Here is a 144,179-nt window from a genome sequence, read left to right as displayed (position 1 = left end):
TCACATCAGTGGTGGGGTGCATATCGTGCCTTTAAGTGAATACAGTGAAATAGACAAAATATCACAAATACAACAAGGGGTAATCCACAGAAATATATACAATGGGGGAGATTTTCCTTGGGGGAGTCGATTACGTTCCTATCTTTGTTTACTCAAGATCATCATCAGGACAGGGGAAGCATCCTAAAATCTGTGGTGCGTCTGATGACCCTGGGCCGCACTGACAAAGGAAGAAGGTGCACTCTGGCAGAATGCACCCCAAACTGGTTTGAACTATGTCCAGGACCCTCTGCCTTCATAGGACAAAGGAATTGCTGGTATGAATCAAGGAACCTGCCAAGAAGAAGAGCTGGAGGAGCTGCCAAGATGAGGACTGCCCCTTCGCTGTCTTGCTTTGTTGGGTTGGCCTGCAGCTTATGCTTCTGCCTTGGGCGGTGAAAGGACTGGACTGAACTTTCTCTACTTGGTCTGAGTATCTCCAAGGGCCTGAAACTGAGCTGGCCTCCTGTTAAGAAGTCTCAGGGACTGCAAAGACTTCACCACCCTCTGGGTACTGCTCCTGGAACCGCTGTTTCAGTTGCCACAGAGAAGAGGGAACCGGGACCGACTCATCCAACTCTGTTGCTGGCCTTGTGTCCTTAAGGCACCTCACGCCTTGGTCTCACCGATGCCGTCTGCACGATTGTCACTGAGCCGCTGCCAGCTCCGCATCGGGAGGACACCGTGCCCTGCCCCTCTTCCACTTTGCACCGTAACTGGTACGGACGCCACGACCGGTTCTGTCACCTGCACTGCAACCTGCCAGCACCACATCAAGCACCTTCTCACCCTGCACCGCAAGCCTTGGTCTCACCGACGCCTTCTGGATGATCGTCACCGAGCCACTGCTCGCACCGCATCGAGGGCCACCGCACCGTGCACCGCTTCCACTTTGTCTCGCAACCGCCACGTATGCCAAGACTGACTCACAAAGCCGTGTGAGCAGCACTAAGAAAGGTACTGTTAACAAGTCTGTCCCGCTGTTGCTGGCCCATACCGATGCAGTCAGCTGTAACTGCGACAATCTGTTGTTTTCAGCATCGCTGTAGGCTCGGTCCAAGCTAACGACTCGTACAAACTGTGTTTTCAATGTATTTTTACAATTTACAGACATCTTGCGAATTAAGTATTTCTAAAGTACTGTATTGTGGATTTTTATCCTATTTTGCCTTGTTTTAATTATATAAAAATATTGGATATTTTTCTAAACTGGTGTGGTGTCCGTTTGTAGTGCTTACACTGTATTACTGTTGGTTATGTGCAAATGCTTTACACACTGCCTCTGAGATAAGCCTGACTGCTCGTTCCAAGCTACCAAGGGGGTGAGCAGGGGTTATTTTAGGAGGGTAACTCTCTTATCCTGACTAGAGTGTTAGTTTCTGCCTAGCTTTGGTACACACCTTAGACAACCAGAAATCCCATTTCTAACAGTCCATGGGATGGCTGTCTGCGTGCTTTCTGTTTTAACACAAAAATTTGGAGATAAGCAACGTCCATGTGCTTATTTCTCTGCTGTTCTTGACCCTGTTGCAAGAGCCCTCTGAAGCGGTCTAAGAGCGATTGCAGCTATGGCCGTCTTGATAAGACAATCGGCTGGACTCGTACTTGATATTGATCTCACAGTCATGGTACCACACACTAAGAAACAACACCTCACCAGTGCACGTCTGACTTGCTATGAACTAACATTGTTCTCTAACCACATTACCATTAAAAGATGTGCCACTCTGAATGTGGCCACGTTACTGCCCCTCCCTTCTGAGAGTGATGAGACAGATAAACATGATTGTAACTTCCGGATGGAAGAATAGACGAAAGGATTGGAAGACTTGACCGATGTTCCCTTATCTGACCCACAAGGGGAACTATATGTCGATGGCTCTTGTTTTAAATTGCCAGATGGTATTACAACTGCTGCTTATGCTATTACCACGCTGTGTACAGTAGTTGAGACATCACATGACCTTTACCAGTCAGCCCAAGCTGCTGAGCGCGTGGTCTTGATACAAGCTTGCGAATGAAGTGACGGACTGCTTGTCAATATTTATACTGACAGCTAGGATACCTTCAGAGTATTACATAACTTCAGAGGACTTTGGGCTGAGAGAGGGTTTCTTACTTTGCATGCCACTAAGTTTCAGCATGGGCACCTTGTATTGAGGCTTTTGTCTGCTTTGACACTCCCTAGGAAATTTTCCATGGTAAAGTATAGTGCCCATTGGAAAGTTACTGATGATGTGGGTAGGGGTAATGCATTTGCAGATCAGACAGCTTAAAAAACAGCCCGGACTAAAATGAAAAGAATGTTTGTAGTAGGTCCCGCTAGATGGGTGCCTGAAGTTACCATGTTTGAGGATACACTTGAGTATGTGAAAGAGATACAAAGTGAGGCCACAACAGAGGAATGAGTAGTGTGGCAAGAAAGTACAGCACAATTGAACGATGAGGGATGTTGGATTGATGTCAGGGAAGCAGAGATGGATGTTGTCAGATGCAAATGGTCTTCGTGTAGTCACAATGGCCCATAGCCTAGCCCATTTCAGTGCTGAGGGTATTTTCAAGTTATTAGACCGTGTATGTCAGAATGATAACATTTCGAAAACAGCTGCACATTTAGTGAACTACTGCATGGTGTGCATGATGCACAATCCTCAAAAAGGTACCCCTACACCATCCAGTAATTTTGCACCACCCACTTTTCCTTTTGAGGTCCTTCAAATGGATTACATAGAACTGGATAGATGCAATAATTTGAAGTATTTTTGGTGGTTGTTTGTGCATTCAGTAAATGGGTTGAGGCTTATCCTACTAAAGTCTATACAGCCATTACGACTGCCAAGGTACTCCTGAATGAGTTCTTTCCTCGTTTCGGCTTGCCCCGATTGATCTGGAGTGATAACAGAAGTCATTTCAATGCCAAAGTGATTCAATTAATTTGTGGTAGTTTGAGTATCAAGCAGAAGTTCCATGCTGCCAATCATCCACAGTCAGCAGGTTTGGTTGAGAAGTAAAATGGTACTCTCAAAATTAAATTGTCAAAGATTCAGGAGACAACAGGGTTACAGTGGCCAAATGTTCTACCATTACCTCTTTTGTCGACAAGAGCAACATCACATTCTAGGACAGGACTTTCACTGTACAAGGTCGTGTTTGGACGCCCGACAAATGCCTGGGGCCTCCCACACTCTCGACGGTTTTCCGATATTGAGTATCCATTGTTGATGGACTATCTCTTCCAGCTAACTGAATGTTCTATTCACCAACAGGTCTGGAAAACCCTGCCAGGAACACGATATTCAGCCTGGTGACCTTGGGTCGGTGAAACATTTCCAGTGGAAGAAGAGTTTGGAGGCACAGTGGAACGGACCAGAACATGTCCTCCTATCTACATGCACAGCTGTTCAAATCGACAGCCGAAAGAACTGGGTGCATGCGACTCACTGTCTGAGGGTACCTATATCTTTTCCCTATGATGAATGGGTGAAGAATGTCAAAGGGGACTCCGAGTGTGAGACAGTGCCTCGAATCGTACCCTTTAGCGACGCTAGGCTGAACTGGACAAAAACAGATGAGGAAAACGATGAAGTAATGAATGCAACAGTTCCTCCGAAAATATGAGCTATTCAGGAGCCCCTTTTTGTTGATCCTTCTGTGCCTGGAGCTGCAAGGTACAATTTGCGCCCTCGGCTGAGGAACAGTGCACCGAAGGAGAAGTCAGAATAGTTAGGGATAGCGTGTGTACTTTAGGTGTACTTGTCTATAGTACCAACTGAGTTAGTTTAGGGTGAGGTGTGATTTGTGCACTGTTTGAACATTGGACAGTATAGATCGAAAGTATCCCCTTGCGGTACATTACCCTGGTCGATGTGGGAACCCAAGCTTAGGACAGAGCAAGCTCCACCGCCGGTGCTCAAGAGCACCAAGGTTTTGATGGACAATAGGAGCCTGTACGAGTGAGGCTCTGATGGACACTGGGAACTTATATATTTTTTTTGCTTGCATTTTGCCCCCTTGCTTCATCATTTGCTAGGCATCCCTTTGGCAGAATGGTTGCTGATGAAGAGAAGCCAGTGGTTCCCTTTGTTCACACACGTATAATTTGGTCTACCAAGAAAAAGATATTTTGTGTTATTCTTGTGATTCTGCTGCTATTGATTCTAGGTGGGGTGTCCTGGGTTTTAGAACATGATCAGGATGAGCTGTCATGTACTAAGAATGAGGTTTTTTCTCAAGTCCTTACAAAAAGGACAGCTCCGAGAAATGTTTTTCTAAACACACATAAAAGATTTTTGGGAGAAGGTACAGCTTGTTATCCTTCTGTATGTGTTACAAGTTTGTGGAAAAGTAAATTTTGCCATGTTGTATGTGCCTACGTGTTCCCCATGTTATGTTATATGTGCATGATCGATATGCATGTATCCTCTTCTGATCGATTAAAGACGCAATTATAGTTGTGTCCATCTCTAGTATGCCAGTTTCTAGTCCTCGTGAATACAACGAATATTAGGCCTATGTAAAGCTACGTTGGCACATTTTACAGTGTGCACGTTAATTCATTGAATTGTCCCCGTTTCTAGGCCTCAAAAGGGCCCGGACTCAGATTCAGCTCCTGTCTCCTGAACCCTCTCCGAGGAGCGATACAGCCCCCACCTGTATCCCTGACCCTTAGCTTACTTCTTGCCACGCAGTGCCCGGCTCGGCCTGGCTCTGCCTCCCAGTCTGCCAAGAGTATGTTATGTTTCTAGTTATCAGTCCAGCCCTCCTTCTCTGCATTCCTAAGCTACTGAATCGCATCAATAGTTTCCGTCATGGTCTAGCCTTTATGTCTCCATGTAAGAGAAATACTGTATTAATATTCATAGAATATTCCTCGCACACGAACTACATGTAGAATAATGCATGCACCAGTCTTAGCGTCTGTTAGCCTTTGCCCTGATAACTTTTGGATTCTATCAACATGTACTCTAAACACCAGATACCAGATAAGCCTGGGTACATGTCGCTCTGACACTCCAGACTCTAGTCTCCTCTTCTAGCGCAGAAGTCATAGCCCCCAGTTCTCCCTGGTAACACGTCATTGTCAGTTTGCGCGCACCACTAGGTTAAAGGTCCCAGCTGCTCAGGTAGCCCCCTCCATGTTTCCGCCCCATTTATGACATATTCTGTTACGTTTACATCACATGTCTATGTATACGCCCTGTACACGCCTCTTGTTACACCCACTTTATGCCTTATCTTTCGCGACTGCTACAAACCCCGCCTACTGCTACGCCTACTATATTGAATGTAATGTATTCTGTTTAACTATAAATATTGTGCACTGTTATTAAAAGTTAGCCTATTCCTGCCCCCGGCAGCTGCCATCCTATTCCCGTACAAGCTGTCCTGTTCCTGTCCTTTATGCTTGATTAAAGCCTGTCAACTCCAGCTACCTCGAATCTTGACTCTTATTTATTGAGCTACCTGTTTATTGATTATAGTCAAAAATAGATCCGGTAATTAATTATTTATTTACCACATAATGGCGCCCGAATAGGGACTTGCCCTTTCCCCACGCGCCGGAGAAGCCACGCAGGCCCCCTGATCCTCTGCAGCCGTGACGGAACCATACCGGCCACGTGCAGATATTTCTGCTTCAAGTATCCCTCAGGCCCACGGAGGAGACGGAGGTTGCGGTCCAGCATCCAGACGAGGCGGTGGAGGAACGCGGCGAGTCCCGACCAGAGCCCAAGCCGAGAGTCCAAGGTCCGAGGTATCCAGAGGCCCACCTGTAACTGAAGTCCGAAGTTCGTCCGTCCGTCGTCGTAGCAGTCCAGTCCAGTCCGAGGCTTTCCGTTCTTGCTGCCCGGTGAGTACCGTTGCTGGGGTAGTATCTAGACAGGGTCAATTAATTTGTCTCTGGTCCGTGGGTTTGGGTACACAGATCCAACACGAAGTGTCCACCTAGGTGGATGCGGGTCCTGACGTGTCTCTTTATGAGACCGGTAAGTTTTGTACTGTTTTAGCAGTGCATCTAGTCATTCCAGTAAGTTCTGTTCTCGAGAAATTCATGTGTTTCTGTTCTCAGTATTCCAGGTAGTATTCTGTTCGAACTGTTATTTTAAATGTTATTTCATGTGTTTTCAATGTCGTGGTATGAGTGATCTGTTTCCAAGTTATTATTGTGTTTATCGTGTATTGTATTGTGTCCAGATTCCAGTCTAAGTCATGCCTCTGTTCTCGAAATTACGTCAGTTAAAAACCAGAAAAGGTCTGCTCGAAGAAGCAGTTCCTGTCCCGCCTAGGGACAGTCCAGGTCATTTTATGTATCATAAGCATGGCATAAGTGCCATATTATATCTAGACTTATGGGTCGAGTATACTAAAGATCTAGAAGAGAAATATAGATGGCCTGTATCAGGTACATGGGATGCCGAATGCATCATGCGAGTAGAAGAAGCATTATGGAAAAAAAAAGCCAGACAGTCCCAGAAAGATGCCATCGAGTTATGGCGCAAAGAATCTCATAAAAGAACAGAAAAAGAAATCAGAAAAACAGAGTTAAGTAGGGAATCCTCAGAAAGAGCCCAAGAAAGGGAATTAATCGAAATAGGTGAACGAGTTAAAACCGAACAGTCAGACAGACAGAGAAATGCCCTTATTAAGGGTATGTATCCTCTTCTTGCCGAGGGCTTGCCAAAAGCAACCCCGGAAGCATCCAGTAATTTTCCGCCGCCATTAGTTCCGATTAAGCTACGTCACAAACTGACCGCAGCTGATATTTTCCTCTCGTCCTACTTGGACGACACAGTCCCCGAATATGCTAATCCTGTTCCGCCAGCTCCCGTAAATAATGTAATTCCTGTTCCTCCAGTCGCTGGCCCCGTGGGTCCAGTTAATGTTACAGCACCTGTTACAGTTCCCCCGGTCCAGCCTACAGTACAAGTACCCGCTACATCGGTCACTCTGCCAGCACGAAGAGTGTCAGTCGACGATTCCAGTTTAGGGGCCGCAGGGGGAGGTCCTCCTGGTACCCCGCCGCCACACAAACGTGTAACGTTAGTCGAGTTACATGAACGTGCGTTACAGCGTACGCCCAAACATCAGTCCGTTGCAGATATCAGACGAGCTCTTACCGAATGCCGTTATGATCCAGTCCCAGGCGATGATAATATGGTTATATATTCATTGCTTGTAAGACGGGTGACCGAGTATTTGGACACCCTACCGAATATGAAAGAAGATCTAGACAGAATATATCGTTTCATCCGTACAGGAGAAGATCCAGAAAGTATTGGCGAAATCATGTCTCTAAGGAAAGCTGAGACCCAGCTCATGCTATTAAAGTTTTTAATTAATTGTTTAATAAGGGAACAAGATTGTCCGACTAAAGATCCGATCGAAATGAGAATCCTGACAAAGTGGAGTGATCATATAGCCGAGGGAAGACACAAGACACTAGCTAGTATAGAGAGTATGTACAAGAAAATCCGTAGGGAAATCACAAAGTTACACGAGAAACGCAAAGCAGTACAGGTGTCTGAGAAAGAAGACGACTCTCCTACCGAAGAGGTAGACGACGAGAATCCCACCAGAATAGCGTATGTAGGTAGAACTAGACTTCCCGACCGACATTCACGCCTAGAACACAAGAAAGTTTTTCATCCTCCAGCACCAGAACAAGGTTCTCTTGAGCAAGTATTTCAAGCTACCGATCACATTCTGAAATCACGAATCGGTTATAGTGAACTTAGTACCATGCATGAACAAGAACTAGTCCGATCAGCAGTCCGATGGGCTACTGATTCTACCACTTTCCAGACGAAATAGTGGCACAAATGTTTCTGAAACTGCCCCCAGCCGAGCAGCGACTGGTGGGTATGTATATGATCCAGCACCTCATCACACTGTATGAGGATCAGCATTCTGATCCAGGTCCGTTACATGATGTTCTGAACGAGTTACTCCAATATAGATGGAGAGGTTTAGGTACCGATTTAATTAGTATCATTCTAGAACAGCGCCACAAATATAGAACGTTTCTGAATCCGCATTTTGTTCATGTCTCACCTCCAGAAAGTAAATCATTTTACATAGATAGACAGCATCCGTTACGAGAAGTACACCCAGTTAGGACAGCGGGTGGTGAAATGCAACGAGTATTTGTTTACACCCCAATCACCAAGATGGAACTCTTAGAGATGAAGAAATTAATTCCCTGTCACGACAAAGATCCAGCAGGGTTCCATCGAGAATTAAAAGACATGCTCCGTATGGGAGAATACACGTATCCAGACATCATTAAAATGCTAAAGGTCCTGTTGCCCGCAGGGGTATATGAAAAACTCAAGGAAAAAGAATGGGAGGTGGGAGAGAAAAAGATAGATTGGACAGCTCTAGAAGCTGAAGATAAAATACGAGTACCAGGTACCGGTCTTGGGGACAAATGTAAAGAATTGCCCGAGTTATTGATACAAGTTTTGCCAAGGTTACTAGCCACGAAAAAGGAAGATTGGGATGCAATCTCAGCATGTAAACAGAAACAGGATGAAGACACTAGTGATTTTTATTCTAGATTTGAAAAATGTTTTATTATAAACAGTGGTTTGAAGACAAGTAGCGAGTCATACCCTCATCTTTTTGTTACTAAATTAGTCGAGAATTCAAGTCCACAAGTTAAAAATCGAGTTTTGAAAGTCGAAAGTACCTGGCAAGCTAGTACCCCGTCCCAAATGCTTCAAGTGCTCCAGTATCACCAGAACAGAATCAGGGAAGAGCAAGAACACGAAAGGAGACGTATGAAAGATACGAAAATGAAAGTATTAGTTGCACAATCTGTTCCACAAGACAGTCAGAAGAGGGGTCCGAATCAAGCCAGTCATTCTGCAGCTCCCGTTAAAGGGACATGCAATTATTGTAAACAGCCAGGTCATTTTATAAACGAGTGTGCAGTTCTGAAACACAACATAGCAACTGGTAAAACTAAAGAAAGACCACGTCCGCCTAGACAAGAACAAGTTTCACAGACTTCTCAGTCACCACAGAATGCACAACAGACAGTTCCAGCACCGCAGCCTATCGCTGCAACACAGCATGTTACACAGCAGATGTACCAGTATGCCCAGACAGAGTATCCAGAGTATCAACAGTATTCATGAAACAGCCTAGAGAGGGAGGTAGGCTTGCCTCTCATCGAGATACCTGTAGATCAAGAGGGTCCCTATGTACACAGTCAAGTATTAGGGAAAGACAGAAAGTTTCTGATTGATACAGGGGCAAGTAGGACTACTATCAGTCATGACGAGGTTCCAGGGGCTCCGCTCTCAGGCTCTAAAAATGTTTCCCTTGGATTTTCAGGAAAACCGATTGTTAATGAGATTTCAAAACCAGTTTCCCTAGAAGTTGGTCCATTGTCCCGAACTACTGATTTGTTACTTACGAAGTCATGTCCAGAAAATTTGTTAGGCATTAAAACATTAAAAGAATTAGGTGCAGTAATTTGCTGCTCCCCAGAAGGAATCCGATTGTTTTTAAGAGACTTTAAAGGTCACTATGTATTACGCGATTTTGATCCAAGGTTACTAAATGTACCGCAGCATTTATGGGCGCAAGGTCCAACTGATGTAGGTTTTATGCAAATCACACCCCATCGTGTGACTCTCAAGCAAGGTATAGTCTTGCCACGAATCAGACAGTACAGATTGCCACCTGAGGCTGTAGCAGCCTTATCCAAAATTATTGACGAGCTTATTGCTCAGGGAGTGGTTGTAGAAACTAACTCCAATGTATGTAATTCTCCTATCATTCCAGTCATGAAACGTACTGATCCAAATGCACCTCCAGTATATCGATTAGTGATTGACCTTCGAGAACTTAATAAATGTATCATACCCCAGTATCCAGTAGTCCCAGATATTTCATCCCTATTGACAGCCATTGATTCTGAAGCTACATTTTTTACTGTCATCGACCTCAAGAATGCATTTTTCAGTGTCCCGATTCATCCAGACAGCCAGTACCTTTTTGGTTTTTGTTTAAATGGAAGGAGCTATAAATTCACACGAGCTCCTCAAGGTTTCACATAAAGTCCTAGTATTTACAGTCAAGCACTTAAGAGACAACTAGACAATATTCACATGCCAACTGACACTGCCCTGCTCCAGTATGTCGATGATCTACTGATCACAGCCCGTTCTGAACGTGACTGCGAGCGAGCGTCACTTACAGTTCTGTATTTCTTAGCCGAGATGGGGCACAAGGTGTCCCCTTCCAAATTACAATTCTGTGTCCAGCAAGTGATCTACTTAGGCCACTTACTGTCCAAGTGGGGTAGGCAGTTGACACCAGACCGTATCCAGTTAATAGCGAGTCTTCCACAGCCCAAGACACAGAAGGAGGTACGAGCTTTTATTGGCCTCACTTCTTACTGCAGACAATGGATTCCTCAGTATGCATTTCTAGCTAAGCCACTGATACAGTTAACGACACAGGAGGCAGCCGTATCGACTGTCCTCCCTTGGACCCAGGAACATACTCTTGTTTTTAATGAATTAAAGAAAGCCTTATGCCAAGCACCTGTTCTAGCTACACCGAACTACAGTAAGCCTTTTACACTTTTTGTCACAGAACGTGATGGTACTGCATTATCTGTTCTCACACAAGATCAAGCAGGACAATACAAGCCCTGTGCTTATTATTCTAGCACATTAGATCCAGTAGCCCAGGCCCTGCCTGCGTGCCTCAAGTCAGTTGCAGCCACAGCTCTAGCAATCAGGCAGAGTGATTCCATAGTATTAGGACACTCCCTGACAGTACAAGTTCCACATTCCGTGGAAGTTCTTTTAAACCGAACACAGACTCAGCACTTGACAATTGCACGTTTAACAGGTTATGAACTGACACTGTTCCAGCCTCACATAGAAATCAGACGCTGCAACATTCTAAATCCTGCTACACTGTTACCGTCAGTTACTTCAAATCCTGCCACACATGACTGTGTGGAAGTAGTTAACACTATGACAAAGCCAAGACAAGACCTGACAGATATTCCATTACCTAACCCCGACCTGACACTTTATGTGGATGGTTCATGTATGAGAGCAAGTACAGGAGAACTAGTAGCCGCGTATGCAGTGACTACTGAAACTGAAGTTATAGAAACACACCGTATTGACACCCTGTCTGCTCAAGCAGCAGAGCTTGTCGCTCTGACCCAAGCCTGCATACGTGCCAAGAACCTGAAAGTAAACATATATACAGATTCACGTTATGCATTCGGAGTTGTACACGACTTCGGAGTGCTCTGGCAGGAGAGAGGTTTCATGACTTCTCATGGAACCAAGATTCAGCATGGTCTCCTCATTCAATCTCTGTTAGATGCAATACATTTACCGACAGCTATTGCTATCATGAAGTGCAAGGCACATACGAAAGTTACTGATATCATTTCCCAAGGTAACGATCTAGCAGATCGAACAGCCAAGCTTACAGCTCAGACTCCAGACATTCCAGTTAACACGACACTGACACTCACTCCAGACCCGACTACTTGTATGACAGTTAAGGATCCTACACAAGATGTCATAGACATACAGTTGCATGCTACTCCCGAAGAAATTAAGAAATGGTCCGAACAAGGAGGGGTCCAGACAGATCAGGGATGGGTGACGAAGGGAAAAGCCACATGGTTTCTCCCCGACTCTATGGTTCAAGTCATTATTAATACCGCACATAGTCCAGCACATCTAGGAGAAAAAGCTATGTTAGACAGTATACAGAACCTCTGGTTCAACAAGCACTTGCGAGCTGCAGCCAAGCAGAAAGGCCGTACCTGTATGATATGTTGCCAGTTCAATCCAGGTAAAAGTGTCCCGGTGGAACAAGGTGGATTCCAGCCTCCTGACCACCCTTTTGAAGTCCTCCAGATGGATTACATTCAGATGGAGCGATGTCGAGGTTTCAAGTATGTCCTCGTAGTTGTATGCGCTTTGTCCAGGTGGACAGAAGCATATCCAGTTCCAGATTATACAGCCGCGACCACTGCCAAGCAGTTGGTTCGTGAATTCTTTCCCCGCTATGGACTCCCTAGAGTCGTGTATTCAGATAACGGCCAGCCATTCTCATCTGAGCTCATGAAACATGTTTCCCTTCTGTTAGGGTATCAGTGGAAGTTCCATTGTGTGCGCCATCCTGAAGCAGCCGGTCTCGTAGAGAGACATAATCAGACCCTGAAAATCCGTATTGCCAAGACATGTAAAGAGAAAGGTGTAGACTGGCTAGTTGCCCTGCCAGTTGCTTTATTCTTCATGAGGATGGTTGCACATTCCAGATCAGGTCTGTCCCCTTATGAGGTCGTATTCGGCCGCCCCCCAAATATGTGGGGTACACCTAGACCCCGCAGTATTACAGATGTTTCCAGTAATATGTTGACAGATTACCTAGCTTCCTTGATGTCTGCCTCACACTCTTGTCGTTCACAGGTTGCCGCTGCATTCCCAGACAATACCGAAGTGAAACCGCATGAGGTCATTCCAGGCGACCTTGTCCTTGTAAGGAACTTTGATCGTTCAAGTCCGCTGGAGCCTCGTTGGAAAGAGCCGCGACTTGTCCTCCTGACCACCCGCACGGCCGTGAAGTTGGAAGGCCGCAAGGGGTGGGTCCATCTGTCCCATATAAAGAAATTTCATGGACTACCAGACAAGACATTTTCTAAGGACTGTTCCATTTCTAAAGACTGCCTGAAACCAGACTTTGATCTGAATCCTGAACTGAAAGTTCCTCTGTTAGAGAAAACTCCGCAACAGGAGTATAAGTTAAAGCTCCGGTCTAGTAAAATAAGTCAGCCAGTTTAATTGTCTAAGTCCCTCTCGGGTGAAACGGTTAGACAGGTATCTGACATGTATGAGATAGACCCCCATAGTGAGAGAGTTAGTCAAAACTCTATACGATGTATCGTTTTTCTAAGTTTCTTATTGTTTTTAAGTTTGATGGTTACCTGCACAAGTTATGCATTACATTTATGTTTTCCAAGTTCACATGTAAATAAGTTTTCTAATGCTGCAGTAGAGCACACATTTAGTGATCTGCCTCCTCACGAGCTATCTTATCGTCTTGCTATGAGAAATAATACATTTATCAGAATGTTACACTATTCACACCAGACCAGCAATGCCACTAATTGTTGGGTGTGTGGTCGACTTCCCCCTTTCCAGACACCGAAGGGAGTTCTGCCACTCTTTCCTTATCCGTTTTCACATAATGGTTCGTGTGGAGCATGGTCCACGTTAACGTCATCTTCCAATGATATGTCCCTTCTGAATAGAACATGTTTTCCAGACAAGCAAGGTCTCTCCCATAGAACAGGGTTAGATCTAGAAAATGAAGTTTATAATTTAGGTAATTATTCTTCGAATTTTATGGTCCTGAATGTTCAGTCTGATACTACTCCAGACTTACCTGCTATTTCAGTACTACCAGTCAAAGGCGAATTATGTGTCAGAAAGAATGGTTCCGCCCATGTAGGACATAGTGATTGTACTACTATTGTCGAGTATAGTGACAGTGGGAAATCTCTTTTCAAAGCCTCACGTCATTCTTATTTTGTTTGTGGTCAGACCGCATATGTTCGTCTGCCCCTCGATTGGGAAGGAACATGTTACATTGCCTTCCTACTGCCACCAGTTTTTCTAGCCCCATCTGATTATCACAGAAACACACATCTAGTACACGTCAGACATAAAAGGGAGATCGAGTCCCCAATTGTCGATCAAACTGAAACTACTCTAGAACAGTATCAAGACTTTAATAAAGGTTTCTTCTTCTTTATAGGCCCTGTCCAGAATAGTAAGTTAATCCGTAGATTAACCAGAACCCTTGAAGCAGTAGTGAATGAGACTACTTCTGCTCTAGGTAACTTAACTGAAGAGCAATCTGCTATGAGATTTGTCGTGCTCCAAAATCGTCTCGTTCTTGACGTCATACTGGCCGATAGAGGAGGAGCATGTAGAGTCATCGGATCTAGTTGCTGCATTTTCATTCCTAATAACGCACCGTCTGTTTATTCAGCTATAACCAGACTTCATAAAATTGCCCATCAGTTACACCAGAATCCAGGCACCTGGACATGGTCCGGTTGGCTCTGGAGTATCATATCTGCCTGGGGATGGAAAGTATTGTCATTTCTAGGTATTGCAGTAATGATCATATTCAGTTGCTGCCTCTGTATACAATGTGGCCCTGCGATTTGCGGCATTTTTGCTACCTCTTGTATTCCTAGTCCTAAATCCCGTTCCAAGACAATTCGAGACGAGCAAATGATGCTATATGAACTGATAGATGGTATCATGAATATAGATGTTTCCTGATGGAAACGTAGGGCACAAGGAGGGAATGTGGAAAAGTAAATTTTGCCATGTTGTATGTGCCTACGTGTTCCCCATGTTATGTTATATGTGCATGATCGATATGCATGTATCCTCTTCTGATCGATTAAAGACGCAATTATAGTTGTGTCCATCTCTAGTATGCCAGTTTCTAGTCCTCGTGAATACAACGAATATTAGGCCTATGTAAAGCTACGTTGCCACATTTTACAGTGTGCACGTTAATTCATTGAATTGTCCCCGTTTCTAGGCCTCAAAAGGGCCCGGACTCAGATTCAGCTCCTGTCTCCTGAATCCTCTCCCAGGAGCGATACAGCCCCCACCTGTATCCCTGACCCTTAGCTTACTTCTTGCCACGCAGTGCCCGGCTCGGCCTGGCTCTGCCTCCCAGTCTGCCAAGAGTATGTTATGTTTCTAGTTATCAGTCCAGCCCTCCTTCTCTGCATTCCTAAGCTACTGAATCGCATCAATAGTTTCCGTCATGGTCTAGCCTTTATGTCTCCATGTAAGAGAAATACTGTATTAATATTCATAGAATATTCCTCGCACACGAACTACATGTAGAATAATGCATGCACCAGTCTTAGCGTCTGTTAGCCTTTGCCCTGATAACTTTTGGATTCTATCAACATGTACTCTAAACACCAGATACCAGATAAGCCTGGGTACATGTCGCTCTGACACTCCAGACTCTAGTCTCCTCTTCTAGCGCAGAAGTCATAGCCCCCAGTTCTCCCTGGTAACACGTCATTGTCAGTTTGCGCGCACCACTAGGTTAAAGGTCCCAGCTGCTCAGGTAGCCCCCTCCATGTTTCCGCCCCATTTATGACATATTCTGTTACGTTTACATCACATGTCTATGTATACGCCCTGTACACGCCTCTTGTTACACCCACTTTATGCCTTATCTTTCGCGACTGCTACAAACCCCGCCTACTGCTACGCCTACTATATTGAATGTAATGTATTCTGTTTAACTATAAATATTGTGCACTGTTATTAAAAGTTAGCCTATTCCTGCCCCCGGCAGCTGCCATCCTATTCCCGTACAGGCTGTCCTGTTCCTGTCCTTTATGCTTGATTAAAGCCTGTCAACTCCAGCTACCTCGAATCTTGACTCTTATTTATTGAGCTACCTGTTTATTGATTATAGTCAAAAATAGATCCGGTAATTAATTATTTATTTACCACAAGTTTATGGACTGCTTATCCATTGTCACTTGTCAATTATACGTATACCTGCCCAGCCCAATTCATAGAGGTAAGGGGTGAGTTTAGTATGGGTTATACTGGCCCTTGTTTCTATTACATGAAGCCAAGAGGAAGGGGATATCCAGGGTGTGACAATAATACGTATTGTGATAATGTGTTTATTAATGAACCGAACGGAACTTTAGTGGGCTGGCACTACCAAGATTTACCAGTCACCCAGAAAGCTGGTTATTATCCTGCCAGTTGTACGATAATAAATAGTACTGACACATTTCTGTATATTAATTGTTCTGGGATAGTGTTGTTCCAAAATACGATGTCTTTAGCGAAAAATTATGGACCCGAGCACCTTTGGAATGAATGCCAGATATGCTCCAGTAGGTTATGAAGGACCACTTTATGCACACCCAGGATTTTATTTCTTGTCTAATGGTATGTACTCATATATTTCTTTTTTTTTTTTCTTTTTTTTTTTCTTTTTTTTATTGAACTCAATCCAGACAGGTACATCACAGAACAATGAAAAGAAAGAGAAGAAAGCATATTAAAAAGAATACAAGATGAAACGTAAACCATCATAATTATAAACCTAAACATAATGATACTCATATGCGTATTAAAGATTTCTCCTTGATAGAAAAGAAGGAACAATAAAATAATAGAATAAAACGACATTAGGTACAATAGGTAATACAAGACCTTGATTCATCGGAGATTTCCACCAATAATTCCCAAAATATATTATATTATATCAAATAACAAGAATTTTTGCGATAATACCCTATTACATATATTGTTGTTTATATGTTACCTTCCGTCCCATCAAGGTAAATCTAATTAAATGTATTTAATCCTATTTTCCAGCTCAACACTGGAGACCAAATTGATTCTCCCATTCTTTTCCATTTAAGCCCTCTTGTAGAATATATTGCTCTCTCGAAGCTGAAAACAGCTAAAAAACGGGCCAGCCACATCTGGAAGCTTGGTGGTTCAGTTTCTTTCCAGCGGGCCGACAAAATAATTCTAAGTACCGCCGTACCTATAAATAATAAATTTTGCTCGTTCTTTGATAGAGCGATCGATGAATGGCACAGATGATGTTGCTCTAGGCATTGTGCTCCCTCTAGGTGTGCCATGCAAGTACAGTAAGCCAAGTGTAAGGTGGGTAAAAAGAACATTGACTGCAGAGTTCTGTGATGGACGGAACAGATAAGGAAGTCAATAACAATAGTAATGGTATTACCTTTGGATATATTCTCTCTTCCATTATTACCTTTGGTGGTACCGCTATAGCCAGGGGTGAAAGAGCTAGAGAATATTTTTGATGTAAGGTGCAGATACTGTCTAACTCTACTGTAGCAGCTTTATGTGACATCACCATTCAACTGGAAAGTATGTGAATATATTCTGAGGACACTAGACATGCAGTTGATTTTATCTTGGCTAAGAGTATTGGTGTGTGTGCAGTAGTAGGATACCAGTGTGTAGTCCGAATCACCAATACGGAAAATAATATTACCCAACACATTTTAGACATCCTAGAAAATGTTGAGGGAATGGAAAGTGGAAATTGGAGTTGGTCACTCTATGATTGGTTCCTTAAAAAAAGTGATTTTTTTGTGGTGATTTTGATCTCTTGCTGTGTCTTGGTTCAGTGTCTCCCCTTTTTTTGCTCTTATTGTACCACCCTTCTCTCTCCCTAGAAAGTATTGATTAATGATACTAATGCAACATCATGATTCAGAAGGAAGTCAAAGACCTCATGCAAATAGATGAGGGTATTTTTGAGACTTCCTCCCTCCTTACTGTTTCCCTCCCTGATGTTGAAGGTATGGAATGCTCTAAGAGCAGTTCACTTATGACTTATTGAATTATGTGTATTTTGCTATTATACAAAATGTTTAGCTCATGTTAAAAAAGGAGAGTCTGTTAGAATATAGAAAATATGCTTTCGCATTGTCTTACGTAAATTATCATTCGCAGCACCATTTTGTGTATGGGCGCCATTTTGAGGCATGATCAAAACTAAAACTTTGCTATTTCTGAGAAAATGGCTTCTTCTAAGTTATGTTTCTCCACACTTCTGCTAAACTAATGAATACACCGTTCTTATTAGTGCATACCTTTCCCTTTAGATAGCGGCCTTTTCCCACTTGTCTAGTGGTGGGCACAGGCAGAATGGCCTTGACTTGTAGATAATGTGTTCCCGGCTTCAGAATCAAAACTTACTCCTTTGTAATTTACTGTACAGCTGCATCTGCTTGGAAAAGTCCATGGTGGGCGTGCTTTCATTAGTTTTGAAGTGTACATATGTATTGTTATCCTTGCTGATGTCAGTTCTGAATAAACAAGTATTGGTTTGTATTCTCTACTGTCTGCCAGACACTTCATTTGATATGGAAGGATGAGAGGTGGTTGTGAGTGATCAGGTACAATATTGCAATGGATAACCCAACTTCCTAAAGATGTTAAGTCTAACCAACATGCACACAAGAAGCTCTCCTACCGCTAAGCAAAATAAAAGAAGCAGAACTTAATATTCTGGACAGATTTGCTGTATCTCCCTACAACGCAGTTACATCTAAATGGAAAAAATACAGCAAAGGTTTAATGAAAGAACATCATACACAATAAAAGTCTCAGACACTTTAGATAGTGTGGTTCTTGTATTAATTACCCGAAATGTATACAAAATTAGCAATCTCTTAAGCATTTCAGTCAAGATTATTACAGCATGTAGTACAAGACTGCACATTCAGTAAGAGATTCAAGTTCAAAGGATAGTTTCAAAAACATATCAAAGTTATGGTTATAGATTCCTACCACCATTAACCCCTTCCATGCTCATGATGGAATGGTTCCATCATGAGCACTAGTGCAAGTGTGCTCATGACGGAACCCTTCTGTCATGAGCACACTTGCAAAAAATCCCTCTGCTGTGCACAGCAGAGATATTTCCCATTTTGTTGTTGCTTTGGGAGGTGGGGAAGAGGCTCTTCAAACTCCCAAAGCATGGTTTGTGTTTTCATTGTAATGATGATCACGTGCATGGCGCTGTTGTCATTATAATCAAAACAAAACTTAAACTTAGTTTCAGTTTCACAGTTTTGGTGCTTGTGGGGCTATCTCAGCCCCAATCACTGAAACACATGGGAGAGGTATCGTTGGAAAGGGGAGAATCTCCCCTTTCCAATAGCACCCTTCTCTAGTGTATCACTGCTGGAGGATCGCCCCTGGAGGGCGATCCCCAAGCAGGGATCTACCCACTAACCACATAGGAGGGGGAGATGCCCCTTGGGCAAGGGCCTTTGTGACCCCCATAAAATATTGCCAAAAACAGTCATTATGACCCCTGGGGGGCAGATGAGGCAGTAGCCCCCAATTTGCCACCCTGTGGGGGCAGAAAGCACCCTAGATGCCAGAGATAAACTTTTTATAAGCAGAGGGCTGCCCAGAATGGGCATGGCAATGGCCCGACCTAAATAAAATGCAACAGTCTTTCTGCCCCCAGGGGGGCAGATGGGGAAATAGCCCCTTATCTGCCCCCCCTGGGCGGCAGAAAGCCCACTAGTCAACAGGGATATTTTTTTCAAATATTCTGAGTGGGGGCTGCCCACAATGGGCATGCATATGCTCCCTCCACCCCCAAAAAAACACAGTTTTTCTGCCACCCCCGGGAGGCAGATGTGGGCAGCAGCTCCTGATATGTCCCCGCGGGGGCCGAAAACTGACAAGGCACCAGCGATTTTTTATTTATTATACGTAGGGGTGGAGGCTGTCCAGAATGGGCATGCCAAAACCCTACCCCGACCCCCAAAGAATATGCCACAGTCTTTCTGCACCCCCCAGGAGGCAGATGGGGACAATAGTCCCTGATCTTTCCACCGGGGAGCAGAGAGCCCACTAGGCACCAGTGATTATGCAGGATTTTTTATAAATAGGCATGGGGGCTGCTCAGAATGGGCATCCCAATGTCCCCACCCGCCCACAAAATAGTCATAGTCTTTGTGCCCCCCTTGGGGGCATATCGGGGCAATAGCCCCCGATTTCTCCCCCTACAGGGCGACAGAAAGCCCACGAGGCACTGACTGGTTTTTCAGAATGTACCTACCTGTGGATTTTGGGTCCTAGTGCAGCTGGCACCCAAGGAAACCTAGCAAACCTATACATTTTTGAAAACTAGACATCCAGGATGGAGTGACTTGTCTGGCTCTCACCAGCAAAAGTGAGGATAATGTCTTTTTTTGCAGCTAACTTTGAGGTTTGCGTGGGATTTTGGGTAGGGAAACGTTAGGGGATCCACGCAAGCCATACCTCCCTGGACCCCGCAGGGTGTCTATTTTTCAGAAATAAGTGGGTTTGGTAGGATTCCCTAATTAGCATATGGGCCCGGTGCCAAAAACCCAGGTGCCCTCTTACAAAAGGAGGTTGTTTTGTAATAGGTAATTTTGATGTCTCCACAATATGTTTTGGGCCCTAACCTGTCGTGGGTACTTGACCCACACACACAAGTAAGGGATCATTTTTATCAGAAGTTTGGGAAATGGGTAGTGCGTGGAATTTTGTCTATCCACGCAGATTCTAGAACTTTTCATCACAGGAATGTGAGGAAAATGTGTTTTTTTACAAAGTTTGAGGTATGCAAGGGATTCTGGGTAAGAGAACCTTTTGAAAGCCAGACAAGTCACTCCATCCTGGATGTCTAGTTTTAAAAAATGTATAGGTTTGCTAAGTTTCACTAGGTGACGGTAGAGCTAGGGTTCAAAATCTACAGATAGGCACTTTGCAAAAAAAAAGGGTCAGTTGTCACAGTAAAAATGTGGTTTGTTCACGTTGAGTTTTGCCCCATTTACTGTCACGGGCACTAAGCCTACCCACACAAGTGAGGTACCATTGTTTGCGTAAGACATTGCGGATTGCGGGGTTTGGGTAATTTTGGGAATCCATACAAATTTTAGAACTTTTCATCACAAATATGAGGAAAATGTGATTTGTTTGACCAAGTTTGAGGTTTGCAAGGATTTCTGGGTAACAGAACCTGATGAGAGCCAGACAAGTGACCCCATCCTGGATTTACCTGGCTGTCTAATTTTCAAAAATGTCTCAGAGGTAGCGGGAGTGGGTTATAATTTTTATCGGAAGACTTTGGGGAATGTGAGGTGGGTGGAATTGTGTGGATCCACGCAGATTCTAGCACTTTCCATCATAGAAATTTAAAGCAAATGTGTTTTTAAAAAAAAAGAATTTGAGGTTAGCAAGGGATTCTGGGTAACAGAAACTGGTGAGTGCCAGAAAATTCACCCCTTTCTGGATTCCCCTTGGTGTCTAGTTTTCAAAAATATATAGGTTTGCTAGGTTTCCCTAGGTGCCGGCAGAGCTAGGGTTCAAAACTCACAGCTAGGCACTTTGCAAAGAAAGGGTCAGTTTTCACTTTGTGTTTACGTCCATTTCCTGTTGCGGGAACTAGGCCTAACCACAGAAGTGAGGTACCGTTTTTATTGAAAGACGTTGGGAAATGCGGGTTGGGTGGAATTTTGCAGATCCACGCAGATTCCCAACCTTTCCATCACAGAAATGTGAGGAAAATGTGTTGTTTTTTTTTACAAAGTTTGAGATTTTCAAGGGATTCTGGGTAAGAGAACCTGGTGAGAGCCTTACAAGTCACCCCATCCTGGATTCCCCTGGGTATTTTTTTTTTTTAATTATAGGTTTGCTTGGTTTCCCTAGGTGTCGGCAGAGCAGGGTTCAAAATCTACAGCTAGGCAATTTGAAAAAAAAGGGTCCGTTTTCACTGTAAAAATATGGTGTGTCAACGTTGCGTTTTGCACTGTTTCCTGTTACGGGCACTAGGTCTACTCACACAAGTGAGGTCCCATTTTTAGTGGAAGACGTTGGGAATTGCGGGGTGCATGGAATTTTGTGGATCCACGCAGATTGCAGAACTTTCCATCACAGAAATTTGAGGAAACTATGGTTTTTTTTATAAAAAGGTTTGAGGTTTGCAAGGGATTCTGGGTACCAGAACCTGATGAGAGCCAAAAAGTCACCCAGCAGAGCTAAGGTTCAAAATCTAATGCTAGGCACTTTGCACAAAAAAGGGTCAGTTTCACTGTAAAAATGTGGTGTGTCCACATTGTGTTTTGCACTGTTTCCTGTCTCGGGCACTAGGCCTACCCACACAAGTGAGGTACCATTTTTATCGGAAGATGTTGGGAATTGTGGGGTGCGTGTCGTTTTGTGGATCCACGCAGATTCCAGAAGTATCCATCACAGAAATGTGAGGAAAATGTGTTGTTTTTTTACAAAATTTAAGGTTTGCAAGGAATTCTGGGTAACAGAACCTGGTGGGAGGCTGACAAGTCACCCCATACTGGATTTCCCAGGGTATCTATTTTTAAAAAATGTATAGGTTTGCCAGGTTTCCCTAGGTACTGGCAGAGCTAGAGTTCAAAATCTACAGCTAGCCACTTTGCAAAAAAAGGATAAGTTTTCACAGTAAAAAGGTGGTGTATCCACATTGCGTTCTGGACTATTTCCTGTTGCTGGTGATGGCGCGAGGATGGAAACAAAATTTTTTGTATACCCCTCGTGAAGTAATTTCTTCATAACAGTAATATGTACTAATCATGTGGTTTTAAAAATAACCAACATAAAATAGAATGCACACACAAATACACGTGGGATACTAATTTGCTTATGTAGCAAATCATAATTTACTAACTTAGGGGGTCATTAGGATGGCGGATTTCCTGCATACTCCGGGCCGGCGGAAGCCACCGCCGGCCCGGAGTATGCGGGAAATCCGCCGAGGAGGCCTGAAAGACCCACCGCCAAATCAGGATGGCTGGTGGGTCTCCCAATCCGTCCGCCGCTTTTCCACCGTGGTCGGAAGGCGACCACGGCGGAAAAGCAATAACATGGCTGGCGGTGTCTATCAGACACCGCCAGCCATATTAGGATGCAGGGTGAGTCATGCTTTTCCGCGGCGGCTTTTCCGCCGTGGAAAAGCATACGGACAGTCACTTTGGGGGCCCGTTGCGGGCCCCCTGGGTGAAGGTTGCGTGGGGGGTGCACATGGGGGGTACCTATGGTACCCCCCTGCCCTTGCGTGCACGAAGCGGCAGGCACCACGCGGTGCCTGCCGCTTTGTGCATGCAAATGCACACCTTTCGTTTTTTGCATTGCGGCGGATGCTGCTTCAAGCAGCATCCGCCGCAATGTAAAACATACAGGATGTGACCGCCAGGGTGGCGGTCACATCCTACTTGCTATGGAGGGACCGCCGCTGCCCATGCGGACGGTCCCTCAAACTCAGGGGTGGCGGACGGACGCAAGTCCGTCCGCCATCCTAATGACCCCCTTAGTGAAGTTGTTATAATAATCCTGTGTGCAAAAGTCATAATCTAATCAAATTCTGTGTGTATGTGCATTTTGTATGTCTAATTGTTGCAAAAATGATGGAGAATGGTGAGTAAACCATGCTTAGATGTAGCTGAAATTGCTAGGTAATAACTAACAGGGCTACCTTATGATGGGGGAGATAAACAGAAGGGCTATACTTCGAAAATTAATTATGTTTGTTTCTATAATAGTTCCCATTATGGCCTATGTGGCCTACAAAAAGATGGGGAGTTCAGAGACTCCGAGATTGTGATGATGTACGCATGCGCGACTGGATTCGAGAGAAGTGCAAGCAGCCTGTGCCTGTACAGCGTGGGTCAAGGTCAACGTGGCCTGGACTTTCGAGCTAGTACCAACAATTTGTATGTCCGCATCGTGAGCATGGGAAAATGATCTGAAATAACGATTTAAAGGACACAAGTGGAAAGAACTTCTGAAAGACATTTTAGGCTTTATATTTTGATTCTAACGATGACTTGGCGGAAATCTGGACAATGAGGAGATGAGGTTATGCTTATCCACCCCTTGATTCAACCAATAAGAATGAATGAGGACCCTAATAGTTTCGAATTTTAGGTAGATAAGTTAGGGAAAAAGGGTATAAAAGAGGATGTTTGGAAGTAAGAAAAAAGCTTGCTTTTTGATTTTATTTGCCATGACATGCTGTCGGTTTGACGAACTTTTGATATGGTGCAAACACTTTGAACATTTTCTGGACTTTAACTTTTGAATGGGTGCGGAGTCCTGATGTGAGGTGAACATCAAGAAAAGAATAGAGAGGTGGTTTTTGGGAACTGTTCTGTCCGTGTTCTGATGTCGGTGTCCTGAGATCTTGGTAATATATTTACAATTTATTTTCTGAATTGTTATGCTAATACATATTAATGTTTGAATTTAACTTCTCTTTCTCTCTAGGTTACTAAATGTGTAAATGATTATTAAATATAGTGAATAAAAAAAATAAGGTCATGCTAGCAGATTTAATCTCTAAATAAAAATTAAATAAATGGAGAATTAAGCTGGTTTTGTTATCCATTAGTTAACTTTTACTAGCAGATCCAGTGACAACAATGGTGGGGTGCTTTAATGTTTCTGGAAAATAAAACCATGGTAATATCGATAAACTGCAGGTTTATATAGTGTGTACATTTTAGTAAGAAATAAAATACTCCGCTAAATCCAGTAGCTCTCCTCTAGGTCTTCACCAATTCTGGGAGCAGGGTGAATGTGTGTATGAATGACTTGCGGTGTTATGGGCCCCACTGACGAGTAATCTGGGAATATTTCCCAGGGAGTATGGTGACGGTTTGCTGGTGTTTTTCTGGAGCCGCGCTGGATCACTGGCACTAGAACTATTCACACATGTTTATTTATTTATTTATTTATTTTAGTGTTTTATTCAGCGCGAACTTGACCCGTGAGGGTATCAGAGCGCTTTAAATGGTATACAAGGTCAACAAACCAACATAAAATGCAGAGAAATACAGAACTTATACAAAAGGTTGGTGGGGGCAGCGGTGTTGGATGTGGGGAAAGGGGACACACATGAATGATTACAATCATAGTTAGAAACAGTAAAAACAGCGGGCCACATATTCTTTGCGGGATAATTAGTGATCAGGGGAGGAGGCAATAGTCTTAGCTTCTTCCGGGAGCGATAGTCTTAGATTCGTCAGGCATAATGTGGTGAGTTAGGCAGGGATTAGACGAGGAATTTACCCATGAAGAAGGTTTTGGCCTCCTTCTTGAAGCATGCGAGAGAAGGGATTTTTCTGATGTCGGGTGGGAAAGAGTTTCAAATTCTTGGTGCGGCCCCAGTGAACGCCCTATTGTAGGTTCTTTTTTTCTGAAAAAAGGCAGGTTGGAGTAAAAGGTTTATGGCGGACCGGGAATTTCTGCTTCCTCCGGATACCACTAGTTACTGTGCCAGATAGGCAGGGGAGTTTATGTATAGGTTATACAAAGGAAGCCGCGCTGTTCCTCAAATGGGGGAATGCACGTGTCACACTGATGTCTGGATGCTGTTGGTCTCAGTGAGTCCTACAGTTGGGCATCCATTTTGTTGGATGTAATGCCCTCACACACCCTTTCAGGTGTCATGCTTCATCATCTGGGCTGCTCCTCGTTGGGTCGGCGGTGCAATACCCAACGGGCGACACTTCAAAGAGGGGCACTTTAGCGGAGATCTTCTATCCAACAGCGGTTTGGTGAAGTGTGGGTGTGGGGCCAATAGTGCATAGACGTGCAAGTGAGTTAAAATAAAGCTGGGAGTACCAGTTTAAAGTTTATTCTGGGGGTCTCCTGCTCTAGTTAAAATCAGAAAACTAGCCGGTACTCGATGGAATGCAATGTTTCCTACATGAGTATCAGTTAGTGTGTGATCGTAGTGGTCGACATGTTTCTCGCGTTAATGTACAGTGACTCGCGATTCTTCAGGACCTTAGGAGAAAGTCCTATGTCATAAGTAACTGTCTACGTTTAAAGGATCTATAAGAGTATCCAATGTGTTGCTCTAAAAACTCACAAAAAGAGATTGTGCTTCATGTGTGAGTTTACCTGTGTTGTGCTGGAACTACCTGGAGGGGAGAGAGAAAAGCATATCACAACAGGTACCGTTTACAGACAAAAGTGAGAGTGACTAAGTACATACCATGAGATACGCTAAACAGTGTGTAGCTAGCGTCTGAATTAAAAACAAATTAAAACCAGTGTGGACATATTTTCTCAGTGAGCAAAAGGTGGAAAGCATGCCCCTGTGGAAAAACACAACAGCATTGCAAAGGATAATCTGGTCAAAGGACTCACCTATTGTGTAAAGTATCCAGGCATCAACAGTACTCGGCGGACTGCACAACGGTTTCAAACTTCCATAGAGTATGGCTGTATGTGAGAGGAATGTGTGTTTCATTTATTGGATAAGCGCTCGATGTATTGCACTTGCTTGCAGTGTGCTCTGTGCATACAAGCTCTGTGCTGCGTGCGGTGATTACAACCCTCACATGTTTAGTCATGAATACTATTTGTGGACTGGGCTTCCACAATTCTAGATTCATGTGGCCTGCTCTAGGCTACGTGCTGCGCAGTAAGTGGTTAGTGTGTCGGGATATTACAACAAAAAGTTGGGGTGCTGCATACTCAGCATCATTTTGGTATGTGTTGGAATACTCAAACCAAACCGATGGACCTAGAATCAGTGATAGGACTAAGATATCAAAATAAGAATAAAAAATCTTCTTTCAAACACTCCGGGCAATCAAATTGTCAATTGGTGCCTGCGTTCAGTATTAACGTGTTCAAAGAGTTCTAAATGTCGGTGTAGGAATCCCCATGGACGGACAGGACATAAGGAATAATGGCGCGGGTAGTTACCTTAAATTGTCAAAGGCGCCGGGTTGGGTCCAAAAACAATCTGCCCCCTGTAACATTGTGCGGTCAAAAGAGCCCCCATGGCAGGGAGTTGTGCAGGGAGTTTCGTAAAAGCGGGTGTATCGGCTAGGTCTCCTTAGTAGAGACCGGCTGTCAGTGTGCGGCCCGCATACCATGGCAAGCACCTCGAGCCCTATCCCCAGTGTGTGAGTGAATGTTTGGTCTCATAAAGCTTCTTATATTATGCCAGAGCGGTGCGTGTGGTTAATCAGTGGATTTCCTCTGAATGGTGCCGCTACGTCACACAAACCTGTAACTGATTTCGTCTACAATTAAGAGTTCTAAAAACCTTTGTGTCGTTCTAGCTGCAATATGATCAGATGCCCTCTTTGAGCACCGTTGAATTTACTTACAGTTGTGATGCTGTGTGTCTATCCTCTCGACCTACCCACGCCGCCGGGTTCGGGAGGCACTGGATCACCGGGCTGCTGTGGATTTAGCTGGTAGGCGGTGTCAGGTGACAGGGGAGTGTGACATTCTCAGGTCACGTGATACACGGAGTGAAGGTGGCAGCCATTACTTAAAGGGTTTATCAAAGTGGATTGTTCTATCAATGGTGGTTTGTTCTATGTTTAAAAGGTGTGCATACAATTTTTCTTATGCAGAATTGTAGAGCCTTCAGAAGGTAATGTTATGTTTGGGTGCCCGAAGGTCAAGGGTGCTTCATAATGAAACACGAAGTGTTCCTCTTTAATTATGTTAGTGGGTGGTATTGGGAATCACAGTTGGTGTGAACATTGTTCATCGGTATTGATCAAGTGGTGTGGGTTAAGATTGGTATCAACATATGTTCTTGTATTGCAATGATGTAACCTGTATGTCAGGCTGGCGTTCTCAGTTCCTTCGTTTGTGGAGTCTGACCTAAAGGCACTTTCTAAATGACCCGATCCGTGTTATAACCTGGTAGGTTGGTTATGCCTGCACGGAGGGACTCAAGGCATATTATGGTACTAGGTTAGAGTTTACTAGATTGCGCTCCACGGTATATCTTCATTCAGACCAGTGCTGTCAGAGGATAAGCGGTGTATCCACCTCTGTTCTTTGTAAAATAGGTTCTGTTTAGATGTCTTTGGATCTGCTTCCAAGACCAGCCATCTCAGGGAATCAGCAGTGTGATTATGTTCTAGATAATGTTTGCACATTTTTGTTTTGCTTTTTTTACAGCGGAAGTTGCTGCGATGTTCTGAAATACGTGTCTTTATGGGGCGAGTGGTCATGCCCACATAGTACGGATCACATGGACTGATCAGGAGGTAGATGTAGTTTGCGCTATTACAATTCGTGTGTCCCCTCATCTCCCAGGTGAATGAGTCACTCAACCTGATCGTTTGGGTGTGGTTGTGAATGAGCAAGCACTGCACATCCTGCAGGGATAGTGCCCCTTAACTGCGGGTAGTTTCCGAAGCGTTGCCTGTCTGTCTTGGGTCTTTTTTTCTTTCTTTGGCCTTGTTCGATTCAAGATATCCTTGAGGTTCTTGGATTGTTTGAATGCGAACTGGGGTTGTTCAAAGTTCAGCATTCCTGTATTCAGAATCTGCCAATGCCGCTTGAGAATTTTCGTTAGTTCATTCGAAGCTAGTGGGAATGTGGTCACACACGTCATTGGTTCATCATCAACAGGACTCTCAACCTTCCATTCTAAGAGGCTATCCCTATGGTTGTTACAGGCTCTTTTGTTTGATAGAGCCACTTCCCTACATGGGTAACCTCTATCTGTCAGGTTTTTGGACAGGATTATAGATTGGGCTTTGTAATTCTCAATACTGCTGCAGTTTCTCCTAGCTCTTAAGAATTGCCCAAAGGGCAAATTCATTCTCAGTGCCTTTGGATAATGGCTTGTGAAGTGTAAAAGACTATTACAATCAGTACTCTTCCTGAAAATCATTGTTTGCAGATGACCTCCTTTAATTATGATGGTTAAGTCTAGAAAGGCTATTTGGGAGGGTGAAGCCGTTATGGTGAAGTTAAGGTATGGATTCAGTGTGTTTATCCATGTAAAGAATTATTCGTACAACTCCCTGTTGCCCTCCCAGAAGATCAGGATGTCGTCGATAAAGCATTTCCATAATCCTATGTTAGTCTGATATGGATTGGTTTGGTGAAAGATATGTTGGCCTTCGAATTCAGCCATGTAGAGGCAGGCCATACTAGGGGCAAAAGTGCACCCCATTGAAGTGCCTTGCGTTTGGTGGTAAATTGTCCCTTGAATTCAAAGTAGTTCTCTATAAGAGCTAGAGTCGTACACTCCATGACGAATGCTGGTGGTGTTGGCGACTCCCAGGTAGAGGCATTCAGAACCTCCTCAATCACCCCTAGTGTGGCCCTCTGGGGGATATTTGTGTAGGGGGCCTCCATGTCCAGGGTGATGAGGAAGTCAATTTGTTCAGTATTCTCAAACTCATCCAGCAGACGTAATACGTCCATTGTGTTTTGGATGTATGAGGGGATGTGCTTCACAAGTGGTTGCAAAAAATTATCACAGAATTGCGATAAAGGTTCAAGCACTGACTCTATCCCTGACACTATGGGGCAGGCGGGCACGGGTGTAATCTCCTTGTGTATTTTAGGCAGTACATAAAAGTATGGTACCCTTGGGTCTTTTTTGACTAGGAAGTCTGCTTCCTCTTTGCTCACCCAACCCTGGCATTCAGCTGACTCCACCAATGGCAGGGATAGGTGTATAATAGCGTCTGTTGCTCAGTTGTCTGAGGCACTCTTTGTCATACTCAGTAGTGGACATTATGATTGTTGCTCCCCTTTTATCTGCTTGTTTGACCGTGATGGTGGGGTCATTGGCCAGGGATTCTAAGGATTGCATCTCTGCCCTTGAGATATTAGTGTGACTTTTGATTCCAGTTATTTATTATTTATTTATTTATTTAAACTTATAAGGCGCACGGGTACCCGCAATGGGTTTCCCGGCGCCAAGGGACAGACTAAAGAGGGAAAGAACTGCCAAATAAACTACTAGAAAAGACTGCTCTGATCACTGCTGGAAAAGTCAGGTTTTTAAACCCCTGCGGAAGCGAAAAAGATCCGTCTCCAACTTCAGGGTCACGGGCAAGGCATTCCAAGACTTAGTGCCTAGATGAGAGAAAGAGCGGCCGCCCATCTTCACCAGCTTAAATCTAGGGACAATTAAATCGCCTTTTCCCGAGGATCTCAAACAGCGGCTAGGCTTATAAGCCCGAATGAGACCCTGTAGGTACTTCGGGGCTGAGCCCTGCTTGATCTTAAAAATGTGGCATAAGGCTTTGAATTTAATTCTACTCGTTATTCTCAGCCAATGCAGGTCACGAAGGGCTTGAAAGGCAGATGTTCTCTGAGGAACATTACGTAGAAGCCGTGCGGCCGCGTTCTGGACAACCTGAAGTTTATTCACAGTTGTTGAGTCAGCACCAAGGTAGAGGACATTACCGTAGTCCAGGCGGGAAACTACCAATGCCTGGACCATGGTCCTCTGTGTAGAGGTGGGGAGCATCCACAAGATTTTTTGAAGCCATCTTAAGGTGGCAAAACAGATAGAGGCCACCCTAACAGCCTGTTGCCGCATCGTAAGCCTTTCATCAATGAGGAATCCGAGATTGCGGACCTGAGCAACGAGTTGAGGGGCAGGGCCCATACTCTCGGGCCAATGTTGAGGACCCCATAGGTCTTTGCCCTTGCCCAGGATCACAACCTCTGTCTTATCCTCATTTACCTTGAGGAAAGTACTCTGCATCCACTCAAAAACTCGGGACAAACCCTGCTTCAAAGCCGAGATGTTATTACCTTCCATATTGGAGAGGGAGAAAATAATTTGCGTATCATGGGCGTAAGAAAATAAAGTAAGACCGGCGTCCTCCACAATAGTGGCCAGGGGTCTAACATAGATGTTAAATAATAATGGACTGAGGATAGACCCCTGAGGAACGCCGTACGCCGATGAACAAATTGTATAGGATGCTTTGGCTGAGAAAACTGGAAAAGTACGACCACTTAAAAAAGAAGCTATCCAAGCCAAAGCAGAGCCCTCAACTCCCAGGGATTGAAGAGTTGCGAGAAGGATGGAATGAGACACGGTATCGAACGCCGCACTTAAGTCCAAAAGAATAAGTGCAGATGTTTCCCCGAGATCGATACCATGCCGTAAACTCTCGGTAACTCCTAACTGTGTGGTCTCAGTGGAATGGTGCGCTCTAAAGCCAGATTGAGATGGATGCAGGTAGCCCGAACTCTCTACCAGGAGAGTCAGCTGTGAGTTGATATGCCTTTCCAAGATCTTAGAAAAAATGGGCAACAGCAAAATGGGCCTAAAGTTGGATAAATTAGAGACATCAGCTCCAACCTTTTTAAGCAGGGGAATAATCATTGCATGTTTCCACTCCTGTGGAACATGTGACTCTATCAAGGAGGAATTAAGGAGTTTCATCACAACACGACGAGAGTCCATATCAAGTTGTTTAAAGATCTTGGCCGGTAAAGGGTCGCGAGGGGAGCCAGATTTAATGCTCTCCAAGCAATGAGCAAAAGAGACATTGTCAAAAAGTGGTCAGTCAGTAAGTTTGACTACCAGGGGAGGCTGACTATTATGAACAGGCACTGCCATAGACGATAATTCCTCGTTCGAGGGTAAGGGATTCAAGGAATCATAGATGCGTTCCACCTTAGCAATAAAAAACTCTGCGATAGAATTACATTGTGCCTCATCCAAAACAGGAGGGACAGGGATAGAATCTGCACCTGTCAGTTTTTTTACCACAGAGAAAAGTGTATGGGGACAATTCTGGGCATGTGTTACGGTATTTGCAATATAGGCCGCTCTAGCCATTTTGCATTGTTTATGATAGTCTCTAAGAGCTTCCTTATAGGCCACCTTACGAGATGGAGAGTACGAGTGTCTCCATTTCCTTTCGAGAGCCTTACATTGAGACTTCATGGTTTTTAAATTTTCCGAGAACCATGCCGCAGGATGACGGTGGGGCAGAAAATGCCTAGGTACCAATGGGACAAGTTTGTCAACAGCAGCACTCAACCATTGCCGTCTTTTAGTACTGCCTGCCAGCCGCGGTCGGTAGGGGAGTACCTGCCGAGGCGGTGACGTGGGGAGGGGGAGGGGCAGGGTGGGGGTTAGTAATGTATGGATAATGGAGGTTTGCAGGTAAGTAAACATTTAAATAAATCAAACGAATTGCGTTGCGCGCACTGCATCCCCAAAGGCAATGCAGTGCGCGCAACGAAATTCGTTTGATTTATTTAAATGTTTTACTTACCTGCAAACCTCCATTATCCATACATTACTAACCCCCACCCTGCCCCTCCCCCTCCCCACGTCACCGCCCGGCAGGTACTCCCCTACTGGCCGCGGCTGCTGCCTGCTCATAGGTCAGTAATACATTTGGAACCATCCCGCTGTAGGGTGTAAATGTAGAAGGATTATGAAGGCCTGAGTCTTCAATTGGTTCGAAAGTTCTACCCTCAAAGAAGGCTTTGAGCCTGATTTTACGGAAAAAAAAAATTAGTTCACAGGTTTGTTGAAAACTGTCTACTTTGGGAGTGGGGACAAACCCAAGTCCCTTCTGGAGGACTTCTTCCTCATTTTTGGTAAGCTGGCGTCTAGATAAGTTCACTACCAGGCTTATTTCCTGTTGGTTTTGCTCCTGGTGTCCATCCCCTGTGCTGGGGATTCCTCCCACTGTACTCTCTTGTTCTGTTTGTTGCCTCTTTTTCGCCCGCGCCCTCTGCCCCAGCCTCTGCCTAAAAAAGGCTGGTTAGTACCGTGGGGGGCAAAATGAGGCGGGAATTGAGATCCAAATTGTGGTGGGGCCTGCGGGAAGATGGGGTACTGCCAAACCGGGGGACCTTGGTAGTAAGGACGTGAATACCTGTTCTGTCCCTGTCTGCCCCCTCGCCCTCTTTGTTGATTGGGCTGCCAATCATCTCCACTCGAGTTGCTGTTACTATTTGAACTTCTCCTTGATGAAGTTGTGCTTGAGTCAGAGAGGTAACCTGTCCCTGGTGGGACATAGTCCGCTTTCAGGTAAGGATAGACCTTTTCTTTTTAAAAGCGCTTGATGTCCTTTTGTAACTTCGTGACCTTTTGTTTCATTAGATATTCTTTGTGTTCCGCCAGTTCGTCATTCAGTTCGGATAGTTTAGCTTTGAAGCTTGAACTCGGGAGGGTACTCTTGAGGGCACTCTCTACAATTTGAATACGTGCTGGCAGCTCGTCCGCTAGCCTCTTGGCTGTATTCACAATAAGAATTAGAAGGTCTCGTGTTCACTTCCAAGAAATTTGTGACCATTCTATTTTGAACTGGCCGTCTTCCCAGAAAATCCTGGGGACGTTTTTAACAATTAGCCCGTTGGGTGAGATGTTCGCCCTAAAATATTCAGCCATGAGTGCCCCATGGAGGGTGATCCTCACCCATTCTCTCTTCATATCTGAGAGGGTTTGCCAGTCTGCTGAGTTGCTGCCTGTTGCATTCTTACTCTCTAAGCCAAGGATGGAAGGTGTCCTAAGGATTGCTGCTGCATCATCTTCCCTATAACTTAGACCTTGGCCATCCATGTTTGGTGGCACAAGATCAGTCTAGGAAGCGGGATTAAAATCACCCGAATGTAGCGGGTGTATAGTCACTCTTAGTGAATAAAGGTAATGTGGGGGATAGAACAGATCTTACCCACCTAGAGTTACTCCCACTGGGGTTAACCGTGCAAAGGTCTGTGTACAACAAGAGGGAGAGAGGTAGAAGGGCAATTGCCACTCACCAGGAGTGGTAGGTCCAGCCACAGCGTGTGCCCTAAACGTGTAAGTTATACTAAGGAAGCTGCGCTGTTCCTCAAATGGGGGAATGTACGTGTCACACTTATGTCCGGATGCTGAGTCCTACAGTTGGGCATCCATTTTGTTGGATGTAATGCCCTCACACACCCTTTCAGGTGTCATGCCTGGGCTGCTCCTCGTTGGGTCGGCGGTGCAATACCCAATGGGCAACACCTCAAAAAGGGGCACTTTAGCAGAGATCTTCTATCCAACAGCCGTTTGGGGAAGTGTGGGTGTGGGGCCAATAGTGCGTAGACGTGCAAGTGAGTTAAAATAAAGCTGGGAATACCAGTTTAAAGTTTATTCTGGGGGTCTCCTGCACTAGTTAAAATCAGAAAACTAGCCGGTACTCGATGGAATGCAATGTTTCCTACATGAGTCTCAGTTAGTGTGTGATCGTAGTGCTCGACATGTTTCTCGCGTAATTGTACAGTGACTCGCGATTCTTCAGGACCTTAGGAGAAAGTCATATGTCATAAGTAACTGTCTACATTTAAAGGATCTATAAGAGTATCCAATATGTTGCTCTAAAAACTCACAAAAAGAGAACGTGCTTCATGTGTGAGTGTACCTGTGTTGTGCTGGAACTACCTGGAGGGGAGAGAGAAAAGCATATCACAACAGGTACAGTTTACAGACAAAAGTGAGAGTGACTCGGTACATACCATGAGATACGCTAGAAAGGGTGTAGCTAGCGTCTGAATTAAAAAACAATTAAAGGGGGCGTGGCTAGCAGCCGATCATGGCGGCGGCATAAGGGACGAGCTCCGCAGCTGAAGCGGCCTCTTCGAATATCCGATCAGTCATCCGCCACAATTATCGAACCCTGCAGGAGGATATCGGAACCCAGGACCGGGCGGAGCAAGTAGCGCGAAGCGGCGTTCAAATCCGACGCCCGGGGACCGAGTCTCGTCGCAGCTGCGGCGTGGCCTGTATCACCCGACTGAGCCGGGACCCCCCGTGGGCGAGTGGCCCGGCAGGAAGTGCAGCTGGTCCGGGGGACCGGGACCGGAAGTGCCCGCGGGCCGTGTAGGTCGTCCGCCAACCTGAAAGTGACGCGGCCGGACTGAGCGCCGCTTGCAGTCCAGAGAGAGGAGACTGGCCGGTTACACTGTGGTCGGCGCTTCAGACACGAGAGCCGACCGGCGGCCACAACTGCGAGGGAGCCTAGGAGGGTGAGGGACGGCCGCCATCTTCTGGGCCAGAGACGTCGCCGCACACTCCACCTTGCAGCCACCCTACAGGTGCCTGAGTCGAGAGCCTGTGCCCAGCAGGAGTCCTCACCTGGCTCAGGACCCCGCTACGTTCTCCTGGGCGCACAGGGAGAGACAACCAGTTTGTATCGGCGGACGCTCAGCAGATGCCCTGGCCTAGATCCCACGTGGACAAATCCACCAACATTCTGTGGCCGACGTGGGTGCACCATTCCAGACGATCTGGAGCTGAGAGGCCCGAAAAGCAAGAAATCTGCAGGTATGGCGGGGAAAGGGTCTAAGGGCAGTGCCACACAGACCCGTGTGGAGCGATACACATCCGAAAAAACATCCCCCTCCCCGGTGACCGGGAGAGACGCGGGGGGAAAACCGGCAGATGTCCCGGGAGGCAAGAGGGCGACGTTGGAGGATGTGATGCAGGCACTGGCCGTGCTACAGACGACGGTGGGGTCAATCTCCACGGATGTCACTCTGCTCAGAGCCGACCTACACAAAATGTCGGACAAGGTCAAAGACATGGAGGTGGTCACCAAATCCCTAGTGGAAGATGTCTCCGAACTACAACAGGCTATAGGGAAGCTGGCGCAGGATAACAAACTGCTTCGTGGGAAGCTTGATGAGCAGGAAGGACGCTCCAGGCGGAATAACATCCGTATTATTGGCGTGCCGGAATCGGAGGGCACAAGAGCAATGGACCTGTTCGTGGAGAGCTTAATCACGGGAGAACTTCAACCGAAAGGACTGTCCGCCTTTTTCTCCGTGGAAAGGGCTCACCGCGTGCCGGGTGGTCAGCCGAAGCCGGGGGCGCCCCCACCGCCCATTGTAGCCCGCCTATTCAATTTCCGTGACCGAGACGCCGTCCTACAGGCGGCAAGAACATCCCCCCCTATTAAACTTCAGAACTCTACTGTTGCCTTTTTCCCCGACTATACGGCAGATGTCGCACGCAGGCGCCGCACCTTCTTCGAGGTAAAAAAGGAATTGAGGTCACGAGAATTACCGTACTCCATGCTCTTCCCTGCAAGACTTCGGGTCGTAGCAGAAAACAAAACCTGGTTCTTTGACAACCCTGAGGCGGTACAGGAATGGTTGGAGGGATGGAGACCGGGACATCACCCCCGACGGACTAATCGACCGCCAAAGGGCCACAACGTGGGGAAGCATCCGGACTCCCAGAGGACGGGAGGGGACACGGAAAGTGGTGCGTCTATGGGAGCAGAGGGCGGACTAGAAGAAAATGAGGACCACTAATCTCCTGGCTCCTGGCTTCTATGTTTTATTAGACTTATGACGCTGTATGCGCTCTTCCCGCCATTGGACACTGGGTGATGGACCTCCGAGGGTATGATTGAGAGGCCGCTGGCAGCGGAGAGTCCCTCACCCCAACGCGCAAGTACACTGTTCTGGGGTTGGGATATGCACTCTGCTCAGTTGGGGGGGCGGGCAGTTTGGAGTCCGTGTAGCAGGGGGGCAGGGAGGGGGAAGGGTAGTGGTATAAGAATGGTTAAAGTTTGGGACCACTTGGTCCTGCATGTTTTAGTTATGTACGCACACATGTTCATTGGTAAGACTCAACACGTGGGAGGCATCGCACGTCACTGGGACAGTCACATGGCGGGAGGTTGGGAGGGGTCACTTCTGCCTCACACCCGTCTCCACATACTACCTCACTCATGGAGCGATGGCCCCGCGGTCTACAATGCTCCCTCCGTTACAGTAGTGTGGGAGGTTATCCAACAGGCTCCCCCGGGCCCGCCCACCGACTCTTCCCATGGCCAGGACTGATAATCACACCACACCAACCCCGCTGCAAATCATGTCATGGAATGTTAGGGGATTGGGCGACAAGATCAAGCGGGGCTTGGTATTGCAATGCATTAAGAGGCGGGGACCCACCTTGATTCTCTTACAGGAGACACACTTGTTGGGGGGGGCCACACGGGCATTGGATAGGAGAGGGTACCGTATGATAGCACACGCTGATTTTACCTCAGGGTCTCAGGGCACAGGTATATTGCTGAGGAACTCCTCCCAATACATAGTGAAATCCACAAAAATAGATGATCAGGGCAGTTTCGCGGCAGTACATGGTCAATGGGAGGGGAGACCGCTAAATGTGGTCTCGGTTTATATTCCGCCGGCGTTACACTCACTGGCCTTGCCGGACCTCGGCAGGTTCCTGTTGGAACTTCCTGAGGGGGACTTGCTTGTGGGTGGAGACTTTAACATGACACTCACAGACACCCTCGACCGTTTCCCCGCACGTCCACGGGCAGCTGGCCCTAGCAGGCTGCAGAACTTTCTTGAAGCACAGGGGTTGGTGGATGTATGGCGTGCACTACACCCAGATCAGCAACAATACTCCTACTACTCAGCGACCCACAACAGTCTTTCCAGGATAGACTACTTTTTCACACTGAGTAACGGTCTCCTCAGCATTAGCGAGGCGACGATACAGCCGAGAGGTATCTCGGATCACTTGCCAGTCACTCTGACCGTCACTTGCGCAAGCGCCAAACGCAAGAGAGTATTTCCGATCTATCCGGGATATCTCAAAGCGCCACTGGTCCATAAAGACCTGACGACAGCAACCCGGCTCTACTTTGAGGAGAACCAGTCCTCGGTGGACTCCCCCTCAATATTGTGGGAAGCCTACAAAACGGTGTTCAGGGGTCAGGCTATTTCAGCGATAACGAATCACAAAAAAGCACACAGGAAAGAGGCATTGGAATTGGAGTTGGGCCTCGAGAGGGCCAACGCTGCCCATATGGCAGAGCCATCGGAAGACACACTTCACGACCTACAAATACACCAGCGCCGCCTCAACGATCACCTGAGGCGAGTGACGATGGCAGACATTGCCGCAACCAAGCACAGGGTCTATGACTTAGGGGATAAAGCTAGTAAACTCCTGGCATGGCTGGACAGGACACAAGGGGGAGGTAGAAACATACTACAAATTACGGACTCTTGTGGCAACGTACACACCCGACCGGAAGATATAGTTGAAGCCCTGGCTGACCACTTCCATGAAGTGTACACTCCACCGATAGTGGTGACAGAGGACGAGGCCCGAGACGCCCTCGAGCATGTCCCTCTTCCGTCTTTGACGGCTGAGGCAGCCAAGGATATCGATGCCCCCTTAACGACTGATGAAATCAAATTGGCCATTGACTCCCTCCACTCGGGTAAGGCACTGGGGCCCAATGGGGTACCCATTGAGTGGTTTAAAATTATGTCTGAATCCCTGAGTACGCCCCTTCTGCACATGTATGAGGAGAGTAGATTGAAGGGAATTTTGGCCGCCGACCAACGAATGGCGACTATCGTCGCTATCCCGAAATCGGGTAAGCCGCCCAACGACTGCAAATCATACAGGCCTATTTCCCTTTTGAACCCGGAAGCTAAAATAATAGCGAAAGTACTGGAAAACTGACTTATGCCCTGCTTGAGTCAACTGATCCATCCAGATCAGTCCGGCTTCATGCCGCATAGAAGCACGGCCCTCAACCTTCGCAGGGTGCACGGAGTGGTGGCACGACTCCCACTGTTGCAAGAACCGGCAGCGATACTATCGCTAGACGCCAAAATGGCGTTCGACCTAGTGGAGTGGAGCTACCTCTTTGCGGTGCTGACGCGGATGGGCTTTGGCCCCGTCTTTATTTCCTGGATAAGGATGCTTTATAAGGATCCTATGGCCAGGATAGTAGCGAATAGCCACATTTCCCGGACCATATGTCTAGGTCGTGGTACGCGGCAGGGATGCCCACTCTCGCCTCTCCTTTTTGCTCTGGTCTTAGAACCATTGGCGGTCACTATTCGTACTACGCAACTACTGAGGGGGATACGATGGGATCCGCAGTGGGAAGACAGGGTGTCCCTTTACGCGGACGACATGCTTATATACCTCACAGACCTAGAACGTAGTCTGCCCAATCTACTAGCAATTTGCAACTCTCATGGGCGAGTATCAGGCTATACCATCAACTGGGCGAAGTCGATACTTTTTGAGCTCAAGGGGCCACTCCCACCGCTGCCGGACTCTTGTCCACTGAGGATGGCTCCCTCATCCTTCAAATATCTGGGAATCCACATCACTCGAGATGGATCGGAGTTTGCAAGACTCAACTTGTTGCCTCCCTTGTCCCGGCTCCGTAGCGATGTGCACCACTGGAAGGAACTCCCATTGACGTTACTAGGCAGGGCAGCGCTATTTAAAATGATGGCCCTGCCGCGTTTTCTATACGTCCTTGAAAATGCCCCACATTTGATACCTGCCGATTTCCTACAGAAAGTGACAGCGCAAATCTCAAGTTTGCTATGGGGGAACCGACCAGCTCGAATTTCGCATGCGAAGCTGAATAGGGGGTGGTACGATGGGGGCATAGCACTGCCCAATATCCAATTCTATTATTGGGCGGCCCAACTCAAGATACTAAACCAGTGGCTGCACGCCCCACAGGAAGACCCGGCATTTAAAGCTGACAGGGTACAACTGGGTACAAATAGCTTACTGGCTCCTCTATATCACCGAGGCATTGCAGCGAAACTCATAGGGCCCACTAAACATACCGTTCAACTGTGGTACAAGGCACAAGCGAAGTTGCACTGGGGAGGGATCATCACAAAGCTCACGCCTCTGTGGGACACCAAAGCGTTGGGTCATTTACGACACACTAAGGGCTTCACTCAGTGGGACAGCATTGGGATATCGACTGTGGGAGATATGTGGAGTGGAGAGGGAGTGATCTCATTCGCGACCCTTCAAGAACAGTACGACATGAGGGACAGCGAACTATATCGATACATACAGATAAGGCATGCCCTGCAGGCGGCGATCCCACTTGATACATCCCCACCTGAATCCTCCCCACTAGAAGACCGTCTACTCACAGATTTCATGCAGGAAGGGGCAACATCATTAACATACCGTAAAATACTCAATAATGTACCTGACCCACTGCAGAAGCTGAAAGACAAAAGGGAAAAAAACAACAAGTGATGGACTGAATGTGGATCAATGTCACACACTCCCCCAGTCAAAAGATCTGGGCCCAAATCCATCGTTTTTTTGCACTCCACACCACCCTGGGTCAGATAATGGCTTTATGCAAATCAGCTCTGACCCTGTTGCCCCATGGGAACAGTCCAGTCCGAACTACAATAGCCATATCTTTCCCAGACCGGAATCAAGCATCCGAGGACCGGACCGGTTTCGAGGTAACACCTCTCTTCAGCCCGGCTAGCTTGACTCCAAGTGGTGTGGAGTGCCTGGGACCCACGTCTGGGCATCCCCAGCGCACTTAGGGCGGCAATTGCAAAAAACAACAAGTGATGGACTGAAGGTGGATCAATGTCACACACTCCCCCAGTCAAAAGATCTGGGCCCAAATCCATCGTTTTTTTGCACTCCACACCACCCTGGGTCAGATAATGGCTTTATGCAAATCAGCTCTGACCCTGTTGCCCCATGGGAACAGTCCAGTCCGAACTACAATAGCCATATCTTTCCCAGACCGGAATCAAGCATCCGAGGACCGGACCGGTTTCGAGGTAACACCTCTCTTCAGCCCGGCTAGCTTGACTCCAAGTGGTGTGGAGTGCCTGGGACCCACGTCTGGGCATCCCCAGCGCACTTAGGGCGGCAATTGCAAAAAACAACAAGTGATGGACTGAATGTGGATCAATGTCACACACTCCCCCAGTCAAAAGATCTGGGCCCAAATCCATCGTTTTTTTGCACTCCACACCACCCTGGGTCAGATAATGGCTTTATGCAAATCAGCTCTGACCCTGTTGCCCCATGGGAACAGTCCAGTCCGAACTACAATAGCCATATCTTTCCCAGACCGGAATCAAGCATCCGAGGACCGGACCGGTTTCGAGGTAACACCTCTCTTCAGCCCGGCTAGCTTGACTCCAAGTGGTGTGGAGTGCCTGGGACCCACGTCTGGGCGACCCCAGCGCACTTAGGGCGGCAATTGCAAAAAACAACAAGTGATGGACTGAATGTGGATCAATGTCACACACTCCCCCAGTCAAAAGATCTGGGCCCAAATCCATCGTTTTTTTGCACTCCACACCACCCTGGGTCAGATAATGGCTTTATGCAAATCAGCTCTGACCCTGTTGCCCCATGGGAACAGTCCAGTCCGAACTACAATAGCCATATCTTTCCCAGACCGGAATCAAGCATCCGAGGACCGGACCGGTTTCGAGGTAACACCTCTCTTCAGCCCGGCTAGCTTGACTCCAAGTGGTGTGGAGTGCCTGGGACCCACGTCTGGGCATCCCCAGCGCACTTAGGGCGGCAATTGCAAAAAACAACAAGTGATGGACTGAATGTGGATCAATGTCACACACTCCCCCAGTCAAAAGATCTGGGCCCAAATCCATCGTTTTTTTGCACTCCACACCACCCTGGGTCAGATAATGGCTTTATGCAAATCAGCTCTGACCCTGTTGCCCCATGGGAACAGTCCAGTCCGAACTACAATAGCCATATCTTTCCCAGACCGGAATCAAGCATCCGAGGACCGGACCGGTTTCGAGGTAACACCTCTCTTCAGCCCGGCTAGCTTGACTCCAAGTGGTGTGGAGTGCCTGGGACCCACGTCTGGGCATCCCCAGCGCACTTAGGGCGGCAATTGCAAAAAACAACAAGTGATGGACTGAATGTGGATCAATGTCACACACTCCCCCAGTCAAAAGATCTGGGCCCAAATCCATCGTTTTTTTGCACTCCACACCACCCTGGGTCAGATAATGGCTTTATGCAAATCAGCTCTGACCCTGTTGCCCCATGGGAACAGTCCAGTCCGAACTACAATAGCCATATCTTTCCCAGACCGGAATCAAGCATCCGAGGACCGGACCGGTTTCGAGGTAACACCTCTCTTCAGCCCGGCTAGCTTGACTCCAAGTGGTGTGGAGTGCCTGGGACCCACGTCTGGGCATCCCCAGCGCACTTAGGGCGGCAATTGCAAAAAACAACAAGTGATGGACTGAATGTGGATCAATGTCACATACTCCCCCAGTCAAAAGATCTGGGCCCAAATCCATCGTTTTTTTGCACTCCACACCACCCTGGGTCAGATAATGGCTTTATGCAAATCAGCTCTGACCCTGTTGCCCCATGGGAACAGTCCAGTCCGAACTACAATAGCCATATCTTTCCCAGACCGGAATCAAGCATCCGAGGACCGGACCGGTTTCGAGGTAACACCTCTCTTCAGCCCGGCTAGCTTGACTCCAAGTGGTGTGGAGTGCCTGGGACCCACGTCTGGGCATCCCCAGCGCACTTAGGGCGGCAATTGCAAAAAACAACAAGTGATGGACTGAATGTGGATCAATGTCACACACTCCCCCAGTCAAAAGATCTGGGCCCAAATCCATCGTTATTTTGCACTCCACACCACCCTGGGTCAGATAATGGCTTTATGCACAGGGGCACAGGGTCAGCGCTGATTTGCATATCGCCATTGTCTAACCCAGGGTGGTGTGGAGTGGAAAAACGATGGATTTGGGCCCAGATCTTTGGACTGGGGTGAATGTGTGACATTGATCCACATTCTGTCCATCATTGTTGTGTTTGCAGTTACCGCTCTAAGTGTACTGGGGATGCTCAGACGTGAGTCCCAGGCACTCCACACCACTGGAATCAAGCTAGCCGGGCTGAAGAGAGGTGTTACCTCGAAACCGGGCCGGTCCACGGATGCTTGTTTCCGTTCTGGGAAAGACATGGCTTTTGTGCCGGTCCTCGGATGCTTGTTTCCGTTCTGGGAAAGACATGGCTTTTGTAGTTCGGACTGGACTGTTCCCATGGGGCACAGGGTCAGCGCTGATTTGCATATCGCCATTGTCTAACCCAGGGTGGTGTGGAGTGGAAAAACGATGGATTTGGGCCCAGATCTTTGGACTGGGGTGAATGTGTGACATTGATCCACATTCTGTCCATCATTGTTGTGTTTGCAGTTACCGCTCTAAGTGTACTGGGGATGCTCAGACGTGAGTCCCAGGCACTCCACACCACTGGAATCAAGCTAGCCGGGCTGAAGAGAGGTGTTACCTCGAAACCGGGCCGGTCCTCGGATGCTTGTTTCCGTTCTGGGAAAGACATGGCTTTTGTAGTTCGGACTGGACTGTTCCCATGGGGCACAGGGTCAGCGCTGATTTGCATATCGCCATTGTCTAACCCAGGGTGGTGTGGAGTGGAAAAACGATGGATTTGGGCCCAGATCTTTGGACTGGGGTGAATGTGTGACATTGATCCACATTCTGTCCATCATTGTTGTGTTTGCAGTTACCGCTCTAAGTGTACTGGGGATGCTCAGACGTGAGTCCCAGGCACACCACACCACTGGAATCAAGCTAGCCGGGCTGAAGAGAGGTGTTACCTCGAAACCGGGCCGGTCCTCGGATGCTTGTTTCCGTTCTGGGAAAGACATGGCTTTTGTAGTTCGGACTGGACTGTTCCCATGGGGCACAGGGTCAGCGCTGATTTGCATATCGCCATTGTCTAACCCAGGGTGGTGTGGAGTGGAAAAACGATGGATTTGGGCCCAGATCTTTGGACTGGGGTGAATGTGTGACATTGATCCACATTCTGTCCATCATTGTTGTGTTTGCAGTTACCGCTCTAAGTGTACTGGGGATGCTCAGACCTGAGTCCCAGGCACTCCACACCACTGGAATCAAGCTAGCCGGGCTGAAGAGAGGTGTTACCTCGAAACCGGGCCGGTCCTCGGATGCTTGTTTCTGTTCTGGGAAAGACATGGCTTTTGTAGTTCGGACTGGACTGTTCCCATGGGGCACAGGGTCAGCGCTGATTTGCATATCGCCATTGTCTAACCCAGGGTGGTGTGGAGTGGAAAAACGATGGATTTGGGCCCAGATCTTTGGACTGGGGTGAATGTGTGACATTGATCCACATTCTGTCCATCATTGTTGTGTTTGCAGTTACCGCTCTAAGTGTACTGGGGATGCTCAGACGTGAGTCCCAGGCACTCCACACCACTGGAATCAAGCTAGCCGGGCTGAAGAGAGGTGTTACCTCGAAACCGGGCCGGTCCTCGGATGCTTGTTTCCGTTCTGGGAAAGACATGGCTTTTGTAGTTCGGACTGGACTGTTCCCATGGGGCACAGGGTCAGCGCTGATTTGCATATCGCCATTGTCTAACCCAGGGTGGTGTGGAGTGGAAAAACGATGGATTTGGGCCCAGATCTTTGGACTGGGGTGAATGTGTGACATTGATCCACATTCTGTCCATCATTGTTGTGTTTGCAGTTACCGCTCTAAGTGTACTGGGGATGCTCAGACGTGAGTCCCAGGCACTCCACACCACTGGAATCAAGCTAGCCGGGCTGAAGAGAGGTGTTACCTCGAAACCGGGCCGGTCCTCGGATGCTTGTTTCCGTTCTGGGAAAGACATGGCTTTTGTAGTTCGGACTGGACTGTTCCCATGGGGCACAGGGTCAGCGCTGATTTGCATATCGCCATTGTCTAACCCAGGGTGGTGTGGAGTGGAAAAACGATGGATTTGGGCCCAGATCTTTGGACCTGTGTGAATGTGTGACATTGATCCACATTCTGTCCATCATTGTTGTGTTTGCAGTTACCGCTCTAAGTGTACTGGGGATGCTCAGACGTGAGTCCCAGGCACTCCACACCACTGGAATCAAGCTAGCCGGGCTGAAGAGAGGTGTTAGCTCGAAACCGGGCCGGTCCTCGGATGCTTGTTTCCGTTCTGGGAAAGACATGGCTTTTGTAGTTCGGACTGGACTGTTCCCATGGGGCACAGGGTCAGCGCTGATTTGCATATTGCCATTGTCTAACCCAGGGTGGTGTGGAGTGGAAAAACGATGGATTTGGGCCCAGATCTTTGGACTGGGGTGAATGTGTGACATTGATCCACATTCTGTCCATCATTGTTGTGTTTGCAGTTACCGCTCTAAGTGTACTGGGGATGCTCAGACGTGAGTCCCAGGCACTCCACACCACTGGAATCAAGCTAGCCGGGCTGAAGAGAGGTGTTAACTCGAAACCGGGCCGGTCCTCGGATGCTTGTTTCCATTCTGGGAAAGACATGGCTTTTGTAGTTCGGACTGGACTGTTCCCATGGGGCACAGGGTCAGCGCTGATTTGCATATCGCCATTGTCTAACCCAGGGTGGTGTGGAGTGGAAAAACGATGGATTTGGGCCCAGATCTTTGGACTGGGGTGAATGTGTGACATTGATCCACATTCTGTCCATCATTGTTGTGTTTGCAGTTACCGCTGAAAGACAAAAGGGAAACCGATGTCGGAGACCTTGATGAGTCCGACTGGAATGCGGCCATGGCGTCTCCACGTGAGGCGGGTATATCATCTAAATACCGCTTGGTACAACTAAAAATTTTACATAGGATTTATTACACCCGCACAACACTACACAAACTACAGAGAGCAGATCATCCGTACTGTCTTAGGGGCTGCGGGGAAGAGGGCACGTTCCTACACACGCTTTGGGACTGCCCGCGCATTGTTTGTTTTTGGCAGCGAATACTACGCACTATCGCTCAAACACTCCACACCTCACTTACGCTAGACCCAAGGTTGTGTTTACTGAATATATGGGGGCCTACAGATCTTACTTTCTATGGGAGGGCGTGGACCACAATTGGGCTTGTCACGGCCAAAAGGGATATCGCACAGAAATGGGGGACGGCGGATCTCCCCACGCTGGCACAATGGATCAAAAACATGGATATGCTTATGTTGACGGAAAGGGCAGTCTATAAAACGAGAAATAACCCGCGCAAATGGAATGGAGTTTGGCAACCTTGGAACTCATACAGGGGAGATATTTGTGAGCCATTGGCAGGTGAGGACCTTGAAGGTTCTGATGACGAGGAAGATACTGATTAGGGGTCGAGCTCAGTGGGGGACAATCTACATGCACAGGGAGGGGCAGACTGCAAAGCGATGGGGCTTGAGGGAGGAGGGAGGCGCGGGAGGGATGTGACTTTGGGAGGTTCACACGCTTGGTCCCATTCAGGAAGCCTTTGATACTGGATAACATGCCAAGAGTCACCCATTACCGTACTGATTCATGTGTGCAGTTTTGTTTTGTTTCACTTTTGGTTTAAGTTCAAAATAGTAACAGACGCAGAAAATATGAAAAGCAAATTGTATTTTCCCTGTGAAGCACATTCGGTCAGCGTGATCGATCATTATGTTGATAGTAGCCGTCTCTGCAACCAGATAAGGTTACGAGGTCTCTGTTTTGCTTACCTTTCTTTCATACGGTACACCGGCCTCAGGGTTGTAGGTATTTCTTTGTGCTGTGATGATACTGCTATTTGACTTTGCAATAAAAACAATTTAAAAAAAAATAATAATAATTAAAACCAGTGTGGACATATTTTCTCAGTGAGCAAAAGGTTGCAAGCATGCCCCTGTGGAAAAACAAAACAGCAATGCAAAGGATAATCTGGTCAAAGGACTCACCTATTGTGTAAAGTTTCCAGGCATCAACAGTACCCGGCGGACTGCACAACGGTTTCAAACTTCCATAGAGTATGACTGTATGTGAGAGGAATGTGTGTTTCATTTATTGGATAAGCGCTCGATGTATTGCACTTGCTTGCAGTGTGCTCTGTGCATACAAGCTCTGTGCTGCGCGCGGTGATTACAACCCTCACATGTTTAGTCATGAATACTATTTGTGGACTGGGCTTCAACAATTCTAGATTCATATGGCCTGTTCTAGGCTAAGTGCTGCGGAGTAAGTGGTTAGTGTGTTGGGATATTACAACAAAAAGTTGGGGTGCTGCATACTCAGCATCATTTTGGTATGTGTTGGAATACTCAAACCAAACCGAGGGACCTAGAATCAGTGATCGGACTAAGATGTCAAAATACGAATAAGAAATCTGCTTTCAAACACTTCGGGCAATCGAATTGTCAATTGGTGCCCGCGTTCAGTATTAACGTGTTCAAAGAGTTCTAAATGTCGGTGTAGGAATTCCCATGGACGGACAGGACAGAAGGCATAATAGCGCGGGTAGTTACCTTAAATTGTCAAAGGCGCCGGGTTGGGTCCAAAAACAATCTGCGCCCTGTAACATTGTGCGGTCAAAAGATCCCCCATGGTATGGAGTTGTGCAGGGAGTTTGTAAAAGCGGGTGTATTGGCTAGATCTCCTTAGTGGAGACCGGCTGTCAGCGTGCGGCCCGCATACCATGGCAAGCACCTCGCGCCCTATCCCCAGTGTGTGAGTGAATGTTTGGTCTCATGAATCTGCTTACATTACGCTGTAGTGGCACGTGTGGTTAATCAGTGGATTTCACGGAATGGTGCCATTCCGTCATACAAACCCGTAACTGATTCCGTCTACAATTAAGAGTTCTAAAAACCTTCGTGTCGTTCTAGCCGCAATATGATCAGATGCCCTCTTTGAGCCCCGTTGAATCTACTTACAGTTGTGATTCCGTGTGTCTATCCTCTCGACCTACACACGCCGCCGGGTCCGGGAGGTACTGGATCACCGGGCGGCTGTGGATTTAGCTGATAGGTGGTGTCACATGACTGGGGAGTGTGTCATTCTCAGGTCACTTGATACACGGAGTGAAGGTGGTGGCCATTACTTAAAGGGTATATCAAAGTGGATTGTTCTATCAATGGCGGTTTGTTCTATGTTTAAAAGGCATACAATTTTTCTTATGTAGAATTGTAGAGCCTTCAGAAGGTAATGTTATGTTTGGGTGCCCGAAGGTCAAGGGTGCTTCAAAATGAAACACGAAGTGTTCCTCTTTAATTATGTTAGTGTGTGGTATTGGGAATCACATTTGGTGAGAACATTTTTCATCATGTATAGGGCCTTGTGTATAATGCATGCCAGTTTCAACTGGATTCTGGCTTCTAGCAGGAGCCAATTCAACGCTTTCATGTGTGGAGAGATGTGGTCGAATTTTCTGGTGCCAGTGAGTAGTCTGGCGGCCATATTGAGGCAGGCTTTTAGAGGTGCTAAAGAGATCTTGGGTAGACCGGTAAGGGTGGAACATCCATATTCCAGCCTAGAGATGACTAGAGCTTTAACTGCCATTTTTAGGTCAAAAGCGTCTATGAAAGGTTTCAACTTCCATAGGTAACTCAGGTGGAATCTGGCTGCTTTGGCCATTGAGTTGATGTAGTCTCGCATGTTCAGGATACAGTCAAGGATTATGTCACAATGGTTGGCAGGCAGTTTAGGGCGGTGATGGCCTTGATCCACTTCTGAATCTCCGGTACGGCTTTTGAAGGGGAGATTAGGAGAAATTCAGTTGTCTTTGCTTTGAGTTTGAGTTGGTTAGCGGCTAGCCATTGGACAGTCAGTTTCAGGGTCTCATTCAGAGAGAGGATCTCTTCGAGCGAAGAGATATTGATGTATATTTGGGTATCATCCGCGCACATATGGTAAGAGATGTTGGCGGTGCGAAGAACTTCGGTAAGTGGCTCTAAGTATAGATTAAAGAGGGTGGGGGACAGGGTTGAGCCTTTGGGACTCCAACCGTGACCGGGGTGGGAGCTGATAGGTTGCCGTTGATGAGGAATCTCTGAGAACGGTTATGGAGGAAGGACCTGAACCATTCTAGGACCACACCATCCAGGCCCATTCTGAGTTTAAGGCATTCGAGTAGTTTGTCATGGTTGACTGTATCGAAGGCGGAGGATAGATCTAAGAGTATTAGAAGGCAGGTTTTGCCTTGGTCTAGGGCTTGGAGGGCATCGTCGACAAGGTAGAGCATAAGGTTTCAGTGCTGTGTCTCAGTCTGAATCCTGATTGGAAGTCATCCAGTAGGTGGAAGTTGTTGATGTGGTGGCTTAGTTGCTGTTGTACACATTTCTCCAAAACTTTGGCTAATAGCGGGATATTGGAGATAGGTCTGAAATTGTCAGGAGAGGCTGGGTCCAGTGAAGGTTTTTTAAGATAGGGATGACTTGGCCGGCTTTCAGGGGGTCCGGAATCAAACCCTGCTAGAGGGAGGCATTGATTATTGCAGTCCAGCAAGGAACAATGGATTGGGAGGCAGCAGCGAGGCAGTTGGAAGGTAGCGGTGTCATTGAAATGGTTGTTTGGGTTTAAAGAGGAGAGGATTTTGGAGATGGAGTCTTCGTCATAGTATTCAAAGTCAGTCCAGCGGGCTTGGTTTTTAGGAGAGGCCATAGGGAGTGGTGCGGAAGAGGGGGGCAGGTCCAGGAAGGGTTGAGAGTAAGTGGTGGCATTTAGTTCAATTCCTAATGTTGTGATTTTATCTGCAAAGACAGAGAAGAATTCTTCTGACGATATTAGGGATTTGGGGGATTCTTTCAGTGTTTTGGCCAGTTTATTTGATTGGTGTTTGACTAGATCAAATAGCTTAGGGGGGCTATTCTTGGTGTTATCAAATTCCGATCAGAAGTATTATTTTTTTGAGTTGAGGATGTCTTTGTTGTATGAGTTTCTCGCCTGTCGGAGCAGTTTTGGATGTGTGGCAGAGGGGTGTTGTCTCCAGTTTCTTTCGGATTGCCGTAGGGATCGCCTCTCTGTGTTGAGGGGACCAGTGAACCAGGGGTTTCTGTCTTTGATTTGAGTTCTTTTTAGTTTTAGAGGGCAAGGTCATCCAGAATGTTTGCTAGAGATGACGAGTAATGATCATTGAGGTCGCTGACCGTGGTCAAATGCGAGGGGGGAGGAGGTCAGAATTGCAGCGAGCCTCCAGTTTTGTAAGGTCGAGGTTCTTAGTGTCTCTGGTCCAGCATTTTTGAATAACTGGTTGCGGTGTCTTTGACTTGGGTGTCCCAGGTAAGATGAAGGATATGGAGTGGTGGTCGGACCAGTCGCAAGGGTCTATGGAAATAAGCTTGACTGAGGATTCCTTGGAGATGATCCAGTCAAGGATGGCCCCTTTTGAGTGGGTAGGTAGAGAGCAGGCTTGAGTCAGGGCTTGGTCGGTTAAGAGGTCTTTAATTGCGTTGACATAGGGATCTTTAGTGTCATTCCAGTGCAGGTTGAAATCACCTAGAAAGGTCTCTTTGGCATTGGAGGAGATCTTAGTTGTGATGATTTCAAGGAGGTGATCTATGAAAGAGTCGTTGGAGCCTGGAGGGTGGTAAAAGAGGTATTCGCAGGAGTCATTGGTATCCGCCAAGAGTTCTGTGACAAGAAGGGAGGAACGGTAAATGCAGGCAATGCCTCCTCCTTTCCTGTTGGACTGTCTCTCGAGTCTGGCAAAATTGTAATTGGGAGGGACTAATAAGTCTAATAAAGGGGAGGAGTATTCATTGGGCCATGATTCTGTAAGTATAGCTAGGTCTAAATTTTTGTTCAGGATGAGGTCAGAAATATCAGCGGCATGCTTGAATGCCGAGCGGCAATTAATTAAGAGAGCAGATAGGGAGGGGTCTCGGGGAATGTCGGGGGTCTGGATGGTCAGGACTACAGGTGCGAGGTTGCTTTTCATCACAGTTCTGAGGTGGAGGGAAGAAGGCCTGTTGGAGTTGATGGTGATTGTGCTGATGGGGTGTCTGGGATTCATGTCTAGTGGGCACGGGATGGCTTGGTCAGGGTTGTGGTCGTGGAGGATGTCTAGGATTTTGTTTCCTGTGAGGTCTAGAGGGTTAGAGGAGGCGGTAGTAGAGTTGTAGGGGAGTGCAAGAGCTCGGGATTCTTCCTCTGAGAGGTGGCAGGGTTGTTTGCGCGGGCGAAGATGGCTCAGAGGTAGCGGGAGTGGGGTACCATTTTTATCGGAAGACTTTGGGGAATGTGAGGTGGGTGGAATTGTGTGGATCCACGCAGATTCTAGTACTTTTCATCATAGAAATTTAAAGCAAATGTGTTTTAAAAAAAAGAATTTGAGGTTAGCAAGGGATTCTGGGAACCTGGTGAGAGCCAGACAAGTCACCCCTTTCTGGATTCCCCTTGGTGTCCAGTTTTCAAAAATATATAGGTTTGCTAGATTTCCAAAGGTGCCCGCAGAGCTAAGGTTCCAAATCTACAGCTAGGCACTTTGCAAAAAAGGGTCAGTTTTCACTGTATAAAATGTGGTGTGTGCACGTAGCATTTTGTGCCGCTTCCTGTTGTGGGCACTAGGCCTACCCACACAAGTGATGTACCATTTTTATTGGGAGTGTGGGAGCGCGGGTTTGATACACAGGCGAGGAGATTGGTTTAAATTTCCAAATGATTGCTTGTTATTATCAGAAGTAACAGGGGTTTGTGAAGGGGTTTGTGATTCAAGTTCGTGTTCTCCCAGTTCTTCTTTAGTAGGTGTCTTCAGTGAGCCGGATGAAGATGAAGAAGGTGATGTTTCCTGTTCTTCTTCTTCTGGGTCAAAGGTGTCTCCCCGGAGGCTTATAAGAGAGGAAAAGAAGGAGCCGTCGTTACACCAGTATTTGAATGATTTAAGTCAGGCAGCCGTGGCCCGTGGAGGGAGTACCGGTGGGGCAGGCAGGCGGGGCGGGGGAGGGGAAACATGTGATGCAGGGCACGGAACGAAATGTGTTTTATTAATTTAATTGGATACTTACCCCTCACCCCCACCCTGCCCCTCCTCCGCCCCGCCTGCCTGCCCCACCGGAACTCCCTCCTCGGGCCGTAGCTGATGTCAGGTTGACCCGTCACCACACCTCAAAAAGTGCTTAACTCTGGGTTTCCTCAGGGTATAGTTGTGAAGGGGAAATACTTTTAATTGGTGCCTAGGGTTTGGGAACAGGAGTGAGGGGTTTTACTTTAATGGTCTGTTTCTCTTTAAACCAAAAAATGGTACAACTGAAGTAATTGACACGCTTTTAGCTAATGAGGCCACACAGTAACAACGTGTCCTTTCTAGGGCCCATATTTAAAAGAAAAATACCGATTATGTACCCTTTTTTACCTAACTTGGTGTCCTTGTACAAAACCCTCCATCGAACAGGTAACAGAAAACCACAATGCACTCTCCTCAAGGAACCCCTACTTCCTTACCCATCTCCCGCGTTCCCCCTCTGCTCCCCTTTTGACGCTGTCACTCACCAGCTCTGCTGCAACTCTGCAGAGTTGCGGCCGCTCATCCACGTCCTCCGGAGGATTCCACCACTCCTCGTACCAGAGTTCGTCCAGTCCCACGTCTTCTTCTTATCGTGATTTCTCTACTCCTTAGGCCTCCTTCGGTCGGCTCCACTTCTTCTTCCTTCACAATTTCTTCAGTCCTCGGGTCTCCTTCAGTCAGCTCCGCGTCCTCTTCAGGTTGTTTACTTCCTCCGATTTCCGCGCCAACGGCATGACCACCTTCTTTCTTGACGTCTCCTCTTTTCATTGGCTGATGGCAAAGACTTCCGGGGTAACCTTCTCCTGCTTTTGGGATCACGCCGTCTGCTCTCTGCGGAGAGACAGAATAGCGGCATGGATTTTGTGCTTTTCCTGGATCCTGCGTGGATCGATTCGAGTGGGGCACAGGCGTCTGAAGGGGCGGATCTGCCCAAGGAGTTACGCCGGTGAGTCCTTCCTCATCTTCCAGTGCCTGGTTCCATGCTTCTTGTAGGACTGGGTCTTCTCGCTGGGCTGTATAAAAACTTCTATCGGTTTCCCATGGGTTCTCGTCCTGTAGGAGAGGTAGTACTAATGGGTTTTTCCCTTTTTCTGCTCTTCTTTCCTTCCTACTCTTTCGGGTTTTTACGGTTGGCCATTCTTTCTCCTCATCTTGAGAAAAAGGTGCTGTTGACAACCATTTTTCCTCCGGCGACTGTTTATCATTTAATAACTGGGACAATTTTGGATAATCATTCCCGAGAATAGCCTGTTCAGGCAATCGGGATATCAGATCAACTGTTAGGGTGGTCCCTGGATCTTTGGGGTGTTGTATTTTTACCTGGGCTGTCGGGTAGGGTTTGGTATCGCCATGCACGCATCATATGGCTACAGCTCCGTCAATGGGACCAATATGAGAACCCAGATCTTGAGAACTGACTACACTGTGGAGACACCCCGTATCAGCTAGGGCCGTTACTGGTTGTCCATTGACAGAAACGGTGCACCAGTAGGGCGGTGGTTTTCTCTCAGAGGGAGAACACTAATAGTTGCGGGCCATCCCTAATTCCATAGGTTCCTCTTTCTGAGGACAAAATCGGGCAATGTGGCCAATACCTCCACATTGGAAGCATTGTGGACCCATCGGTAGGGGCTTGACTATTGGGGTCCCAGGTACAATAGTTAAGGGTTCAGGCTTCTTAACTAGTGAAGGGCGGGGAGGGCGATGTGTTCCGGGTCCTCCTGTTTTTCCTGAAAAGTCATCCCGCCCTTTTTGTATTTCTTGTGCTCTATTATAAGCACTGGCGATTTCCACTGCAGTTTCAAGGGTGAGGTTCACCTGTTGACGAACCCATTTTTGAATAGGCGAATGTAAAGAGAATAAATACTGTTCTTAATAAATCTGAGCCATAATCCCGTCTTTATCCGTTGTAGCCCCCTTTAACCAGTGATCAGCCATGTCTTTCACCCGGAAATATAATGCCCTGGGTGTTTCCTGTGGTACCTCTTTAATTTGTCTTAGCTTCAGTCAATAAGTTTCATTGTCAACACCCAGCCTTTCCATAATTCATCTTTTAATGTCTGCATAGGGAACCACTCCTTGAATGGTTGCAGCGTTATAGGCGGCCTGTAAGTCTCCTGATAGGAGAGGTCCTAGATATTGTCCCATTTATCGGCGGGCCATGATGCTGCAGTAGCCATTCTCTCAAAATTATTGAAAAAATAGTCCTGGTCTTCCCCACTAATATAACGTTGTAACACCACTGAGGGAAGGGTGGTGAGTCCTCTCTGGTGTCCGAGAGCCTCATTTATTTTGTCAATAGCGGCTCCATGGGTTTGGCTTTGTCCTATAAGAACTAGTTGTAACTTCCCGCAATCTTCTTCCACCACCGTGGAGCGTTCCATCACCTTTCCCAGATTGCTCCTGATTTCCGCCATTTTTGCCAGGGCAGCCTCCATAGTACCTTTCAATCCCACTTCTGACACCACTTGTGGGAGCGCGGGTTTGATATACAGGTGAGGAGGCTGGATGTATTTTCCAAATGATTGCTTTTTATTATCAGAAGTAACAGGGGTTTGTGCAGGGGTTTGTGATTCAAGTCTGTGTTCTCCCAGTTCTTCTTTAGTAGGTGACTTCAGTGAGCCGGATGAAGATGAAGAAGGGGATGTTTCCTGTTCTTCTTCTTCTGGGTCAAAGGTGTCTCCCTGGAGGCTCATAAGAGAGGAAAAGAAGGAGCCGTCAGCACACCAGTATTTGAATGATTTATGTCAGGTTGACCCGTCACCACACCTCAAAAAGTGCTTAACTCTGGGTTTCCTCAGGGTATAGTTGTGAAGGGGAAAGACTTTTAATAAGTGCCTAGGGTTTGGGAACAGGAGTGAAGGGTTTTACTTTAATGGTCCGTTTCTCTTTAAACCAAAAAATGGCACAACTGAAGTAATTGACATGCTTTTAGCTAATGAGGCCACACGGTAACAACTTGTCCTTTCTAGGGCCCACATTTAAAAGAAAAATACCGATTATGTGCCCTTTTTTACCTATACTTGGTGTCGTTGTACAAAACCCTCTATCAAACAGGTAACAGAAAACCACAATGCACTCTCCTCAAGGAACCCCTACTTCCTTACCCACCTCCCGCGTTCCCCCCTCTGTTCCCCTTGTGACGCTGTCACTCACTGGCTGTTGCAGCCGCTCATCCGCGTTCTCTGGAGGATTTCACCACTCCTCGTACCAGCGTTCGTCCGGTCCCGCGTCTTCTTCTGTCGTGATTTCTCCACTCCTTAGGCCTCCTTCGGTCGGCTCCATTTCTTCTTCCTTCCCAATTTCTTCAGTCCTCGGGTCTCCTTCGGTCGGCTCCGCATCCTCTTCAGGTTGTTTCCTTCCTCCGATTTCCTCGCCACCGGAATGACTGCCTTCTTTCTTGACATCCCCTCTTTTCATTGGCTGATGGCAAAGACTTCCGGGGTAACCTTCTCCTGCTTCCGGGATCATGCTGTCAGCTCTCTGTGGAGAGACAGAATAGGGGCATGGATTTTGTCCTTTTCCTGGATCCTGCGTGGATCGATTCGAGTCGGGCACGCTCGTCTGAAGGGGCGGATCTGCCCAAGGAGTTACGCCGGTGAGTCCTTCCTCGCAGGGAGATTTGGGGAATTGTGGGATGCATGGAATTTTGTGGATCCATGCAGATTCCAGAACTTCCCATCACAGAAATGTGAGGAATTGTTTTTTTTACAAAGTTTAAGATTTGCAAGGGATTCTGGGTAACAGAACCTAGTGACAACCACACAAGTCGCCCCATCCTTTATTCCCCTCGGTGTCTTGCATAAAAAAATGTATAGGTTTTCTAGGTTTTGCTAGGTGCTGCCTGAGCTAGGGTTCAAAATCTACAGCTCAGCACTCTGCAAAAAAAGAGTCAGTTTTCAGTGTAACAATGTAGTGTGTACATGTTGCGTTTTGCTCCGTTTCCTGTCACGGGCACTAGGCCTACCCACACAAGTGAGGTACCATTTTCATTGGAAGACATAGGGAAATGCGGGGTAGGTGGAATTTTGTGGATCCACACAGATTCCAGAACTTTCCATCACAGAAATGTGAGGAAACCTGTTGTTGTTGTTTACACTGTTTGAGGTTGCATGGGATTCTGGATAAGAGAACCTGGCGAGAGCCACACAAGTCTACCCTAGGTGCTGGCAGAGCTAGGGTTAAAAATCTACAGCTAGGTACTTTGCAAAGAAAGAGTCAGTTTTCACAGTAAAAATGTTGTGTGTACACATTGCGTTTTGGGCCATTTCCTGTCGCGGGCACTAGGACTACCCACACAAGTGAGGTAAAATTTTTATCGAAAGACTTTCAGCTATGTGGGGTGGGTGCAATTCTGTGGTTCCACACAGATTCCAGAAGTTTCTGTCACAGACATTTGAGGAAAATGTGTTTTTTTGGGAGAAAGTTTGAGATTTGCAAGGGATTCTGGATAACAGAACCTGGTGAGAGCCAGACAAGTCACCCCATCCTGGATTCCCCTGCATGTCTACTTTTCAAAAATGTACTGTTTAGCTAGGTTTCCATAGGTGCCGGTAGAGCTAGGGTTCAAAATCTACAGCTAGGTGCTTTACAAAAAAAAGGGTCAGTTTTCACTGTTAAAATGTGGTATGTCCACATTGCGTTTTGTGCCGTTTCCTTTTGTGGGCACTAGACCTACCCACACATTTGAGGTACCATTTTTATCAAGAGACTTAGGGAAACACAGAATTGTAGAGCAACTGTTATTACCTATTTACTTTTGATGCATTTCTGCCTTCCTAATGTTATACAATGTGTAAAATGTGTAAAAAAGAAGTCACTTTGAAAAATGTTTTATAATTCACATGCTAATATGGGTACCCACGATTTCGGAGAAGTGCAAATAGCTGATGTTTCTAAACTCCATATTTTGTTCCCATTTCATAAATACATAGCTGTCTTTCATAGCGATTTTACACTTTTTATATTTTCCCAAATTAATTGCTATATACCTGCTACACATTAAAAAACCATTGCAACACGCTGCTTAGTTTTTGGCTCGGGGTGCCTCTGGTTCTTGGTGAACCTACAAGTCCTATACATCCCCACAACCAAAAGAGTTGAGCGGATGTAACGATATACTGCTTTCAAACATCGATCATACTTAAAAGAAGTTACAGCTGAAAAGGTTGACTCAAATGACTGTTTCTTTCAACTCATTTTCAATTGTTTCTTTTTTTAACTGTTAGTTTCTATAAGAAAACCTTGAATAATATACACAAATGACCCCTTGCTAAATTCAGAATTGTGTTTACTTGTGAGAAATGTATAGATTTCCTGGATCCATTATTGCTTTTATACCGATTTTTACCATTAACTGGAAGGTGGTTAAAAGCAAAAAAATAGCAAAAAAATACTATGACCAAGTAAAATGCTAAAACTGTGTAAAATGTTTGGTTTTTGACAAAAGTCTTTTAGTCTCTCAAAGCTGGGAAGGTGGTAATTTCAGCACCACAAACCCTTTGTTGATACAATTTGCAGGAAAAAAAAACATACGCTTTCATATGTAGCACTTTTTTCACATTTTTCCCAGAAAGAAAATTGTAGCTGTATTTTGACTAATTTCTGGGTCCCCTCCGGGGGAATGAACAAACCCTGGGTACCTTTAAAATCCCCATAATGTTGAAAGAAAAGGACATAATGTGGCGTGGATACCTTATGTGACCAAAACGTTACAGGGGCCTAAGAGTGAACTACTCCAAATAGCATAGATAGTTTGATTGCATAACAACACCTAAAGATTCTAAAGCAAAGGGGTAATAAGTATCAAGTTAAAGTCCTTAAAGGGTGAGTCCATAAGCATGGGCAAAATGTAGAAATAAGGCATAATCAAGTAGTTCTGCAAAGAAGCATTCCAGATCAACTGCTCAAGGCAGCAGTGTCAACATTAAGGCAGTCCACATTTGGAGGTCAAAGGATGGTTATAAAATCATGGGGAAAGCATTCAGTCCTCTTCCACGGAAAAAAAATAAAAGCAAATGCGTTGCATTGCATCCTATATTAAAAAATAATAGCTCTACTTTCACATAGGGAGAAAAAGTAATGGCATCAAGAGTGATGTCCCTCCCTTGGGGGTCTCTCCTTTTTTTGGTCTGAATGGCCAGCGGCGGCTGCTGCCAATCCGGCCTGCGTGGGTAGCGGTAGTAGTGCAGGGAAAAAATAATACAAAAATAGTTAACACACTTACCTTTCACTGCCAGCCTGCTATCTTCTGTTCCCTCGCTGTGCCAGTCCTCGCTGCTCCTGGCACTACAATCCTAATGAGACAGGATTCCAGACTCCCCATGCAATCCCAGCACTTCTCTCATGCAATTACTCCCAGCATGAGAGAAGCACTGGGATTGTGCTGAGTGGGCCAGTTCCACGCTCCATTAGGGACTGGGAGCCTGTGTGCCTGAGCGCTGCTGATATCTCTGAGGAACAGCCTGCAGATATCAAAGGGCGCATGTTGGTTTGGCCTACCTGTTGCTGACACTGAGACATGGCCGAACTATGCCTCAGAGTCACGGACTGGAAGTGAAAAATAAAATGACAATAAAATGGTTTGTAGTCATTTTATTTTTCTTCTGTTTGATGGCATTTCACCATTGGGTCAACGCTCATCTGCCATAGCAAAGGAGGCGCCCCTGTTTATGACACTTTAGGTGATGTGGTATCAACCCCAAGGTGGACAGTCCATCACATGATTAGTGTACATATGAAATTACTGAATACATTTTGGTATTCCTACATACATTCCCATGCTAATAATGAGAACGAAGTGGCTTTCTGGGCCTCACAGGTTTGTCAACAGTAAAATATACAATGCAACTGTCCCTGACATCAGGTTAGAGTTGACTTTCCCACCAAGCCATTTCTATGTGAACTTTGAAAGAGTGTCCTTTAAGCATTACGATGAGACATATACAGAACAAATATTGCAACATTTGCTAATATGTCAGATAACAATTGTGCTTGGCTAAGGGAAAAAAATGCACATTAGGAAAGCATACTTTTTAACGGCTGTCAATAAATTAAACTCAATTAGAATCAAATATAATGCAGTTAAAATAAACATTTCATAGTAAGAGAAAAATAGTAATACTTCACCTATGTATTATTAAAAGAAATTGATTAAAGTTAGCTAAGGACCATGGCACAATTTTTCAATATCCTTACATGTAATTTATTCTTAAAAGTAATTTTACTAAAATTGTTTCTTAATTTCTATGTGTGTTATGGTCTCGACTATCACATTTATAAATTTCAACTTCCTAACTACTTTTATTGAATTTTGCATCACATTCTCTTCATAATGGTTTTCAATGAAAGGCAATAGAAATATTAAGCCACGCCATTAGACTTGTTAGTAAACGGGTGCTCTGGGGGCGGAGTCAAGATGGCGGGTTGAAGCCGCCGAGTGAAGGAGCTTGCATGGAGTCGCTCCAAATCGTACTGTGGAGAGAACTTTGAAGAAAAGAGCCTGGAGAGCTTTTACAGAGACTTTACAATATTCTAAATGCCGGTGAAAACAAGCAGTGTGTCAAAACATACCGGAATGCTATCAAACTGCTAGCGCATCTTCGGTATAGCGCTTACCTGCTATACCGTGGACACCGTGGTTTGAGCTGTGGTTTAGCCCGGATGCTAGAGCTAATTCATCGTTTGTGCAAAGGGGTGGTGCCGGTTTGGAGGCTTCGGAACACCGACCCCCTCCAAGTGCTCGGTCTGGCGTGTTACAGGGCAGGCCTCGGACTAACCCTCACTCAGCTGTCTACACTTGCCGAAGATCAGACGGCGTCTCCTCGAACGCTGCTAACAGATTCAGGCTACATCGCTGCTGCCGGTGCCGCGCCGATGACTTCACGACAGGCGACCCGCTTCACCAGAACCGGCAGGACAGGAAAAACAGCGAAACAAGACGAACCAGGTATGCCTGCGGGGGGGTCCGCTGCCAAAATTAAGACTGTTATTGGACTTATGGCGGGAGCTCCGACCCCTGTCCTAATAGGTGAAAAGAGCTTGGCAGAAGCCGAGAGAGGAAAGCAAGCACTCTATGTGACGATATCGAATGATAACACTAATAAGGCCACTAAGTCGATGATTCCTCAAATGGGGGATATAAACCCACAGATTCCACAGAATTTCTCCTCTCCAAAAGACCCGGCTGAGATAGGTATAAAAAAAAAACACTACTTGTAATATAGCTAAAAACACCCACAATTCAGATACTAGCCCAGCTGGCACTACAGTGAAGGATAAAGAGAAAAACCCTCATCAAAACGAGAACGTTGACAAACCCGATAAACTAAACACTCACATCAACAAAGACTCTATTCCGGTAGCTGATGGGGTAATTGTTATAAAGAGAGACAAAATAATTACTTCTCTCGACAATGATACTGCTGATTCCGTTGATGGAGGCACTCCTAATATTGCCAATACTGCTAATCCTCAGATGTCAAACTTAAATCTGGGAAACGAGGTTGAAATGGGTGAATTAACTTGCAATTCAACGCTCACACGAGAAACTGAGACAACCACGAGTAAAAGTATATTTGAGAAATCAGTGGCTGACAATCTAACTGGAAAGAATGATATGCTATTAAATGATGAAAAGGACATGGCGGAAGAAAGCTTCAACTACGAACATGAATACGAAGAAATCTCTGAAGATGGTGAGCAAGACAAGGAAATACCTCCCAATAGAAATAATGCTGGACAAGCTTCAACCACAAGAAGAACAAAGCTAAAAGCTAAAACGAAACTAAAGCCCACGACTCGCAAACTACTGAACAAAGACACGGTTTCCAATAAAAAAGGGCGTAAGGCCATTGTAGATGATAGCCCATTGAGGAAGTGGATCGAAGCCAAGGGAGGAGTGAAGGGCATGGCCCTGAGGCTATCTGGAGCAAGTTTTGATGACTTACATGTACATGACAAAACTGTAGTCCTTAGACCAGAGAATATGGAAAACATAAAACTTAAACCGGACGTAACAATTCCACCAACTTTAATAACAGGAAATAGCTTAACTAATAACGAAATTACAACTTCTGTACAACTTACTGCTGCAACTACTTCGATAATCCCTCTATCTGATAACTCGAATAAGGAGTTGGATGTAGGAGAGATTGTTGATTTACCTATCGCTCTAATAGATGCTAGCATAAGGTCAATACCGACTGAAACCGACATCCACCCACTGGAGGTTTTAAATGTTGTTTCTACTGAAAATGCGATTGAGACAACGACTTCAAATCCTAGCCAGATTTCCTCGGTCACCAATGCCTTGACTCCAGTACTAGAACCTAGCCAAAGAACGAACCAAACACAAAGTTCGACATCTGAGCCAGGGGAAGAGACTCATAACCAACCCGATAATATTTCTATGGGTCTAATTATGCAAACTCTTATGGCCCAGAGGCAAGAAAGCCACCAACAACACTTACAACTGAGAGAGGACAATGCAAAAATACAGGCTTTTATGAGCGAAGTGTGTCAGAAACTTGGTGGGGTTACACAAGAGATGGAGGACTTGAAACAACGAGTGGTGGAAGTCGAAGAAGGTACCTCACGATCAGAGGAAACCACGAGAACTCACTCAGCTGGCATCTCTCAACTAGAAACCAAGGTCGAAGATTTGGAGAACAGGGCACGCAGACACAATTTAAGACTCTTTGGGGTCCCTGAGCGCGTCGAAGGAGGAGACCCTCGATCTTTTATTGTGAAACTTTTTCAAAAAGCTTTCTGTGACCTTTCTGACTGGGACTGGGATTCCCAACTCCAACGGGTACATAGATTACCCTCATTCCAAAGGAATCAAAATAACACATTTCCTCGACCTTTTCTGATTTACTTTGGGAACTTCTTATTAAGACAAGCAGTTGCTCTCAAAGCTAAAGCCAATAACCCAGTCACTGTAGACAATATTAAAAATGTTGGTACGCTCTGATCTGTGTAAGGCCACTATGGACCGGCGCTGGGAACTTCGCAAACTAATAGACTCTTTTAAGGCCATTGGCTGCACTGTGTACTTACAGGAACCAGCTCGCCTTAAAGTCATCAGGAATGGCCAGTCATCATTTTTCACAGACCCAGAGGAAGCGACTAAGCATTTAGAGAAACTCACGAGAGAGAAAGTTTAAAAATTTGAAAAATATTCAACTAGAATCATTAGAATCTACAAGATATTAATTCGCAGTACGCTTACTTGAAACTTAATAATTAATGGCGATACTCCTGGACTGGGATACAATCACTCTAGTATCTCTTTAGGGTTTCTTTTCTCCTCTTTTCTTCTTTATCTCTCCTTCTCGCTTTCCTTTTTCTTTTTTTTCTATTTTTTGATCGATATGTACTTTTGAGCACTGCTGAAAAGGAGCAGACTCCATGCTCACAACTTCACTATGCTGCCCCTCCAGCGGCAGCAAGGGATAGAGGGGGGCTTCCCCCTGGGGGCCTTTCAGACGGGGGGTGTTTGGGTGGGTCTGAGCTCTTTGGGTGGGAAGGGGCTAAAAAGGGGGGGAAAAAAATTATTGCGAGGGGGAAAAAGGGGAAAAATGCACAAAAAGCTGCAACAATACTATTGAATCTATTTTTCGAAGGAGATTGAACAATATTAACATAAGTTATGTCTTTTCTTAGATGTTTAGTTTGGAACGTTGCCGGTCTTAATAATAAATGCAAAAGAAAATTGGTACAAGAAGAAATGAATCTATACAAACCACATATGGCATTTATTACAGAAACGCATATTAGATATCATGACCGCAAATTACTATCACAAATGGGCTATGATCTTGTTGTTTACTCTACTATGGGCGCACCAATTCGAGGAGTTGCTATTTTGAAACAAAAATGGCTAAAAATGAATGTTATTAAAACTGTTGGCGATGACAAAGGCAGGTGGGCAATTGCTCAACTAGAATTTAACAAAAAAACGCTATGTATTTTGTACTATCTACGGACCAAATGTTGATATTCCCAAACTGTATGAAAAATTGACTATTGAGCTACTCGATTGGGAAGGGGAATTGCTAATAATGGGGGATTTTAATTGCGTCATGAATTAGGATATAGATTCTTCAAGTAAAGGAATCAGAAATAGAATGTTTAAAGTGAGATCTGCTATAGAGGAATTAGCCAGGGTGCACAATTTGAAAGATGCTTGGCACACTAAACATCCTGCCATTCCCGGCTTTACATTTTACTCATCCCCAGATCAAACTCTTTCTAGAATCGACATGGTATGGTCAACAGCTAATATTCTAAAAAATTGTGAAATAGAGATCTGCCCTAAAGTCACCTCAGATCACAATCCGATACTGTTTGAATTTAAAATCTTGGACTCCAAACAAACTACCCGACAATTCACACTTCCCAGATATTTACTTACTGACCCTAAATTCATCCTTGGTATTAAGAATCATATACAGGAATATATATCATTAAATATCAACTCTACCGCTATTAACTACGTATGGGATGCATGTAAATGTAGCATTAGAGGCTACGCACAACAATATATCTTTCGAGATAATGCTGAAAAGCGAGGGGTGGTAAAATCTGTCACCTCTAATATTTTAACAGCTGAACAACAACTTTCAGATGCTACTATTCAGGGCAAAACGAACACCAAAGATTTAAGTTTAATATTAGTTTCATTAAGAGCAACATTAAAGAAGACTCTTAGGGAGAAATATAGTTGTAAAATGCACAAATATAAGATCTCACAATATGAAGGGGGAGACAGGATTGGAAAAATTCTGGCTTACAAAGTAGCCGACAAGAAGGCCAAAACTGTTATAAAAACAATTAAAGGATTAGATTCTAAAAACTATAATGAACCAGAGCAGATTTTGGAACAATTTGCTAAATATTACTGCCATCTTTATACCCCAGAGAACACACCTACTCTAGAAGCAATAGAACTATATTTAGAAACACTCAAACTCGAAATAATGGACCAAGAAATAACTAATCAACTCGATACTAAAATTTCTATAGAGGAAATAAGCAAGGCTATACAATCACTTCCCCTAGGCAAGGCCGCAGGAGAAGACTGCTTACCCGTGGAGATCTATAAGATCTGTGAACAAGAGCTACTCCCTCTATTCCAACAGGTGATAGACTCTATTGGGGAATCAGGAAGTGCTCCTATTTCATGGCGTACTGCTAAAATAATTTTCTTTTAAAACAAAAAAAAACACCGGAAGAACAGGGATCATATAGACCAATTTCATTAATCAACACGGACGCAAACAGTTTTTGCCAAAATACTTGCTAACCGTCTCGCCCCTATAATGCCTGATCTGGTCAATTGCCAACAACACGGATTTGTGGTGGGGAGACACCACTGCCCACATTAATACCGCGGTAACTGCTTTTGATGTTGCGTCAATTACTCCTACCCCTAAGCATTTGACCGAGTGGGGTGGGAGTATCTTTGGGCCGCACTAAAATCAACTGGCATACAGGGTCAATAATTGGGATGGATCCAATCTCTATATGAGACACCTACAGCCATAGTCAGCTATCTTGGAAATAACTCGGATAGCTTTCTAATAAGGAGGGGCACTAGACAGGGGTGCCCTCTTTCACCACTGTTATTCGCTCTAGCCCTAGAACCCTTCCTAAATGCGCTAACAGCCCAGGAGCATATTACCCCAATAGAACATGAAGGCAAGGGCTTAAAAAGTACCGCCTTTGCCGATGACATCGCCATATACACTACTGACCTGGTACAAGCTATACCCAACATAATTAAGGAAGCCAACGACTTTGGCTATGTCTCAGGCTATCGGCTAAATATCAACAAAACTCAAGTGATAGCAAATTATCAACCTCTACACCCAATAATAGGGCTATGCTCTATTGCTACCTATCTAGGGGTAAAACTTACCTCCAATATCGACAAAATTATTCCAATTAACTATGATCCTCTACTCAAAGATATTACCTCCACACTTAAAAATTGGCATAAAATCCCACTTAGCCTGACCGGACGCATTAACACAATCAAAATGAAGATAATACCTAAAATACTTTATCTTTTCAGATCTATCCCGCTACAATTAAATAAATCTTACATCAAGAAAATTGAAAGCATCTTTAGCAACTACATCTGGGGATACAAAAAAGCCCGTAGGTCAATGACAGCACTTAAACTACCTATCGAAAAAGGGGGACTAAACTTTCCAGATCTTAAAATCTACTTTTTTGCCACCTTTACTCAACGCATACGTAGCCTTCTGTCCCAAGAAGCTCCTCTATTCTACCACCAATTCATGCTAGGGCCACAAAGCAATCAGTTCTTATTCCGGGTACACAACCCAAATTACTATAAGAGAGTGAAATTCAAGACCGCTAGAGCAATCAAAAGAATTTGGGAACAAATATGGACACTGATAAAATATCTTTTTTTAATGCCGAATTGCCAATATGGGGGAACCCAGGGATGCCAAACATTTTCTCCGACGGTGCTTGTGCCCAATGGATAGATCAGGGTATTAACACCCTAGGAGATCTTTATAGCCCGGAAGGTTTCCTAAGTTTCCATACACTAAAATTACTTTATAAAATTAAAGATACTACTTATTTCAAATACATGCAGATACAAGATTTTTTGATCAATAAAATGAAAATCGAAACAGTTGAGCGATCAGATATTCTCCAATGTATTTATTTGAACTACACTAAATCTCTCATTAGTAAAAGCTACACTCTTCTAAATAAAGGACAAGTGGGTGACAGTGGGAAAATGGCGGACAAATGGACCAATAGGCTAGGTATTAAGATTAACTCTAGCCAGATTGCGGGCTCACTTAAACAATTAAATCGGGTGGTGCATTCTTCAAATTTAAGGTTACAATTTTATAGGACAATCACTCAAATATACTACACACCGCAAAGAATTTCTAGTTGGACTTTTGGCAACATTTCTAATGAACGGACCAAATGTTTAAAATGCAATAAGGAAGCTGCCGGCATAGAACACATGCTGTATCACTGCCCGAAACTCTCGACTTTTTGGCTGGGAATAACTGATGTTCTTAATAAAAAACATATACCATCACCCGCTTTATCCGCCCACTTAGTTCTGTTAGATATACAAGATACCAGGAGCAACTTTAACGATTTACTAACAATAATATTTGCTTGTGCCAGATTGGCCATTGCACGGACCTGGATATCAATAGTACCCCCAAGCGTTATGGACTGGTGGTATCTAATGCATGAAATACATACCATGGGGCTCTCATTGGCTAAACTAAGAGGCCCAAAAGCACTGAAAGGAAGGGAAAAAATATGGGGAACATTTATGGACTAAACAGAGGACTTTATTGTGTGACCGGCACGCTAATCTTTCTTTTAGTTTTTCTTTTTGTTATGCTTCAGAGCCTTGTGAATATTTATTTTGCAATCTCCTGTCTCTTTTTCTTCTTTTCCTTTAAACATAAAGACTTAAATTGTATAGATAACCATATATATATGTACAACTAATGTGATTTAATACTGTGGTTTTTTTCCTCTTGCAATAAATAAAAACAATTAAAAAAAAAGACTTGTTAGTAAACAAATAATAATACATTTTATATGTAGTTTGCAAAAGAAAAACCTTTTATTAAGCATTATAACCATTTAGTAATGATTTCTCTAATTATAAGACTTTCAATCACACTTGGTGTGTCAATTTATTCAACACTTGCAATGTGCATATTCAGGTTTTTGTGTCTAAATCAGTAAATGTGCTGTGTAAAATGTTTTTAAAATATTTCGCTTTATCAATCTTATCACTCTAACTAAAATTACATGTGCGTCTGACACAACTTCCTCCACACCAAGTACACAGTGTAACAGTGTTCTCTTCGTACTCATGCAATATCTTCAATGTGACCGCTCTCTAAAATCTATCCTACCTGGACACAAGCAAGTGGTCAGTCAGTGTGTGGTAAAGATGTGGATGCCATGTAGCCTGCTTTCTTTCTGCTGTATTGGCCTCTTGAGCCTTTCTCTTGATAGTCAGAGACCCAGACAGCACAATGTAACATACAAGAAAGAAATGCCTCTTTTAAAACATCTGTTTAACACCACCACAGGAACTAGGAGCAGAAATCCTAACCTCCAATCTGAATGAGGGATCTAAAAGACTGTAGATTGTTGATCAGGACATCACCCTTCTCTTACATCATTCAAAAGCATAAACAAACAAGTAGGACCTGCGGCCTACCTAGGACTGATATCAAGTCTCAGAACACCACATAGTAGTAAACTTCTTATGAGACGGCTCTCAAAGTGTGAGGATGAAAAAAGTGACTGCATTACAGTGCGCATGAATATAATACATATATACCTTCTTCTGAAACTGTAAACTTCAGAACTTTAGGGCCGATTTACAAGAAAGTGACGCATCTGTAGAGATGCGTCACTTTTCCAGCGCCACCATGCAAAACCCTTGCTTCGCCATGGATGTGCCATATTTACAATACGGCGCACCGTGGCGCAAGGATTGACAGATGCTTCAGACATTCTGACGCATCTGTTGACGGTAAAGTCATGGAATGCAGGAGTAGTGTCGCAATCACGACACAACTCCAGCAATGCATGTTGCGGCCTATTCCCAATACACTGCGGCACTCCTTACACCTGCTTCAAGCAGTCGTAAGGTTTTGACGCAGTGGCGTCCTAAAAGTCACGCAGTGAAATTTTGTAGATTTCACTGCATCAATTTTAGCAGGCTTTCATGGGTGGGAACGCCTACCCTGCATACATTATACCTGATGCAGGTATAATGTCACACAGGGCTTTACAACGTGATGCATCTCCCTAGATGCGTCACGTTGTAAATGGGCCGCAACTTTTACGCCGTCTCTGCGTTATAAAAGTGACTCAAGGGGCTTGTAAATCTGCCCCTTTGTATTCCGATGCACATTCCTCTATTTCCATACATTACAGATCATGTTGAGGCCTTCCTTCCAACAGCCTGGCATTGGGCCGAACCACGAGACTTTGAAGTTCTTCTTTTGACTTATTCATAAACGTAAGGTGCACTTAACGTGGAATGTGTTAAGTATGTTTTTAAATCTGTCACGGTGTCGTCGTTTAAGAAGTAACAAGCACGGAATCTATCAAACTCTTATTCATGTCCCACCTTATTGTTGAACCCGAGCTCAGCTCTGACTTTTGAGAGATGTCTAGGACTTAAAATCGTTGGTAGTGCCGGATGATAATCTTCTAATCCTAAACTTTTCTGCACCTATGCGCTGACTGCAGTCTAGCCGGCTGTCTCACCAGGCGCTTAATAATGGAGCTGGTAATGCAGAGTGACGTATGGGCTCCAAAGTGGGACTTATGTCGGAAAGTGAATAGTTTGATCCAAGGATACATCTAGTTATTGTTCACCCATAATCTTGGGCACCTTATGCCCTAAACCACAAAGTAATATCACAATTTGGACAGTGACATTCAGTAGCTAAGCAAGTTTGACAAGGGCTCTGTAGCAAGCAAGGAAAATGGCCTCTTCGATTGCTGCTGGGGTATTAAAATACAACAGTGCCTCTGCACCTGCTGCACTAATGGCTTGGTTGATGTTCTGCTATGCACAAAGAGCAGTATTAAGAAAAAAACGACAACACAGCTGTATATTGCTGATATTTCTGTTCTAGAGATCTTTGCACACCAGCCAGCAGAGCTACGGGTGTTATGTACAAAACCTTTTTGTGGCCTCGCCTCACAAAAGCACAGGTTTTGAAACGAACTGTAAAAGAGTGATTTCATGTTCAAAAGTTGTTTTATCACCAGAAAAGTTTTTCTAACTCACAAAATGGGGTTTCCAACCCGCCAGGAATCACAAATAGGAAGGGGTATGATAGGAGAACTCCCCTCTTATTTTGGAGTCACAATTGCGGGTACAAACAATTGGTGAGACACTGACACCCGAGTTATGGTGATATCTGATTCACAAAGTGGAAGCTGGCACATAATGCAAATAAGCAAAAAAAAGCTGGCACATTGAGCAGCACTTTATCTCTATGACCCATATCAACAGAAATGCCCAGAATGCGACTTTTTCTTCACTCCCTTACGATCAGGCACTTTTCCCTCCAACGATCTGATAACTGCTGCCCATGCCTTTATTAAACATCTCTCTTCTGGATGCCAGACACGCCATTTTGATTGGTGTCCCTCAGTCTTGTCTTAGCCCGATCAACTCAGCTCTTAATGCCGCAGCTTATCTCATTTTTGTTATGAGGAAATTCAAACGCATCTGTCCTTTTCTAAAAGACTTTCAATAGCTATCAGTGGAGGCCAGGATTACATTTAAAATATGCCGCCTCACATACAAATGTCATCACCTGGGAAATATTCCTTACCTAACCAAACGCCTGACCCTCTTTGAAAGACAATAGGACCTCATAAGGAAGGTCTCTCTGTACTCTGAAACCCCAAAACGTTCGGGTCTTTATATGATATACCAAAATGAGGTACGTTGTGCAGAGAGTCCTGGGGTTCCTTTAGGAGCAGACAGGTCTTTGCTCCAGCAATCCCATATTGCTCTTCTAGGAGGTACTGTGATCAAGGAGCCTTAGGCTTATCAGAGAGGAGTGCTAGACATCTGCAAATACACAATAGTCAATAAATGATGCACATGACTCAATAAGGAGATCCACACCAATTTATAAAAATAAAATATCTTTAGGCACATTTGGGCACCAGATTCAATACGATCAGGTACGTATGTTTTGCAAGAGAAATATTTCCATAGGAAAAGCATTTTTTGATTTGCTAATAACTTTAGTGTCGTTTGACAAATCTTCACGAAATTCTACCCCCAAAAAAGTCTATCCAGGTCAGCTCCTATCCTGAAAGTTTGGAGGTGATTCATCAAGCGGGAGCTTAGAAAAAAGGGGGTCCAAAAACACATTTTACCATGTTAATTTCCATAGGAAATTTTGCGATGGGCTACAGCCCGAACTACTGAACGGAATTACCCCAAATTTGGCAAAAAGGTAGAGCTTGGTTTAGAAAGTGACCATTTTTATATGGTGTAAATCCGTTCAGCAGTTTTTGAGAAATTCAAAAAATAAGAGTAAAAAAATCAATTTCCCATAGGAAACTTTGGGGCAAGGTTACAGCCGAAACTACTGCACGGAATAACCACAAATTTGGCAAAAAGGTAGTGCTTGGATCAGAAAGTGACCTTTTTTTTAAATGGTGTAAATCTGTTTAGTAGTTGCTGAGAAATTAGAAAAATAAAAGTTTCGATATCTGGGCGGAGCCTGAGTCCCGAGCACAAGCTTCACTGTGATTGGCTGCCAACCCTCCAAACCGGAAGTGTTGGCAGCCATCTTGTGACTCGGTAGAAGCGAGTCACCAGAAAACAGAGAAATAAAGATATAAAACAAGAGAAGGGGGCAGGGTAGAAACACCCTGGCCCTCCAGGCCTGCTCAGGGGGTCCCAGAATGACCCCAAGGGTAAAAAAAAAGCATTTAAAAAAAAAATAATTTGGCAAAATTCCTGCTGGGGTCGTGGGTTTTATTTTAATGAGGCCCTTGGGTGGGCAAGGTTCCGGGGCATATCTTATACAATAATAGCGGGGGCTGTGGGGGCTCACTGGGGCCCCCGCAGCCCCAGGGCTTCACTCATGTTGGGAGGGGGTTGCGCTTTCCCCCTCCAGGAGCCTTACATGTGCTTATAACTTTGGGTCGTTTGATGAATCTTTATGAAAGTTTCCAAAAAGTTTCTCTTTTTTAATCAGCTGCTATCTTGAAAGTTTGGGGGTGATTGGTCAATAGGGGGCTGGGAAAAAAGGGGTCCCCAAATGTGTTTTCTCAATGCAATTTCCATTGGAAACTTTAGACAAGGCTACAGGTCAAACTGCTGAACGGAATTACAGAATTACGCCAAATTTGGCAGGGAGAAAGGTCTTGGTCTAGAAAGCACATTTTTGTTTAAATGGTGTAAATCTGTTCAGTAGTTTTTGAGAAAGATCAAATTTGACAGATATCGATATTTGAGATTTAGACAAGGCTACAGGTCAAACTGCTGAACAGAATTACAGAATTACGCCAAATTTGGCAGGGAGAAAGGTCTTGGTCTAGAAAGCACACTTTTGTTTAAATGGTGTAAATCTGTTCAGTAGTTTTTGAGAAATATCAAATTTTACAGATATCGATATTTGAGATTTCTGACATCTGATTGGCTGAAGGGTTAAGAGCACGAGCTTGCAGCTCATTGGCTGTGAACTGTGGAAACTAGGAAGTGTTGGCAGGCATTTTGTGATTTAGTCCATCAGCTCGCATCTCTTCCTCTACGAGCCATCGGGTCTGTAGTTCAACCTCTGTGAGGCAACACTGAAAATTTACCACAGCTCTGTCTCCGTGTGATACCACCCCCTTCATGGTTCCTCTCCCCACATCACCAGTTCGTGGTTATGCTTTTAGAAGCCAGTGCGTCGACTCGCTGCTCTGTGTCTGCAAGCTGTCAGACATTTTGTGACTCAGTCTGGGAGCATGTATTTCTCCCTCTACAAGCCATCAGGTCCATAGTTCTACCTGTACAAGGCCACACTGAAAATATTTTGCATGTGTGTCTGTGTGAGATACCCCTTTCATGCTGCCTCTCCACACATCACCAGGTCACGGCTATGCCTTTAGAAGCCGGTCCTTCGTCTCGGAGCTCTGTGAGTCAGTCCGTCGGCATGACTCCCTACACTACCCAAACACCACAACACTATCCTTAACACTAAAACTACTCCCAGAACACCCATCTACACCACTGCACTATCCTAAAACACTACTCCCAGCATGACATCCTACACTACACAAACAGTAATGCACTACCCTAAATCCTAAAACTCTACTCCCAGTATGACCTCCTACACTACACAAACACCACTGACCTACTCTAAACCCTAAAACACTATTCCTAGCACAAACTTCCGAACAGTACTCAAACACCACAGCACTACTCTAAATCCCAAAACACGACCACCAGCACAATCCCCTACATTGACCAAACACCACTGCCCTACCCTAAACCTTAAAACACAAACCCCAGCACGACCCCCTACACTACCCAAACACCACTGCACTACCCTAAACACTAAAACAATACTCCCAGCATGACCACCTACACTACCCAAACATCACTGCATTGTGGTAAACTCTAAAACACTACCCCCAGCAGGACACCCTACACTACACAAATACCATTACTCCCATCACGACCCCCTACACTACCCAAATACTACTGTACTACCCTAATCCCTACAAAACTATCCTCAGCATGATCCCCTATGCTACCCACACACTACTGCACTGGCCCAAACCCTAAAACACTGCCCGCCACCCCCTGCCACCAGCCCCTTGTCTGCCATTCCCCCCACAAACAAATGTGAGCGCAACCTTAGGAAATCTGGAACGTAACAAATCGGATGATGTTGCACAATTATAATAAAAAGATGCATGTGAGGTTGGACAAATAAGAATCTCAGTGATCTATGGATTTACATATAAAACATTTTATTGAAACAAAACAACAAAATAAAATTAGGTACAGCCATTGCGTGTCATCCCTCGACAATTTGTGAATCACAGCCTGCAAGGCAAAAAGAAAGATAAGATTGTGCGTCATGCACCCATCAAAGAAGAGAGAGAGAGAGACAGAGAGAGAGAGAGAGAGACAGAGAGAGAAAGAGAGAAGGAGTGAGAGAGAGGAAGAGAGAGAGAAAGAAAGAAAGAGTGAGAGAGAGAGGAAGACAGAGAAAGAGAATGAGTGAGAGAGAAAGAGTGAGATACAAGGAAGAGAGAGAGTAAGAGAGAACCAGTGTGAGAGAGAGGACGAGAGAGAGAGAAAGAGTGAGACAGAGAGAAAGGGAGAGAGAAAAAGAATGAGAGAGAGAGGAAGAGACTGAGAAATAGAGAAAGAGTGTGAGAGAGAGAAAGGAAGAGATAGTGAGTGAGAAAGAGAGAAAGTCTGAGTGACTGAAAGGAAGAGATGGAGAGAGAGAGTGAGAGTGAATGTTGGCATTGTGGAGAAAATCCTCACAGCTCACCTTTCAACCACTGGTGTGTCTCCAACCACGTGCTGGGATATAGGGCAGCCCTCAAGCGTAGTCATCTGAAACATAGTATGAAATCAATAATGGAAGAGTACATACAACTGCGCACGCCTAAATCCCTGTCCCACCTTTGTGTATCCAGGCAACTGTACCCCATCCACTTCCACTCCCCAGAGGTGTCTGTCTGCCGCTGCGCACCCAGGTTGCTGCATCCCATCCACTTTCACCACCCAGAGGTGTCTGCCCGCTGCTGTACACTCAGGCTGCTGCACCTCATCCACTCCCACTGTCCATAGGTGTTTGCCCGCCGCTGTGTACCCAGGCTGCTGCACCCTATCCACTCCCACTGCCCAGAGGTGTATGACAGTCGCTGCGCACCCAGGCTGCTGCACCCCATGCACTCCTACTGCCCAGAGGTGACTGCCCACCACTACACATCCAGGCTGCTGCACCCCATCAACTCCCACTGCCCGGAGGTGACTGCCCCTGCTGCGCAAACAAGCCTCTCTGCTTACCTTCTGCCACCAGCATGTGTCGAAGAGGGTCCACCACGTGCTGAAGCAATCTCCTCACCCATTGTGTACACATGGTGAAGCCGAGCTCACAATTCAGGGTGAGTGTTGATTGCAGGATGGCCATACATCATCGTAGGCCTGCTAGACAAAAATAAAGATAAGATTGTGCGTCATGCGTCCATCAAAGGAGAGAGAGAGAGAGAGAGAGAGAGAGAGAGAGAGAGAGAGAGAGAGAGAGAGAGAGAGAGTGAGAGAGAGAGAGAGAGAGAGGAAGAGAGAGAAACAAAGAAAGAGTGAGAGGAAGACAGAGAGAAAGAGTGAGAAAGAGGAAAAGAGAGGCAAACAGTGAGTGAGAGGAAGAGAGAAACAGTGTAAGAAAGAGGAAGAGAGAAACAGAGAAAGAGTGAGAGAGAGAGAAGGAGAGAGCGAGAGAGAAAGAATGAGAGAGGAAGAGAGAGAGAAAGAGAGAAACAGTGTGAGAGAGAGGAAGACATAGAGTGAGAGAGAGAGGAAGAGAGAGAAAGTGTGAGAGAGAGAAAGGAAGAGATAGCGAGTGAGAGAGAGAGAAAGAGTGTGAGTGATAGAAAGGAAGAGATGGAGAGGGAGAAGGAGTGTTGACACTGTGGAAAAAATCCTCACAACTCACCTTTCTGCCACCGGTGTGTCTCCAACCATGTGCCGGGATATAGGGCAGCCCTCAAGCTTAGTCATTAGAAACATAGTATGGAATCAGTAATGGCAGAGTACATACAACTGCGCACGCCTAAATCTCTGTCCTGCCTTTGTGTATCCAGGCTACTGTACCCCATCCACTTCCACTGCCCAGAGGGGTCTGCCAGCTGTACACCCAGGCTGCTGCACCCCATCCATTCCCACTGCCCAGAGGTGTCTGACAGCCGCTGCACGCCCAGGCTGCTGCACCCCATGAACTCCCACTGCCCGGAGGTGACTGACCACTGCTGCACACCCAGGCTGCTGCACCCCATCCATTCCGACTGCCCGGAGGTGACCGCCCGCCGCTGCGCAAACAAGCCTCTCTGCTCATTTTCCACCACCGGCGTGTGTCAGAGGGTCCAACATGTGCTGAAGCAACCTCTTCAACCATTGTGTGCATGCGGTGAAGCCGAGATCACAATTCAAGGTGAGTGTTGATTGCAGGATGGCCAGGCATCATCGCAGGCCTGCTAGACAAAAAGCAAGATTAGATTGTGCATCATGAGTCCATCAAAGGAGAGAGAGAGAGAGAGAGAAAGAGAGAGAAAGAGCGAGAGAGAGGAAGAGAGAGAAAGAAAAAACAAAAGAGTGAGAGGAAGACAGAGACAAAGAGTGAGAGAGAGAAGAAGAGGGAGACAAACAGTTAGCGAGAGAGGAAGAGAGAAACAGAGGAAGAGTGAGAGAAAGAGAAAGAGAAAGAGAGAGAAAAAATGAGAGAGGAGGAGAGAGTGAAAGAGAGAAACAGTGAGAGAGAGAGGAAGAGTTAGAGTGAGTGAGAGAGGAAGAGAGAGAGAAATAGTGTTAGGAAGAAAAAGGAAGAAATGTAGAGGGACAGTGAGTGCCCACACTGTGGACAAAACCCTCACAGCTCACCTTTCCGCCACTCGTGTGTCTTCAATCACATCCCGGGACATAATGGAGCCCTCAAGCTTTTAAACATAGTATGGAATCAGTAATGGCAGAGTACATACAACTGTGCAATCCTAAATGGCTGTCCCGCTGCTGCGCACACAGGCTGCTGCACCCCATCCACTTCCACTGCCTAGAGGTGTCTACCCGCTGCTGCGCACCCAGGCTGCTGCACCCAATGCACTACCACTACCCGGAGGTGATTGCCTACTGCTCCACTAACAATCCTCTCTGCTCACCTTTCGCAACCTCTGTGTAGAAAACAGGGCCTACCACGTGCCGCTGCAAGCCCCAAGCCCGGGGCCCGCAGACAGAGCTCCCTGCATATCATGCAGCCCCGCTCCGTAGGCCATCAGGTCTCCCATTTGGTGCTGGGTTTTGATGTCACCATGGGAGAGGACATACCAGTGCACCCTGCTTTTCATCGCAGGCTGCACACCGGCTCAGCCCTTGCGGTGCCACTAACTCTGTGACCAGAGAGACAACGCCAAGTGGCGGTAGGACTGCGCTGTCTGATGCCGCAGACCAACACTGCGGTCCAGCAGGGCACACAAATCCTGAACTGTTCAGACCACTGGGTCGGGGCATCACCACAGGCTGCACACCCGCTCAGCAGTTACAGTACCCGTACCTCAGTGGACCGAAAGTCACCGTTTCATGCCGGTGTGCCGGTGCCTGCTACAGTGCATCCGGTGCGAGCTACTCTGAAATGGCGGAGAGCACGTGCACCTGGTCTTTTTTATTAGCTGGTTCATGTATCCTGTGACGTCTGTGCTGGTTGGGTGTGGTGTGGGTATTCACAAACCCTGAAGGAGTGGCTATGGTGTACTGACAACTGGGCTGTGACCAGCAGATTAATGCAATGAAAATCTGGGATATGTAGTGTTGTCCTTCCCTGTAAGCGGAGTGGGCTGGCCTGGGTTATACCAGTCCTGTGTCAGGCTGTGAAGACTGACTCCAGAGTTATGGGTGTGGCTCAGTCGTGAGCTGAATGAGGAATCAACTGATGCAGTTGTCTGTGTTGTCGTGCTGTTGTCACCGGGGTCGCAGGCGCCAATGTGTTACTCTGTGAGCCAAGTCCCACAACATGGCCAACATGGAAGTTACGGGGAATCACTGACCCTACATTCATCCATAGTTCCACACATGAAAGATGGTGGACATGACACATCTGTGTGGATGTGAATGTTTATTGCACATTTAGTGGAGTGTTGCAGCTGTAGCAATACGGGCAATGGAAAGTTCAAGTTTCAGTTTTTGGCACATTGAGGGCAGCCAATTAGAGTCAAGCTTGTGTTCAGAGTTAGGCTGTGCCAACATATATAGTTATACAATCACTCCCCCTATCCCCGAGCACTTATAAATTCACTATACACTCCCCTTGCAGTAATCTAATGATCCAGTCTCTACGTACATACTTGTACAATGACCGAGACAGTTACATTACCAAGTTTTCCTCCAATGCCAAAGGTAAGATGGTTGCATACGCTGTCCTGAGCCCAATGTAATGTGGTAGGACCCAGGGGCATCATCTTACAAACATAATGAACACACGGACACCGATAGATAGTGGAACTGAGTACCGGTACGTGTGCTCGACTCCTTTTTATTACCAGGGTCACATGTCTAGTGACGTCTGTGCTGGATGCTTGTGGGGTGAGTGTAAGCCAGCCCTCAGTGAGTGGTTGGTGCTGGTAACAAGTACAACAGTAATCGTTGGATCAGACACAGAGATTTAATCACAAAGGGTTAATGATTTGGGCTGCACTAAGGTAAGGGCAGCAGATGTGAAATAATACACAAAAGATACTATCGTAAAGGGTCCATGACTTGTGGTACACTGCGGTAGCGGCAGCAGAATGTGAAATTATACACAAATATAGTATCATAAAGGGTCCATGAATTGTGCTGCATTGAGATAGGGGCATCAGAAGCATTTAGCGTATGGGCAGCTAGCGATGATGCGTGGTGCGGGCGAACCGCACTGAGAGCAATGTCAGTTGCCTACTGGACTGCGTCATCTGCAATTGCGACTCAATGTGAATTGTGAGCCCTAGTATCCGCAGTGTAGATTGAAGGCAGTAGTCGGCACAGACATCGAAGAAAGCTTTTTGTCACATCCTCCGAACAAAATCCGAGGACATAGAGCACAATTCTCTCTGCAATTAATAAAACAAGACTGAATTCAAATTGTGAGCTTGGCTGACCGCAGTGTAGGCGTGTGGAAGAAAACATGAAATATGTATGGACTACATTGTCGAAATAGGTAGGTTTCAGGGACATTATAGTTCAAATTGTGAGCTCTGCTGTCCAAAGTGTAGACTGCCATTCAGTGTTCGTTTGGACTTGCAAGATTAGTATGGTCACTGTAGTAAAGATATAACTGATATAAACAAGTTCTTGAAGCAAGGATACTAAAAGGATATTATGTAGGTTTTAGGGACGATGTAGTTAGTTCCCTACAGGACTCTGTAATTAATGAATCAAGACTCAATTTTAATTGTGAGCTCTGCTGACCGCAGTGTAGGCCGGAGGCAGTGGTCAGCAAGGGCCCACAGCCACGTGGCATTGAGTTGCGCTGCACAGTTAGTGGCACCTGAAGCATTCAGCATGTGCGGAGCCTGCAATGATGCGTCGTCGGGCGGGCCACACTGGTAGCAATGTCTTTTGTCTAATGAATAAGGCTACGTGACGATGACTTGTGGTGCACTGAGTTAGTGGCACCTGAAGCACTCAGCGTGTGTGCACCCTGCGATAATGCGTGGTCCCGGCAGGCCGCACTGGTAGCAATGTCTTTTGCCTCCTGAATTCTGCCTTAATAAGGCTATGTGGTGATGACTTGTGGTGCAGTGAGTTAGTGTTAACCGAAAGCACTCAGCTTGTGCACCCCCTGCGATGATGCGTAGACCGGGTGGGTTGCACTGGTAGCAATGTCTTTTTTCTAATAAATTCTGCCTTAATAAGGCTATGTGGCGTTGACTTGTTGTGCTCTGAGTTAGTGGTACCTCTGGTGCTCAGTGTGTGCGCACCCTGCGATGATGCGTGGTCCATGCATACAGTTCCTCATACATGCAGTCACTCATCAGTATTGCACTATTATATGTACTCATTCACCTATACAAACACTCATACACCTTCACTCCTTCATAGAGTTATTGACACGCCTAGTTAGTCATGTAACAATTCCATTTACTCACCTATACAGTTATACATTCACTATCTAACCAATTCAGATAGATACTAACATATACTTACACTCGTATACAATCACTGACACAAGCAGACTCTCATTTATACAGCCACTCTCACAATTACTCACTCTCAAATATAGTCATTTATACACTCCAACAATCACATATACCGCCTTTCACATATGTAGTTACTCACATATATACCACTGAAACATACATTCACTCATACACACGCTCACTCACCTATACAGCTATTTCCACATGCACTATTGAACCCATATGCCCAGTAAATTATTCACTCACACATGTAGGCAGAAATTCACACACCCCTACACACCCACACACACAAACACTGAGGCACCCATACAGAAACTCATGCAACCAATAAGTAACCCGTATAGACAGTCATGTACCTACTCATCAACCCATGCAGCCACTTAAACAACAGAGAGAGTGATACAGACATTCACACAGTTTAGTCACTAACCTATGCATTCAGTAAGAGACAATTAATCACTCACTTATACAGTCAGTCACACACCTATTAAATCCTCCACCCAGACACATATACACCAACTCATTCTTTAATACACCTTGGCATTAACATACATAAAATATATTTAAACTTTAGAGAAACACACATTCACTGGATGATGTCATCAGTGAGTTCATTTGGAAGTCATCAGTGATGTCAATGACCATGTCATTAGTGATGTAATATGTGACATCATCAGCAGTGCATTGCGGGAGTGTGAGTTATAGTTAGCTCTACTAACTATAACTTTGGAATTTCTCTGGTTTTGTGCGAGTGAAATGTCCAACTAACTATAACTTCCCTGAAACCTATGGTTTTCCAGTGAATTTCGATGTTTTTTTAAATACTAATTTCTAACTATAACGTCCCTGAAACCTATGTTTTTTTCAGGGAATATATATATATATATATATATATATATATATATATATATATAGGTAGTAGGTAGTTATAGTAAGGACCTATTATCCTATTATCCATAGGAAATCCGCAACATTCTATTCCCAATAACTTTGTCGCTGATTGATGAATCTTTGCGAAATTTTCAAAACTTTTGGCCAGCTCTGGTCTGCTCCTATCCCGGAAATATGGGGATGATTCATCAAGCAGGGGCCGAGAAAAAAGGGGGGTCCCAAAACACGTTTTCCCCATAGCCACAGCTACAGCCCGAACTGCTGAACGGAATTACGCCAAATTTGCCAAAGATGTAGTCCTCAATTCAGACTTGTGTCTTTTGCTTTAATGGTGTCAATCTGTTCAGTAGTTCCTTAGAAAATGACAGTTAAAAGCATTTATATATCTATGTCCGCGGTGGATCCGCGCACCCTGAGCGCACCATGAGCGCACCATAAGTGCACCCTTACGATCACGCGCCGAATGCTATTTGGCTGTTAAGTGGTTGTCAACATTCAAAACCAGGAACTGTTGGCAGCCGTTTTGTGCCTCGGTAGAAGTGAGGCTGAAGAAGTCAGTGGAATATGTGTGCAAAACGTAGAAAGGGGGCAGGGTAGAAATACTTTTACCCTCTAGACCTGCTTAGGGGGTCCCAGAGGGACCCCCAGGGCCCACAACATTTTTTTTAAAAGACCCGGCAGGTGCGTGTAGGGTGCGTGGCCTCTGCCGTAAAAAAATAAAATAAAATAAAACAGAGCTTTTTTTATGATTAGCCCCCGGGGGGGCTAAATACCGGGGGCAAAATTATTAAATTTTATCGGGGGCCCAGAGGGATCATCACCCCCTGGGCTAAAAAAAAATGGTGGGGGGAGTGATCCAAGGTCCCCAAAGCTGCGGGTACCACCACCCCCCGGAGCTTTATGTATTGTGGGAGGGGGACTGCGTGGCCCCCCTCATGGAGCACTCGAGGGCACAGTTTCCCCCCAGGGCTACGAAAAAAATGGTTGGGGGGTCTCCAAAGCCCCGGGGACCACCACTCCCCAGGGCTTTATGTATTGTGGGAGGGCCCGCTCCTGCAGTGTCACAGGATGTCCATAGCAAGGAAATCTGTTCTCTCTTTCAAAATCTAAATCAGATTGCTTTTCCACATGGGGAGCTGCATGTTAGTAGCTACCCATGTGGAAAAGCAATGCCGGCTCCCAAACGCATAGAAGTTGTGCACCAAAGGTGCTGGAGTCGCGCACCCTACAGATTATGAGTCGTGCATCCAGCACGTGCACACCAAGGGGCCGCACTGAGCGCTGTGCTGGGTGCAAGACTTCTAATTTTACCATAAAAAAATAGCCACTATCAGTAATTTCTAATATCCCCGGAGACCCTATCCCCCGGGACTTTTAAAAAATGTTGGGAACCGTGGGGAGAGCCACAATGCCCCCAGGGTCCCGTCGGCGCCCTGCGTCCTTCGGGAGCAAGCATTGCTTTTCCACATGGGGAGATGCTAACTTGCGTGTAGAAAAGCAATCTGGTTTGGATTTTGAAAGTGAGAACAGATTTCACTGCTCTGTCTTTCAAAATCCAAACCAAGTTTGCTATGGGCGGGCGGGAGCCGTTAGACTCCCACCCTCTCATAGCAAACAGCAGTGTCCCGGGGGTAGGCACCCTGGGACACTGCAAGAGCCTGTCCTGGGGCATGGCGGTCCTCAGGGCCCTTGAGGTATCCAGGCAGAGGGCCACGTAGTCTGCCTCCAACAATACACAAATCCCTGGGGGGGGGTGGTTTCCGGGGCTTGAGGGGGGTCATTGAGGCCCCCACACTTCTAATTTTGCAGGGGGGGCCTTGGTCACGAAAGTGGCGCAAGGGGGTTGTAAATCTGGTACACAATGTTCTGTTTTACTTTGCTTTGCTTTCTGTCATGTAGAGGATCCTGGGTTTCTGTACAGCTTACTGCCTGTTACCATAGTAACAGTTCATGGAACACTTAAGTGAGCGCAGAGGTTAGAAGTTCACCACACTATGTTGGTAATCGAAACAGTTACTGTGCTGGAGTTTTAAAAGTTTTCCATAGGAACCATTAGTCATAACTATAGACTCTGGTAAAGAGCTTGTAAAGAGTTAGCAACAATAAATAATTGGAAACGTAACTTAAATATAACAATGTAATAAATAACTAGAAACATAACTTTAAAAAAACAATTAAACAAAATGTGATATGGACTCCAATAGAAGTAGGGTAGGTAATCTGCAAAACAAAAATGAAAATAAGTGTTCAAAATTAAATCGATATGACTAAATGAGGTCAAATATTACAAGTTAAGGTAACACTTGGCAATATTTGGTTATTTGCATGTCTGCAGTGTGTCTGATACATTACACCTCTCTTATAGGCCGGCATTCAAGAGGTGTCTGTACGGAAGTGCCTACTGCGTCAGGTTTACAGTATGGACCAACAGGTCTTTAAAATGATTCAGAGATGAGACAGAATTAGGTGAGATATCAAGTCATTATGCAGGACAATATTCTTTCGGGCTTATTTACAAGCCCCTTGCACCACTTTTGTGTTACTTTTCCCATGTTAAAATTGACACAAAAGTGGTGCAAGGGGCTTGTAAATAAGCTCTTCTATTTCTAATGCATTTAATCAGAGGCATTGTATATCTAGGCCGCTCTGCTTACCCTATGTAAACACTGTGACCAACAGAGTTTACAACTTGAACTCAGCTTTGGTTGTAAACGGCAGAGTGGACAGCAGCGTCCATAACTTTAAAAGAGAAAGAGAAACGATGTGAGAGAGAGAAAGAGAGAAAAAACGACATTAAAACTGTGAGAGAGAGAAAGTTATAGATGGAGCAGTTAATACTGGAGAAAATACTCGTAGCTCACCTTTCGCCTCCATTGTGTGTCCAAGCACGTGCAGGTTCGTAGTGCACCCTCTAGTTTAGTGATCTGAAAGATAGTATATAGAGTTAGTAATAGTATAGTACATACAACTGCACACGTATATTTTTGCTTTATTTATTTGTACACTCAGGATAATGTATTTCATCAACTTCCACTGTAAGGAGGTGTCTGTGCCCTGTTTTTCTTCCAAAGTAGTATATCCCATGCTCTCCTACTGCATAGCGGTGAGTTCTCAATATTGCGTACCTAGACTGTTGCATCCTATTGAGGAAGTCAAAGGCAGATTTAGAAGCTCCTTGCGCCACTTTTCGCATGTTAAAAGTGACAGAAAAGTGGCGCAATGGGCTTGTAGATCTTCCTGTCAGACTGTTGTAACCTATCCTCACTTGTCAGAGGTAATTGTACATTTCTACGCAGTGAAGCTGCTGCACACTACCCACTGTCTCCTTTCACTGATGACTTGTCGTTGTTTCGGAAACAAGCTTATTTGCTCACATTTTGCCATTGGCGTGATTCAAAGAGGGTGCACCACGTGTCGAAGCAGTCTTCTCAGACGTTGTTATGATGGCCACGCATCATCACAGAATCCACGAACGTAGAGCTTTGTGGGTGTTTTTTTGGGGGGGGGGGGTGACGCCAATTTGTGAAACACAACCTGTAAGATAATAAAAAGGAAGTTAACATTGTGTGTCATTTCTTTATCAAAGGAGAGAGGAAGTGAGAGAGTGACTGAAAAGAATATTCATAGCTCACCTTTCTGTCACTGGTGTGTTTTTCACCACGTGCCAGGACATAATGCACCCTGAAGCTCTACATCTAAAAGATAGTAAAAGAAAGATGTTATGATTGATATTTGTTCCTATTTTAATGTGGAGTACAATAAGATCGCCCTTTCACACACCATCCCTCCCGCATTTAAAAACAACTATTTGTACAGTTTATATTCCGGACATTTGACTGATTATAAAAACGTTCCTGCTATTGGAAAAATATATATATAAATGCAATAAGATACGGTATATAGGACTGCGTACGCCAAAATTGCTGCATCGTTTTTTTGTATCCAGTCTGCTGCAGCCCATCGACTCCCTTTGATGCGCACCCACGCCTCAGTGCTCACCTGTTCGTGGACAGGACACCTTCTACATCATGCAGTCCTGCTCTGCCACCAAGAAATCTGACATATGGTGCAGAATCTTGGTATCGGTATAGCTAACAACATACTTGTGCTCCCATCATCATCGCAGGTACCTCACCCGCTCAGTCCTTGTGGTAGCCCTAACTCAGTGACCAAGGAGGCCACGCACGTAGTGGTGGTCCGTTGTTCTCGGTGGTTCGGGCCTACACTAGGACAGGCCATCTCAGCGTTTGGGATGGGAGCAACTCTAAAATGGCGTAGAGCACTTGCGCTCTGTCTTTTTTATTGGTACGGTCACGTGTGTAGTGATGCATGTGCTGGATCAATGTGGTGTGGGTGCATACCAGCCATGAGGGAGTGTGTGTGTGCCGTTCTGACAACTAGACCTGGAACTAAGAAATCACTACAATGGAAATCTGGGCAATGTTTCGTTTTTGTTTTTTCCTGGTAGCGTATGTGGAGTGGGCTGGCCTGACGTATGCTGCACAAGGATCTGAACCATGATTCCAGACTATGGACATGATTCCCTCGTGAGCTATATGAAAAATAAAGTGATTCGGGTTGCCGTTTTGTAGTGCTGAAGTTACCCGGGTCTTAAAAGCAAATGTGTCATTATATCTGTAAAGTTCCACAACTTGGCCAACATGGAAGGTACGGGGTATCACGGACTCTACATTCGTTCATAGTTGCATACATAAAAGATGGTGCACATGACGCATTTCTGTGATTATGAATATTTGTTGTGCATTCAGTGGAGTGTTGTAGCTGTAGTAATACAGGGCTGTGAAATTTTAAGTTGCAATTTTTGGCACATGAAGGGCAGCTAATATATATACGTATGTGGTTATTCATGTACACTGTAGAACTTGGTGTTGGAAATCAGTTATCGAGGCTCGGAGTTGCGTCCACATCCTGTTATTGTAGAGTAATGACGTAATGTACGCGTGCCCAAAAAATTTACTGTAAATACAGTGGTCATGTAAATTGCTGACATAGTTTTGAGTTGATTGTGCGCTATATAAATATGCAAAAAAAAAGAAAGAAAAAAGGAGGAATAGCCCACACTTACTGTCAGAGCTAAGATGGTTGTTTACGCTATTTATAGGACATTATAATGTGGTAGGGCGCAGGAGCAGCATTTTACAAACATAATAAATATACAGGCACAGATAGACAGTTGAAGTGGGTATGGGCACGTGTGCTCGACTCCATTTTAATACGTTGTGTTGGTAACAAGTAGAATAGTAATCATGATATCATACACAGATATTTAATCATAAACGGTTTATGACTTCTGCTGTACAAAGGTAGGAGCACTGTATGAGAAATAATACACAGAAGATTCTATCATAAAGAGTTCATGAGTTGTGGTGCACTGAGGTAGGGGCAGTTTGTGTGGAGCCTGCGATGATGCATGGTTCAGGCAGACCGCACTGGTAAAAATGTGTTTTGACTACTGAATTTTGCCTTAATAAGGGCACGTGGCGATTATTTACGGTGTACTAAGTTAGTGGTATGTCTTGTGTGTAGCGTGTACTCACCCTGCGATGATGCGTGGTCTGAGCGGGCCGCACTGAAACCATTCACTGTTGCATACTAGACTATATGAACTTTGAGGGGGGGAAACTAGCATCGATGGTTATCAATTGCTGTGCAAACTAGGTGAACTGATTGCTCCCCATAACAAATTAAATGATTCACTTCACTCAGTGCAGTCTAACTTTCAGAAATTGGGGACGTATGTCTGGTGGCGATGTTGAAGGCGATACCGCAGAGGTACTTGGTATTGCCAGTGGTGAAGGTACATTTTGGCGCAATCTTCTACATTCTTTATGACCATAGTTCACAGGATGCAACAATTGAAGGTGCTTGCGCATACTAGCAGTATAACAGCACTATTTTTTTCTCTGCTTTAAATAAATCAAGGCTGAATTTAATACTGTCTGTAGTGTAGATCAAAAGGTAAATTCATGTTCTGTACCCTACTGTCCACAGCGTACATCAAAGCTACTAGTCAGTACAGTTATAAAAGAATGCTTTTTTTCACTTATTTTAACAAAATCTGAATACATACAGTATACTTGTCTCTGCATTAAATAAATGAAGGTTGAATTCCCTACTATCTATCGTGTAGATGGAAAGATGAATTCAAGTTGTAAACCCTGCTGTCTGCAGTGTAGATCTTAGGGTGGAGTGCATCCTCTGCAATCAAGATTGAAGTGGAAGATCGAACATGTATGCAGCGTGCATTTTATTATTCAACTAAATCTATAAGTGCTATATTACATTTTTGAAGGAAGCATACTAAAGGGATATTGTGTAGGGTTTGATAGGTGTTATACTTAGTTTGGTTTCCACTGAGTTAGTGGTACCTGAAACAACAAGGTTCTGTGGAGCCTGCGATGATGTGCAGTCCGGGCAGGCCGTACTGATAGTAATGTTTTTTGTCTTGTGAATTATGTCTTAGTAAGGCCACGTGGTGATTTTGTGTAGGTTTGAGGGATGATTTTTGGTGCACTGACTTAGTAGTGCCTTTGGCGCTTAGCGTGTACGTATCCTGCGATGATGCGTGGTCGGGGGGGCATAGTAATTGGAGTGTAGATCGAAGGCACTACTCGAGACAAACATCGATGAATGCTTTTTTGTCACAGTTAACAAAATCTGAGGACACAGTACAATTGTGTCTGCCTTAAATAAATCGAGTATTAATTTAATATTGTTTGTAGGGCTACAGCGCCACTGGTACCAAGTTGTGAATCCTGCTGGTCACAGTGTAGATCGAAGGCAGTAGTTGATACAGACATCAAGGAATGCTTTTTTTGTCACATACTTTAACAAAATCTGAGGACACCGTACAATGATCTCTGCCTTAAATAAATCGAGAATGAATTCAATGTTTTCTGTAGTGCTGATGCGCTTCTGGCAACAAGTGGTGAACTCTGCTGATCGCATTGTACATTTGAAAGCAGTGCTCAGTACAGACATTGAGGAATGTTTTTTGTTGCATCATTTAACAAAATTGTCTCTGCCTTACATAAATCAAGGCTAACTTCAATGCTGTCCGTAGTGTAGATACAAAGCTGAATTCAAGTTGTGAACCCTGCTGTCCACAGTGTAGATCGAAGGGAGTAGTTGACACAGACATCAAGGAATGCTTTCTTTGTCACATATGTTAACAAAATCTCACGGCACAGTAGAATTGTCTCTGCCTTAAATAAATTGAGAATTAATTTAATATTGTCTGTAGAGCTGATGCGCTTCTGGTATCAAGTAGTGAACTCTGTTTCTCACAGTATACATTTGAAGGCAGTACTTTGTACAGACATTGAGGAATGTTTTTTGTGTCATGCATTAACAAAATTGTCTCTGCCTTACATAAATCAAGGCTAACTTGAATTCTGTCCGTAGTGTAGATGGAAAGCTGAATTCAAGTTGTGAACCCTGTTGTACGCAGTGTAGATTGAAGTCAGTTGTTCACACTGACATGGACGAATGCTTTTTGTCACTTATGTAAACAAAATCTGAAGACATGAAGGCTGAATTGCTTACTGCTCGAACTTTAACAAAATGTGAGGACATAGTACAATTGTCTTTGCTTTAAATAAATCAAGACTAAATTCAATGTTTTCTGTAGTGCTGATGCGCAACTGGTATAAAGTTGTCAATTCTACAGACCGCAGTGTAGATTGAAGGCAGTACTCAGCACAGATACCGACGACAAATTTAGATCCAAAGTTGAATTTAAGTTGTAAACCCTGCTGTCCGCAGTGTAGATCGAAGACAGTAGTCGATACAGACATAAGTCTGCGGTGCTGTGGTGCTGAGTTTGCGATGGGCCTGAATTGAAAAGGCACGCGGTCATTGTGGCAGCCACGTGGCAGGGTGCAGACCTTCGCTGCTGCACAGTCTCTTCTCTTTGCAGAAGTGAAGCACGCCCAAGGCGTACCCTAATTATTTATAGTCTTACGTTGATGTTGTTTACGTTGGACTAGCCCACACAGCTTCTGTTTCAAAGGGGGGGTGAACACAGCTACATGACCAAAATATTTCCCAGTGTCTCAGATAATATGGTTGCATCCTCTATTCAGTACACTACACATATCAATGGTATATCTACACACGGAAAAGTTTTTGGTTTGTATAGTGAATTGTGTATAGTATTTCACCAGTAGTCCTAGCGTTGGGTGCATTATTGTTGATGTTCCAGTTCTTTCCCTTATACATACTTGGTTGTCACATCTCTGTACATTGAGCTAGTGTGCTGTTGATGGTGTATAATATTTTGGGAAGGTTCGTTGTCCTGTTTTGCGCTGCCTCTGAGGTAGTAGGGGGAGAGGTCTGGGGGTGAGGTTGTGGTTGTGGTGGTAGTGGTGGTGGCACTGTGTATTGTGATTTTGTTTGGTGTTGGAAGTATATAATTAGAACGTCCATCACATATTGCTCTTTAAATATGGGTGTGAGTTGGAAGCAATTCACGCAGTACATAGTCGACGTTCTTACATTAGTTAAATGTTGATGTTAATTTGTTAGTGGTAAGTGGAACTGTTGCCTGATTTTTTAGGTAGCATTGCAGATTTTGTTTCTCGTTCAAAATATGGGGAAGTGGTCAACATTATAAGTAGGAATTGTCATTTAAAAAACCTTTGAAATTCAATGAACAAACCATTGGTTTCAAGCAGGTTTATAGTTAGGAATTATCATTTAAAAAACCATAGAAATTCATTGAAAAAAACCATAGGTTTCTGGGGTGTTATAGTTAGATAGACATTTCACTCATACAAAACCAATGAAATTCCTCTGTTATAGTTAGTTGTTGTGATGGACCCCCCAGCCCCGGGGATCACCACCCCCCGGGGCTTTCACCAGGTGGAGCCCTTGATGGCCCTGGGGACCGCTACCCCCCAGGGCGGCTCCTGCAGTGTCCAGGGGTGCCTACCCGCGGGACACTGCTGTTTGCTATGGGTTTTGAAAGAGAGAGCAGGAAACCTGCTCTCTCTTTCAAAAACCAAAGCTGATTGCTTTTCTGTATGGGGAGCAGCATGTTAGCTGCTCCCCATGCAGAAAAGCAATGCCGGCTCCCGCAGGATTCGGGGAGCCGGCAGGGACCGTGGGGGGCTTGGAAGAGGGCAGGCCCCGGGAGATGGGGTCCCCGGGGCCATAAGTTGCCCAGGAGGGGGGACACATGGCCCCCTTCCACCATTAAAATTAAAAAACAAAAACATTAAAAAAAGATTTGCAGGCCCCGAGGGATGGGGTTTCCCGGGGCCTTGAGGGGGCATAGGAGGGGGCCCCCCTCCAGAAAAAAAATAGAAAAGTTGGCCATTCCCCGGGGGACGGGGTCCCCAGGGCCAGAATTGGCCACAGGGCATGTTTGCACACATATCACCTCAAGCCCCGCCCCTACCTTCACCACTGTGCAAACATGCCCCGTAACACGTTCTAAGTTGGGGGATTAAGTCCCCTTGCATACTGGGGGTCCATGGCAGCCAACTGGCCCACCAGGACCCTCCAGTATGCGCCAGGGGGCTGCGTTGCAGAGAGGTGTAGTGAGGCCACGCCCCGTTTTACATCTCTCTGCAATGCTTCCCCTGGTGCGTTTGCCGAGGGGGAACTAATTCCCCTTGCATACTGGAGCTCCCTGGGGGCCAACTAGCCCACCAGGAACCTCCAATATATGCCAGGGGGCTGCATTGCAGAGAGGTGTAATGAGGCCACGCCCCTTTTTACACTTCTCTGCAACGCAGCCCCCTGGCCCTTACTGGAGGTTCCTGGTGGGCTAATTTGGCCGCCATGGACCCCCAGTGCAACCTTTGAAATTCACTGAAAAAAACATAGGTTTCAGCTACGTTATAGTTAGGAATTAGCATTTAAAAAACCTTAGAAATTCACTGAAAATTCACATAAGTTTTTTCGTTGAATTACACGTAGGGCCAAAAAAGTAAAATAGTATTTTTCTTTTTGAAAAAAAGTCACGGGATGCACGTAGGATCCGCGCATTTCGCCGCCGAAAAAAAGAAGCATGTATTTTTGAGGTATACATTAAGCTTATGTGTTTAGATCTTGGGTGGTTAGAAAAAGAGCCCTTCTGTTTATTGAGAGATTTTAGTACTTGTAGTTAGGACCTAATATGCATAGGAAAACTGCAACATTCTATTGCCAATAACTTTGGCGTTGATTGATGAATCTTCTTGAAATTTTCCAAACTGTTGGCCAGCTCAGTTCCGCTCCTTCCCTGTTGGGGGTAATTGGTGAAACGGGGCTGAGAAAAAAGGGGGGTCCCAAAACGTGTTTTCCCCATGCAATTTCCCATTGGACCTTAATCCATGGCTACAGCTCGATCGGCTGAACGGAATTACACCAAATTTGGCAGAGAGGTAGTCCTCAGGTCCGACTTGTGCCTTTTGCATATCTGTGGTCAATCTGTTCAAAAGTTTCTTTGAAAATTACAGTTAAAGTCATTTATATATCTATGGGCACGGAGGATCCGTGGATTGTGCGAGGATTGATATCGTAGTATAAGCACACCGTCCCGATCACACGCTCAATTCTAATTGGCTGTCAAGCGGTTGTAAACATTCAAAATCAGGAACTATTGGCAGCCATTTGGTGCCTCGGTAGAAGCGAGGCTGCGGAAGTGAGTGAAATATGTGTGCAAAATGTGAAAAGGGGGCAGGGTAGACACACCCTGAACCCCTAGGCCTGCTCAGGGGATCACATAAGGACCTGTACGGTCAAAAAAAGTCTGATAGTATTTTTCTTTTTAAAAAAGTCGCTGGATGCGCAAAGGATCCGTGCATTTCGTCGCCCAAAAAAAAAAGAAGCACATATTTTTGAGATATACATCAAGCTTATGTGTTTAGATCTTGGGTGGCTGTAAAAAGAGCCCTTCTGTTTATTGAGAGATTTTAGTACCTACAAGTAAGTACCGATACAGAGTCTTTAAGAGGAAGACTCTGTTTCCCTCATCTGTAAAATGTACACCATCTGTCCTATTGATGCCATGCATATTGAAATGCAGATTGTTGTGGTATATGGACCCCATTCTATAGTCTCGGAGAAAAGCAGAAACAGATTTATTCACATGTTTTTTAGCTTTCTCAATCTGTGGACAAAATTGATTGGACCAGTTCCATTTTTGCCTTTGGCATATGTTAGAATAGACAAAGGCAGTTTGGGGGAAAAGTGACATAAATTCTCCAAAGGTGTCCTTCATAAGCAGTTCCAGACCTACTCCAGTCAGTGCCTAGGTCATTGCCACCACAGTGCACAATTATGAGGTCAGGGTGTTGGAGATGTAAAAAGGATTTCACCAATGGCATCAATTGGTGCCACTTTAACCCTCTTTGTCCAATCCATTTAACTTCTACGTTTGGTAAAGCTAGGTCTTTGTGAATTCCTTTCTGTTCTGCGTACCTTTGGCTCCAGAAAATATAGCTGTGTCCCATGATCCACACTCTAAGCATGTTCAAGGAATGTCTGGATGCACTCAGATGGTCTCTGTAAATGAAGTGCCAGTTTGAAAAGTAATATTTTTGTAAAATGGTGGATAAGATGCAGTTGAGAAAAAAAGAACAGAAATGATTGGTTGTTTGACAATATTCTACATTGAAAACTAGGGTGCAGGTTTCTGGTTTTTGAAAGCCTGATTCGTATTGGTTAACAAAAATTGATAGAAAGGAACATTACATAAGATAAGCTGGTATATTGAGAAGTCAAGCACACTTGCTGTTTTGATTAGTAACATTGTGTGATGAACTTTTGACCTGTGTGCTCAGTTTACTGTTTCATGAAGTGTTTTTATGGTAACAGGTGGAAGGCAGAATGGGAGTAGGGTTCAAATGTATGTCGTTTGGAAAGGATTGAAATGTCTAACTAATAGAAATGTGTGTTTGGTTTAGTATTAATGTGGTAAGGAATGTGATTTGATGTTCAGGTGTATATGTGTTGAAAATGAGAAGGAAACTCTGCCATTCTATGGTTCTGATGAGAGGTGTTGAAAACAGAGAATTTGAATAAGAAAATCTGCTGTGTGACTGACATACTTTTTATTCTACAAAACAGTTGGAAAGGTGAGTTATTCATTTGTGATGGAATGTATGTTGCACACAGATAACTATGCTGTTCTCTTGTTTTGGTAGAATTAGAAACCAGTTATTTTTTATTTACTTGCAAAAATGAGTGAAGTTTGTACATTAAAATGTAGTACTCATTCTAGACTATGAAATGTGTTTTGGTAAAATAGAAGGGATAGTGTTGTTTGTCTAGAATCACACAGGGGTATATTATCAAGAAGGGCGATAAAATTATCGCTGCTTTAGCGGCAGGAAATTGACGCTAAAGCGGCGATAATGGGATTGATAATATGCTCTTGTGAATTCCTGTAGCAGACCAGGTTCTGGTGTAAACCTGGGCTGCTATGGGAATTCACAAGGGCATATTATCAAGCCCATTATAGCCGCTTTAGCCGCAGTTTCCTGTCGCTAAAGCGGCAATAATGTTATCGCCGTTCTTGATAATATGCCCCACAGTGTGTCTTCTGTGCATTTAGGAATCACTCTGAGAGAATCATTTTGGTACTTCGGGGCATATTATCAAGCAGGACGTTAAAAATTATCGTCGTTTTAGCGGCAGAAAATTGCCGCTAAAGCGGCTATAATGGGCTTGATAATATGGACTTGTCAATTCCAATAGAAACCTATGTTCTTGTGTGAATATGGAATTTTTGGCGGCATATTATCAAGCCCATTATCGCCGTTAAAACGGCAATAATTTTAACGCCCTGCTTGATAATATGCCCCTTCATGTGTTTTCAGATATTTTATTAGTTAAAAACGCATTGTGTTCTCACATTTTGGTAGAATTAGAAAATAGTCATTGGTTATGTGTTTCCAAAATGAGTTTAGTATTAATAGTAAAATGCAGTTTTGAAATATATTGAATGCATGCTTGTTGTTTTTGCAAAGAAATAAGTACATGTAGTCTTGCAGTGACACTTCCACCAGTATGATTTCCTACACTACCCAAACACCACTGCACTACTGTAAACCCTTAATCTACCTCTAGCATGAGTATCCACACTACTTATTCACCACTTTACTACCCTAAACTTTAAATCTACACCAGCAGAACCTCCAACACTAGCCAAACACCAGTTTATTTCCTAGAACACTACCCTACCACGACCCCCTACACTACACAAACACCACTGCACTACCTTAAAGCCTAAAACGCTATCCCTAGCATTATCTCTTATGGTACATAAATATCACTGCAGTATGCTAGAACACTACTCCAGTATGACTCCCTATACTACCTAAACACCATTTCACTACTCTAAATCTTAAATCTATCACACCAGGAGCCCTTACACTACCCAAACACTACTATAGTATCTTACTACTGTATTTATTTATAAGGAATATTGTTATTTGTCTAGAATCACACAGTGAGTCTGTGCACCCTCGTTGGGAGCGCGGGCTGGTGCTGGTGTTGGTACTGCTGCCGGCTGCTGGCAGGTTCAGAGGAAGAACGCGGAGGACGCAGGTCTGCGGTGTGAGAGCGGAGTGATCGGCCGCGGACCCACATCCGACACAGAGGAACACGGAGCAAGGAGTTGGCGTATCGGAGGCGGAGGGGAGTGGAGTGGACCGACTGCAGCCTGACGAGGCGGTGTCAGAGAGACTGCAACCTGACGAGGTGGAGGTGTCAGCGGTCGCAGTGCAGGCGTTAGGGTGCTATGGTCTAGACACACCGCTGAGCTCGTTGGAAAAAAAGTACGTAAAAGACAAGTGAGTGGGGGGAGAAAACTCCTTCCGCAGGAGAGAAGAGGTTGGAGCTTTCGCCTATGGTTATGCCGCAATATTAAAAGATTTAGCTACCAGCAATCAAAGAACCAGGTGCCAGCAAGAGATTAGAAAGGGATACATTGAACTTACTCTAGTGCAACAATATTGTGGTACTATTACTAAAGACTCTTCCTTGGTGCTCTGCTGACTCTGACTTTGGGGGCATTTTTAACCTACCTGCCATCGCCTTGCTTGACTGCACGTCGATCCTATCTCCGCTGCCACAGTCCCTGGTCCTGGTCTCGTGTCTCCCCCCCGCCGCCGTAGCTCTTCGCAACACCTGCACGGCCGCAGAGAGGGGGGTGGACTACATCGCTCAGAAGTCCAAGTGCCAGGAAGCCGCCACTGACCATCCCACGCCCGGAGGCGCTTAAAGGTGCTTAAAGCTGAGCAGAGTACCCGTGTCGCGGGTCCGCGCGTGGGCTGCACCGGGCTAAGCCCGGGCAAAGGGTGGGCCGTCTGGGGCCGGAGGAGGACGGGCCGGGCCCCTTCTCTTAATTACTGTGCATGAAAAAGGTATTTGTATAAAACTGGGACGGTACTGGTTCATGTCTATAGTTGTAGTTCGCTGTGCCTGTTAAATCGCAAGGAATTACAAACTTGTTTCATTTGTGGACCTAAAGTGTTCTTTTTAAAATATTGTTGTTGGTTGACTGACCCAGATAATTGTAGTTACTGTTAAAACATCCATTAGTATGGGGAAAAGAAAACTACCAAGTCCTAACTCAAGTAGCGGTAAAAGGCCCCACAGCGAGAATCAACAAACACTGCTAAGCTACTTAACAGGAGCAATGGGGGCCCTGGACAAGCAAATAAACCCAGTAGTGGAATCCTTAGAGGCGACTGCATCTAGATCTAATGAAGAACTGATTGAAACAGAGGCCTTACCTGCGGCAGGACAGACATCTACCCTAAAAAAGTCGGTAATGGGTGTGTTCCATATATAAATGAAAATATTGATCTGGGTGAGTCCGACCAACCATCTCATCTTTCTCAAATCAAATTAGGCCCCCTTACACCTTTGCAGAACCATGTCATTGACATTACCGTGTCTCAAACTGAGGCTACAACTAGCTTAGAATCTTTCCCAAGGAAAATAAATTCCTGCCACAATCTCAAGAAAAAAAGAGGGCCAGTAAAAACTCAGACAAAAGAGAGGGCAAAGTCAAAGAAAGCACCTGACGCACAGCATACTGAGACAAAGGATCTAGTCTTATTGATAGAAAGGCTCGATTTATATCTTAGAGTCAGGCTAGATCAGATGGACCAAAGACTGATATTCATTGAAGAACATCTAAGTAAGGTAAAAAATCAACCAATTTCAATTTTATCTTCCACCCAACGATCTGAAACGAATGGTCCTGATTCTCAACAGATCCTCAACTGTCCCTCAAATGAAAAGAATAGATCAGTTTATAATTCCTCAACTCATGCCCAGGTAAACCCCGTATCTAGGAGGGGTCTCTTGGCTCCCACAATGAGCTTAACTGACCCACTACCCTTATCTTCACGAAAGGTACCAACCGACCAGGTAACGCAGCTTGATAAGAACGCTACCGTAGGTAGGACCATCCTGGCCCCAAATGAACATCTATTTTTTTTTTTTTTCTTTTTCAAAACCTTTATTGCACTTTGCATAGTACACAGCGGAGTGCCTACAACCCCGTGGGCCGGCCGCTATCAGTGGATCGTTGTACACATCAAAGTCCATCAGGAAGGATATCAATACCGCATTAACAACAAATCCACAGCGGAGAGTACTGAAAAGTTTCAAAGTGCCAGTTGAGCAATTATTCAATGCATGAATTGAGGTTTTGATGTCCAAATGAACATCTTGATCTCCCCCCAGCAGAAACACCGTACATTATAGTACTGGCAAATGCTCCTAGGTTGGACGCTCTGGTAAAGGAGGGGTGGGAAACTTTGAGAAATAAATCCCTAGGATGGCTGGGTAAAAAAACGGGCTTAACCGACAATCTCTTCAGAGATTTTAAAATGACGAGGAGGGTAAAAAGTATGGGAAACAGAGTAGACAACTTTACAGGCGACTCAATTGTCCTGACTTTCCGTTCCCCCCATCTTGTGAATAGAGTATTGCAACAGTGTGGCACATGGGAGATCATGAGAAACGAAATATACATCCTCCCTCTAGGTTTTTTCCATCCTCCGGTAACAGGAGTCATGGGAGTACCAGGAAGGGCTAGAGAACTTCCAACCCAACTCTGTCCTTATGGTATTCCCACAAGAAACAGATTTCAGATCTTTTCGGGACAAGACGATCTTGATTGACTCACCCCGTGTATTTTGAATGAACCTTCTACTATCATTTTAGAAAAATCCACATCTCTAAGTACTAGTGCTCGAGACCCCCAGACATCAGCGGTCACCAAGCAAGCTCTCCAACTAAATTACGGGGAAATCAAGGTGAGATGCCCTATTCTACGGGCATATCGGAAGCAAATATTCAACTATTAATTATAACCCAATCAACTGCTTTATCAGTTGAACAACCAGGTACTATTACCCAACAAACTCCCTTACAAGTAGATATAGTTAAATCAACAATACCTATTCTCTACTGGAATATCGCAGGTTGGTCCTCTAAAGTAAATAATGATATCTGGCTTGACTTTATGTAAAAACTTAAAGGTTTTATGCCTTCAGGGACTTGGAATACAACACAAATTCATATAGAAGGGTACAAGACTTACTGGTTGCCTGCATCACCTTCCTCCTCTGGAAGAGCAAAGGGTGGGCTATCTATTTATGTATCTAATTTGATAGCCACATCCAAAATTAGTCTTATAAGATGTGAGCCGAACTATCAAATACTTACTTTGTGTTTGAATAAGGCCGATACTCTCCTCATAGTAAATTTTTACAACAATATGTCTGAAGGAGAATTTCTGGCCTCAATACGCCAGATTCATTTCTTAATACAGCGCGCACCAGTAGAGGTTACAATAATTTGAGGTGGTGATTTTAATCAACGTCTATGTAAATATAGCGATCAGAACATCTGTGGTATAACAGACGAAAATCACCTTCCAATAAATCACTTTCGCACTCCACAATAGGAAACACCCTAAATAGTACCCTTTTTGAGCTAGATATGGGACTGGCACAAAAGTTGAAAAAAACCCAAAATCCTATTGTCCCCACTTTTATTGGAAGAGGAAGTTTTAGCACGATCGATTTTATTTTCATATCTTCAGAAGCTGAAAGACATATTATTAATATTGAGACTCATAATATTGTAATAAGCGACCACTACCCCAACAGTATCACTCTGAGTCTTTCTCAGAAACGTCAAACACAAATTACAGAGAGCATATTAGACCAAGATAGGGTAACCCTGAGTAGAGTTAATGGCTATGCGCTTAAATGGGAGAAAACTGACCCATCAATTATAACCTCTGCAGTAGTAAAAACAGCACACTTGGCCATATAAAGGTGCTTGGACTTAGCCACATCAGATGAAGAAGTCCTGAATCTCTTTTTGGTAATTACAAAACTAACAAAGGAATCACTTTTCATTAAATCCAATACATCTAGACCAAATAGGAAAGGGTGGTTCAATAAAAGATGCAGAGAGAGCTACTCAAAATTGAAAACTGCTTTACGAAAACCAATAAGAGACCCTCAAGGAATTAAAATGGCTAGAAAGGAATACCACCTGGCCATTAAGGATAGGAAAATAGAACTAAAACGGGATCTCTGGGAACAACTTCGCCTACGTAGCATGCAAAAAAATAATACTGCCTTTTGGGCCATTGTTAAATCTCCCTTTCTTATTGAAGAAAAAGATTCCCCAAAAATTGATATAGCCATAGAAGAAAGAGCCTGGGTTGAGTATTTTATCAGTCTGACCCTGTGCCTCATGGGAACAGTCCAGCCCGAACTGCCAAGCCATGTCTTCCCTGGTCCGGAAACAAGCTTCCGAGGACCGGTTTCTGGCATTCCAGCCGTTTTCAGCCCGGCTTGCTTGAATCCAGTGGCAAAGTGAGCAAGGGACTCACGTCTGAGCATACCCTGCCACACTTATGGCGGCCAAAAGCGGTACAAAAGGGGGTGGTGATGGACGGAGCATCTGAATCAATCAAACACTCACACCCAGTCAAAAGATCTGGGTTTAATCCATCACCGTTCTTTAGCCCACTCTGCCACCCCAGTTCAGACATGGCTATATGCAAATCAGTCTGACCCTGTGCCTCATGGGAACAGTCCAGCCCGAACTGCCAAGCCATGTCTTCCCTGGACCGGAAACAAGCTTCCGAGGACCGGGTTCTGGCATTCCAGCCGTCTTCAGCCCGGCTTGCTTGAATCCAGTGGCAAAGTGAGCAAGGGACTCACGTCTGAGCATACCCTGCCACACTTATGGCGGCCAAAAGCGGTACAAAAGGGGGTGGTGATGGACAGAGCATCGGAATCAATCAAACACTCACACCCAGTCAAAAGATCTGGGTTTAATCCATCACCGTTCTTTAGCCCACTCTGCCACCCCAGTTCAGACATGGCTATATGCAAATCAGTCTGACCTTGTGCCTCATGGGAACAGCCCAGCCCGAACTGCCAAGCCATGTCTTCCCTGAACCGGAAACAAGCTTCCAAGGACCGGTTTCTGGCATTCCAGCCGTCTTCAGCCCGGCTCGCTTGAATCCAGTGGCAAAGTGAGCAAGGGACTCACGTCTGAGCATACCCTGCCGCACTTATGGCGGCCAAAAGCGGTACAAAAGGGGGTGGTGATGGACGGAGCATCTGAATCAATCAAACACTCACACCCAGTCAAAAAGATCTGGGTTTAATCCATTACCGTTCTTTAGCCCACTCTGCCACCCCAGTTCAGTAATGGCTATATGCAAATCAGTATGACCCTGTGCCTCATGGGAACAGTCCAGCCCGAACTGCCAAGCCATGTCTTTCCTGGACCGGACACAAGCTTCTGAGGACCGGTTTCTAGCATTCCAGCCGTCTTCAGCCCGGCTTGCTTGAATCCAGTGGCAAAGTGAGCAAGGGACTCACGTCTGAGCATACCCTGCCACGCTTATGGCGGCCAAAAGCGGTACAAAAGGGGTGGTGATGGATGGAGCATCTGAATCAGACAAACACTCACACCCAGTCAAAAGATCTGGCTTTAATCCATCACCGTTCTTTAGCCCACTCTGCCACCCCAGTTCAGACATGGCTTTATGCAAATCAGTCTGACCCTGTGCCTCATGGGAACAGTCCAGCCCGAACTGCCAAGCCATGTCTTCCCTGGACCGGAAACAAGCTTCCGAGGACCGGTTTCTGGCATTCCAGCCGTCTTCAGCCCGCTTGCTTGAATCCAGTGGCAAAGTGAGCAAGGGACTCACGTCTGAGCATACCCTGCCACACTTATGGTGGCCAAAAGCGGTACAAAAGGGGATGGTGATGGACGGAGCATCTGAATCAATCAAACACTCACACCCAGTCAAAAGATCTGGGTTTAATCCATCACCGTTCTTTAGCCCACTCTGCCACGCCAGTTCAGACATGGCTATATGCAAATCAGTCTGACCCTGTGCCTCATGGGAACAGTCCAGCCCGAACTGCCAAGCCTTGTCTTCCCTGGACCGGAATCAAGCTTCCGAGGACCAGTTTCTGGCATTCCAGCCGTCTTCAGCCCGACTTGCTTGAATCCAGTGGCAAAGTGAGCAAGGGACTCACGTCTGAGCATACCCTGCCACACTTATGGCGGCCAAAAGCGGTACAAAAGGGGGTGGTGATGGACGGAGCATCTGAATCAATCAAACACTCACACCCAGTCAAGAGATCTGGGTTTAATCCATCAAGGTTCTTTAGCCCACTCTGCCACCCCAGTTCAGACATGGATATATGCAAATCAGTCTGACCCTGTGCCTCATGGGAACAGTCCAGCCCGAACTGCCAAGCCATGTCTTCCCTGGACCGGAAACAAGCTTCCGAGGACCGGGTTCTGGCATTCCAGCCGTCTTCAGCCCGGCTTGCTTGAATCCAGTGGCAAAGTGAGCAAGGGACTCACGTCTGAGCATACCCTGCCACACTTATGGCGGCCAAAAGCGGTACAAAAGGGGGTGGTGATGGACGGAGCATCTGAATCAATCAAACACTCACACCCAGTCAAGAGATCTGGGTTTAATCCATCAAGGTTCTTTAGCCCACTCTGCCACCCCAGTTCAGACATGGCTATATGCAAATCAGTATGACCCTGTGCCTCATGGGAATAGCCCAGCCTGAACTGCCAAGCCATGTCTTTCCTGGACCGGAAACAAGCTTCTGAGGACCGGTTTCTAGCATTCCAGCCGTCTTCAGCCCGGCTTGCTTGAATCCAGTGGCAAAGTGAGCAATGGACTCACGTCTGAGCATACCCTGCCACATTTATGGCGGCCAAAAGCGGTACAAAAGGGGGTGGTGATGGACGGAGCATCTGATTCAAACAAACACTCACACCCAGTCAAAAGATCTGGCTTTAATCTATCACCGTTCTTTAGCCCACTCTGCCACCCCAGTTCAGACATGGCTATATGCAAATCAGTCTGACCCTGTGCCTCATGGGAACAGTCCAGCCCGAACTGCCAAGCCATGTCTTCCCTGGACCGGAAACAAGCTTCCGAGGACCGGTTTCTGGGATTCCAGCCGTCTTCAGCCCGGCTTGCTTGAATCCAGTGGCAAAGTGAGCAAGGGACTCACGTCTGAGCATACCATGCCACACTTATTGCGGCCAAAAGCAGTACAAAAGGGGGTGGTGATGGACGGAGCATCTGAATCAATCAAACACTCACACCCAGTCAAAATATCTGGGTTTAATCCATCACTGTTCTTTAGCCCACTCTGCCACCCCAGTTCAGACATGGCTATATGCAAATCAGTCTGACCCTGTGCCTCATGGGAACAGTCCAACCCGAACTGCCAAGCCATGTCTTCCCTGGACCGGAAACAAGCTTCCGAGGTCCGGTTTCTGGCATTCCAGCCGTCTTCAGCCCGCTTGCTTGAATCCAGTGGCAAAGTGGGCAAGGGACTCACGTCTGAGCATACCCTGCCACACTTATGGCGGCCAAAAGCGGTACAAAAGGGGATGGTGATGGACGGAGCATCTGAATCAATCAAACACTCACACCCAGTCAAAAGATCTGGGTTTAATCCATCACCGTTCTTTAGCCCACTTTGCCACCCCAGTTCAGACATGGCTATATGCAAATCAGTCTGACCCTGTGCCTCATGGGAACAGTCCAGCCCGAACTGCCAAGCCATGTCTTCCCTGGACCGGAAACAAGCTTCCGAGGACCAGTTTCTGGCATTCCAGCCGTCTTCAGCCCGGCTTGCTTGAATCCAGTGGCAAAGTGAGCAAGGGACTCACGTCTGAGCATACCCTGCCACACTTATGGCGGCCAAAAGCGGTACAAAAGGGGGTGGTGATGGACGGAGCATCTGAATCAATCAAACACTCACACCCAGTCAAAAGATCTGGGTTTAATCCATCAAGGTTCTTTAGCCCACTCTGCCACCCCAGTTCAGACATGGCTATATGCAAATCAGTATGACCCTGTGCCTCATGGGAACAGTCCAGCCCGAACTGCCAAGCCATGTCTTTCCTGGACCGGACACAAGCTTCTGAGGACCGGTTTCTAGCATTCCAGCCGTCTTCAGCCCGGCTTGCTTGAATCCAGTGGCAAAGTGAGCAAGGGACTCACGTCTGAGCATACCCTGCCACGCTTATGGCGGCCAAAAGCGGTACAAAAGGGGTGGTGATGGATGGAGCATCTGAATCAAACAAACACTCACACCCAGTCAAAAGATCTGGCTTTAATCCATCACCGTTCTTTAGCCCACTCTGCCACCCCAGTTCAGACATGGCTATATGCAAATCAGTCTGACCCTGTGCCTCATGGGAACAGTCCAGCCCGAACTGCCAAGCCATGTCTTCCCTGGACCGGAAACAAGCTTCCGAGGACCGGTTTCTGGCATTCCAGCCGTCTTCAGCCCGCTTGCTTGAATCCAGTGGCAAAGTGAGCAAGGGACTCACGTCTGAGCATACCCTGCCACACTTATGGTGGCCAAAAGCGGTACAAAAGGGGATGGTGATGGACGGAGCATCTGAATCAATCAAACACTCACACCCAGTCAAAAGATCTGGGTTTAATCCATCACCGTTCTTTAGCCCACTCTGCCACGCCAGTTCAGACATGGCTATATGCAAATCAGTCTGACCCTGTGCCTCATGGGAACAGTCCAGCCCGAACTGCCAAGCCTTGTCTTCCCTGGACCGGAAACAAGCTTCCGAGGACCAGTTTCTGGCATTCCAGCCGTCTTCAGCCCGCTTGCTTGAATCCAGTGGCAAAGTGAGCAAGGGACTCACGTCTGAGCATACCCTGCCACACTTATGGCGGCCAAAAGCGGTACAAAAGGGGGTGGTGATGGACGGAGCATCTGAATCAATCAAACACTCACACCCAGTCAAGAGATCTGGGTTTAATCCATCAAGGTTCTTTAGCCCACTCTGCCACCCCAGTTCAGACATGGCTATATGCAAATCAGTCTGACCCTGTGCCTCATGGGAACAGTCCAGCCCGAACTGCCAAGCCATGTCTTCCCTGGACCGGAAACAAGCTTCAGAGGACCGGGTTCTGGCATTCCAGCCGTCTTCAGCCCGGCTTGCTTGAATCCAGTGGCAAAGTGAGCAAGGGACTCACGTCTGAGCATACCCTGCCACACTTATGGCGGCCAAAAGCGGTACAAAAGGGGGTGGTGATGGACGGAGCATCTGAATCAATCAAACACTCACACCCAGTCAAGAGATCTGGGTTTAATCCATCAAGGTTCTTTAGCCCACTCTGCCACCCCAGTTCAGACATGGCTATATGCAAATCAGTATGACCCTGTGCCTCATGGGAATAGCCCAGCCTGAACTGCCAAGCCATGTCTTTCCTGGACCGGAAACAAGCTTCTGAGGACCGGTTTCTAGCATTCCAGCCGTCTTCAGCCCGGCTTGCTTGAATCCAGTGGCAAAGTGAGCAATGGACTCACGTCTGAGCATACCCTGCCACATTTATGGCGGCCAAAAGTGGTACAAAAGGGGGTGGTGATGGACGGAGCATCTGATTCAAACAAACACTCACACCCAGTCAAAAGATCTGGCTTTAATCTATCACCGTTCTTTAGCCCACTCTGCCACCCCAGTTCAGACAGGGCTATATGCAAATCAGTCTGACCCTGTGCCTCATGGGAACAGTCCAGCCCGAACTACCAAGCCATGTCTTCCCTGGACCGGAAACAAGCTTCCGAGGACCGGTTTCTGGGATTCCAGCCGTCTTCAGCCCGGCTTGCTTGAATCCAGTGGCAAAGTGAGCAAGGGACTCACGTCTGAGCATACCATGCCACACTTATTGCGGCCAAAAGCAGTACAAAAGGGGGTGGTGATGGACGGAGCATCTGAATCAATCAAACACTCACACCAAGTCAAAAGATCTGGGTTTAATGCATCACCGTTCTTTAGCCCACTCTGCCACCCCAGTTCAGACATGGCTATTTGCAAATCAGTCTGACCCTGTGCCTCATGGGAACAGTCCAGCCCGAACTGCCACGCCATGTCTTCCCTGGACCGGAAACAAGCTTCAGAGGACCGGTTACTGCATTCCAGCCGTCTTCAGCCCGGTTTGCTTGAATCCAGTGGCAAAGTGAGCAAGGGACTCACGTCTGAGCATACCCTGCCACACTTATGGCGGCCAAAAGCGGTACAAAAGGGGGTGGTGATGGACGAAGCATCTGAATCAATCAAACACTCACACCCAGTCAAAAGATCTGGGTTTAATCCATCACCGTTCTTTAGCCCACTCTGCCACCCCAGTTCAGACATGGCTATATGCAAATCAGTCTGACCCTTTGCCTCATGGGAACAGTCCAGCCCGAACTGCCAAGCCATGTCTTCCCTGGACCGGAAACAAGCTTCCGAGGACCTGTTTCTGGCATTCCAGCCGTCTTCAGCCCGGCTTGCTTGAATCCAGTGGCAAAGTGAGCAAGGGACTCATGTCGGAGCATACCCTGCCATACTTATGGCAGCCAAAAGCGGTACAAAAGGGGGTGGTGATGGACGGAGCATCTGAATCAATCAAACACTCACACCCAGTCAAAAGATCTGGGTTTAATCCATTACCGTTCTTAAGCCCACTCTGCCACCCCAGTTCAGTAATGGCTATATGCAAATCAGTCTGACCCTGTGACTCATGGGAACAGTCCAGCCCGAAATGCCAAGCCATGTCTTCCCTGGACCGGAAACAAGCTTCCGAGGACCGGTTTCTGGCATTCCAGCCGTCTTCAGCCCGGCTCGCTTGAATCCAGTGGCAAAGTGAGCAAGGGACTCACGTCTGAGCATACCCTGCCACACTTATGGCGGCCAAAAGCAGTACAAAAGGGGGTGGTGATGGACGAAGCATCTGAATCAATCAAACACTCACACCCAGTCAAAAAATCTGGCTTTAATCCATTACCGTTCTTAAGCCCACTCTGCCACCCCAGTTCAGTAATGGCTATATGCAAATCAGTCTGACCCTGTGCCTCATGGGAACAGTCCAGCCCGAAATGCCAAGCCATGTCTTCCCTGGACCGGAAACAAGCTTCCGAGGACCGGTTTCTGGCATTCCAGCCGTCTTCAGCCCGGCTTGCTTGAATCCAGTGGCAAAGTGAGCAAGGGACTCACGTCTGAGCATACCCTGCCACACTTATGGCGGCCAAAAGCGGTACAAAAGGGGGTGGTGATGGACGGAGCATCTGAATCAAACAAACACTCACACCCAGTCAAAAGATCTGGCTTTAATCCATCACCGTTCTTGAGCCCACTCTGCCACCCCAGTTCAGACATGGCTATATGCAAATCAGTCTGACCCTGTGCCTCATGGGAACAGTCCAGCCCGAACTGCCAAGCCATGTCTTCCCTGGACCGGAAATAAGCTTCCGAGAACCGGTTTCTGGCATTCCAGCCGTCTTCAGCCCGGCTTGCTTGAATCCAGTGGCAAAGTGAGCAAGGGACTCACGTCTGAGCATACCATGCCACACTTATAGCGGCCAAAAGCAATACAAAAGGGGGTGGTGATGGACAGAGCATCTGAATCAATCAAACACTCACACCCAGTCAAAAGATCTGGGTTTAATGCATCACCGTTCTTTAGCCCACTCTGCCACCCCAGTTCAGACATGGCTATATGCAAATCAGTCTGACCCTGTGCCTCATGGGAACAGTCCAGCCCGAACTGCCACGCCATGTCTTCCCTGGACCGGAAACAAGCTTCCGAGGACCGGTTACTGGCATTCCAGCCGTCTTCAGCCCGGTTTGCTTGAATCCAGTGGCAAAGTGAGCAAGGGACTCACGTCTGAGCATACCCTGCCACCCTTATGGCGGCCAAAAGCGGTACAAAAGGGGGTGGTGATGGACGAAGCATCTGAATCAATCAAACACTCACACCCAGTCAAAAGATCTGGGTTTAATCCATCACCGTTCTTTAGCCCACTCTGCCACCCCAGTTCAGACATGGCTATATGCAAATCAGTCTGACCCTGTGCCTCATGGGAACAGTCCAGCCCAAACTGCCAAGCCATGTCTTCCCTGGACCGGAAACAAGCTTCCGAGGACCTGTTTCTGGCATTCCAGCCGTCTTCAGCCCGGCTTGCTTGAATCCAGTGGCAAAGTGAGCAAGGGACTCACGTCTGAGCATACCCTGCCACACTTATGGCGGCCAAAAGCAGTACAAAAGGGGGTGGTGATGGACGGAGCATCTGAATCAATCAAACATTCACACCCAGTCAAAAGATCTGGGTTTAATCCATCACCGTTCTTTAGCCCACTCTGCCACCCCAGTTCAGACATAGCTATATGCAAATCAGTCTGACCCTGTGCCTCATGGGAACAGTCCAGCCCGAACTGCCAAGCCATGTCTTCCCTGGACCGGAAAAAAGCTTCCGAGGACCGGTTTCTGGCATTCCAGCCGTCTTCAGCCCGCTTTGCTTGAATCCAGTGGCAAAGTGAGCAAGGGACTCATGTCTGAGCATACCCTGCCACACTTATGGCGGCCAAAAGCGGTACAAAAGGGGGTGGTGATGGACGGAGCATCTGAATCAATCAAACACTCACACCCAGTCAAAAGATCTGGGTTTAATTCATCACCGTTCTTTAGCCCACTCTGCACCCCAGTTCAGACATGGCTTTATGCAAATCAGTCTGACCCTGTGCCTCATGGGAACAGTCCAGCCCGAACTGCCAAGCCATGTCTTCCCTGGACCGGATACAAGCTTCCGAGGACCGGTTTCTGGCATTCCAGCCGTCTTCAGCCCGGCTTGCTTGAATCCAGTGGCAAAGTGAGCAAGGGACTCACGTCTGAGCATACCCTGCCACACTTATGGCGGCCAAAAGCGGTACAAAAGGGGGTGGTGATGGACGGAGCGTCTGAATCAATCAAACACTCACACCCAGTCAGTTTAATCCATCACCGTTCTTTAGCCCACTCTGCCACCACAGTTCAGACATGGCTATATGCAAATCAGTCTGACCCTGTGCCTCATGGGAACAGTCCAGCCCGAACTGCCAAGCCATGTGTTCCCTGGACAGGAAACGAGCTTCAGAGAACTGGTTTCTGGCATTCCAGCCGTCTTCAGCCCGGCGGCTGGACTCTCTAGACAAAGTTGCTGGTCGAGTTGTCCTTGAACGTCTCCAGCAGTGGGCGGAAGACAGTGGTACACTGTCTGATTTACAGTATATCTTTCGGAAGGGGCTAGGGACTACCGAGCAGGCACTTAATCTAACACTGCTGTTCTGCAAATATGTCAGCGCAAAAGGCGGGACACTATACATGGTATATGTTGATCTGTCTGCGGCCTTTGATTGCGTGAGCCACGCAAAACTCTGGTCAGTATTGGTAGAAATGGGGATAGATCAGAGGGTTGTTAACTTTTTGCGTGAATGATACTCAAATGCCACAGCCAGAGTGCGGTTCGGGTCAAACGGTGAGCTTTCTGCGTCGTTTGCCGTGGAGAGGGGTGTGAGACAGGGCTGCGTCCTGGCACCCTTCCTTTTTACACTCTACACCAATGGCCTGGAGCAGGCTGTGGTTGAAGGGTGCTGGGACTTACCTCAGATCAATGTCCGCCCTGTCCCGGCTCTTCTCTACGCGGATGACGCGGTGATACTCGCCCGCACCCCCCTAGAACTGCAGAGAGCCCTGGACAGATATGCCTCTTTTATGTCTAACTTGGATTTAAATGTTAACATTAAAAAGACCTTTGTCATGTCTTCAGGAATTAGAAAGAAAGGAATAAAGGGCATTTTCTTGAAAAACGAAAAACTTGAGTACACAGAAAAATACCCATATTTAGGGATCACTATTGACCACAAAACTACTTGGAAACCAGCCATAGAGTCCAGAAAGCTTCTCTTTATGAGAGCTACCTCCTCACTGGTTAACTTTGCCAGGAGGCTGGATGGAAGGTCGCCCGCTGAATTAATAACAATTTATAAAACCAAATGTACAACTGTGGCAACATATGGAGCTGGCGTGTGGGGATATGTAAATACTGCTGCCCTACAAAAAGTTGAGAACAAGTTCCTGAGGTATCTTTTGGCCCGTCCTCGGACTAGTTCAACGTTCTCATGCCACTTGGAGTTAGGTTTATCTCATCTGGAAGACATAATAAAAATTCAACCATTGTTACTGTGGCATCGCATTTGGTCATCCGATAGAACTACATTTTCCCAGGGGTTTATACAGGACTGTGCTTCGCTGGAGTACGCAAAAAATATTGGTTGGTTAAGTTACATCAAAGCTTTTCTGTATGATATTGGGCTGGATAAATATTACAACACCCCAAGGCCAATTTGGGAGTTATCTAGGAAAGCTTTTCAGACACATTGTTTAACACACTTAGCCGACTTGCGCTTGGCAAAAGAAGCTGTCAAATCGTCCGCCGCGCATTGTTTGGCTATACAGACCACCTTTTAAATTCAACCTTATTTAACGATTAACATCACCAGCTATGATAGATTCCTACTGACCCGGTTCAGATGAAACCTTTTCGATCGACTGGTCACTCTTCCGAAAAGTAATGACTGGTCAGTAGTCTTACCATTATGTCCATGCGATGGTCTTTCCACTCAAACCACCATTCATACCATCTTATTTTGTAAATTTTATAGTGAAGCCAGAGGGGTTTGGATTAATCCTGCACTCAAGCATATCGGCTTCAGGAGATGCCGTCCTGCAATGTTATTCCTACAGTTCCTAGAAGATGAATGGGTAATAATGCTTGTAACCACACTTTTAAAACTTATTGTCCGACACAGATCAAATTTGGGGGCTTTTAAAACCTGCACTGTATAAGGTCTTTTTAGCTGGAAAATGTTATCATGTAAATGTACTTTTTATGAAAATGTATTTTTCCTACTAACAAATGAATTTTAATTGTACTGTACTTTTATGGTTTTTTGCAAAAAAGAAAACCGAATAAAGTTAATTTTGAATTTGAATTTGAATTTGAGTCTGTGCATTTAGGATTCAGTCTTAGAGAAGTATTTTTGGTAGTTCATGTGTCTTTATGTGACCCCCTGAGCTGGCCTAGGGGGTCAGGGTGTGTCTATGCTGCCCCCTTTTCACATTTTGCACACATATTTCACTGACTTCCTCAGCCTCGCTTCTACTGAGGCACAAAATGGCTGCCAACAGTTCGTGATTTTTAATGTTTGCAACTGCTTGACAGCCAATTAGAATTCAACGCGTCATCGAGACGGTACGCTTATCCTACGAGGCCAATCCTCGTACAATCCGTGGATCCACTGCACCCATAGATATATAAATGGCTTTAACTGTAATTTTCTCTGAAACTACTGACAGATTGACACCAGATGAGCGAAAGGCACAAGTTGGAACTGAGGACTACCTCTCTGCCAAATTTGGTGTAATTCCGTTCAGCCGTTCGGGCTGTAGCCGTGGCTAAAGGTCCTGTGGGAAATTGCATCGGGGAAAACATGTTTTGGGACCCCCTTTTTTTCTCATCCCCCGCTCCACCAATTACCCCTAAACATTTAGGGAAGGAGCGGAACTGAGCGGGCCAAAAGTTTGGAAAATTTCAAGAAGATTCATCAATCGACGCCAAAGTTATTGGCAGTAGAATGTTGTGGTTTTCCTACCCTAAATCTTAAATATAGTTCAGCAGAACTTTCAACACTACCCAAACACCAGTTTATTTTCTAGAACACTACCACAACACGACCCTCTATACTACAGAAAGACCAGTGCAGTACTCTAAACTCTACCCCTAGTAGGACCCCCTACACTGTATAAACACCGCTGTACTACCCTGAATAATAAAACAATACGCAGCACGACCCTGGACACAACTAAAATACCACTGCATTGCCCTAAACATTAAATCTATGTAATCACCACCTCCTACACTACCCAATCACGCCTGTACTATCGTAGAACACTACTCCAGTATAACCCCGTACACTACCGAAACACTACTGTACTAACGTAAAAGACAATTGCAGTACGACTCCACCCACTACACAAACACCACTACAGTACCTTAAACTCTAAAACACTATCCCTATTATGACCCCATACAATACATAAACACCACTGCACTACCTTAGAACAGTACCTCAGCACGATCTTCCACACTAGTCAAACATCATTGCAGTACTCAGCATGACCACCTACAGGATACAAACACCACTGCAAATCCTAAAACACTATCCCCAGCATGACCCTGTACATTATATAAAAACACTTCACTATTCTAGAACACTTTCCCAGCAGTACCCTCTACAGTACACAAAGTCCACTGCACTATAGTAAACCCTAAATCTACCCCCAGTACAACACCCTACACTACCCAAAAACCATTTCACTACCCTAAACATTAAATCAATCTCAGCATGACCTCCTACACTACCCAATCACGACTGCACTATCCTAGAACACTCCTCCAGCAGGACCCCCTACACTACACAAAGACCACTGCACTACCCTAAACCCTAAATCTACCCCAGTACGATCAACTATACTATGCAATCACCAGTGCAGTACCTTAAATTCTAAAACATTACCCAAGCACGACCTCCTACACTACCCAAATACCACTGCGCTACCCTAGAACACTACCCCAGCACGAGTCCTTACACTAGACAAACAACACTGCACTACTCTAAATTCTAAATCTGTAGTGTTGCAAAACCATATTGACTGTTTATGTACCATATAGTAATCTATTCACTGAAGTGAAAGTGAACCAATTATGAATTCACTCAGTGTCTTTCCTTATAGTATTGTGATCATTTAGAAAATATGTATGTACTCATAGAGTGTTTCAGGTTTTAGTGTTATGGAGTGCTTCAAATTGGTATGCACTATGTATGTAGTACTCTTTCAACTTTCATAGTCCAGCTTTAGGCCTACAATTTTTTGTTAGAATTTATATGAAATGTGTTTGTATAGCAATAAAAATGTATAATTTTTTAAAGTTTTTAATAAATACTTATATATGCTTATTTTTTACAGATACTGTTTATCATCGTTAAAATAAAGTTATAATGCCGCAGAAAGAAAGACAAATAAAAAGTCTGAAAAAGGATACTTATTTGAAAAAAACTCAACCACAACTCTTGGAAGACCAACATGATGTGGCGAAAAAGAGAACAATTTCTGGTAAGACTTCAAAAGACTTTATAAAAAAGATTACTAGACTGAGAAAAAAAATACAAATGTGCATAGCAGTGAAAATGTTCCAAGCACAAGAAAATGTGCAAAGAGTAGGAAAGGCAAAAATGGCAATGTAAAAACAAAGGATACAACTTATAGTAAAAGAAGAGAAAATCAATATAAAGAAATCCGCCAAAAATTATTTTACAACAGAGTTGTGAATAACTTACTGAAAGACACAAAAAAATGTAGAAAGAGAACACAATTTTATAAAAAGAAGAAGCATATTGAATCCATTGATGAAAAGGCTTTTGAAGTAAAGAGAAAACTCTTTATTTTAGTATTGAAGAGAATTCGATCATTAGATAAACCAATACATTTAATGAAGGCCAAAAGTAAGAGGAAAAGGGTAATTAACTAAACTAATTTTTGTGATATTTTCTTAGGACAATGGAAACAGTTCAAGTTCTGAGCCTTTTTTTAATGAAGAGGGTTATTTACAGAGCAATAATTTGTTGCATGCAGTTGACACCAGTGGTCGAGCTTATGAGGTTAGAGATTGTTGTCTAATTGAGAAAGAGCAAATGGTTCATAGCAATGCAGAAGAAGTGATAGCTGATGAAGTTCTAGGCAGACGTCATAAAGCCCCAGTGTACACTTGGGATTGTAGTAGTATTTGTAGTGTATAACAAGAATTTATTGATAAATCATGCAATTTCTTACAAGCAAATTGTAAAAAAAGTGTTAAACAAAAGATTAAGCTGTTGCAAGAACTAGACACTTGCATAGTGAGAAAACATACTGGTTTGCAAGGTCATTCTCTGGCTTGTCTTTCATGGAAAGTATGTCAAAGTGTTTTTCACCATTTCAGGATGTTGGCAGTACATCATACTCAAATGCGAAAGTTAGTGAGAAGATTGTATTATGCAAAAAGTCCAGCACTAATGTTAAATGAGTTGAACAGTGCTCTTTTGCGAGGGTCAGTATCAGATGTGAAAAAGGTTTGTGATTATATTGAGTTTTGTTACTTTGGTCCTGAAGAAGAGAGTGAAGAAACTCAAACATTAATAGAAGAAAATGTTGGAGAGAATGTTGAACATAGTTGTACCAAAACATTTTGAAAATAAAATTACAAAGTTTACGGTGATTTCAGGTAAAAGGCCAAGTTTTTCTTGTATTTGTTGTCACTGAACTCACTACAAAAATCAGACTAGGAGTGTTGATCTGTATTTAAAAAGTGAAAAAGAAAATAATGATAAGGGGAAGGAATTTGCAACTTATTTGTTGGTAGAGAATTGTTTTGATTTGGGTTCTGATCAGCATATTTGTAAATATTGTTTTAACAAGTTAGATGAGAATAGAATGCCTGCTAGAGCTGTGCATAATAATTTAGAGTTAGTTGCTATTTCTCCACAACTGACAGATCTCAATACCTATTATTCTATTCTCATTCAGTGTGTGCACCCATTTCAGGCTATTGTTCGTATGGAGCCTCAAACAGGTAAATTACCTTCTTCAGATTTACAATGAGAATTAAAAGGAAGAGTGGTGTATTTACCGTTAGATTTAAAGAAAAATATTGAAACTATTGGTGTAGACAGTGTAGAAGGTGAACCTCTAGTTATTCTTGTTAATGGTGTGCCAACTAAGAATAGGAAAATCTGGCAGGAGTTAGTGGATATTAGGAAATTGCAAAAGACAACATCGTGTTTGATAAAAAACAATACATACTACAAGAATGTTTATATAGGAGAAGAAGAAATACTTTTAGAAGAAGATACTGAAACGTCAAGTGGACAAATTGAAAAAGTGGACATGTTGAGATGTGAAGAAATCTATGAACATTATAGTGTGCATCCACTTCATTCAAAAGAAGTGATGGGAAACACAATTAATTTGTTCCAAATGAAAAAGGCAAAAGGAAGTCCCATGAGTGTATGGGAAGAGAGCTTGGAAGCTCGTTGTTTTCCACTGTTGTTTCCAACTGGAAAAGGAAGACGATATGATGAGATTCCTGCATCTGAATATCGGGCAACAAGATTATATGCAGAAGATCCAAGATTTCGACAATGTATCCCTCTTATATTTCATCTTTTGTTTGAAAGTGACTTGTCTGGACTTTCATATGCAGTCAACCATATTCTAAAATCTGGAATACATCTGCAAAATTTATCTGCAAAAGATTTTATGGATAAAGTGCACCAGAGAGATGATCATCTAGAATCTCAGATCATTAATTTAATGGCATGTCAGCGTGGGACTAATGAATATTGGTTCCGTCGTCATGGAGAACTGAAATGTATGCTACGGAACTTAGGAACTCCAACATGGTTCCTTACCCTGAGCTGTGCTGAGTACGCTTTGGATGATTTACTAGAATTTCTTTGAGAGGCAAATTTGAATATAAAAAACATTGAATACAAGACACCCGGAGAATTATGCTCTTTGGATCCTGTTAATGTATGCAGGTATTTCAATCATAGATTTGAGGGTATGATGTCTTTTATCTGCAATAAAAAAAATCCTCCTCTTGGAGAAGTTGTGGATTTCTTTTGGAGAAAGGAGTATCAAGCAAGAGATGCTCCTCATATTCATATGCTGTTATGGATTAAGGACGCTCCCAAATTTGGAACAGATGTGGATGATACTGTTTTGAGTTTTAATGAACAATATGCAAAATGTGCTGTGCCCAAAAGCACAGAAGAAAACAACTTAAGAGCACAAATCTTATGATTCCAAAGCCACCGATGTGAAAAATACTGTTGACGAAAGTACAAATCGAAGGACAAGTTCTACACCAAATGTCGTTTTGGATTTCCACGTCCTGTAATATCAAAAGGAAGAGTTAATAGTTTTATGACATCTTTGCGACATACTATCGCAAGAAAGTCTCCAAAACAATACCTACAACTTTTAGAAAAGAAGAAATGAAGGGTCAAAATAGAATAAATGACTACAACCCAGTCATTTTGTCCATGTGGAATGCTAACATGGATATTCAGTACGTTGTGGACATTGTTGTTGCTCGATATGTAACATCTTATATTATAAAATCAGAAAAGACAGAATTGAAAGAAATGTGAGAAGAGATTTCTCACGAGAAGACTCTAAGTAAGAAATTATACAGTTTCAGTTTGAAGATGTTATCAAATCGAGAAATTGAAGCATATGAATGCTCAGATCGGTTATCATCGGCAAGTCTATACGCCAAATCTAGAAGAATCATTTGGGTGAGTTTAGGTCTTGAAGCAATGCGAAATCGGGTACTGAAATTTGTTCAAGAAATTGAATATTTAGCAGAAAAAGATCCAGAAAGTACAGATATTTTGAAAACAAATATATTGGACACATATTACCTAAACAGAAGTCATCATCTTGAGAACATGTGTCTCTATGAAGTGCTGCAAAACTACACTTTTAAACGGAATACTACAGAGACCATCAATGATGGAAAATATGGAGTCATTGGTTCTGAAGGATGTTTGGTGAAACAAACAAAAGGACATTTGATTAAGCACAGGAAGTTGAGTTGTGACACTGCTGATAAAAGGGAATTTTACTATTTAGCTCTTTTACAACTATTTAAACAGTGGCGTTCAGAATTGTAATTACTTGGAGATTTCCAGAGCTATGAAGATTCCTTTAATGCTTGTAAAGATAGCATACAATGTAGTGCTTTTGCAAATTATGTGAAAATGTTGAACGATGAAATTGATCAAGAAGCTACAACGGCATCTGAGATTGCTAGAGACAGTTCTCAAGACAGTCAGAGTTCTGCTGCGCTGAGTCAAGATCCACTAGGACAACCAATTCTTGAAAACGAAGCAGCAATCGCCATGAATGAGGTGGAAACAGCAATGCATCAAGCTCAAGAAAATGTAACAAACTTAGGAAATTTGGAAGACCAACTAAATGTTGAGCAAAAACAAAAATATGAGCAAGTGACACAACAGATTGATCATGGAATACTTCATGAATGTACGTGAGTGGACAAGCTGGAACAGGAAAAAGTTTTTTAATTAAAGTAATTACAAGTTATCTACAAAAAATAACTGAGTCACATTTGTCTTGTGTTGTCACTGCTCCAACTGGGTTGGCAGGACACAACATTAAAGGAATTACTTTACATTGTTTACTAATGCTACCAGTAGAGCATGAAAACAAATTGGAATACCACAAGCTATCTGGAGAAGCTTGCTGTGAAGTTTCAAGAGTTTTGAAGAAAATGAAACTTCTCATTATTGATGAGGTAAGGATGGTATCTGGAAGGACTTTTGTAGCAGTAGCAATAATTCTCCACAATGGTCCTTCAATAACATCAGGACATTACACTGCATATCTCAAAAGTGAGAAAGGCTGGAGTCTTTGTAATGATGCTGAGTTGGTTTTCAAACAATGTTTGCCTTTTGAATTGCCAAATTCCTATCTAATATTTTTAAAGTTTTGAGAAGATAATTCAGCCTCTGAGGAATTTATTGTTATCATTTTATAGGATTATCATTGGACAATTTATATACAAATTACTGCAAAAATACAATTGGGCCTCAAGGAAATGTATTTCTTTGAATTATGGACTTTTTGTTGCACATTGTCTTGGTGTGTAATTTTAAGTGGGATTATTTATAGTGTTTATAAATGTAAGTTATAACATTTTCTTAGCAGTAATCTTTTTATATACGTGTGATTTGTATTATTTAGTATTTTATTATAGATGTATTATTGTTTTTTTTAAACAATCTAATTGATTGTTTTTTTTTTGCCCGCTGTTATGTGATAAGTATAAATGAAATCACTGTTTCTAGTGAAATTCTATATATTCTGAGAACATATATCAAATTTACCAGCATTTAGATTATAAAAAACAAGTGAATAAAATGTGTACTGTTTTTTACATGTATTACTGTTGAGGTGAGTCTTTAGTAAGTCTTAAAATGCAGAATGAACTGTGTTTCCACACAGTGGAAGAAAAGGATCATGGATGGACTAGATTTCTGTCAGAAAATTGCAATGCAAAAAGGTATAAAGTAGGGTACAGCTTCAGAACACCTGTCTGCAAGATATATTGTATAGTACAGAATAGACTAACATGGTTCTTTTGCAGGTCTTGATAATTTAAGAATTAAAAGAAATGAAACTGTTTAATTTAAACCACATCAGTTCCCTAAAATGTAAGTAGTTGTAAATGTATCTTGTTCTCTTTTATCAGTACCGAAATTTACTCCTATAAGAACAATTGGCCTAGCCATTAACTCTCTTTCCTATTTATAAGGTGAGGAAAAGGCATTCTGTACAACCTTTCGTTTCCATGTAAATATAATCTTATTATACACCGTACTTTGCATTGAAAAGGTGTTCTATGGGTTTTGCTGTGCGTGTTTGCACAGAACACTCATAAAACAAGACACATTTCCAGATTTATCAGAAATCATAAATCTGGACATGTCTGTGAATGCTACACCATCCTTATATTGGTATAGCAAAGCACAAGGAGGAAAATTGTTTTCAATTATCATTTTTTCACTTTCAATATATGCTGCAATGCACAGCATATATTGAATGAGAAAAATGCCTTTACTGATTGTTTTTGTTCAGGAAGGTGTCTTTTCTTGCACAAAGACAATCTCCACATGACACGGATATACTTGCACCATGGTGCAAGGGTGCCTGTTTCACCACATGACTGCAGTTTCTGCAGCTGTGCTGAGGGAAGCACAGAGTTGCAACATATTTATGTACACAGGTTGCATCCTTGTGCTTCGGAAATACCACAGCACGCTGTAGTTAAACAGTTTACAGTGTCATGCTGCAACACTTCCTTATAATTCTGCACTTATGTATTCACCACACATCAGAAATGTATTTTTACAGTCAATTATGCACTACACATACATTCATCTCAACTTTCACACACTAACATACTAGTTTAGAGCTTTCTTTAACCAGAGTAGTTAGTTCTGAAAATAACTTTTTTTTCCTTTTTGTTGTATTGTTTTTTTGGGGGATTTTGTATTTGTTTTAAAACAGGGGAAAACATGAGAACTGGGAAAAGAGAACTTAAACCTGGGAAGAGAGGAGAAAAGAAATCTAACAATGGTGGAGGTCAACAGCACGACACACCAAATCCACCGACTGCTCTCCATATGCTATCCGCTGTCCATATTTTACACAGCTCATTCTAAGTTTCCCAAATTGAGGACGAATATCAGGGTGTGCCGTAGAGGTTGATGGTGTTGGTCCACTCGTACTCGAGGCTTCTGATGAAGCAGGAGGAGCCTCTCTCAATCTCCTTAACTCCTCCTTCGCAAAGTTGACCGGATGATTAGATTGCAAGTGCTTCCGCATGCTTGCAGTTCCGCATGAGTAATTTTTGTTGGGGTCTCCCCTTGAAAGCACTTCATTGAATATTCAGCAAGTAACTTTTGTTGCAGTACCCTTTTTTAAGTCTGGTGGAAAGGTGAAAAATATCCAGACAATGCTGGTATATTTTTGCTTTAGTGGAGGTTCATGAACAAACTCTTTCTCTAATGAGTTCTCTGAGTCAGAGGATGATGGTGGCTAACAGCCATACTATCTTTAAATGAATCTCTTCTCCAAAAAAGAAAAGAGCAGCAGATCTTCTCAGGAGGTCTTTCCCTCAGAAAAGTTCTAATAAGAGTAATTGAAATGGGTGGGGTCCTATAATAGTTTCAATAGGAAGTGTAATGAACCAATCAAATCTCTGTTTTTAAAGTCACATGGGGTGTGCGTAGGATGCGCGTAGGAAGTGCACACTCAATACGCACCCTGCTTGCATCGTGCTCGCTTCCAGATTTCGCGAAATTGTACTAAAAAGTTATTTACTTTTTAAGAAAGTAAAAGAATATTATTTTTATAATAACCTCAGAAAATCTCTTGTCTTAATATTTATATTAAATATATAGAAATAAGTTTTCCAACATTAAAGAAATCACGGAAGCAGCACATCCACCGCGTCCGATATGCATATGACGTCAAGCGCTAACGCGCGTCCGTCACGTCATATTATACGCGTATGCACCAGGCATCGAGCACAGGTCGTATAGCAACCGCGTTGGAGAAGTCGAACCCGTCGCGCACCCTACTCGGATCCTACACAACTACCGTAAAATGGCGGACATGTTTTGCGCAGTAAACGAGCAGTGTGTTCGTACGGTGCGCAACTCCAAAAAAACTTTTTTTTAAAAATTACAATAATTTAATTATATTATGAACAATATATAATAATGAAAAAATATATATTTTTATGTAAAAAAAAATATTAAATAAAATGTGTAATCTAATTTCAAAAATAACATATGAGAATAAAATGATTAAAAAAATACTTAGAAAATAATAAGAAAACAATAAATATATTTAAAAATCATGATTTAAAAAATCTTTGAAATTCACAAAAAAAACATAGGTTTTCATATGTTATAGTTACGAATTAGAATTTACAAAACCTTTGAAATTCACTGAAAAACCCATAGGTTTCACAGATGTTATAGTTAGGAATTAGCATTTAAAAAACCTTTGAAATTCACTGAAAAAAACATAGGTTTCAGACAAGGTATAGTTAGGAATTAGCATTTAAAAAACCTTAGAAATTCACTGAAAAAACCATAGGTTTCAGGGGTGTTGTAGTTAACTGGACATTTCACTCGTAATATGTGACATCATCAGCAGTGGATTGCAGTCGTGCGAGTTATAGTTAGTACAACTAACTATATGTCATGATTCGGTATGAATGAATTACTATGGGACTACTATTCCCAGAATGCCTGGCGCTAGGTGTGTCCCTTTTCTGTTTTTCCCTTTAGCCATTTAGCCCTTCCTTTTCCTGTGTTCAGGTGCTTGTCACCTGTTTTCAAAGTGAGAGTCCTGGTCCGGAGAAGGAATACTCGTGTTGGTACCTGAGAGTAAGGAAACGCGGTTTCTCTTGTTTGAGTGGCAGCGCATGACGCGCTGGATCAGAGCCACGAAGATTCCGCAGTTTCCCCTGCTTGAGCGGCAGCGCATGACGCGCTGGATCTGAAGCCGCGAAGATTTCATTCGTGTGTCTGAGCGCGGTTTGTTGAAGGAGTTGCGCTTTTCTATAAGCGTGAAAGGAACGCTTGAACTTTGAAATAACTGTCGCGTGGACTTATTTAAGTCGTGCAGAAATTCAAAGACTTCGTAGTTAGTTTTATAGCGCATGCCGCGCTGGATTAGATAGTTCCAACTCGTGAGGTTAACGAGTGTATAGCGGTTACACTGGATACTGCATCAGCGGACCTAGCAAAATTAAAGGGACTCTCACTGGTTAAGATAAGTAGTATTTGAAGGGTCTGAATGTGCATTAAGCATACGTTCTCTGTTTCCAAGAGAGTGGTATCTACTGCCATTATTGTTTTTTCTTTCCTTTACTTTATTTTTCTATTTTTGTGCCGTTTTGAGTACTGCCATCTGCAGCAGTGATTATTGGTCTCTGATCAGGAAGAAGTTATGCGAACATCTTGGTCTATCAAGACTTGCTGATTTACACTGCTGCATCGTTATATTTTATTTCTCCACTTTTCCCCTTCCCCTTGTGTGATGCCCGTGGTGGAGTTGTTTTCTATCGCTCCTGCGGGGTATCGCACATAGGGGTAGTCGGAATTAAGCATCACCATCGCTCCCGCTGTATCCTGTTTTGGAAAGGTTAGTTCACTCGTGTTTCAATTCATGACAGAGTGACAAGCCCACGAATTGAATACGGCCTATATGAATATTGTGTGATGCCCTTCGGCCTATGCAATGCCCCTGCCGCCTTCCAGTTTTTCATGGATGAGGTTTTAAGAGGTTTGTTGGACGTATCATGTATGGTATATATTGATGATATTTTAATATATTCCAAGACGATCGACCAACATGTCCAGCATGTGAAGGCAGTGTTGCAACGATTGCAAAAGAATACATTATTTGTGAAACTGGATCTCCGGGGTGCATACCACTTGGTGAGAGTGAAGCGGGGCGACGAGTGGAAGACTGCATTCCGAACGAAATACCAGTGCCTCCTTCTCCATGGCATACTGTTTCAATGGATTTTATTGTTGAAATGCCCCCTTCTCATGGAAACACTGCCATTTTGGTCATTGTCGATCATTTGTCTAAAATGGGACATTTTGTTGCCTTGCCTTCATTGCCTACATCTGGAGAATTGGCCATGTCATTTTTACAACATGTTGTGAGATTACACGGTCTTCCATCTGTTTTGATAACTGATCGGGGGACGCAATTTACATCACGATTTTGGAAGGAGTTGTGTACTAGTCTGAATATTGATGTTCGTCTGTCTTCGAGTTACCATCCTCAGACAGATGGTAAAACTGAGAGGTTAAATCAAACCCTTGAACAATATCTTCGTTGTTTCACTCTCCAGCATTGTTCTGAATGGAGTACTCTTCTATGGACTGCCGAATTCGCCTATAATAATGCCACTCACTCTTCATTGGGGTGTTCACCTTTCTTTTGTTTGTTAGGTTGTCATCCCAATATGTTGCCTTTTACCCATCCTGTCACTTCCTCACATCCTTCAATACAAAGCCATCATGCCAATTTAAGATCAGTGTTGAAGGAGGCTAAGTCACATTTGGGGGACGCAAGGGATAGGGACAAGCGTTATGCTGACAAAAAGAGACGAGAGGAGCCTTCCTATCAAATCGGAGATATGGTATGGTTGAGCACTAGGCATTTGAAATTTAAAGGTAACACCAGATTGCAGCCGAAGTTTGTGGGACCGTATGCTGTCCATAGTGTGATCAATGCTGTTGCTGTCAAGCTTGTCCTTCCTCCTAAGTGGCACATACATCCAGTGTTCCATGTTTCCCTTTTGAAGCCATGTGCTCCTGGTGTTCGCCTACCCTTGAAACCTTGTCCTTTGGATGTGGAGGGTGATTTGGAGTATGAAGTGAGGGCGATTCTTGATTCTAAGAGGGTTCGGGGCAGAGTGATGTACTTGATTGATTGGAAGGGGTATGGGCCTGAAGATCGCTCTTGGGTACCCCGGTCCAATTTGCATTGTCCAGCCCTTTTGCGGCGTTTCCATGTTCGCTTTCCTGGAAAGCCTGGTGGACCGCCGGGACGTCGGTCGTTGTGAGGGGGTTCTGTCATGATTCGGTATGAATGAATTACTATGGGACTACTATTCCCAGAATGCCTGGCGCTAGGTGTGTCCCTTTTCTGTTTTTCCCTTTAGCCATTTAGCCCTTCCTTTTCCTGTGTTCAGGTGCTTGTCACCTGTTTTCAAAGTGAGAGTCCTGGTCCGGAGAAGGAATACTCGTGTTGGTACCTGAGAGTAAGGAAACGCGGTTTCTCTTGTTTGAGTGGCAGCGCATGACGCGCTGGATCAGAGCCACGAAGATTCCGCAGTTTCCCCTGCTTGAGCGGCAGCGCATGACGCGCTGGATCTGAAGCCGCGAAGATTTCATTCGTGTGTCTGAGCGCGGTTTGTTGAAGGAGTTGCGCTTTTCTATAAGCGTAAAAGGAACGCTTGAACTTTGAAATAACTGTCGCGTGGACTTATTTAAGTCGTGCAGAAATTCAAAGACTTCGTAGTTAGTTTTATAGCGTATGCCGCGCTGGATTAGATAGTTCCAACTCGTGAGGTTAACGAGTGTATAGCGGTTACACTGGATACTGCATCAGCGGACCTAGCAAAATTAAAGGGACTCTCACTGGTTAAGATAAGTAGTATTTGAAGGGTCTGAATGTGCATTAAGCATACGTTCTCTGTTTCCAAGAGAGTGGTATCTACTGCCATTATTGTTTTTTCTTTCCTTTACTTTATTTTTCTATTTTTGTGCCGTTTTGAGTACTGCCATCTGCAGCAGTGATTATTGGTCTCTGATCAGGAAGAAGTTATGCGAACATCTTGGTCTATCAAGACTTGCTGATTTACACTGCTGCATCGTTATATTTTATTTCTCCACTTTTCCCCTTCCCCTTGTGTGATGCCCGTGGTGGAGTTGTTTTCTATCGCTCCTGCGGGGTATCGCACATAGGGGTAGTCGGAATTAAGCATCACCATCGCTCCCGCTGTATCCTGTTTTGGAAAGGTTAGTTCACTCGTGTTTCAATTCATGACACTATAACAGGAGAATTTCAAAGGTTTTATACAAGTGAAATGTCCAGCTAACTATAACACCCCTTAAACCTATGTTTTTTTCGTTGAATTACACGTGTGGGCCCCACAAAATTCACACGAGCCACGGTGCTCGTGTGCTCATGACGAGCTGAGCTCGTCATGACCACGCCCGTTCCTTTTAACGCCCAGCACAGCAGGGGAATTAGCCCCGCCTGCGAGCGTTCTAACGGTCATGACGAGCTGAGCTCGTCATGAGCGTGGGAGGGGTTAACATAGGATTTAAGACCACTCATCAACCGACTCAAAAGGCAGTCCACATATTTGCTGAGTGGTTCTAGAAGTGAATCTATACTACTAACAATAGGCCTCATGGGAGGATTATCAGGATTTTTATGCGCCTTTGGCAGGCCATATAGTGCAGGAATCTTCAGTTCTACATTATTTAAAAACTTGAATTCTTCCTCGCATATACAATTGTTATCTTTTGCTTCATTAAGCAATCATAAACAGTCTCTAGACAACATGGTGAGGGAGCTACTCTTAGCAGATTCATATTGTTAGACCACATTTAACATCCTAGTCATCCTCTCATTGTAGTAGGTAGTGTTAAAAACTACTACTCTACCACCGTTGTCTGCTGGTTTTATTGTCAACCTCTCATTGTTTTTCAGGGCATTGATGACTTCTCTTTCCTCTTTACTAATATTGTAGGAAAAAAAATGATTGCTATCATATAGGATTCTTTGTATGTCACTCTCTACAGCTTTTTCATATACCTCTACATTTTTTCTTACCATACCTAAAGAACGAGTAAAAGAGGATTGTGGTTTTAAGCCAGAGTGATTGACCACGTCCCTAGGTGGTTGATTCTCAAAAAACCTACTTAGTCGGATTTTGCAAAAGAAAGCACTCAAATCTTGAAGCAACGTGGGTTAAACTAACCCATTTTTAATAAATACCTGCATCACCTCAGGGTACCTAATAAGTCATGAATATCAGGAGCGGGGCTTTTTAGTTACAAAGAACATTCATAGCAATGATTGGCCAACTTATTCTGGATAGGAGCTTCATTCCTAGAGGGCGCTCCATATTGTGCACACAGCTGAATGTACAGAGTCTGTGTGATGCACACTATGTTATCTATCCTGCTGCTGATGTTCCTGTGAAGAGAAAGAAATCAATAGCCCTTTCAAGGTCAGCAGTGAGCCCAGGAGCACACGTAGTACTGGTCAGACCCTATATTCAGAGAGCCTTCCCCACCCCTATTATCATAAGCTGTGGGCCGGCCTCTTAGTGAAGGCATCCTTTTCTACAGCTGAGTTAGGCTGCTTCTGATCCGCTCCAACCTTTTATTCCTAGCAGTATTCCCATTATTCCAGGAAAGACCCCAGCTCTAGTAAATGGTGGACTCATGCAAACTAGAGTGATGCTCTGAGGTTCAAAGTATTGTTCATTTTATACCTTGCATAAGTGCCTCATGAGTGTTTCAACTGTTTTGGGGGCGTGGCTTCATGCCCGAGGAACATGGCGGCATCCGAGTGAAGCTCCCTAGTGCATCTTGGAGGTTCCGTGCTATTTGGTTATCTTCTGTGAAGTTGCTGAGCGTCAGTGATGTCTAAAGGCTTGCTGAGTGCAATATGACCCCTGTTGCTCCTGCTTACAGAAACAAAGCTGCTTTTTCCCGACAGTGAGTTTCTTTCACGGCAACGCGGTTTCGCGGCCGCCATTTTGTTTTATTGCTGCGATTACGGAGCTCTTTGCAATGAGGCCACATTTATCTACAAATGCCTAATTTTATTATCAACATACTCAGAACTCAGTACTTTTATCATATTTTACTATGGGGTCCCTGCTATTGATCGATTATACAAACTTTCAGCATTATGTTGAGGTGGCTGTGAAGAAACAACTATGGCAGCTTCCTTAGAATTGATCTGAAGTTTGTACGATTCTCCAAGCTGGAAGATTCACTATTATCCTCGCCTCAGAGCTCGTTGACAACAATGGATCCCTCACCTGCACCACCAGGGAAATTCATCACTAAATGCCTAAAAAAGGACCCTCCTTCTCTGCCTAAATCAGTTTCGCCTGTTTCTATGGAGTTGCTAATGGAGGAAATCAGGGCCCTTCGACCCTTTATGGAAGAGACAAAAACCAAATTGCAAATCCTTACAGATAACTGGACTCAACTTGATACAATAGTCTCTGCAGTTGAACACAGCGTCTCCTCCTTTAAAGAAACCTGTGCTAATGTTTCTCAACTTCATTCCCAAGTCTCCGTACTCCAACGACAGGTTGAAGACCTTGAAAACCGTAATAGGCGGAATAACCTACGTATTTATGGCCTGGCAGAGGGACTTGAAAGATCAGATTCTCTCACCTTCTTTAAATCTTTCCTCCCTAAATTACTTCATATGCCAGAGGGAACTATACTTAACAGTCAACGAGCACACAGATTGGGTTGCATTCCATGTAACCCTTCACCTTCACAATGACCAAGAGGAGTTATCCTATACTTTTTAGAATACACGGATTTGTTAAAAGTTTTGTCAGCGGTCAAATCTTCTCACCGAATTACCTGGTCAGGCTCAACCTTATTTTTGCACAGGATTATGCTAAAGCTACTGCTAACAGACATAAGGCTTTCCTTAATATGAGACATGATCTCCGTTCGATGGGTGCCCGTTACACTCTTTTTCACCCTTGTCTTTTTAAGGTCACGTACAATAACAACAGAACAATAACATATGAAGACTCGCTACGACTACAAAATTTCATAAACTCATGTAAAACAGATGTTACGGACTCCTCTGGTCCCTCGTCTTTATTCAATGTTTGATTCTATGTATTTTCCTTGCAGGTTTTTCAGACTCTGTTTTCTTCCCCGAAGCATTTTTTCATTCAAGAAGTGTTATTCTTCGAATTTAGATAAGCTTATTGTTTTAATCTAGTTTCAAAATATGTTAGTTTGCTTGGTGTGTTTTCATTGTTTTTCTCATTGACTGTGTGTTTTATTAATTATCTTAATGCTTGTTTTTCTTTGCATCTACAGATTTTTTACCCTCATGGTGTGGTATTTCCCCAGTCCTCTGTTTGGTTGAACCTGGATGTATCATCTGTTCCATGTGGTTTCATCCCCCCCATCAGGTTTCCCTGAATCCTCTTCATGTAGGTATATTATCCTTCTGCATCCCCTTTTTTTTCCCTCTTTTTTCCTCTCCAAATACTTTTCTTGTTCTCTTTTCAGGTGTCGTTGATATTTTTCTTCTCTGTTTCTTTCTTCATTCTATTCCTTCTCTTCTTTCAGTTGTCTTCATTACTGATGTTCTTTTCCTCCTACTTTTGTCCTCAAATATCTGTCATTACTCATCTAGTTTCTTCTATTTCTCTTTTTAATCACAATTCCTCTAATCTGTTTAAACATTCAAATGTTTTCTCTTATCAACTTTATTGTTCGTTTCTATTGACTTCCTTATTTCTATTTCTTTACCCTACAGTTGAATCGATCATACATATGATACTCCTCTTTTTCTATATCTCCTATTACTGTTTCGTTGAATTGGATTATTATTGTTAAATTTTTCCATTTCTTCCTCCTTTTCACATGTTATACTGTTAAAATTAGTATCTTGGAACGTTAGGGGATTAAATTCTCCTATCAAAAGACAAAGAGTCTTAACCCACCTATCTAAATTAGAAGCTGATATAGTGTTTCCCCAAGAAACTCATCTCACGGATGTTGAATCATTAAAGTTAAAAAAGGGTTGGGAGGGGGAAATTTTCTTTTCCCAAGGTGATGGTAAACGTAATGGAGTTATGATACTTTGTCGTAAATGGCTCCCCGTTAAATGTACATCACAGGAGTCTGATACAGATGGTCGTTGGCTTAGTGTTAAACTACTACTGATGGGTGCTCCAGTTTCTTTTCTAAACGTCTATGCCCCCACTGGTGGTGACTCATCTTTTTGGTCTTTGTTAGCTAAGCAAATTATTCTTTGTATTGAAGGCAATTTTATATTAGCGGGTGATTGTATTCAGGTTTTTGACCCATTTATAGATCGAAATTCCATAGTTTCTTTCATCCCTATTAAACCCCACAAATATTTTATCCACGCTATCACCCAACATAAACTTCTAGATACGTGGAGATTATGCAATCCCGTCACTAGAGAATACACTTTTTATTCCCCCGTTCACCACACTTACTCACAAATTGATTAATTTGTTGTATCCCATAACATATCACAAGCACTTATGAATGCAGAAATTGGTCCTATACTATTATCGGACTACACCCCTATCTCAATTAGCCTTGACATAGTGCCTAGGGTTAATGCTCCCAGAAGATGGTGTTTTAATAATACTCTTCTTTTGGATCCAGCATTTACCTCTTCCTTCACTACCTTCTTTAATGAATATTTGTCAATACACCAAAATGACTCTCTATCCTTCCCGACTATTTGTAATGCCTTTAAGGCCTCAGCGAGAGACTTCATCATAAAATATGTTGCCAAAAAACGTAAAATTGCGCACAAACGTGACAATATTCTTTTTCAAGATATAAAGAGACAGGAGCACTCATATTATACATCTAACTCAAAAGATGTTCTATCCGCTCTTATAAAAGCAAAGTTACAGCTTAAAAAAGAATCAACAGATAATGCCTCACTAAATCTACTGAAATCCAGTGCGAAATGTTATGGTGGTAAAAATAAAGCAGGGAAAATTTTGGCTAACTATTTAAAAACTAGGAATAACAAGCTGAACATTGAATCAATTTATGATGAACATTCTGTCTTAAGGATGCAGGCATTTTTGAAAGAATGTTCTTTGTATTACAAATCATTGTATTCCTCAGAAACAAACCCCACAGATCTTTTGTTGTCACAATTTTTCTCCCCCATACAAAAACCCCAGCATATTCCTCCCAATTTATACCTCCTTGGAATTTGACCTAACACAACAGGAACTTTTGGATGCTCTCCAACATCTCAAAAAAGATAAAGCACCTGGGCCAGATGGTTTCACTGTCAAATTATTTCTTCACTTCTCTAAATTATTAAAACCCAAATTGCACTTCCTGATAAATTCCTTTAGCTCCCTGGAAAATTCAGTTGGCTCGTTTTCAGAAGCGCACATATGCCTCTTACCCAAAGATGTTAAAGATTCAAAGTATTGTAAAAATTACAGGCCCATCTCTCTTGTCAACATCGATTATAAAATGTTTTCCAAGGCACTAGCTCTCTGTTTAAATTCCCATTTTGCATGTATATTAGGTAAGGAGCAATCCGGCTTTGTCAAATGACAATTTACCACAGATAATACTCAGCTCTTTTTCAATATTTTAACCAAAACCTCACATCTAAAGCATTCCCTTGCAGCAATAGCATTAGACATGGAAAAATCATTCAATAGAGTTGAACGGCCATACCTATTTTATAATGTGAAAAAACAAGGACCCCCTGGGTAGTAACTCCAACAGACTCCTAGGGCAGGGTAGACAGCTGTATGCAAAAAATCCTAGGCAATCTTGACAATAAATAAAACAAGTAACTAGACCCAAATGCAAAAGGAACAGTCAGACAAAAGATGAGATTATTTTAAAAAAGGCAAACATGTTTTTAATATACATGATAAAAATCACATAGATAACTGAAATTAATCAGACTATATGACAATACAATATAAAAATATATGCAATGAAATCTATAATGACACAAATTAAAACATTTTATATAAGAAAAGACACCATCTAATACCATCAAATACCACCAAATGTCCACGAACAGAGTGAAGATAAAATACTCAAAGTATTTTATCTTCACTCTGTTTTATTTATTGTCAAGATTGCCTAGGATTTTTACACACATACCTATTATATACCCTTAGATGGTTTGGCTTTGAACCTTAAATTATTTCCCTCTACTATTCTAATCCTCGGCCTACTATCTCCATTTTTAGGTCTTGCCTGATCCAGCAAATGTGCTGCCCTGCGAGACATTTAGTGTGTGGGCTTTTAAAAGTCGTACCACACGCTTTTGGCTGGCATAGAGCGTGCGGTTACGCGCACAATGACGAGCAGTGGTGCCATTTGGCTTTCCTCTCTTGTCATGGTGCCCGCACACCACTAGCCAGCCTGCGTGATTTTTTAAAATGTCCTTTTTGCACGCGGGCATGCACAAAACTCCTGGTCGCGGCCGCACGTCTTGTTTTAGGACTTGTGCCCTGTAATTGCCCTATTGCGCGGGACGGCTATTGCCCACCAGGGAGCAATTCACTGGTCATTGGTGGCGTCTGTTCTGTTCTTTGCTTGCGGCGCCTTTGGACCCAGCACGGCAGCAGAATGGCGAAGGCTGCTCGGAGCACCAGTGACAGCAAAAGCGCAGAGCATTGGCCCGCCCCTCCGATGTTTAGTGCCTGCTTCCACATCTGTTGAATATGAACTGCCAGTCGCGCGGACAGAGCATCCTTTCACAGTCGCGTGCATACAGCAAGTAGAAAAGAGTTTAAATTGTGCATGGTGTGTAACTATGGCCACCGCCCATGTGCCGATAAAAGCCTCTCAGCTTGATGACAACCAGAAGCAGTAATAAACACTCACTCCCTTCTCAGGTGCATGAGGAGCTCACGGATTCAGTAAAAGCCGTCATACATATTTCATTAAGCAGATACAATCTCCAATCACTGAAATTAGTATTTTATTCTACGCTGGACTGGCAGTGCTTTCCCTTTTTATTCCCAACCCCCCGGCCCTGTGCGTGCAGGCTCCATTCTGTCGGTATTCTTGAGTAATAACATTTCCATTCATTGTTTTCTCATTTTTGGCTGTATTTTGTGCATTTCCCTCACCTGATGTCTACCTGTATTCCTGATTCTGTGATGAAGGCTTCTGTTTTGAAAGGGCTCTTGGCCGAAGCCACAGATGTGTTATTTTTGGTAGTACACTCACAGGCAGCCCACAGCCCTGCTGGTGAGGTCGCTTCTGTGTAGCTGCTTATATGATTTAGTCCTAATTATAATTTCAGGGGCATCCTCTCTTCTCTACCTCTACCGCACTGCCGGGTGCTGCACCCCAAGACAAGATAAGAGTTTCTCTCTGGCCTTTCATGCACAACACAAAACGCTTCACACAAAATATCACCAACAAGCATTGGCATAGCCAATATGTCTCACCTTTGGGACCTTATGAGTGTTTAGTTATCCAGCACAATATCCTTGGTGCAACAACATCAAGTGTTGCATAGCTAAACACTTATTGGCTATGACAATGCTTGTTTGATTTAGGCAGAGGAGTACACCAAGGATGCCCCTTAGCCCCTTATCCCCTTTTCTTTTCAATTTGGGTCTTGAACCTTTTATCTAAAAAATCTGTCAAAATCCACATATACATGGCTTTGAAACACCAACATCTCACATTAAACTTGCAGCATATGCTGACGACATATTGCTTTTTATGTTAAAACCTAGTGATTCGATTACTGCTTTTTTAGCAGAGATACAATCCTTTTCCTTAATCTCTGGATACAAATTAAATGGTGACAAATGCGAGATTCTGCCTTTGACTAAATACACTTTTAACTTTACATGGAGCCCCAATCATATTAAATATGTAAGGTTACATTTTACACCTTCAATTCCTGGTACAGTGGCGTTGTGCATGAACAAATGTACTCAAAAAATCTCAGAGCTCACAACTAAATGGCACCCTTCTTTATTTGTCTTGGTGGGGTCGCCTTGACACTATAAAAATGATGCTCTCCCCTATAGTACTATACACCATTTCCATTATTCCAGTCCCTATTTCTGCTAAACTATTTAAAAACTTTAACTCCATGCTTTCCTCCTTCTTATGAAGTAATAAGAAACCTTGTATGTCTATCTCAAAACTAATCCACCCTAAAAATGAAGGAGGAGATAATTTTCCCAATTTTTCTGCTTATCAAAAAAGCATTTCTTTTACGTCAAGCTTCATACTGGCGGCTTGACTTCACAGAAGAGTGCCCTTTATGGACGTCAGTTGAGATCTCATTTCTGTCCCCTTCTTCTTTCCAAGAATATCTCTCTTTTTCTGGTAAACCCCAATCCCTCTCCACTCCTATAAGTAAGCTTATTTCTAAACTCCTTGGCTCACTTTACCCTTTAGCTCCTGAGACTCTTTATTCCTTCCTCAGCTCAACTATATGGCATAATAAAATTTTGTTAATGCGTAATAAACCCTTCTATTGGAAAACTTGGAGGCAAAAAGGTTTAATTTGGAGCCATCAATTATTCTCACAAACAGAATGTATTTCCTTTCCCACACTTCGGCGACTATTTGGTTTGCCTGCTTTATTCAACTCTAAAAATAATCTCCTTAAGAAAGCTGTGTTAGATTCATGCGCTTAATTTACCATTACATCTAGTAATGTTCACTCTCCCGATTCATCTAAAGACCTATCCACCCTGTTGCACTATGTTTGTGGAGCAACATCTGGCCCAAGATACGAAAGTCCTCAAGAGCAGCTAATCTAACGCAAATGTTATTTTATGTATATAATAGACTTTTATTATCCCGAATACTTTAAGTAAAAGATTAACCACTGTACCAATACCTGTTCAACATGCTTGTCTCCAAATGCTGATTTGTTCTATATGTTATTTTCATGTTCATTCGTGCACAATTTTAGGAAACGCGTATGGTCTCAAATTAATTCAATTTTTGGTACCAATGTTTCTTTTTCCTTTACTCATGTATTTTTAGGAATTCTCTCACCTATTTGGAGCATCTTTACATTCAATGTCAAAATGATTGATGTGTTAATAGCGGTTGCTTTTCAGCAAATTACTAGGAATTGGAAAGACTTCACAAAAATGTCTTATAAGGCTTGGTGGTACGCTATTTGTCATAATCATAGGGTAGATGCCTCCTTTGTTTATCCTATACCCATGGCTACGAAACGTATTCAGTTATGGTCACCTGTTACAATGTACGTTGATACATGTGCTAAGCAATCCTCCTCGTTGAAGTCTTCTCAACAAGAAGTACTTAAACCCCCATAAACTCCCCAGATGTTCCTCGGTTTTCTACTTGAATTTTCATTATATTACTCTTTACCACTTCATTCTTATTGTTTCCAATTATAAATTCAATTCATATATTTCTGTTGGAGTTAACCTGTGATGTAATGACTTATGACTAATTTTAAATATTGTATATTGACACCCTTACTCTTTCAATAAAACTTAAAATGAGTGTTTCAACAGTTTTGATGTCCATTCAAGACTACAACATAGCACAAAAGGAAGAACTTTTTTTATTTAGTCTCATTACATGACAATAATTACTTTGTTCCTCTCACAACAAAGTGTCACTCAAAATGTCACAACTGAGTTTGAAATGTTACACAGAAGCACATTGTGAGCACTTAAATGTCACACATAAGCAAACTTAGCAGCTATGCATGCAGATTGAAACATGTACTTTCAACAGCAGCAGCAGTCTGTTTGTTAACTCCTCAGTGTGCTTCTGTAGCTTCCCACAGTGTTCTAATAATCAATAGACCATTCATATTTGTATTTATGACAACAATTTGGCACTTCTGAAACCATTTTCATGGAATCAAAGCTGTAAAGCATAAAGCTTTTCCTTTTAAAATTAACTAAATGTGAAGGTTCATTTTGTCTTAAAAATTATAGTCAGTGCTCTAAAAAGATAAAATGAGGACAAATTATCTATGAGTTTTCAAATGTATTTGTCATCCAACTCACTAAAACATTTGGACAATCAGATTGAAATATGTGCTTTCAATACCTGTGGCAGTCTATCAGTTATCTCCCCAGTCTGCTACCTGAGCTTCCAGCAGTGAGCTAATAAGCAACTAGACCACTAACATTTCTATTAATAACAAAAGTGTGGCCCACCTGAAATAGTCTTAATGGAATCGAGGCTATTAAACTTGAAGCATTTGCTTTGGAAATTACCTAAATTAGGAGGTTCTTTTTTGTAATAGAAATTATGGATAGTGCTCTAGCAAGCTAAATTGAGTACAAATTTCTATGAGTTCTTAAATGTATTTCTTATCCATGTCAGTAAAACATTGGAAGGAATTGGATTATTAAATGTGCAGGATGTGAGGCCTGCACAAGTAATAAGTCCACAAATGATTCCTTACTGGGAACCAAGCACCTTATTGTAGCACTTGATTCTCTCAGAGAATGTCGTTATATGGCGCACTTGACTGCCTCAGCAGACTGAATTTCCACGCCATTAACTCTTGGGCCTTAAGTTATGTCACCACCCCTCTGATGTGAGGGAGTTCAACTAGAGTTCACCAAATCTCGCTGAAAGTAGCGGGTTTGACCCACTTTCGTCAGCAAAGCTACCACCCTCTCGAGACCCATTGCGCAGTATCACTGTACTGTAGTTATGACTGCTAATACTTAGTGCTAACATATGGGAGAGCAATACTCTGCCTACATGCCAAACTCTGCGGAATTTGGCAGAGTTCTTCAGTAACTCAGTGGAATTTTGAGGAGTGAAACTTAGTGAGCTCGGCCCGCCCTTAGTCATGACCCCCAAATTCACAGTACACCCCACCTACACTAAATAGAACATCCCAAAATACGGGGTATGACTTTAAATAAAGCAAGTCTATTGGCTTTGTCAAGGGGCCACCAAACTAATATATGAAGCAAATTTGTTGGCTTTGTCAAAATATAAGGTAGGCCTATTGGCTTTATCAAGGGATTACCACATTAAAATAGTGATAACCACATGTTAAAAGTCACTGTCCTCTCATTAGAATCAGTAATCATGCTTCAGCACAATCATTATTGGCAATAAAGGATTGCAATGCTTATAAAAATCACTTTTAACAATACACATTTTTTTAAAAAAGCAATTCACATCAATGTGACATGTTTGAGTCTTTCTTGTACCATTTTAGGCTACATAGAATGCAGTCATAGGACCCACCATTAGAGGTCCCAGCACTCAACAGCTAATGAGCAAAAGCTCAACTCAAGAGTACTAGAAATTAGCTAAGTTTGTCTGGGGGTCATGAATTTCCTGACCCCAGACACTTAAGGGAATTTTAGAAAATTCTCGTGGGGACTGCTACACTCCCTGCTGCCCCCCACAATCGGTTAGGTGATGGTCGGTGGTGATCCTGCCCAGATTGGGGCACCATAAGCAGCAAACAAACAAATGTAATTTGCAGGGCATTATGAAGCATTCCTCCGCTGGAGTGGGAATTTTATACGAGCAACTCCTGCAGCTTTGATTTTCCTTTACAGGCACCACGGTGTGCTTTTCCTTTTCTTTATTTTGTTTTTCTCTATGGGAGCTCTGGTCCCACCTGGAACAGCCTGTTTTTTTTATACAGTGAAGGCCGCAGGGTAGCCAAGCCGCCTCCCTACAAACAGCTCTGTGGTGAGCGGGAGCCAGTGACGATCTCCTTTCCTGCTCCAGCTAGACAGGATCCCTTTCCTTGGGCTCTGACAACAGGAAGCAGCTTCCTTCGTTTGGGTTCCTCTCTCTTTCTTTAGGGCCCTGGGGAAGGGTTTATGAGCCCTGCTAGAACTGGGGTCTCTAGTTGGCTGAGGAAGGTCCCTTAAGCCAAATAGGAACCCTTGCTTCTAAGTCAAGGAAAGGAAGGACACATTCTCAGATAGCCCCTGTTCACCCTCTAGGTAGCTTGGTACAAGCAGCCAGGCTTACCTCCAAGGCAATGTATAAAGTATTTGCAACCCCGCTTTTAGCAACCCAAAGATGACACCACAAATGGACTCCACATGAGTTTCATAAAAAAACAAGTATATGTTATAAAAAGATATACGATGAGACCACACGATAAAAATCCAACATATGCATACTTGTAATGTTTCACCTGCCCGTTTATTAGGCACGCAAGCCCTTGTAGGGTCTTGCAGTAGTAATGAACAATTCTAGATGATCCAGTGCAGTCCTAATGCAATGCTATGCAGTTCGTAATGCAAGAATCAGGCACTTGGCAATGTAAACCTAATGCAGTTCGTTATGTAACAATCAGGAAGTTCGTAATGCCAAAATAATGCAATGTGTAATGCAACAATCAGGTAGTTCACTATGTAGAAATAATGCAATGCATAATGCAACAATCAGGCAGTTCTTTATGTAGAAATAATGCAATGAGTGATGCACAAATCATGCTTTTCGTATTATATAAAACTGATGTAATACGTATTGCAACCCTCAGGCAGTTCATAATACCAAACTATTGTACTCTGGCACCGATCACGGTGCTCGGACGGTCTCCAGGTCACTCCTGCTGACACGCGGTCAGCTACTGCCAAAATATGCGCCCAACACAGGTATGGTGTAAAACAAAGTGTAGCTCCACTCTCCAGCCCTGGTACTGCCACTCCTCAGCAAGTACGGGTGGCGATATGAGCTTGAGCGGAGGCTCGCGCTGCAAGAATGGGATAGGCTGAGAGCGTTTCTCTCTGAGCCCCCAACCCAGGCGGTGACACACGAACCCCCTTCTTACCTGGGGGGGTGTGACCTCGCTCTCCTCTCCTTTCCTCATGACTTGGGCATCCAATGCGACTTCTTTGACTTGGGCAGTAGAACTTAGGCCCCCCGACGACGGAGATGGTGCGAGGTCCCTTCTTGGCAAAAGGCAGGCTGGAACCGGCAGCACAGTCCCTCTGGGGATGCCGGTATGGGCCCATAGCAATGACGAAGATCTCAGGATGCAACAGGACACATGCACGCTGCATCGCTGAGTCTCACTTGGAATCCGGGTGCGCACGATCACAGGACGATCCTCACAAAGGTTTCAGGCTGCACAAAGCACATGCATACAGCGTCGCTGAAACACACTTGGACTCCTGGTGCTCACGATCACAGGACAATTCTTACGAGGGTCTCAGGCTGCAAAAAGCACACACGCACAGCGTCGCTGAGACACACTCCTGGAAACTTTTGAGTTCCTGAGTTTCTACAACAGGGAGCCAGCTCTCCTCTGGCCCTTGGGGATAAGTTACTTCAGGACACAGCACAAAGCAAAGTCCTTTCAAGCAGAGGGACACCGCACACAGCAAAGTCACTTTAGCCTTTCCTTTGTTAAAGCACCAAACTGCAGGCCAGCCCCAGAACACACAGCAAGGGTCAGTCCTTTCCTTCCCTCTCTTCAGCTGTTTCTTCCTTGGCAGATGTTCCTCTTGACCACAAAGTAGGTTCAATCTTTTTCAGTCTTGATCAATCCATTTCTCCCAAGTCCAGGGGGTTCAGTTCTCATAGTTATACCCCTATATGTCTTTGAAGTCTTTGTGTTCAGGGGGGGCACTGACCCCTGTCCAAACCAGATCTGTGTGTCTCCCTGCCAGTGACACGTTCTTCCTTTGATTATGAGGGTCTGGATCCTTAATCACTCAGCAGGAGATGGAGCCATTGTTTTATGGTGGCAAGACAGGACTCTTCATCTCCAGGGGCTACTCCTCCCCCTTATACTCCAGATGAAGGTCAGCCTGTTGCTGTCTCACCTCCTCCCCTGGGTCAATACATTCCCCAGATCCTATCACTTTCAAATGTAGACAGTCAAACCACAACCAGGCAGAGACACACAGAAATGCTAGAACACAAAAAAAACAGCCATTGCTAAAAGTGTAGCTTCTAAACACACAATGCAAAAACCACCTACACAAAAAGATGTGTTATTAAATTGTGAGTTCAGACATACTAAACGTCACCTCTCTGCCCTAAGCCTATGGGATGGGCTGACAACAGTAAAAAACTAAATTGAGAGTATTTCACTGTCAGGACATGGTACACACCTCAGTACATGTCCTACATTTCACATGCACTGCACACTGCCCAGTGGGGTACCTTGGATCTACCATAGGGGTGCCTGATGTGCATAAAAAGGGAAGAGTAAGACCTGCCAAGTAGTTGCACTTGTCAGGACAATATGGCAGTTTAACAAACTGTGCGCAAGCACTGCAGTGGCAGGTCTGAGGTCTCTCTTTAAGGCTACTGGTGTGGGTGGCACACTTAGTGCTGCAGGCACACTAGTAGCATTTGCATTACCAGCCCTGGCACACATAGTGCACTTTACTAGGGACATTACTAGTAAGACAAATATACCAATTATGGTCAACCAATTACCATTGCACTTTACACAGGGAGCACTTGCACTTTGACACTGATCAGCAGTGGCAAAGTGCTAAGTTGGCAACACCATGTCAGAAAAAAGGTCTAGGGGGAAGGCAAAAAGTTCAGGGAACTTCAGCCAAAAAGGGCCAAATCCAACAAGCCCCATTAATTACTGGTGCTGGACTGGGGGATGGGCTTCCCAGGCCCAATAGGACCCGGGGATAGAGCCCCACGCACGTCCCCGTAGGCAAAATTAAGCATTGCATTGTGTCTACCCTCAGGGAGTTGGCACTCCCGAGGGAATCAAAAGAAGTAGCAGCAGAGCCCCATTAGCTTAGTGCCTCGCTAAAATGTCAAATATTTCAACAGATATATCTCATGTCCCATTGGGCCAATTTAATTGATCTTTAGGTCTTTTGTTCCTGGTTGTAAGCCTCAGTAACCTGGGACAGTTTCAGCAGGACTCCTGGCCTCTAAAGGTGCACACCTTGGGGGGAATGGCTTTACTGGCTCCTTGAGCCATCCCTCGTTTGTGCCTGGCTACTTGTGCTCCCCCTCCTGCGTGGTGGGGGTCCTGAGGTCCAGATCTCCCACCAGCTGGTCCTCAGGATGTTAAGTTGGCCAATGTCACTGGCCCAGGAAATGTCTATCTAGTCCATGGTGTCAGCTTCAAACAGAGTCTTTAGTCCAGCAGGGAATCAGGGGGCGTGTCCTTCCAGTCCACAGTCCACTGTCCTGTGCAGGATCCTGCTCTCCTTGTTGCTCTAGGGGTGCCACTGTTATTCCTAATGCCAGACTGTGGGTGAAGGACACACCTTTGTCTGACCCTAAATTTGATTCTGGTCAGATCCTCCCTTTCTTATGTGATTTGCTCCGTTCTGGCTAGTGATACAAATGCACAGTAAGCCTAGTATCAGGTTCCTTTGTGTGTGCTGGAGACAGGTTACTTTGAAGTGTAATCAGGACAGGGCACAGCTCCTCCCTAGCCATCATTGCAGGAAAACCCCTTACCCTCTACACCCAGGCTCTTTTGTTCACTGTCTAGTTCCAATACACATTTCACAGTGAGAAAGCCATCGGCAACTAAGGCAGTGGCCACTGATAGGAAGGTTCCTGAAACTTAACACAGGGAAATGTCAACTTTCTAAAAGTAGCATTTCCAAATTCGGAATTTAAAATCCAACTTTATCATTAAAGAGGATTTTAAAGCATAAGTGAAACATGAGGAAGAAGTAATTCTACAAATACAAATTTAGCACTAATACATTTAATAAATACAACAATGCAGCCCAATGGTTTCCTCTGGCAGCAGCATGCCTTGCTACAGTGAAATACTTTTTGGGGGAATATTTCACTGTAAGGACATGTTCAACATTAATTGCTACATGTCCTAATTTTACATTTCATGCACTCTGCCATCATGGGCAAAAAGGCAGACATGTGGTAGACTTATAAATATTTAATAGATAGGTTTGAGACTGACAAAAGGGGTATTTTCACAAGTTGAATTTGCAGTTAAAAACTGACACAGGCACCTGTGTGAAGCTACCAGATTGAGCCCAACTGTAATCTTTCATGTGTATCCAGCATCTGCGTGCACATGTGTACACCAGGATCAGGCTAGTCCCCTTATCCTTACCCTTATCTTTAAAGACAGACACTAGCGGTACACATCTGCAGTCTAACTACTGTGCCGTTACTGGAACTGAGACTATCATAGTTAGATTCACTCCCAATAAAGGTCCAAAAACAGGGTAATCCAAAGCTAAAAATCCTGGTTTACTAATTGTGCCGAACCCACTTGCCACAAACATTCTGACATGCAAAGTCAAATGTACTTTTAATACCTTCAGCAGTCTGTCAGTTAACTATCCATTTTGCTTTTGAAATTACCCGCAGTGCTCTAATGAATAACTAGAGCACTAACATTTCTATGTGTCACAAATGTGTTTCACACTTGAGCCTATCTTGTTGAAATCAAAGCTGGGGAATTGTTTTGTCGTAGAAATTATAGTTAGTGCTCTAACAAGCTAAAATTAGGACACATTCTCATCCATGTCAGTAAAACATTCGGACATGCAGGCTTAAACATGTACTTTCAACATCAACAGCAGTCTGTCAGTTAACTCCCATTCTGCTATTGTGATTCCCAAAATGCTATTATAAAATACTAGATTGCCAACATTTGAATTTATGACTATAGTAGGCCACATGTGAAGCCATCTTGATGGAATTAAAGCTGTAATACCTACAACATTTCCTTTGGAAATGAACACAATTAGTTTTTTTTCTGTCATAGGAATAAAGAATCATGCCCTAAAAAGCTAAAATTGTGAGAAACAGGTGGGGAGGCAATTGGCAGCACAACAGACCGCAGAAAACAGAAGAGAGGGAGCAGGGGTTTGCACATGGACAATGGAGGGCAGCGAATCAGGGGCAGCAAGCTGACCAGGGAGGAAAGATGGTAGGTGTATTGGCAGCAAAACAGACTGGCAAGATCGGCAATATTTATACCTTAAAGGTGCCGAGATTGACGTAAGGATGGACATAGATACGTCAATAAAGATGTCATACGACTTGCTCGTTAGCACATTCTTTACTAAAGTTCTCTGTGAAATCAAAACAATGGCCGCACGGATTTTCCAGGTTGTCATAGGTTTGATTTGTTATGAGAACGTCGTATGCCTTATCAGGGGCTGGAGGAATGTCGCTTGTCTAATTAGATCTCAAGCGTTATGACCTAATCAGATAACACGTTCCTGTGCCGTAGTGTGACTGCGTCAGATAACGGTATCTGCATCATGGGGGCTTGTCTTGCCTCATGGGCTGACTGTTAGTTAACTTGATAGTTAGTTTAACCAGAATAGGGTCAGGAATAGGGGGATCGATTCAGAACCTATAGGAATACACGACAGGGAGAAGGAGGATGGGGAAAGGGCATGCACATGGACAATGGAGGGTGTGGGGGCAGGGACACCAAGCTGACCAGGCAGGCACAAGCAACAGGAGCAGTGCCAGCACATTGGACTGCAGAGGGTGGGAGAGAGAGAGCAGGGGCATTCACTGGGAGAAAGGCGGGGATAGGGGCACGGGCAGGAACTGACCATCGAGGCCAGGCTGGAGAAGGCAAATATACTGGCCACACAAAGGACTGCGATGGGGCAGAATCATAAAGGGTAGTAGGGAGTTGCAGGGGCAGTAAGCTGGCCATTCAGGCAGACCAGCATGGGCAGGGCAGCACAATGGACAATGGAGGGAGGGTGGAAGGAGCAGAGGCACTCACAAAAAGAACTGAGGGGATGAGGAAGGGGTTTGGGGCAGGGGCAGCAAGGCAACCACAGAGAGCAGGCAGGAGGGGGCAAGGACACAAAGATGGAGAACAGAGGGCCTGGGGAGGGAGGTAGATGCAGCAAGCTGAACATGGGGGAATGCGGATAGGTAGAGAAAGCACAATGAACCACACAGGGCTACATGTGTCAAGAACTGGCATAAATGCACAGGAGCAGAATGGCACCCACCACCACCCTCACCGAGATGCAATAGCCACACACTGAACAATGGGAAACCACAGCAAGATTGTATGGGAGGGGATTAGGAAGAAGACTCCAGGGAGTAGCAACTGCAAATGTTGGTGGTAGATTTGATTCAAGCCATGAGACTAATAACTCTATCACTGTGGCACTAGTCATCACTCTGAATTTAGATGAAAATCAAAGGAAGTTATACCTCATGTTGCATGGTTCAGAGGTCTACCATTAACAGAGTGGGGCGGTATACTCCTTGGGAGAAGAGGAAAAAGAGAGAAGTCTTAGTTGAGACTCTGCAAAGAAAGAGAACAGTTAGTAAACTGGCCCCAAAGATGCATAACAGTACATGAGACTATTTCCAGAATGGAATTAATAACACAACAGGTTTCCATCACCTGACTACATATTGTACTTGAAATCTCAGGTTTGTTCTTTTCTGAATTAGGTATTGATTTGCATTTCCAAAATCTAAGTGTGAATAATATAACGAGTACCTTCTTTCTCAAAACAAAGTTGTGAAAAAAAAAGGTTTCCTCACAGGTACTTCAGTTAGTGTTAACTGTAAAACAGCTGCCTTCTTTGTGTCAAACAGTAAGCAAGTGGAATTTCTAAGGAATGTGCCAAAATGTCCTTGAACTTGCTGTGAGGTCCAAGCTCAGCAAAAATCACCTCTAATCCATAGGGCTGTAACAGCAAGTAAGCCAAAGGAAGAATACTTACCACTCCAAAGTGAGCACCCTCCACTCTAGACTCACCTGTGCAATTCCACTTGATCCATTAAAGAGAAGCAAAAATAAGTTGTGGTCAAGTTGGAAAGAGTGCTCCTCAGTGGTTCCACCACATAGCTGCTGCTCTAAATAACTGGTTGTTTGTTATGGGTGAAGCCTACTTTTGTAAGAAGGCCCCACCCAAAATGGCCACAGCTCAAAGAAATCTAGAGAGTTCTCACGAGATTTACAAATATTTCCCGAAATATGAATGGAGTTTCAGGCACCATATTTTGGGAACACTTCAACTCCTAAACTTGGGGCTATGAAGTGTTTTAGGCACAGGTGTACCTAGCAGTGAGGTATTTCAATAAATTAGTTCCTGGATACCGCAGACTTGATGCTACCACTGCCACGCTATCCTGTTCCTGCGACACAAAAAGAGGAGTAAACACGTGGAGACAGCACTGGCATCTTTGCATTGCAAATGCAAATAAGGCACAGACCAGAGATTCATGACAGTTCCATCCCCTTCAATGTTGCCCCCACTCCAAGGCTTGTGAGGGTACAATGCATGAAACATTTGTTCCAATCATGGTTAATGAATGGTGTGCGCAGGTTCTTAGAATTGTTCGCTGAGTCCTTGCAATGAAGTCTATGTCCAGGCAACAAAGTATCATACGTTTCCTTTACAATATTTTTAACTTTTGTAGGGGCTACTTCAGCCATTGAAATCGCAAGCAGAGACAGATGAGGGTTCTTTCAGAGCAAGACATGAAAGACTGGATGAATCTAAGTTGATGAAGACAGCTGCAACTTGTACAAAAACTTTCAGGATCGTCTTTTAAATGTGAAAAGATCTAATAAAACAAACTGTACATTTTCTAGGACTGGAGAGAACTAAATGACGGGTTGACAACCAAATTAGTTCTCCATTTTTAAAGGTTGGGGGTCCTTGATGACTCTTACCTGCATTCTCTTTATAGGTTTGTTATACTTGTTACAAATTAACTTCCACCAGAGTCAATGTATGGCATAATAGACCTTCATCTTTAATGTTTCACTGGACTCAAGGGCTCCGAAGATAAAATCTCAGGATAAGTTTGTGAACCCTATTCGGTTAAAGCACAGAATGGTGAGAACCCAGTAGAGGTATGTTTAGCATTAATATGCACAAATTCTATAGGTGCAATGCTATCTAACCAGGTCTACAAAAATTCTACAAGTCCAATGGTATATAACGAGGTCCTGCCAAATTAAGTAGTATGACATTGAATATATTGCTCTATAGATTGGTTGACTGTTTTGATTTTGACAGGTAGGCAACCAAATAGTCATTCCCCAAAGTTCACAAAAGGGCTGACAAAACTGAGAAGTAAATTACGTATAGTGTTTTGACAAGTCCAAGGTGACCTGCAAAGTACTATCATGATACCACATCAGGATTTGTTCTTGCAGTTTCTTTGCTGGAACATAAACTAAAGGTCCTTCATAAGAAATCCCATCTCTCAGATTCCTTTTAGTTGTTTGAGGCAACCATATCTCCAATTCATGGGAAGACGGCTGTTTGAATAATGCTGACTGGAAGTCATTCTCGCATTCAGGAGCCATGAAATGAATAGGACCTATAATTGTTTTTCGCTCTTGTTTGGTCTCCCATTCGTGATGTAATCTAGATAGATAGTCAGTGTTATGATTGCTAACTCCCACCTGGAATGTAACAGTGAAGGGAATATCAGAAAACAATAAGGAGCATCAGAGCTGTGTACGTGTCACAGTTTTGGCTGATTTGGAACACTGAAGGTTGCTATGATCAGTATAGATCATGGTGTTCTCACTGAGTATTGACTCCATTCCTTAAAGGCAACCCTAATAACAAGTAATTCCTTATTGGCAAAGATGTCGCTTTTAACATAGGCCATAAGATCTATTGAATTTAGACCAGGACCCAGGAAGTACTTACAAATGTAAACATATCAGTTGTCTCAGTTGAAGATATACATTACTAAAGTACAAACAATCCTAACTTCTTGGAAATTGGTAAAGGCAATGAAAGTGTGTTCACTCTTGTATTCCACATTGAAATACTATCTGAAACCCTTAATGGAGGTGACTCCATCATTGATCTACTGGAGCAAATTCTCTGTTACTGTGATGAGTGATTTCTTTTTCGTCATCTCCTGGTGAGAGCAGAGTCCATAATTCTCCCTTTTAATTACATCAAATATGTAAGTGTACAAAATCATCTTCAAGCTGCGCACATTTGGCTGCGCTCCGTTTTCCTTAGTGTTATGAAAAGGTCCTCTTACCTTTGCCCACGATGATGGACTGCTTAACAAAAGGTTGTTTCCCTCTGATTTTGATGACTCATTTTTGATGCAGAGGAATACAAGGACATCTTCACCAAACAAAGAAACACTACCTTCACTTAGTTATGGGGAACTACCCCTGTTTGGTGGAGATTCGCCTCTTTGTAGTCTTTCCATCTTTGATTTGTGGATGAAGACACTCGAGGAACAATCACATTGCCAAAACTACATGCACACCTCATGGTCCTTTATGCAGCTGTAGTGTAGAATATGTACAAGACATTTTCCCAACGAGGTAGCACTTACTAATTAAACAAATGAAAGAATTCCAGTGGGGTAGACGTTTTTGGCAAAACTAGGGACTCTTCTTGAAAAAATGAGGTTCGATTCTGGCTATGGTGCTAATTTCGCAGAAATTAAACCTCAATGGGAAGCACTTACAAATATAAATATAGCAAGTGCCTCAGTTGAAGCTCAACTTCAGTAAAACACCAACTATCCTAAATTCTTGGGCTTGGCGTAGGCAATGCAAGTGTGTTTCCTCTCGTACTCCACGTTGAAAAATGATGTGAAGTCCTCAATCGAGGTGAGTTCATTGTTGATCTATTGGAGCACTATGTGATGTGTAGTGGCTGTGATGAGCGGTTTCTTTCTTGTCGTCACCTGGTGAGAGCAGAGTCCATGGTTCTCCACTTTAAATACCCTAAGTATGCAAATGCCCAAAATCCATATCACCACACAGGTGCTCACACATCTACTCACAGACTCACACAGGTACTCAAACACCCACTCAGACACTCATACAGGTACTCACATACCCACTCACTGAACCACGCAGACACTTACAAACCCACTCACTGACTCACACAGGCACCCACAGATCCACTCACAGACCTACGCAGCCATTCACACACACAGTCTCAAATGTGAATGGGTACAGTAAGGATTAACAAGTTAAAAAATACAAGACATTCACTGAAATTATCATAGGTTCCAGGGATGGTATAGATAGGAAACTGAATTTAAAAAACCTTAGAAATTCACTGAAAAAATCAATGGTTACAGGGATGTTATACTGAAGCTCAGATTTCACTCATACAACACCATTGAAATTCAGCAGTTGAGCTAACTATAATGTATGCACCAGCAATGCACTGTTTATGACCTCACATATTACATCACTCATGACATGGTCAGTGACATCACTCATGACATCGCTGATGGCATCTCAAATGGCATTACTGATGGCATCCCTGATAGCATCATCCACAGAAACATCTTGCACACCCACTGTCTGATACACCCATGCAGTCTCTCAGATGTCAACTCACATACCCACACAACCACTCACATACCCATTCACAAACATATTCAACGACTCGCCCTCACACACTTACTCAGTCACTGATGCAGCCATTAACACAGCCACTCACCCATAGAACCACCTACACACCCACTCACTCACCCATACAGCCACTCACACACCTACTCACTCACCCATGCAGCCACTCAAACTATAATTCGCTCACCCATAGATCTACTCACAGAGCCTCTCACTCACTAATACAGCTACTCACATGACCACTCTCACCCACATAGCCACTGAAACTAGCACTCACTCACCTATACAGCTACTCACACAACCACTCACATACCCATACATATACTCACACATCTATTATATAATCCAGTTAACCACTTACATACCCATTGACACATCCATACAAGCAGTCACATACCTGTTCACTCACCTATACAGCCAATTGCACAGTAACACTTACAATGTAAAACAGCCCCTCACACACACACACACCCATACATCCATTCAAACAGCCATTAACTTCCCCATGCAGCCACTAGCACACCCACTCACACACTAATAGACACACTTACACAGCCACTCAATCACCAAAACAGCCGCTCACACACTCCTCTACCCATATAGAAACTAAGGCAGTCCCTCACTCTTCCATAAAGCCAATCACACTCAATCACCAATACTGCCATTCACACAATCCCTATTTACCTATTCATCCACTTTCACACCCACTCATACAGCACTCAGACGCCCACTCTCACACTGATACAGAGAGTCACACACCCACTCAGATGACATAAGTTAGAAAGAGTTTCACTCATTACTAGTTTACAAAGAAAATTAATTGAACATATGCTGTAGCTTACTATATGTCTTTAAGTCTCAGAAACATTTACGTAACACTTTCTCTCACTGGAATATGTCATCAGTGATGTCATTTGAGATGTCATCAGTGATGTAATCAGTGATGTCACTGACCGTGACATGAGTGATGTAATATGTTAGGTAATAAGCAGCGCACTGTGGGGCGTAAATTATAGTTAGCTGAGGTAACTAGAACTAATGATTTTCAATGGTTTTGTATGAGTGGAATCTGAGCCTAACTATAATGTCTCTATAACCTTTGTTTTTTTTCAGTGAATAAAAGACTTGATGTTGCTAAGGAAGTCCTGTTCCATTCTGCTGTGAAATGGTCTCCGTGCTTTAAGTACAATCCTGCTTTGTTAAAGCTGATGTTTTTGCGATAAATGGAGCCCATCCTATGGTCACAGAGGAATGCTGAAATTGTTTTCCTAACATGTCTCTCAGTTTTCTCAATCTTTGGGCACAGCTGTGATGATGACCATTGCCAGTTCAGCCTTTGACATATACTGGAATATACAAATGCAGTGTGAGGAAATAGAGCCATTAATTGTGCCAATGACTCCTTCTTTTAGATTTCAGGTGCAGCCCCTGTAATATACATATATATGCCTTTTCTTGGGAGGAGGTTTTGTGCGATACACACACACACACACACACACACATATATATATATATATTCACTGAAAAAACCATAGGTTATAGACCATATATAGTTAGGAATTAGCATTTAAAAAACCTTATTTTACTCACACAAAACCATTGAAATTCCATATATAGTTAGTTGCACTAACTATATATCGCGCACCCGCAATCCACTGCTGATCATGTCACATATTACATCATTCATGACATGGTCAGTGACATCACTGATGACATCACTGATGACATCTCAAATGACATCACTGATGACATCACTGATGACTACATTCAGTGACTGTATAATTCTGTAAAGTTAAAATATGTCTTACATATTGAAGAATGAGTGGATGTATAAGTGTCTTGATGAAGGATTTAGTAGGGGCATGGCTGACTGTATGAGTGACTGATTAAATGTGTCTCACTGAGTGCATGGGTTAGTGACTAAACTGTCTTAATTTGTGCATCATTATGTCTGTTGTTCTGTAAACTGCTGCATGTGTTGATCATTAGCTATATGATTAACTGTATGGGTTATTGATTGGTTGCCCAAGCATTTGTATGGGAGACTGAGTGTGTGTGTGGGTGGCTGGAAGGTGTATGACTCTCTGCATAGATGTGTGAGCAGTTGATTGACTAGATGTATGGGTTCAAAAGTGCATGTGGAAACAGCTGTATGGGCGGTTGACTGTGTGCATGAGTGTATTGGTGAGTGA

The sequence above is a fragment of the Lissotriton helveticus genome, chromosome 2_2 (genome assembly GCF_964261635.1).
Source record: "Lissotriton helveticus chromosome 2_2, aLisHel1.1, whole genome shotgun sequence".
NCBI lineage: Eukaryota > Metazoa > Chordata > Amphibia > Caudata > Salamandridae > Lissotriton > Lissotriton helveticus.
The sequence above is the reverse complement of the archived record's forward strand: the minus strand, read 5'-3'. Positions refer to the sequence as shown.